This window comes from Camelus dromedarius, chromosome 6, assembly GCF_036321535.1.
Source record: "Camelus dromedarius isolate mCamDro1 chromosome 6, mCamDro1.pat, whole genome shotgun sequence".
NCBI lineage: Eukaryota > Metazoa > Chordata > Mammalia > Artiodactyla > Camelidae > Camelus > Camelus dromedarius.
Genome location: NC_087441.1, coordinates 66,457,752 through 66,601,700, shown reverse-complemented (window position 1 = coordinate 66,601,700; position 143,949 = coordinate 66,457,752). Strand labels below are relative to the sequence as shown.

General features: G+C 40.3%; 1 protein-coding gene across 1 annotated transcript; it reads left to right on the top strand.

Moving 5' to 3' along the window:
* Nucleotides 1-73,161: 73,161 nt before the first annotated feature.
* SH3BGRL2 (SH3 domain binding glutamate rich protein like 2) lies at nucleotides 73,162-132,811 on the top strand. Its single transcript, XM_031455966.2, has 4 exons — nucleotides 73,162-73,293; nucleotides 107,768-107,953; nucleotides 126,754-126,834; nucleotides 129,803-132,811. Exons 1-4 carry the CDS (start codon nucleotides 73,249-73,251, stop codon nucleotides 129,812-129,814), a joined length of 324 nt encoding a protein of 107 aa, XP_031311826.2. The 5' UTR covers nucleotides 73,162-73,248; the 3' UTR covers nucleotides 129,815-132,811.
* The last annotated feature ends 11,138 nt before the right edge of the window (nucleotides 132,812-143,949 follow it).

Below are 143,949 nucleotides of genomic sequence, written 5' to 3'. Positions count from 1 at the left end.
ACACCTACATATAATTATTCTTAGCTAAAGTTCAGTTGTCCATTTAATACCATTCTTAAACAAAAAACCAAAAAAACCCTGCCACAGTTTTATATATTTTACCTAGGTATGTGATAAGTAATACAAAATTCAAAAATTCTAAAATGTATATTGCTAGAAATTTTAAAATTTATTAATAAAGTCCAGGTAAGTAGTAGGTTGTTAGCAGATAAAATCAACTTTTAAATAATATCTAATACATCAGGTGTTTAAAGGAAATTGAATGGCTTAGGAAAACTTAAGTTGGGTGTGAAGAACAGCGGAATTGGAGACAAAGTGATCTGCTCTTATAAAAACAAATTTACTATAATTATTGTTGTTATTTGCCTTTGCAGTACAGAAAGCTGATATCCTTTGATTATTGCTTTTTTTTTAGTGAAAGGATAAATCTTTTTTGAACACTTGATGAAATTTACAATTATTTTGTTAGTGGAGAAAGAAAACTGTTGAGATGTTTACTACTATTTTTCTTTCATAATTGGTGAATAAATCATTGATAGTTTCTCATTTCCATGGAGTTTATTTGAATGGGGGAGAGGGGGCTTTTGCTTTTGTTTTGCGTAAAAAGAACAAAACCAAAAGTTAGTTTAAGCTAGTTTTTAATACATGTTTTCAGTATTTTGTTACTCCACAATGACATCTTTAAGTAAATTGACCCACAGATCAAATGCTGTCTCCAAAGCAACAGGACTAGCATCAAAAGAAGCTGTAATTCTATTTGTATTCATGTTGTTAGATTTGAAAGGGAGAGTGTTAATACAATTTTCCTAGTAGATAATTGCCTGTTCTCAACTGAGAATAATCCATAGGTGATTCTGTTAAAATCAGTGACTGTATTTTTAATTCACAATAAATATGCTAGGTAAGGAAAAAAAAGTGTTTTTACTACTTTGGAGTTCCAGTATAATAAAACAGCCACCTACTTCTCCAAATGAAAACAAAAAAATGGCATAGTAGAGTCGCCATGGAAAATGTCTACATTAGAAACCTTCATTCATTCATTAAATACATATTAAGTACCTGGAGAATTCAGAGATGAAAAATGAAGTCCTTGTCTTCCAGCTGCCTGCTATCTAATGAACAAGAAAGGTAAGTTTCTCTGATTACAGGTCCTGTGGAGTAAGGGCAGTTATAAAGGTATGCCTATGGTGCTAAGGGGACTTGGAGAAGTGACTCTTAACTCAGCCTGGTGGCCCAGATATGCTTCCCAGGGGAAATCACTCTTGAATTAAAGCTTACGTTACATAAGGCTAACCAGAAGTGGGAAGATATACAAAGTAGAAACGAATCAGTATATACCGAGGCATTAGAGAGGCAGGGCAAATTCTTTAGTAAACCATGACTGGGGAAAGGGGGAGCGTGCTCTGGAAGAGGGAGTGGTCCTCTGTCTCTCTCCAGCGTATGGCTGGAGAGGAAGCTAGATGTTCAAACACCTCTGTAGGCTTATATTTAATCCCAAAAGCCATAGGTAATGACTAATGAATTTTTGAACAGAGGACTGATACGATTTCATCTACACTTTAGAAAGATTATCCCACAGGGTTGCACCACGCAGGGTGAGACTATAAAAAGAAAGATTATCCCACAGGGTTGCACCACGCAGGGTGAGACTTTAAAACTTCAGAAAAGGGCTGATAACAAAGGCAAGAAATGAGGAAGGCCTGAATCAACTGACATCAATTGAGCATCTTCTATTCCTGGCCCTGAGCTTATAGTTTTACACATTCACTTTAACCCTTGCTACAAACCATTTTAATCCTTACTATGACTCTGATGTAGTATTATTTTTGCTATTTTCTTTGTTACAAGTGAAGTCTGGGACTAAAAGAGGCTAAGGACCTTGCCCAAGGTTAGAGTTAAGAAACAGAGTAGAGGTTTAAACCCTTGTCTCTCTGACTCCAGGACCTGGGTTTTCAACCATCTGTTTTTCAGACTGTGATTGTAACTCATTAATGAATCATCAAATCAATTTATGGTTTATAACCACATTTTTTAATGGATATAGAGAACAGAAACTAAGAAAATATATTGTGTACAGGAAGGATAAGTATCATTCTATAAAACTTGTTTCAGTTATTTTTATATACCTGTAATATTCATTACTATGGCTCAAAATAAAAAAAAATGAAAATGACTGTACTTTGTTATAATGCAGCTGTAGTGAGGAGAGAAAGAAAATGGATATGTACAACCTGTGTTACAAGTCTGGGTGACTGACTGTGGGAGGGTGACTGGGGAAGAAGAATCCTAGGTTGACCCCAAGTTCCTGGAAAAGACCCCTGGTACCCTTCACCAAAGACAGTGAGTACACAAGGGCAAGTGTGAGATAAAGGACAGTCATAAGTGGCTTGGAGACTATGAGATATCTGTGGGACATCCAGGTGAAAATGCAGATGGCATTTCTTATGAAATTAAACATACATTTCTAATATGACCTAGTAATGTCATTTCAAGGTATTTACACAGGAGTTACAAAAGCATGTATGCAAAAAATACTGAATAGTGTTTATAGCAGGCTTATTCATATCAGGCAAAACAAGAAACAACCCAAATATCCATCAACATGAGAGTAAAATTTTTAAATATAGTATATCCTTACAATGTAATGCTGGCCATCAATAGAATTAACTACTGATCAGCATGGATGAATTTCAGACATGATGTTGAGCAAAATAAATCATATAAAAGAATATATCATGTATATTTTCATTAAAAATCAGTGCAAAAACAGGTGAAGTTCTGGTGAAAATCAGAACAGTCGACCATGGGCGTAGGGATAGGAATGGACCAGAAAGGAATGAGAGAGAATTTTAGAGTGATGTGAATATACTATATTGTGACTGAGCAGTAGTTAAAAGTGTTTCCCTTATCAAAACTTGTCAAAATTTATACGTAAGATAGGTATTTTTCACTGTATGTGAACTTTATCTCAATTTAAAAAAATGGCTTAGTAAAAGACAAAGAGGAATAAATTGAGCTATATAATAGAAAAGTCTGGAAGTAGGCCTGGCTCCAAATATGGTTGGATACAAGTGCTCAATGTTATTAAAATTTGGTTTTCTCTTTATCTCTTGCACATAGTTTCCTATGTGTTGGTTTTATATCAGGCCGGCTTTCCCTGCCAGGTTTGACCACCAAAGCTCCACACTTACTTTCTATTCACGTAACAACCCCATGGGGAAAAGGCCACCTCTTTCCTGACTGGTCCAGCAGAAATCCTGGTATTAACTCTGCCCATACTTGACTATAAACTAATTACTGTAGCCAAGTGGTTCCCTGAGATGGGGGAGGTGGAAAGGGTATAATCACGTTATCTGAGTTTTCATGTTAACCTAGAGGAGCTGAGAGAGGTTCTCCTTTCCTCCAAAGGAAAACTGGAACGCTTTTACTAGAAGAAAGAATACCAGACAAAACCAATAGCTGTCCCCAAAAGTGATGATGATAATTTTATTCAAATAGGTTCATATGGTCTGGTGTTTTTTAAATTCTTTTAAGAAAAGCACATGTAATGGGGGAGGGTACAGCTCAAGAGTGCATGCTTAGTGTGCATGAGGTCCTGGGTTCAATACCCAGTACCTCCTCTAGGAGTAATAAATAAATAAACCTAATTACCTCCCCTCACCAAAAAAAAAAAAAAAAGAAAAAGAAAAAGAAAAAAAAAAGAAAAAAGAAAACAAAAGAAAAAGGAGAAGAAGAAGAAGAAGAAGAAAAGCATATGTAATTTTAAGTTCCCCAGTCTGTCGCTACAAATAAGAATCAATCAAATTTTGCTGTCTTTTGACCCCTTTTGATTTATGGTACTCCACTGTCAAAAGACTTCCCCACCAGTAATTTCTGGGACTTTCCAGAGAATGTCTCATACTTACAAACACATCTACCTTCACTGGTCATCCTTCTTAGGAAAGGCAACAGGGCCACATGCCCTATCCCATTTCTCTGCAGAACCCCCCAGTTTCCACTGGTGGCTGTCACTGATTCACTGAGTACCACCACTTATGTCAGTACCAAAGTTGAACTGGAATAGTGCCAATTAGATGCCTATTGTTTCTCAGTTCCTACGCTGCCTTTCTGTATTCTATTATGTGATGCTAGAGCCAGGACTCGGCAAACTACATTTCCCAGACTCCCTTGTAAGCTGGCTCATTGTCAGGTTCTGACAGCAGGAGGCATTAGGGAAAGGTTGGAAGGCGGGTGTTGAGGACAGGGAAGTTCCTTCTTCATGTCCCTGTTCCTATCAGTGTTACTCCAGAAGCAGCAGTTGGCTCTGGTATAACTTGTCTTTTGCTGCTCCTAGGACTAAGTACCTAGAGCTCTCTCCTAGGGGTGTAGATATCAGCCCTGTGGGGCCTTTTCTCTGAGTTCCTAGGTCCTGGGGACCCCACTTCTACTCTTTTGTTCCCTTAACCATACAGGTTAGTTGTTTTTTGCAGTTACAAATATCTGGGTTATCTCAGTGTTCCCATTGTGACCTTTCAGCCTTTCAACACCTATGTACCAATTCCCTGTATTAAATACCCTCCGTTTAAATCTAGTGCAGTTTCTGTTTTCCCAAGAGCATCCTGACTGATCTAGTGTTCTAGAGCCAAGTTTTGGAGGTGAAGGTGATATGCCCCCTTCCCTATGTGTTACTCTCTGTTAGATGCATCTCAGTGAAGTGTTACTTGCTGTTACAGACTGGAGGTTTGTGTCCCCCTCCAAACTGATGTTGAAATTTGATCCCCAATGTGATAGTATTAGGAATTGGGGCCTTTAGAAGGTAACTAGGTCATGAAGGTGGAGCCCTCACAGATGGGATTAGTGCCCTTATAAGAAGAAACTATAAAGCTAGCTCTCTGCCCTCTGCCATGTGAGAATTCAATGAGATAGCCATCTGCTAACCAGGAAGTGGGTTCTCACCAGACACCAGATCTACTGGCATCTGGATCTTGGACTTCTCAGCCTCCAGAACTGTAAGAAATAAATTCCTGTTTGTTTAAGCCACCCAGTCTATGGTCCAGTGTTTTTTGTTTTTTTTTTTATAGCAACCTGAACTAAAATACTTATTATGCCCAGATGTTTTATATAACTTAGTGAAACAGTGCTTTCATTTCTCTTGCCTTATGATGCAAACACAGTAGGAAGCTGGACTGGGAGGGATCAGAGTGCTAGAGTCAGAGGCTACCTTCTCAGACAGCTCCTGATCAAGGGAGCTGTACTTCTTCCCCTTGGAAAAGTTCTTTCCCAGCAGGATTCTGAGGTCCATGGCTCCAGCTGAGATCCTCACTGCATGCAAATAGCATCTACAATCTACATGGCTCAGTACTGAGGTTAGTGAGCTGATACTCAGCGCACACACAGAATATAAATGAGAAGACTGAATGGATGTGCTCATTATTATGTCTGTAGGCTACACTATTACTTCACCTCCCCCAGCCCCACCCTCCAAAAACATATAAATGATGACAAAGGAAACTCCACAAAACCCTTACCGAGGTCCAGGGAGCAACTAATACAATGGGTAATCCAACAAGGCATTTTAAAACACCCTGGAGTATGACCTTATATTGGGGTAGCATTTGGCATAGTACTTTCACAAAGACTACCTCATCTGATTTTAAAACAGCCCTGAGAAACAGACACAGCAGATATTTTCCACTTTCAATAGATAAGGAAACTGACCTTCAATAGATGGGGAAACTGACCTTGAGGTTAAATCAGATTTGTCTAACAGGCACATAATGTGAGCCACATGTTTAACCTTAAACTGTTGAGTAGTCACATTAAAGTAAGTTTTTCAAAGTGAAATTTTTATTTTTATTTAACATACTGTATCTAAAGTAGTATCATTTTCAACATGCAGTTGGTATTTTTAAATTATCAATGAGATAGTTCACATTTTTCTTCTACTAAGACTGTAACACTTAGTGTGTAGTTTACAGTTACAACGCATCTCCGTTCAGACCAGTCACAGTTCAGGCCCTCAGCAGTGGGTTGTGGCTACCCTGCTGGAGAGTACAGAGTTAGATTACTTACCCAGAGGCATTCAGTAAGGAGGTAGCCAGCTTCTGAAAAGGGAAATAGTGGTCTGAAAACCTAAAGACCTGAATTCTAGATATCACTAAGCCTCTTACTGGTTGTGGGATAGTGGACAAGGCATTTTTCTTCTTTACAGCTTGGTTCCTGGTTTATTAAACAAAGCAAATGGCATTAATTAGTTATCTTCCTTCCTGGCCCTCCCTCTTCCCACGTACACACAGGAGAATCCTTTCCTCAAGTGAAATCCTAAATGGAAGGCCAGTATTTAAAACGTAAGATTTGCTCCTCTGTTGAAGGAGGAATGGCAGTGAGGAGAGGAGGGTCACAAGTGGCCCACAACCTATTCAGCATTCACACGTGTTCGTGCACACACATGCGCGCATATGCATGCGCGCACACGCACACACACACACACACACACACACACACACACACACACACACACACACACACAGAGCATCTTCTGAGGGGACTTGGATGAATCCCTCCGGCGTATCTGTAAACTCTTGGAGGAAATCATCTCTAAGATCCTTTTCATTTTAAAGTCTAGGATTCTTGGATACAATTCCACTCAGGTGTAGCTGACCCTTTCAACCAGCGTTTAGTTTCAGATTCAACAAGAAAAGAAACTACTATTTTAAGTCCAGTACAATCCACAGACATCAGTATATTGGTGTTTGACTCACATTTTTAATTTCACGGAATCATCAATTTTTATAAATGGAAGTGGGGCTTTAAGATCAAGTATTCAAGCGGCTTTCTGAATTTTTTTTCTCTTAATAATAGAAGCTTCTCTTTAAACAGTAGTTTACCCAGAAATCTAAAATATACTCAGGTCAGCCCTGCAAAGGTGAAGTGCATGTGAGGATCTCCTAAACCCAGATCGCCCCCTCCCAGAAGCGGGCCCCCAAGAATTCTCTCTCAAGCTGTTAGGTAGTTAGATAAGTGGGGGCACCGGGCAGACAGGTGGAGGAGAGGGACCACGGTCCAGAAGGTGGCGTTATGCTCGCCTCCAGCATAAAGGGACTTTACTTCTTCTAAATGAGTGCCAGTAAGACACCAGTTAGAACCCAGCAACCACGACTGCACGGTAGCAGAAAGGATTTAACAAGACATGACCAAATGTTCATTGCATTATAATTAAAATTTCGGTTTAGGCCACCCCTCATGGGTTTTTCTGCGTACACCACGGGTAAGGACATGTGCAAAAGGGGCCAAACATGACTAAGCATTCCAGGGACAAAAGCTGTCAATCAATCAAAAGACCACTTCTAAGCGAGGGTTTAAAAGGAAGGACAAAGACTGCAGCTTTCCCTCCCTTGGACCAGCCCCGCCTCCCATTCTTGGAGGCATGCTTTTCCTTTTCTAGGTAAATCTGTTAAAATCTTCCACTACACAATGCACCATCTCCTGACTGTTAACTTATCTTTCAGGTATGACAAGGACTGGGGTCTTTACCTTTTGGGGTCCAGGGCAAACCAACACAATTTTAACAACCAGTGTCTCAGCCCAGCTCCAGCCCCTTCATCCTATCAGGAATCTGAGGCCTAGTGAGGTACCCAAAGTCCCACTGCAAGTTGGTGTCAGAGCTGCCACAGAAAACAATCCACTGGTACCAACTCCCAAGAGCCAACTGTTACCTCTTCAGAAAGTCAGCAAACCAGCTGACATCACACTGGTAGCTAGAGATCAGCCATGGTGAAAACATTTACACCACAGAAATCAGCAAATGCTACACATCAGGACCTTCCCCAGAGAGCCGGTTGTTGAACCTTGACCAGCACACCTCTGAACCCAGGGTTTCCAAGTCCAGGTCTTTATACGTTAGGCAGCAACCTGAGAATAAGATGCACGCACTGCCTCTTGACGGGAAATGAAATTTTAAGCAGATAAAAATACTTACACTGTAGTAAAAATTGTGTCTGCCCATGAAGAAGAACTTAATACCTAAAACAGCAATTTGTCTCAATATTTACCACTTTCTATTGTCCCGTGGGTACTGCTTACATCGAGTCTTTCAAGCTGTTATTCGGAGACTTCAGCAACTTTGGGGATTGCGTTTTAATGAGTGAGCCAGGCAGGTGAAAGCTTTAGAACATTAGTTACAATTAAAGCCTCAACATAAAATAAGGAGAACACAAAAGAAACGATCGAAACTGCCGATCGAGTTGCAAAGGATCTGATATACCTTCTCTCAGTCTCCCCGTGGTTCTATTTCTGGCTAAGAAGGTATTTAAAGGTCAGTGTAAGTTGGCCTCGTGCCTCCTCCTATTTAATCCTCCCAACTGAACGTCTGATTCATCATCTTAACAATGACCCTTTCCCTCTGCCTCTTCCTCCCCTCCCTTCGGGCTTTCCTCCCGTCGTCCTTTGTGGTTCTGCTGCAGCTCTCCTCCCTGGCCTGTTTGGACATGCTTGTGATGTCACATGCCTGCACTTGAGCTGTCCTTTTGTATCCATGGTGATGGATGAAAAATAAGCTGCTTTGCAGTGATTTGAACTTTAATCCATTCAAATGATGCATGCTCTATTACTCAGGTGATTTTTTTCCCCGCAAGAGTTTCAAATCACTGAAATCTTGAATTATTAAAGAAGAATGAACATGCTTTTTCTTTTCTTTCCTTTTTTTTTTTTACCTTTTATGCCTTGGTAAGTTCAAATCTCAGCACCTGAAATTTTTTTCTTGATAATTAAATCAATATGGGAATGATTTCAGAAGTCTGGTTCCCAAGGAAAAGAAATGATAAAAGATATTATTTAAAGTTCCTTCTCACTACAGGTATATAAGGAACTTATATTAGGCTAAGTAAAGTGTGGTGGACCCACATAACACAAGGGAAAACATGAGCTAAACAGTAAAATATTTACAAAGAAGTCCTGCCCAAAGTGTTGGCCTCTTAATACAAGTGGTACATGAAATCACTTCAGTGGCCTATAGATACAGTATTACATAGCTGGCTTTAAATCTTTTTAAATTCAGGAAAGAGAAAATTGCAGCCTGGTGGCAGTTTTTAGCACTTTGCAAATACCTACTAATCATTTCTTAAAAAAACAGTAAGGCTTTATGTGTGCAACCTTTGCAAGCAATAGTTTCTAGCTAAAATGTAATAACTGTTTCCATTCTATCAATTTTTATAGTTTTCTTCCATTTATAAATGTCACTGACTTTCCAGTGATATAAAGTTTCCTTATATTAAAAAATATATAATAAATACTTAGCAAAACTCATGAAGCTAGTAGACATGGGAAGCTCAGTTCTCTACATTTGTGCTTCAGTCAAAAACCGAGATCTTGCCTGGCTGGTGGGCAAGCGGATGAGGGGGTGACACATATTTGCACATTTTTCTTAAATTAACTATTACCTCTCTCATTTTCCTGCTTCAAAAGTCTGGGCAGTCTCTGAATTAGTGTTTTCGTTTTTTTTGGATATATACCCAGAAGTGGAACTGCTGGGTCAGTGCACCCAATGTTAACAGCAGCATTGTTTGCAACTGCCAAAATATGGAAGCAACCTAAATGTCCATCAACAGATGAATGGATAAAGAAGATGTGGTACATACACACACACACACATACATACACACAACAGACTCAGCCATAAAAAAGAATGAAATTTTGTCATTTGCAGCAACATGGATGGACTTGGACAGCATTATGCTAAGTGAAATAAGTCAGATAGAGAAAGACAAATACTGTATGATGTCACTTACATGTGGAATCTAAAAATTACAACCAACTAGTGAACATAACAAAAAGGAAATAGACTCACAGCTATAGAGAACAAACTAGTGGTGACCAGTGGGGAGAGGGAAGGGGAGAGGGGCAACATAGGAGTAGGGGATTACAAACTATTCTGTATAAAATAAGCTATGAGGATATATTGTACAATAATAACTATAAATGGAGTATAACCTTAAAAAATTGTGAATTACTATATTGTACACTTATAACATACAATATTGCACATCAACTATACTTCAATTAAAACAAAAGAAAAAAAAGATTAAAAAAACCCCAAAAATCTGGCACTCAATGATCAGTGTAACCAGAGGTGAGTAAGCCTTGGAGGAAAAAACAGTAATATCGTATGAAATATCTAGGGGGGAGGGTATAGCTCAAGTGTTAGAACACATGCTTAGCATGCTTGAGGTCCTAGGTTCAATCCCCAGTACCTCCTCTAAAAATAAATAAAATCTAATTACCTGCCCCCCCACCAAAATAAAATAAAATAATACAATAATAAATAAATAAATAAAATACAATAAAAAATATCTATATTAGGCAAGCTCACAGAGACAGAAAATAGAATAGAGGGAACGAGAAACAAAAGATGGGGAGGGGGTGGGAGGTACTGTCTAATGGATACAGAATTTTTGAGATGATGAAAACCTTCTGGAAATAGATAATGGTGGTGGTTATACAACATCTGCATTTACTTAATGCCACTGAATTGTTGGTTTAAAAGTGGTTAAAATGGTAAATTTTATATATATTTATGTGTATTTTACCACAATTAAAAAAAATATTGCAATTCATGGCTGCTCTTATCCTGGGTGGAAGACGTTTTAGTGAACTGATGCAGGCGGAAGCTAGAGTTCGGTCACGGTCTAGCACTAGAGTTCTGGGAAGGTGCCGTGCACAGGCTGCCCTTCCTGATAATTCAGAGGCAAAGCAGGAGCCAGGACCAGTCTGGCTGTGGCCGAGTATCAGTCACTACACAATTCACGGTGCTGGATGCTGAGACAAGCACAAGGGACCTCGCTGCGCAGGCTCAGGTAAGGAGTCCGACAGCCCGAAGCCAGATCCCACTTGTCCTGCCTGGCATCCCTGAACCCTGTTTCTTCTTTTCAAAGGCATAGAGGCCACCTGCCTGCTCCTACTGACAGGACAAGAGTGAGGTCGAGGTCCTGGTATCTGGACCAGGTAGCAGGTTAGGGAGAACAGGGTAGCCATTTCATATGCCTTGGCCCACCACTGACACCAACATTAGTAACTGGAAACAGAAGCCAGGTAGAGTCTGACACTATGGTATTATCCAAGATATTTAAGAAAATCATAATATAATTAAGATTTGCTAAGAGAGTGTATATTAAATATTCTCACCAAAAAAAAAAAATATATATATATATATATATAAATGTGTGAGGTGAAGGATGTGTTAATCAACTAGATGGGGGAATCTTTTTAAAATATGTATGTATATCAGGGGGAGGGTACAGCTCAGCGGTAAAGTACGTCCTCAGCATGCACGAAGTCCCGGGTTCAAGCCTCAGTACCTCCATCAAAATAAACAGACAAACAAACAAACCTAACTACCTCCCCCACAAATTTTTTTTAAAGTATATGGATATCAAACCATCACAATATGCATTTTAAATATCTTACTATATTGTATGTCCATTATAACTCAATAAAGCTGAAATCAAAATGATAATCATATGAAAAAAGAAAACTGTAATGGATGAATTGAGAAGACTTTTTTTCAGATAATACAAATTAATACAAACAGTGGGGTAAAAATGATTAAGCTTGAAAGTGTCTCTAGTCCTCCCCTGACCTACCTCCTGCTAAGTAAAATGTGACATTGGATTTTCCCTGTTGCCCCAGAATTGTGGCTGCTGCCCAAAGCTGAGATCGTTCTCTAAAGAGCTCAAAACCCATCCACTAGGGCTTATTAAAAAACATAGAACCGGGGGAGAGGGTGTAGCTCAGTGGTAGAGTGCATGCTTGGCATGTAAGAGGTCCTCAGTTCAATCCCCAGTACTTCCTCTGAAAATAAATAATAAACCTAATTACCTCCCCTCTCCCCTAAAACAAAAAATAAAACAAAAAAGTATAGAAGCAACCTTACTACAATCCACCACCACCCTAGGAAACTCCTTTCTTAGCTTCACCTCAGCAAAGGAAAAGCTTAGTCGGGGGGTGTGGATGAAGGGAAGAAAGCCAGGAGAATAATTCATAGAGATTCATGAAGTGTCTTGAAGAAAGGGAGACCGGCATCTCCCTCCCTGACTGGTGCCTGCTAAGTTGCAGCCCCTTTGCAACTTGGTGCTGCCACTGGAACAAAGCATTCCCAGTTCTTGAGAGTATTTTCCGTTGCTCATGGGGCATGCATAGAGACTAATGTCCCACTAGAAGTCTAGAAATTTCTGAAGGTGAGAGTAGAAAAGCCACTCCCAATAAGGCTTGAAGACACAGAATGCTTAGAAAGTGAGGACTTCTCTGCCTCCAGTCTCTTTGCCATGATTTTAAAGGACATGGCCAGGACATCAGGGGTCTCATGATTCCACGTGAAGGGGTGGGGAGTTCGAGGAGAAGCAAAAGGGCACAGGGATGCCTGGGAGGCTGACGGGTGGGATATGCACAACCCGGAGAAGCAGCGGAGACGCTGAACTGCTGGGAATCCTGAAGGAAGTCTAGTTTGCCCTTCTCTTCCTCCCAGCAACAGAGGGGACCCACGCTTCACCTGCTTGAAGACCATCTCATCCTCAGGGGCACTGGCATCAGATGAGAACATGCTGAACCAGCGTGAGACCAGTGATACCTTCCCACCTCTGGCCCGTGGGCCACTCACAGAAGAAGGAGGATACAGTCCCTCTCTCTCCTCCAGATCCTGCTGTACCGCCTCCCCTGCTTCTGCTGTGTTCAGAGTTCTTGCTTCTCCTGCGTGGGGGAAGGTAAAGAGATTCAATCAGAAGTGAAACTGAAGTTTTAAAATTGGACTGCACTTCAAAACCTGACAGTAACCACAATGTTATGGAATCTGTCCAAGATGTTAGTCTGGAATAGAGCACAGCTGAAAACAGTGACTACCAAAAAAAAAAAAAAAAAAAAAAAGGTACCATTATAGCTTTGAATATTGAGACAGCTTAATTAACTTACAGAATCAAACTATATACATGATTTTATATCATGATTTTTCACTTAATAATAACAATTTTCTCATCTTAAAAAATCTTCATAAATATTATTTATAGTAGTTTCATATTTCCATTTTAAAGGTATGTCACAACTTTTTAAATCATTATTCTATTGTAAGACATTGGTATTGTTTTCAAACATTAAGAATTGAATGATAATACTTATTTGTTCCTTTAAGTGTGATTATTATTATCATGATTAAATATCCACTGATTCAGGGGCAAAGAGATTCTGACTACCTAGTAATTCATAGACCCAGTTTGGGGTATTGATAAGCCAGCCAGGAGTTTGGACGACGTGCTTACTAAGCTGGCACCATTACACATTTTATCCTTCTGGTGTTTGCCAATTTGTGTGGAGCTGATGGCTGTTGTCCTACAGGATATAACATGTCCCTGCCTTGTAGAATACAAGCAACCACAAGGGTGGGACTTTGTCTGTGTTTCATTCTCTGCCGGATGCCTGGCACCTAGAACAGGGCCCAGCACAGGGTAGGCACTAAATAAATACTTAAAAAAAAATTAGTGTAGTTTTAAGTAGGAGTAAATTACTTCTCAATTTCCCTTTGGTTCTGGCAGAGTGCATTTATGGGAACCACGTAAGTAGGTGGTTAGGATAAGAATGGCTCTAACAGAAGAAAATGAGAGGAGGCAAGGCCAACAGCAGAAGACAGAGATGATGGGGAAGAGGGAGCTTCAGATCCTAGCATCTGAATAAATCCCGATGTGATTCTTTAGTTTTGTTTGTATTAAGATTTCTAAATAACCTAATTCAATTAGTAAGACATCAGGCTCATAATAATATGGTTGAAACCACGCAATGGCCATTTGGGGGGGAGTGATTCCTAGTGTTGCCTAGTGATCGACTGCCCACCCCACCCCCACCCCCCAGAGTCCCAGGGAAATAACAGAAGAGACACTATGTAAATTTTAAAAAATATTTTTAAAGATTAAAAACATAAAATCCTTCCATGGGCTGGGGAAAGGGCTGACCAAGTTTGCAGAAATCTTAGAAGATAGAAACTAATTAGGATCAGACTGAAAGAGCCAATAAAGGAGTGAAAAACTACAACCCAAAACTTCATAGGTAAGAGGAGGCCTCTGTAAAGGAGGCCCAGAGAAATTCCAAGTTCAGAGGCAACATTGGCAAAAGTCAGTTAGGGAAGGGGAAATGATCAGCCTAATTAATTAAAGAAGCACTGAGACAACTGGGCCCTCCCTGATCCTCTGTTCCTCTCTTCCTTCTCTTTCCCCTGGGTTTACATTTCCAAACTCAGTCTACAAACACAGCATAGAAGAGCTCCTCGAAGCCATGAGACAATATCAACTTGACACATGTCAACAATTTAAAAAATTTAACAAAACTCAGGAAGGACAAAGGTAGAGTATCTGTAAGTGTTCCAATTTCCTCATCTTTCAGAACAAGTCGATGAATGCTACCTAAAATTAATAAGAAAAATTAGAAGTGAAATGTATTATTTGAGATTAAAGAGTAACCATCGCAAACAAACAAAAATCCCTTACATTCAGTAGACTACTGAGGACAGTGATTACCCCTGAGAAGTGACACCTGGCATAGGAGGTGGGAGGAGGGGCAAGGAGGCTTAACAGAGAAATTTTTATAATGTCAAAGGTTTTCTAAGTTTTTATATTGCTTTAATAAAAACAAACTTTTAAATGCTTAGTAAGAGGAAAACAGAAAGAAATACACTAAAATATTAATAGTGGTTGTTTTGAATGATAAGAACTTGGACAATCTGGGGTTTTCTGTAAGTTTATATTTTCCAAGATTCCTATATCTATTACTTCCATTGTAGAAAAAAAATCGTTATTAAGGAAACATCACTGGAGAATCTAGAAGAAACAGACAAGTTTCTAGAAACATACAGTCCACTAAAATTGAATCAAGAAGAAATAGATAACTTGAATATAGACTGATTACCAGAAATGAAATAGAATTTGTAATTTAAAAAAACTCCCAGCAAACCAAAGTCCAGGACTGGATGGCTTCACTGGGGAATTCTACCAAACATACAAAGAACTTACAGCAATCCTTCTCAAATTCTTCCAAAAGATTAAAGAGGAGGAAACACTCCCAAACTCATTCTGTGAAGCCACCATCACCCTGATACCAAAACCAGACAGAGACCCTACCAAAAAAGAAAATCACAGGAAATATCTTTGATGAATATAGATGCAAAAATTCTCAACAAAATATAAGCAAACAGAATCCAACAACACATAAAAAAGAAACTGTCATGAGCATGGGTTTGCTACAAAGTATTATACATGCAGATAAAGAAATTTAAACAATATTTAGCTGAACAGAGGAGGCCAGAGGGAAGGCTGGATTTTGCAATTACTGGTAACAGGAAGAGGCAGAAATTGGATCTGAAGAGAGGACACTGGCTCTGGTTTCAGAAAAGAATAAATTCTGGCTGTCCACTGGAATGGAGAGGTTACCAGCCATGGGATTTAATGAGCCCCTCCTGGATCTTCCCCCACTGTGATCCTCTGCTTATCTAGACTCTTCTGTCTGATGAGTCACGCATATCCATTTTTCCTCCCTTATTGAATACAACCAAAATAAAAATCCGACCTCCACAGAGATCACAAATGAGGCCCTCCTTGTTAGGACACACTCTACCTGGAGCTGCTGCTTCCTAGTGTTGCTCTCGCTGGTCACATCTGGCACAAACCAGACATGCTCTTACAGAGTTAGCTCCATGATCATCTGATTGCTGTTCCTACTTGATCAGTCAGGGCTGTGGACAAAGAACGTTGTCGACCATATCAGTAAACAAAGGAAGTTGCAGCCATCAAGCCATCAGACACTGCAGCTGCCCCAACTGTGCACCCAGAGGGGATTCAGGATGGGAAAGAACAGGACACTGGCCCTAGATAGTTAAGGTGCACATCAAAGGAATGATTTCAGTGAGCCCAGACTCTTGCATCTTCCCATACATAGAAAAAGACTAAATTCCTTAACCTGAGATGTTAGGTTTTCTTTAATTAACAGTAATCTTTTGATGTTCAACTACCTAGTTTTTGTTGCAAAAACTCCTATATATCTGGGCTCCTCTCTTAACTCTTCAGAGCAGTCCTTCAGAGTGATCTGAGAGGCTGTCTCCAAGGCTTAAGTCCTCAGAAAGTCTGCCAAATAAAACATAATTCTCGAGGGAGGGGAAGGGTATAGCTCAGTGGTAGAATGTATGCCTAGCATGCACGAGGTCCTGGATTCAATCAATCCCTAGTACCTCCATTTAAAAAAAAAAAAAAAAAAAAAAAAAAGGAAACCTAATTACCTCCCTCCAGAAAGTAAATTTAGAACAAAACAAAACAACAACAACAACAAAATTCTCAACTTTCAGGTTGTGCATTTTTTTTTCAGTTGACAGGGCCACACAGGCTGCTAAGTTCTTCTACAGGATGGTCACCACATATGGTGTGCTTAGTGCAGAATATTATCAGAAAGTAACTGATTACCACAGAAGGTGCCTCTGCCTAGCGGGGGGGGGGGGGGGGGGGAAGGAGGCCCAAATACTAGTGCCTCCAGCAAACCTGTCTCACTTAATGTCATGACTATGGTTTCTGACTCTGTGCCTTTCTTTTAATACTTTTCCCGCCAATGTCACAGAAGAACATACTCATTCATGCAATATCCAGCAAAGATTTTCTACAAAAGTCAATAGTCAAGGATGCAGTGATAATTGAACATCAAAAGGGTAGCATGCCAACCTCCTAGAGAGAAAAAGCCCCTTTAGAAATACCCATTATTCCAAGGAACCCTGATGAAGGCCAATTGAGAACTGTGTGCAATGTTTCAAAATTTAAAAGACTGTTACTTCCCCCTCCCATTGCCAAGTCTTTATTTTTTTTAAATTTTTTAGATTGAGGTATAGTTGATGTACAATATTAAATAAGTTTCAGGTATACACAGTGATTCACAATTTTTAAAAGTTTTCTTCCATTGATAGTTTATAAAATATTGGGGACTGTTACTTTTTGAAGAGTGTTTTCTACTGATCCCCTGGTGGCCATTTTTCATTGCAGGCTCTAAAGACATTCTGAATGATGTAAAAGTTCTTCGGAGTTACAAAGACCCATCCCTCAAATTCTTTACTATAAATGGAGTAGCAGGTGCTATGGAAATATTAACGGAGCCATGGCTACTTTGGCAGTGGGCCATCTAAAAGTCAGCTGGGATTTTTTTTGGCCAAGGTCTTGCTTCTCAAAGTGGGATCTACGAACAAGCAACGTCAGCATCTCCACGCCATCACTCAGAATCTTAGGCCCCACTCCAGATGTACATTATAAAAACCTGCGTCCTCGTGATTTGTATGCACAGTAAAGTTTGAAAAGTACTGGTTTAGGAAAACCCAAGGCTGCTTGGGGAATGTTCTTAGCTGTCAAAATGGAGGCACTATAACTCTGAATTCCACAACTACCTTCTGGGCATACTATACTGACTATGTGATATTCAGGGTAGGTTAGATGCTTCTCATAACGATTGCAGTAGTTCAGAATGCAGTTACTCTAAACATGAGACGCTCACACCAAAAGATCTGGAGTCAACCCCTCAATGCCGTGGTAATTCTGACCCTTTCAGCTGTGACTGCAGTAGACCAGAGAGGATTCCATCTCCCAAAGAGTATTCAGTTTTGGTGTGGAAGTCACTTTACAGTCATTGCTGGAATTTTCCTTTGAGAAGCATTCATATAATCTACACAGCCAAATGAAGAAAGAAAAGACAGTTCATAGCTGACACAGGTCAAGGAACAAAGTTCTAGCTTTACCATCTAATCTGCCATGGCCTCTGAGTTTGTACCTGCCAGTCCCAATATTACGCTGATCAAAAGTACAGAATGTAGGGGGAGGGTATAGCTCAGTGGTAGACTGCATGCTTAGCATGCATGAGGTCCTGGGTTCAATCCCCAGTACCTCCACTTAAAAAAAAAAAAAAAAGTAAAAGTACAGAATGTTGAGGAAGATGGTGATTTCTTACACATGGAAGTACTTTGCAAGACTGAATTCCGATGTACCTCTTCAAAATCACAACAAAACCTCAGTTTTAGACAAGACACACACATGTTCAGAAGAACCAAGTGCACAAGAAAGAGTTTATCCTCTAAATGAAGATAACATGCTTGTGGCCCCAGTGAAAAGAAAGGACACAAAAATTTTGTGTGGGTTTTGGTTTTGTTTTGTTTCTTTGTTTTTTACCACTTGGACAAAATACAAACATGATATAGCAAAACAAGAAGGCTACAGTCCTGATGGACAGAAACCATCAGAATACCCAAGATCCTGGATGCCTTAATAAGACTGAGCCATTTTCCTTTCCTTCTTTCATTAAGTATCTTTGATAATGTACAGGTTTCTGAGACAGTTATACAGTCTGGTCCCATATTTAAAGGGCTCTTTTTCATTCTGAAGAAATGCTACAGTCATTGTTCGTAAGCTATTATTTGATACATCATCATCCATTTCTCAACGGTCACTTTTTAAATTGTGTGGTCAACTGAGCTGTGTTGAGCTCATGAGTACAATACTCAATGGCTTTTGGAGAGGCAAATGACCTGTCTTTCCCTCTTATTTTTCCTGTTGTGACCACAATAGGTATATTAATACTATGTCATTAGGATGGCTGTCTAATGTATAACAAAATACTAAGCAGGGATTTCTGGAAGTGTCTAGGAGCTTTTTTACATAAGAAATTCCAGGGGTGGGAAAGAGACATAATTTTTAAATCGCAAAGTTTGTGCTAAAGACATAATGTATGCAAAAATATTAATAGAGCCTTTCTAATCTTCTTTTGACAAGTTCTACTGACAGTCATTTGAGAGTTCTTGTTTCTGGCGTATTCTTTGAAATTCAATAGAGGATTTATTGAGGAGTCTGCAACAGGGAATAAAGAAGGCTGACTCGAAATTTGTAATTCAAATGTACTTTTCTCTAAATCCTAAAATGCAGTCCATCAGAATATAAGTCAAAAATATAACTGAACAGCTTTCAAAGTGTTGAGGGGTGTGGTTAACAGCACACACAGACTTTGAAGTCAGAGGTCAGAGATGTGGTTCTGTCACTCAGCAGTTGTAAACTGGGGCAAGTTACTCAAATTCTCTAAGTTTTAGTTTCCTCATTTGTAAAATGGAAACCAAAATGTCCACTTCCTCAGATTGTTCTGAAAATTAAGTAAGATAACTGCTTAATAAACCTTAAGACCAATGAATGTATTATTATATTATTATTATATACCTGACAATATCTAGCTAGACAATGAAAGATACATTTAGATATTATTATATAGATAAATATTGTTATTATGGATATTTTTATTACATATCTACCAATATCTGGCTAGATAATGTAAAAGATAAGATACTTTGTTCACAATAGTCACATTTCATGACCTACATAAAGAAAAAGCTAAAAATATACTATGTTCCCTGGAAAAGAAAACTGAATAATTTAAAGGTGTCAAATCATTCCAAATTGATTTATAAGTTCACTGACAGTCCAAAAACCATTTTTAAAAATTTTTTCAAAATGATCTTAAAATGTATTTAGATGAAGAAACACACAAAGTAAGTTTAAAAATGAAAAATAATAATTGTGAGGGGAGATGTAACATGTTCAAACATTAAAATATTATAGTGCTACCAAATTTTTTTAAATATATGATAAAGAAAACCTCCCAAATTAAAAAAAAAAAAAAGGATTATTCATTAAATGATTCTGGGGAAAGTCATGAGCTTAGAGGTTTTTTTATAACTCATACTATAAAATATATGATATAAACCATTTCATCAAATACATACCAAATAAATTTAAGAATTAAATGCAAATTTTAAAATATAAAAAGCAAGCATAAAATTAATTATGTATTAAATTTCTGCAAGGAAGAGCTTCCTATAATTAAAAATAGTAAAAGAAGTCTCCAGTAAACATTTTTACAAAAGATATGAACAGACAATTGCCCATAAGGAAATTAATATGTGTTAAAAATGTGGAAAAGTCTAACATCATTAGAAGCCTTTAAAAATTTTCAAAATGAAATGATTAGATCCAGGTAGATTCCATATTCATCTCTTCATTTATTTATTTCAAAAATAAAAATACTCAGTGCTGGTAAGGAGGTAATAAAACAATCACTCTCATATTCCCTGGGAGTATAAACTGGTTTAAACCTTTTTGTTACTATTAGATTAAAAGTCTTAAAATTACTGAATCCCTTAATCCACTTAGTTCCACTTTTAGAATTTTCTTCTTGAAGAAATTCCTATACAAAAATTGTAATATGCACACATACAATTATCACAAAAGTATTTATAAAACTTGAAGATACCATAAATAGTAATGTGAGTGAATATGATATAAGATAAATTTTGGAAAATATTAAAAATAAAAACATTTATAACGATGAGAGGAAATAATTTTTTAAAGAAACAAACTTCAATATAAAAGTATATAATAAACATGCAAAAATATTAACTCTTTGTCTTTGGATTATGAAACTACTGGAATTTTTTGTATTTTTGAAAAAACATATGTTCTGATTTGTCTAATATGAACATGTGTAACTTTTAGGATCAGAAAAAGATAATGTACTTTTGAAAACTCAGCAAGTAACATATTTGCTTTTATAACAATTCATGCTTTTCCACCTATGTCAGAAATATACAAAATAACAATTGTCAATTTATATTTCTTCCCTGACCATGTGCACAATTATAGATTCCCAGGTATCCAAGTTGAATGATATTACATACATTTCAACAAATTTTGATAAGAAAACATGAAACTTTTTTCAGTTTTAATCAGCTAATATAAAGAGTACCTGCAATTTACATTTTATAATATTTTAAAATATTTTATATTCTACACAGTAATTTCAAAACTGAATGATGATAAATAAAATGATTGGGAAAAGAAGAAGAAATACAGAATTATAACTGTGGGTCACATTTTAATTTTTATTACAATTGATACCTATCTAATTTTTTTTTCCTTTTTAATTCATAATAAGTTTTAGTGGTTCATGACAAGAAAAATTAAAATTTGTGACTATGGAGAAGATGCTGAATTATCCAAGGTATTATTAAAATATAAAAGTTTAGAATTCTTATTAAGCAACAAAATGCATCCAGCATAGGTTTTCAAAGAACATCTGTAATGAAAAAAAATTGTGGGGAACTATTAATAGAGAAATGAAAGAATTGGAGCTATTCCACTGGGAATATTCCCGGACTGTTAGCAACCATTACCATGTAAGAGCCTTGCAAGGGTAATTATGTTTGGAATATTTACATTTGGACTAAATGCACACTGGAGGAAAGTGCACTGTAATTAGTAGCAGATAAGCTTGCTAGGATAAAACCATGCTTCAGCCAGCAAACATTAGATATTTAGACAATGTCTTTTTTCTAAATTTCAATATTTCACAAGACAATTATTCATTTATGTGTCCCGTTTGGCATGCACAATTTTTTCCAGGGTACTTCCAGGAGAAAAGTTACCCTGGTTGCAGGGAGCTTGCAATCAATCAGGCTAGAATGGGCAGACTATCATGTATATTACAGTTTATTATTTTGAATTTCATTGATTTAAGATATTCATTCCAGTCTGACTGGGCTCTTGTTTTCTGTGGAATCAAGGGAGAAAATGTTTACAATGCAAAATAATATCATAAATGAGAACCCCCTAAGAGAGAAAACTAATGTAATTACGTCAGCACAGTGTTTCGCTATGAGAGTTAAGTGAGTTCCATGTGAATGAGCCTTACCTGCAAGGAAGGAGAGAGCACAGCCGTGAGGACCGAACAGCAGGTGAGATGTGCAGGGTCTGCTGCTGTAACTCCTGCAGACAGCTGAGCTCTGCAGATGAGCGGACTGTGGAATCAGCACAGTTTGAACAAAGATCATCGCACACAGAAGGGCCAACCATCATCAAATAGGCAATAGTTTAGGGTTGCATATGTAAGAATAGCACTCCATCCTGATGTCAAAACCAGCCTTCCATGGGTACATAAATATATAATATGAATGTGATTTTTAGAATCCTTCCTGAAAGGAGGAATCAGTTTATTTCAGAGTACGTAAACCACAGAATCCATTAACTAAATACAGTCATATGTTTATTTTTAAAAATGAAAATTCTACATAATTCTCTGTGAAATAAGAAACATCCCTAATTGACCTTCTGACCAGTGGTGAGACAGCTAGTGCCCAGCAAAATATTCTGATAACAAACTGAAGTCAATCTAAATGATGCATTTTGGCACTTTGGGTGTTTTTTAATTTAACTTTTTAGTATGAACATGTTCAAACATATGCAAAAATAGAGAGGCTAGTATAATGAGTCTCCACATATCTATCACCAAATGAAAATAATTATCAATATTTTGGTGGCCAAAAAAAAATTTGGTGGCATGAACTGTGATTAGAATCACTTCCGCAGGGTATGTCTGTCTCTTTCACCTCATTATCTGGAATTCCAAGCACAGTCATGATACCTTTATGAATGAACGACTTAATGAACAAGTTTCAAATTAAAAGAAAAGTAAAAGGATTTAGTTCAGAAAACTGTAGCAGGGAAAAAAGGCTAAGGCCACTGCTGGAAGAATACTGCACTCTAACTCGTAGACCAATTTGATAGAAGGACTTGTAAAATGAAAGTGTGATAACAGAATAAATCACAATCCAATCTCTCTCTCTCTCACACACACACACACACACACACACACACACACACACACACACACACACACACACAGACGGAGGTTTATCCACTTTTCAGGGCCCAGAATGAAGGAAGAAAAGTCAGTCAACATGTACCAACTTTCCAAAGACTAACAGAGAAGCTATTTTGGATCTATAAAAGAAGGGCCAATCAGGAATGAGGGTTGGGATTGGTACAAATAACAGTGTATTGCAGATGCAAAATGATGAAAGAATCAGAAGCAGGTAGGGATGACTGAAATAAATGGGAGAAGACAGGCACTTTTAAGGAAAAGAAACAGGAAGAGCTCTGTCCAGTGAAAGGGCCCTGGAACCCAAACAACAAGTGTACTTTGTGCCATGACCCTGGGTCTCTAACATCATCCCCTACAGAAAGGAACCAGGGCTTCTAAGAGGAATGGTTGATTCTGGGACTGGCATGTGGCTACGATATTGAATAAAGGTTTAGTCTATTCCCTGTTTTATAGACTAGTAAATGGGGATTTAGGGAAGTTTTGTAACTTTTTAAAAGTCATACAGTTCTTCAGAGGCAAAAATCAAAATTAAAATCCACATCTCCTGACTACTAGAAAGTTGCCTTTTCATTATGCCATATTATTTATACGTGTGAATGTTTATATTTATATAATGTTTCTTTTTAGTTAGTATTTTCTTTTCTTTTATATTTATGTATTTTATATTTACACACTATTACACTTACTTATAAAGAAAAATAAATGTATTTAAAAATGAATACTATACTAAAAGCTCCTTGAGAGCAGGGATTTTTTTTTTTTTTCTGATTCACTGAATTTTCCCAGGGCCTAGAAAAGTAATGACATATATTTAGTGCTTCTGAAATATTTCCTGAATGAATGAATATAGGAGCAAACAGTTATAAGATGTCAAAATCATTAGTGATGTGATATTGTAACTAAGCTGGTACTATATGGAGGCAAGTACTATATTTTGTTCACTGTCCTATCTTTAAGCACCTAGAACTTGGGCTGATATAAAATATTTAAATAACTTTCTGAAATAGCTATGAAATGGTGATTTATTTGTACCACAAACTTTGATGAGAGGCAGCATGATGTAGTAGAAAGAGCAGTAGCCCAGATGGGTGGCCTCAGTTAGGTCCTCAACTCTGTAATTAGCTGGCTTTGTAGCTTTGGCTAAGTTCCTTCAGCTCTCTGGGCAGTGCTAAAATGAAAAGTAGAACCGTATTTCCAATCTCCAATTCACCCCTAATACTCTAAGATTAATCTCTCCACACCTTTGCCAAAAAAACCCCAATATTAATAATCTTGTGAGACTCCAAATGTAACAGCTTGGTAACTCACTAATTTTTAAATGTATGACATTCTTCTTCTGAAAACTGTCATATCAGATAGGTCATGAGGGAGCCAAGACATAAAGTTTGGCTACAATCGCTCTGAGCAACAATGTTCATCTAGATCACAGAGGTAAAATGTTGAAAAACAGACATCTTGACAGTAGCATCAAATAGATCTAATGGCAAAATTTTCTAGCCCCTGCAGTTAAATGTGAAATGTATCTAAACATAGATGTTTCTAATGTTTCAATTTCAGACATCAGAATATAAAGAGCTGTAAAATGTCACTTAGGCATAGAGTAGGGTGCATAACGTAACAGGTCAACTGCTATCACTGGAGACACCATTTTCTGCATAAAACTGACCATCATCAATAAACTTGACTTAGTCATTGGTTCCTCTTCTACCTAGCTGTGTAAAATCCACCATAGTCAACAGAGTCTATTTTTTCAAGAAATTCTACTGGTGTGCTTATTGGTTTCATGTACTGCCTACCCTCACCACCACTCCCAATCAGAATTGTCTTGAATAGGAATAATATTAATAATTCATTTTATTATTTGTTATTGGTGAGTTAGCCCTTGAAATTTTATCATATTTAGAAAGTGATGACAATATGAAGTCTAAAAGGCAAGTTGTGTCAACTATAAGAATTGCACTTTTTTTTTTTTTACTTCTCTCATGATTTTTAAGGTGTCTTCTCTTAGGGTAAGCAAATGGATTGGAATTTAAATTTGACATTCAAAATCTAAGTTCTAATTCTGAAGCTTGATACATGCAAGTTTGAATGGCGGCAATATGCAAAAAGGCAAAATCACATGTTTTCAGAGGAGGTTATGATGTTTACTCCTCCATAGTTTTCAATATCATGTTCCCTCTTCTTACAATGAATTTTCTCTCCACTTGTCTATCTGTAAAATCCTATGTATCCAAAACCAAGCTCAGGCATCACCCTCTGTTCCAGATTGTTTTCAGAATTTCCCTCCTTACACCCAGGAGCTTGGGTATTCTGACTTTTGGCTTGGCCAAGGAGAATAACAAATGTGACACAAGTGACTTGAAAAGTGATTCTGCATTGAAACTTACTTTCTCTTGCTGTTTTAGGAACTCAGCAACCATGTAAAGAAGCCTTGCTTCCCCTGCTACAGGTTGGAGACGTGTAACACAATTGCCCCTGTTGCTCCCATCACCCACCACAGATGTGAGTGAAGCCATTCATAAACAACCAGATCCCAGTGATACCACCCGCCAAACGTAGCCACATGAGAGTCCAGGTGAGACCATCCAGATATGTCCCATCAAAATCGCTAATCTACCGATTAGTGAGCTCATAAATGATTATGCTTTTAAGACTATGCTTTGGAGTGGTTCGTTATAAGCAAGAATTAACTGATATAAAGACATGTTTCTCTAAGTAAGGTGTTGCTATAACAAATATCTAAAATGTGTGACAGTGGCTTTAGGACTAGCGGAAGCTGAGAAAGCTGTGGACCAAGGCTGTTAGCAAAGATCGGAACATTAGCAAGAAAACTGTAAGCAAAGGCTAGAAAGAATGTTGAGCAAACTATTAGTGAAAGCTGTAACAACAATAAGTAAACTGCTAGAGCAGGCTGACAGAATGGTGACCCACCAGGATAGCAATGTAACAACTCACAACCGCCACCTGGGCTACTTTGGAAGAAAGAAAATATACCTAATGGGGGGAGGGTACAGCTCAGTGGTGGAGCGCATATCTAACGTGCGCGTGAGGTCCTGGGTTCAATCCCCAGTACCTACATTAAATGAATAAATAAACCTAATTACCACTCCCACCTCTCCCCCCTCAAAAAAAAAAAAAAAGAAAGAAAATATATCTAATAAACTTGTGGAACTGACAATAGCAATTTCCAGGCAGTGCCAACTGGTTTCTGCTAGCTGTCTATTAGAAGTACTGTGAGAGAGAGTGAAGGAACTGGTTGATTTGTAAATAGAATTTAGAAGACAATGACCTTCAAGAAACTTTAAGAATATAAGACTGCATTATATTCATATTTCAATTTTGTATTGAATATTGATTTGTACTTTCCTTGAGTCTGCAGATTCTTTTACTAGACCACGATGTTTTATTAGAACATGCAAATCTCTGAGGTTATAGATGAAGTAATCAAAGCTAAGAAATTTACCCAATGACAGCACGTAGTTAAGCCAGGATTTGATCTTGAGCTATCTGGATTCAAAATTCGTACTCCTTCTATCTTCCCAGTTTCCCCAATTCTGTCAATAAGGAGAACCTTCTAATTTACAAGTTATTTCACTTAAAATGAAATGTAGACTATTTTTTCATTTGTAATGGTCCTCAAAAAACATACAAGATTTTCACAGAATGGAATCCTTTTAATATTCAAGATGGGTGATACATTATGTGCAAAGGGCTAGACTATGCCTTCCACTTTTGTAATTATAATGGAGAGGAAATTACAGTGTCCCAATAGTTTGTGCTGTTGAAGGTGGAATTCTCTTTGATATCTGACCCGTAATGCTCCCGTGGTGTATCTCCTGCTATTTCTGGCTTAGCATCTTCCTCTTTTTCTGGAGAAGCTTTTTCTCTATTTTCTATTTGGAAAATTCCCACTTAGATTAATGAAATGGAATTTTCCCTGGCAGGAGAACAAGGAAGAAATGGATTTTCAACAACAAGAGGATATATTAAACCTACTCAGGAAGGGAGGAATACATTCAGTTAAGATAATTGCTCCCTTTCTTTCTCCTCTACAAAGAAAAGAGAACTCTATTCTTGGAACAATTTATATGTTATTTTGCCTGGAATTAGAGAACATATAATACATTTCTTTAAGTCCTTTATTCTTTGAATTTTTGCATAATCTCCATTCTCTTGGGATTTGGAAAAGAGAAAATTCTCCATTTCTTTAAAACATGAATACAATAATAATAGTCTCCTACAGTGACCTTTACGTGTGCCAGAAGAAACTTTAATATAAAACAGTACTGTATTTTACTTAATTTTTAGATTTTTAAAATTCAACATTAGTTTGTACTTTCCTTGAGTTTGCAAATTATGTGTGTTACTGCTTCTGCCATGATATTTAATTTTAAAATGAATGCCCATCAAATGTGATTCTGTCATTTACCAAATATCTTAAATGTTGTAGAAGGAAGAGAATTAAAGCACAGCCTCATAGTTTATCATGAGTTAAATCATCATAATGCATGGTTTCTCAGTAGAGGCACTATTTAGTAGCATTTTGGGCAGACAGGTAATTCCCTGTGTGAGACTGTTCTGAGCACTGTATTAGCTTATAATGTCAGGTCCCACACACTAAATGGCTACAGGGCCCCAGAGTCACTGTGATGAGCAAAAATGCCCTCACACATTTACAATTATCCCTTGGGTGGTATAGTGCTGTCCCTAACTGAGAGAGATTCATTGATACGGTGAAAATTTGAGAGATCCCAGACTCTCTCCTTCTCCCCTCTACATCTCTCCCAGGGAACTATAGAAGTCTTTGGGGGACACCTCACTTGTGCTCATGAAACAGACCTCTCCTCTCCAGCATGGCAGCAGTTAATTTCCTTCTTCCCGCTTCAGCTTTCTGCAGTGATATCCATCTATCTCATCACTGCTGATGGTTTTTCTTGCTACAGCCCTTTCCAGATAGACACTTGCTTCTCAGAACCTGCATGTTTCCTCTGCATTCCCACAGTCAGTATTAAGTGAGATGAGTGGTACCCCATGGTTCGTTTGGGGGTGAGGAGGACAGAAGGTAGAGGAGCCATGGAGCTGAGAACTCCATCCTTTTATCCCAGAACCCGTTCTCAACACTCTCCTCCCTTCGAATGAGTGACTTCCCAAGAGCATCTCAGTGCCTACCCGATTCTGGACTCCATGAGAACAGGGATTTCTGAGGAACAGCACCTGGCTCATTGCCAGTGTCAAATATTTAGGGTTTGGATTTATGTTGAATTCAATGTATTCAACCTTTTGAATTAAGAAGCAGCCTCTGCTAGACCTCCAGATGTACTCAAAAGTGACCCATCCAACCACAGCCCTGTTTAAATTCTTAGGCTGAGAGATCCAATTTTAGCTTCTAAAACTTAGTTGAAATCTTAACTATGTGCTCATCTCATGCTTCCAATGGTTTATATTTTTCTATTGTCTCAAACTCATTATGTCTAGAACAAAAGTATTATCTTTCCTATCAAACCTGCTAGAAAGTCTTTCCAATTTCCTAATTTGTGGAGGAAGAGAGAAGAATCAGTAGTATAATCATAACATCATGGAAAAAGTTGAGATAATCTTTGACTTTTCCCTTTCTTATTTTTGTATTAGATACTAATTATTATATGTTTATAATTCCTTTTAGTGACCTATTATGTCACTAATTTCAATGATTCCTTTATAAATATTTTCTTAATTTTCCAACTATGTTGTTTTCACATTGCCATGACACTTTTTTCAGGCCTTTATTACCTTAAAACTAGATTAATCAGCTATCTTGTGATACAGTTTTTCCTTGAGTCATTCTGCCCTCTATCAAAACCATCAAATGAATTTTCCATCGGACCACCATATATACCTCTGCACCTATTTGGTCAAATATTCCTTGATGTCACTCATTTTACAAATACTTTTTGAATGTCTATTATGTACCAGACCTTGCTCTTCCTTTCTTTATTTAAAAAAAAATCCTACCCATTTAATGTGAAATTTATCCTGATTACTCAATCCACGCTGTTCTCTGCTTTCTCTGAATTCTTATTCACAATAACTCATAGTCAGAACTACAAAGTTTGGAATTTTATTGATAATCAATTGTTTTCACAATAAATTATAAATCCTTGGGAGACTGAAATTTTACTCCATTTACATATTTTTATATTATCTGGAACAGGGCTAGCTAGGTACATTATAATTGCTTATGAATAGATACTTGTTCCCTGACTTTATTGAAAGCTTAGATCCTCCCAAGATAGGCCTGATTCAAAAGTGAGCTAGATGGGATAGAACATATAAAATCTCTACTCATTGATCTTGGTTGGTTTCCTAGAGGCTGTGATGTTTCATGTTTTGTAAACAAAATAAAATCTGGCTAATTAAATTTATTAGGATTGATGATATTGAGTTAACTCATTCCTTAATCTCTCAGCACTCCTTTAAAATGATTTAACACTTATTTGTGCAGACTCGGTCTATGTTATAGAAAAAAAACTGTAATTAAAGAAAGTAAACCTGCAGAAAAAGTTGATTAAATTGCTTTTGTGGGATGTGATAAGCTAATTTAAAATTTATACAAAAGAGCAAAAGAATGAGAATAGCCAAGGAGAAAAAAGAACAGCCAATACACTAAGGAAGAAAAAAATGTGCATATGGGGATGAAGAGAATTTACCCACCAGATTTCGAGGATTATTTAAAGTTTCACTAGTATGTTACTGGCACAGAGATAGACAGAAAATATACCAATGCAACAAAAATAGGAACCTCAGAGACAGACCTTCACCTACGTATATGGAAGTCTGAGCTGCAATTTTAGAGTAGTGTGGAGGGGAGGTGTTAGAGCAGGCAGATAGCCAGATGTGAGCAGAGAAAGGGGAACACAGGCCAAATGCAGGAAACTCCAACAGGGGTCCCCAGTCAGAGAAAGAAAAGCAGGAACCTTTGGGCTGATAGGTGGTCACACATTTTGGGGTTACAAGCGGCCTGGAGACTGACAAAAAAGGTGGGAAAAGGCAGGAATCTCTAGTGTCTGAATGTAACCTTTTTGCTCATTATACCCTTATTTCAATAAAATTAGCCTTGTAGATTAGAAGTGCCATATCATGCCCTGATGCTAGGACACTTTCAATCCAGACTAAATAAGGACAAATATCCCTCCTTCCTTTGGGAAGGTGGAGTTCAGATGAAAATCAGGAAATATGACCCCAAACCCCTCCCTCCCCAGTGAATATTCCACCCATTCATTTTACACTCTATGTAACTAACTTGCCAAAGAAACTCAAGGCAGCTGCTCACCTGAGCTTGCCTGCTCTTCCCTTGAGACTGTACCATTCATCTCTTAATAAATCCCCACTTTACTTTCTTAACCTCCGTGTCCTGTCTCTGAATTCTTTCTGGGATGGGACAAGAACCTGGACATCAGTTACATCTACCAGTAACAGATGGACAACTTAACAACTAATGCCTGGACGGTTTGCTTTCCCTATGGGCCCACATCATAACCAAAAAATAAATTCCTGATGGATTAAATACATACACACTTCTAAACTTTCTGAAGAAAATATAGATTATCTTTGCAAACTTGTCACAAAAAGGATTTCTTAAGACAAAAAAGGGACAGAATCCAGAAAGTAAAAGAGACAAACACAAGTCTATCAAAATAAGAACTTCTGTTTATTGGAAGACACCATTTTCAAAATGTGAAAAGACAAGATATAAACCGAGGTAATAAATTCCAATACATACTAGTTAGAATAAAGTATTAGAATTATGTACATATATAAAAACAAACATGCCAACCACTAGAAAAACAGGCAAAAAGAATGGATACCCATTTCACAGAAGAGGAAAAGCCAATAATAAGAAAACATACAAAAAGATGTCCAACTTCACTTGTAATCAGGAAAAGGCTGAAATACCATTTTACACCCAAATTACTGGCCACAGTTTTAAAGCCTGACAGATCAATGTGCTTGTGAGAAAGAGGGGCAACAGGAATTCTTAAATACTGCTCATGAGAGAGTAAATGTGTCCAACCCCCTTGGAGAATAATTTGACCTTACTTAACTAAAGTTAAAGATGTACACACTTAATAGCCAGCAATTCCAACTCTAGATAAATACGCTACACTAGGGAAACTCTCCCACACATGCAACAGGACACAGGTACTAAAATATTCCTTGCAGCACTGGTTTTAACAGTAAAAAAACTGGAACCAAACCCAAAGGACCATTGACAAGAGACTGGCTAAATAAATTGTGGTAGATACAAAAACTGGAATATCCAATGTACAGCAGTGAAAACAAATGGACGAGAGTTTCATGCATCCACATAAATAAAGAAATGATAAGCTTTAATTCAAGATAATGTTTACCTAGGAATCAAGGAGTGGAGTATGTGGGGAGGGTGGTGATGCCAGGATCAAAAATACACTGTAGTTCATTCTTAAACTGAGTGGTGGGTACAGGCATGTTTATTTTATTTTTCTTATTTATACTGTACATACGTAGAGCAGATATTCTTTAAATATATGAAATAATTAAATGAATTTTTGTTACCATATGTACTAGGTGTTTAGCTAAATAACTCTGCTCCTGGTTTGTATCTTGATTCTAAAGTGGGTTTGTTTGCCTATTCCTGGATATGGAACTGAAGTGATCAATTTAAGCACAATTTCTGCTTTGTATGCATGGTTCCAATAACTGTAGGTAAAGAGAATTTGCTCTGTACAGTTCTGTCTTCCTTCATAGAGAATTTACACCCAAACTCTACAGAGTCAGACTTACAATGGGAACATGCAGAAAGTCGGGATAGGTGTGATGAAACTGGGGGCTGGGATTATTTATTTTCGCTCTGTATGTGAACAATTTGGGAGATTTCCACTTCGCTCCATGCTGAGTGGTAATGGTCTTCGTGTCTACAATTTTAAAATAACATTTTCAAAAAGAATCCCCTTTCCTCTTGTTTTTGTTTTTTGGTTTTTTTTTTTGGTTTTTTTGCAACTCTCCACTCACTCCATATCTTTAGGAACATATGGTGGTTCCCAGAAAAAGCCAAGTGAATATCTGAAATATTAATGTGCCGTGCTGCTATGATCACAAGAATAAAGAAAACTGGGAATCCAGCAATCTCCTAACACAACCAGTGCCGCCTGCTAGTTCTTATATCAAACAAAAATCATCACTTAGGGGAAGGATAGTGGCACGGTGACTAAGCAGGCAGATGGCAGGTGTGAGTCAAAACACTCTGGGGTGCTAGCACAGATCCTTCTGCATTACTCACTGCTAGAGAAAGAGGGAATCAAAAAACCAATTGCCCGGTGGACTAGGAGTAAAATGCTGAAAACCCAACCAATAGATAGAAATAAAAAAGGTAGAGGAGATGGCCAAGGCTTTAAGTGTGTTTTTTTTTAATTGAAGTAAAATGTTGTGTTAGTTTTTAATTTTTTTAATTGAAGTTCCAATGTTGTGTTAGTTTCAGGTGTACAGCCTAGTGACTCAGTTATACACATGTACATATACCTGTTTTTTTTCAGATTCTTTTCCACTGTAGGTTATTACAAGATACCGAGTCTAGCTCCCTGTGCTATACAAGTAGGTCTTTGTTGGTTTTAAGTGTTGTAACTTCTAATCAAATTCCTCAGGCCTGCCCTTTGATCTTTCTCTGCCTTCATCTGGCTTAAGCCTCTCCCGCCTTTCCTGGCTAGCACTCCCCGCGAGGCACAAGGAAGTTATTGTTTCTCTACTTTACCGCCCTGCCTGGGCTGGGACCACCTGTTACAAAGGTTAGCCGGCTGCATTCCTTGAGGGCACTGTCCCAAGGCCAGAGATGTTAACCACGTCCTTGGTTGGCCAGCAGCCCGTTAGTGCAGTTCTGTTTCGGGGGCAGGGGTGGGGGCGGTGAGGGGGAATCAAATCTAATTTGTCTGTACTAGATGTTCAGAACAAAACAATGACTCGACCGCTCTCACTAATTTGCATAATTGTTTTCCATATTGCCATCATAAAGGAGATCAGCTTTAATGAATATGAATGTAATTATAGAAAAGGGCCCTAGGTGGAGCCTCAGTACTGGTGGCCACAAATGCAAGAACAAATTGAAAATAAAATAAATCAAAGTCCTCTAAATATTCCATAAGGAACTACAGCATTTTATCCTAGAAACGGCTGTTGTGCTTCCAGCATTGAAAACAGATGAATAAAGAAACATATGTTTTGCTGAAGACTCTCAAAAGAGCGTGTTCTCTAATAAAGAAGGAAAGCACATTAACACGGCAACGGGTATTCTGTGTCTGAGAAGGTTTCTACCAGGCAGTGTTTGGATGGGAGGAAGTGTCCCAGCTGTTAGCACGTTCTTCTCAACATTATTTCTCCTTGCTCTTTAAAGGGACACCACCACTCACTCATTTAATGAATTAAACAAACAAACAAACAAAAAACAACTAACCTAACAAAACCAATCTCACATTAGAGAAATAATCAGAACTCTTTTTTAACAACTTGCCTTTATTAGATTACAAACAGAAACCGTAAGGTATCAAAATTACTTTTTTGTTTTTTTTTAAAAATCTTTGTCTCATTGCCAAAGAATTGAGACAGACATTTGATTCTGAAACCTTATTTTATCATAAGGAATTTATGTAGCACAGAGTTTAAAAAAAAAAACCTATTTTTTTTGTGGTCACATATAAAGATTATTAATGCAAAAATGAGATTTGGAAGATTTTGATGATTCTGCTCAGTGACAAGTAGGTGGTTGAAATTTTTTAAAAAGTGAGAACACCTGCTTATCGTGCAGGACTTCTTAACCTGGGGAGGGGCTCATGGGTAGAATCCTTCAGGTCTGCAGTTAGAATTCAGAACATTCACCCTGGTTCTCTCTTTATTTAAAAATCTGGATATTTTGCTCATCAGGATTCTTTTTGACTGAACTTTTATTTTTAAAGTACTTTTAAATATTTTAAAATTTATTAAATATCTTAAAATTTTAAAAATAGCTTGAAAACTGAGTTTTTTGGTGCTCCTTAAATGTTGTGACTGAGGCTAATGCTTCCCTCACCACCCCCTTGGTTCTGGCCCTGATATACAGACTGTTACTATTTTCACAAACTTCTAATTGAAACTTAGCATTAGAATCTTTAACTATAAACTCAGACAACACGCTATAATAGTATAAGCAATATCCGTGTCTGAAGGCCAGTAGAAATTACAGATGTTTTCATGTGACATTATGATTGTTGCAAATATTACTAAATATCATTTATGTTCATCATTACTTTCACATTATGTGTTATTCTATCTCCAGTTGAGACAGGAGGGAAGAGGGCAGGAGACAACCACTGAAGGAATGACAAAGCCTTTGAGGACAGGACAAACTGGTTAGAACCAAGACAGCAGAAGATCTGACTTCCAGGAGACCTTGAGCCTCATGGCACAATCACAGGCGCCATGACAATTCCTAGGCCGACCTTAAAATGTGAAAAAGTGGGCAGGGGACCAATTCCTGGAAATCTCTGCTCTTTCTGCAAAATAGTTGGAACAATCCTCCTACTCATTAGCATACGAAATTACTGAGCCCATAAAACCTAACTCCGCACTTCATGGTCGCTGTCTCTCTCGCCTTTTGAGACAGCCCGCACTGTTTATGGAGTGTGTATACTTTTACTTTAAACCGAACACCGCACACCTCTCAGTCTCTCTCCCTCTCACCCTTTAGAGATGGCCCACATTCTGCCGATGGAGTGTGTATCTCCTAAGCCATTTTCCCTTCCGAGTGAGATGGATGCCACTCTGTCTATGGAGTGTGTATCTTTCTAAATAAACTTGCTTTCACTTTACTGTGCCTCACTCTTGAATTCTACCCTGTCCAAGAACCTATCCAACATCACAGTCTATCTTATTATTCAATGCCTTAATACCGAAGCACACATTAATATACCACAAATTTATTTACTTTAATAATTTATAACTACATTTTAATATAATTGGTTTATTTTATAATTTTATGTAATTTATTTTATTCATTTATATGCACTGTTTTCAAAAGGGACCCACAACTTCACTAGCCTGTCAAAGGATCCAAAGTACAAAAAGGTTAAAAACCCCACATAAGTAGATAGCTACCAGGCTAGCTAATTATCTCTTGGTCAAGTTATCTCTGAGCTAGGACTACTCATTAACTCAGGCAACCTAGCACTCACATATACATACATTCATACTCACATAAAGTATATATATGTAGATGAATAAGAAGTTTTTTGAAATCAATTCATGGCTGAAGCAAACCAAATCAGCCTACCTATACAGACATAATCTGAACGACATAAGAACACTACGAGAGTTTTATAAAAGTTCAAGTTCCTGGGTCCTACTAGATGGGGTCTTGGGTCCAGAATCAAACTTTTATGTGAGCTTCCTCGAGATTCTGATTCAGATGCTGTTTGTCCTAAATGTGCATCAAGCTCCAGTCCTTAACGGTTACTACAAGAAGCTGTTAAAATCGTTCTCTGCGAGGCTTCCAAACCACTGAGAAAAAAGTATTTTTTTAAAGTTTTGTATTTAGTACTGCCTTTTGTCCTTCCCGCATCTCTCTCTCTCTCAAAAGAGAAACTGATTTTTTTTAAATGATCAAATATTTCAAATAATGTAAAGAGAGAATTTTATAACAAAATGTGTATGTGGATGCACCACACAGCTTAAGAAATTAAACATTGCAAACAAAGTTCAAATTCTATCATTAACCTTTCTGATCATATGCCATTCCCTCACAGTCAAGAAGTAACATTCAGAATTTGGTGTTTATCATTCATGTATATATGTTTAAAATTATACTACATATGCATGTATCATTAAATAAGACATGATATTATACTGAATGCTTTTACATTTGTATATTTGGTTACATATTATATGTGTCATCTTCAATTTACTATTTTCTCAGCATTGTTTGTGAGATTTATCCATAATGACACAAGTAGCTCTCATCATTCTTTTTTTTAAATTCACTTAAATTTTTTATTTTTAAAAATGTTGTCTTTACATAATTTTTAAAGATTACTTTCCATTTACAGTTTCTACAAAATACTGGCTCTATTCCCTGTGTTGTACAATACATCTTTGAGTCTATCTTACACTCAGTAGTTTGTGCCTCTCTCTCCCCCACCCCTATATAATAAACTTTTTATTTTGAAATAGTTTTAGACATACAGAAAAGTTAGAACAGAGAGCTCCCATCATCACTTCTCCAGCTTCCCCCAGTGTTAACATCCCACACAACAATGGTACTTTTGTTCAAACCAAGAAATTAACATTCATACATTACAAATAACTACACTACAGACTTAATTCAGACATCAGCAGTTTTTCCAGTAATATCCTTTTTCTGTTGCAGAATCTAATCTGGGATACCATATTGCATTTAAGATTCACTCTATTTTTTTCCTATCACATGATCAAATCAAAATTTATTTCTCCCTTCTTATATTTATAGATGACTAGGTTGTTTCCAGTTTCTCATTAATATACTTGATGACATCTTTGTGTACACATATGATCTCCTTGTGCACATACATGTAACATGTATTCTTCAGAGTAGTTATACCAGCATAAAGCTCACAAATAAGTGAAAGCTCCCACTGCTCTAAATTATTCCCAACTTTTGGTATCATCAGACTACATTTTGACCAATTTCATGAGTGTAAGATAGCATCCATTTTTATTAAAATTTATGTTTCCTTTACTACTAGTGAGACTGAGCATTTTTCCTGTGTTTCCTATTCTGTGAAGTGCTTGTTCATCTGCATTGCTATTTGATTTTTTTCTGTATTGATTTGTAGAGATGCAATATTCACACACGCATACTCTAAATCATGGTTGACAGTATGTATGGCAATTATCTTCTCTAGTTAGTGGCTTACCTTCTCTCACTTTTTCACACAGATGTTTTAAATGTTAATGTGGTCTAACTGAGTCACAGTCTCATCCTTGAAAGCACAAAAATATTCTTCTATATTTTATTCTAAAGGCTTGAAAGTCTTGACTGGTACATTTTGGTCTTCACTTGATACAAATGTTTGTGCATAGTGTGAGGTAGGAATCCAGCTTTATTTTCCCTCTCTCTCTCTCTCAATGTATATATCCATTATCCCTGCAGCATTTATCAACTGGCTAATCTTTCCCCACCACTCTGCAATGCCACTGATGTTAAATATCAATTTTCCAGATGGTCTTGGCTCCATTTTGTAGTTTTTCTTTAAGGGTGACTTGGTTATTCTTTGCCCTCTGCTCTGCCATTTCATTGAAAGGACCCTAATGAATCTTTCATTTTAGGATCAGCTTGTTAAGGTCCATAAACCAAAGCAAAACAACAACAAGAAACTTAGTGGATTTCAGAATTGTGTTAAAATTGAAGTAAAATTGCTATCTTTAAGTTCTGAGTCTTTGCATCCACATACATGATGTCAATGAAAAATTACTCAGTCAATCGAAGAAAGAAATAGAAAATTTCATTTTTTAAAATTTTATTTTTTTATTGAAGTGTAGTTGATTTACAATGGTGGTTCCAGGTGTACAGCAAAGCAACTCAGCCATACATACTAAAATTTTATTTGAGCCAAATTTGAGGATTATAACCCAGGAAGAGCATCTCAGAAAGCTCTGAGAACTATTCTACCCATTAGAAGTTCAGGTACAGCTATGAAAGTTTTTGAGAGAGAAGGCTGTACATTAAATGACTATGTTATCGCATTATTGACAGCTTACGTAATCCAGATCTAAGCATCATCACGGTCCCTTACAAGATTAAGAAGGAATGTTATCTTTAAGACGTTATCTCATTGATGCTGGGAGAATGCTGCTCTTCATGGTTGAGCAGGTATTTCTGCCGACGGGGGAGGTTTGCTTGATGCCTAATGCAGATACAGCACGCACAGTGTGGGGGAGAGGAGGAGGTCAAAGGACAGAGAAAAAATTTTATGTTAAAATTTTTCTTGTCTTGCCATAAAACATGAATTTTATTTCATAATAGAATATTAGCAGGTCTCTTTTAAAGTATCTCAATAAAGATTTATAATTTTATTTCTAGAGTGAGACTGAAATAAAGGCAGTCATAATCTGAAACAGTTAACAACAATCGTCCCTCACTGTAAGAAATTCTAAAGAACATACTCCAGACGGAAAGTGATCCTAACTGGGATGGGAAGACAGGCTCCAGATTTTTAATTAATATGCCTAAATATGAGGATATGGGCATTGACGGGCTGTTAATGTGAGAGTGGCTGGAAGTCAGATTTCCCTAAAGAAGGAGCAGAATCTGCTTCCAACAGTCCTTGAGGGCACACGTCTGCCTATTTGGACTTAGGTGATCTTGCCTGAACTCAAAGGTTAAGAAAAACGGTCTCATTTTGGTAACTTTTGGTTTTATACTTGCTTTCCCTCCCTTATCTCCTATTTAAGTAAAAGAGAGACAAGTGAGAAATGCAGTTGGATGATGGAAACATTATAATTCAGATTCATATTTAAGGTTGGAATAATTTAGAGGTTGAAAAACCAGGAGGGAGTTATATGAAATGTCTCTTCTTTTTCAGTCTGCTGAGGGTGTGGTTAGAGGGGAGAGTGCAGGGGAGAGGAGAAAGGGGCAGGACCTGGGGGAAAGAGAGAGTGAGGGTGAGACAGTGAGGGTGAGAGAGAGAGAAGGAGAGAGAGTGAAAAAGAGAGAGAGAGGAGAGAGCCTCTGCTTTAAAAGGAATGTGATGCTGAAAAAAGCTGACAGGCAGAAAACAAGCCAAAGCGGTGTTGCTATGGTTACTGTACTATCTGTGTTCTTGCCAAACCCACAGCAAAGGGTTACATAACCTTGTAGCTAGATAAATATGAAAATAGACCTGACAGTGAAACCTGTCATTTCTGTTATTTTTAAAAAGGGTGACTCAAAACCAAAATGAAACACTACACAACTGCTTTGAAGGTCTACCCCCAGGCGAAGCCCTCTAAGAGGCAGGCCCAGTTACCCTCCAGGGCATCAAGCAATCTCTGGAGTACTGCAGTGGCCCTGATTTTCAATCCTTGAGAAGCTATCATGCTTATTTAATTTACAATTAGGCGATGATGTCCCAGCAGTGGATACATTTATGTTTTCAATTGCAATTGATTTACAAATAAACCAAAGGTAAACTAAAGCACAAGAACTGTTCTCTACAAGGAAATGAGGCTCTCCATTGACCAAAAATCCAATTTTCTGCAAATGTGGGAGCGTGCAAAGAATATACACTCTCCCGGGCACAGAGAAGAGAACATTCTAAATTCATATTGAAACGGAGCAGGACCCTTTGGGGTCTTCCCTGGTACAAATCCTTTCCGTGTCCCTCGTTTCTTGTTTGTAGGAAGTAGGCTTCATTCAGTCTCCTTGACCTTCCCTGAGTTCCAAAGGACAGATTCAATCAGTTGCTAAACAGAAAGGGAGGAGATGCAGAAACCCCCGAGGAACAGCCAAGAAAAAAGAGTGCAGACTTTGGCCAGCGTCCTGGTTCCTCCTCAGGGAGTGCACAGAACAATATCCCTGAGTTCTTCTGCAGGAACCAAGGCCCTGCAGCCAGGTGGAGGCTGGCAACTTCAGGCCAAGCATAAGATTCCTGGACACCACCCTGTTACCTCACCACCAACCAATCAGAAGAAAGACACATACCCCACAGCCTTCACCCCAAATTTTGCCCACAAAAACTTTTCCTCAGAAACCATCAGAGAGTTCGGGTTTTTCAAGTTCGAGCCACCCATCCTCCTTGCTTAGCCCGGCAATTGGCCTTTGTCTGCTCCAAACTCTGACATTTCATATGAGTTGTTTGGCTTCACTGTGCGTTAAGCACACAATCTTTTGTTCAGTAACAATATCTCTCACTAGAAATAGAGCCTTCCCTGTGCAAACTTACAGGAACTGTGATCAGAACTGTCATATCACAACTGGCAGAAAACCCAGCCCTGACCATCCCACCCACCCATGACCCAAAAGACGATATATTAGAAACCGCCAGCCACCAATGAGCAACTTGAAACCGTGACAAGCTTGAATTGGGCAGCTGTTGGAATCTGCCAGGGTTCCATCCCCAAATGCTGCTCAACCTCTCTGGGAAAACTTGTGTTAGGATCTCATGAAAGCCAATCGTTCATAATTCTGTATTTCCAGCCTTCAGCTCTTCCCCATAGAAACCCTGCTGGGACTTTGAAAGAGCAGAGAACTAACAAGATGGCTACTGAGTTGTTCAGGTCTTGAAAGAAGGTCATGGACTTGGCTCTGCACCCACCAAGAAGCAAACCCAATTTTCAGATAACACTCCCTACAGGGTCCCAGTACATAATCATTAGCTTATTGCAGTTTTCCTGACCTTGTGTCATCATTGTGTTGGGTGTATAGGGAAGAGAAAACTTGCCTTTTTAGTTCACAAGTTTCTAGATGGAGAGAACCACATGGAGCAGCTGCAGACAGGGGCACAAGGAACTCACCCTTCCACGTTTGCACCAGATGGAGATGCCTAGATCCCAGACTTGGAGCAGACACCCTAATATGATGAGCTGCAGAGAAAGGTGGTGATCAGTGGACTTTGCATGTGGCTGGAGTGTGACTTGTTTTAGTTAAGAGGTGGAGTATGGTAGATGGTTTTCCAAAATGGCGGCATCCATCTCTCCCCTCCCATAAGCTTTTTGCAATGTGACTTTGCTACTTTCTTCTCAAGAGGTGATGTCTATTTTCTCTCTTCTTGAACTGGGGCTGGCTTCATGTCTTGCTTTGACCAATAAAATGTGACAGAAATGACATAGGTCTTGTAGCTTCATTTAAAAGGTTTTATAGCTGTTTTCACACCCTTGGAATCCTCCTTTTAAGAATGCTGCCTTGAGCCCACCACAGTGTTAGAAATGTGGAAAGGCTGCATGTGGTTAACATCAGTGTGCCTCGCTGACAGCCCAGCTGAGCCCAGCCGAGCCCAGCCTCCGGCCAACCTGCCACATGGGTGCAGCCAGGAAAGAATCACCCAGGCAATCCACAGGATCCTGAGAAAACCATGAGTTGTTGAACTATGAATCATGTGAATGAATACCTCCATAATCTTGTTTCAGTCTTCTTACAGTTTAATTTCCTACCCCCCACCCTGTATGTCACATGAGGAATTAATTTCCACAAATATTAAGATCATAATTTTCTTCACAGAGTATTATCCAAAACCACCTTGAATTTTCAATGTTGTCGTAAAGCTGTAATATTCATAGTACATTTTTAAATGTGGGGAACTGAGTCAATGAATACCTAGATTCAAATGTTAAGTGACATATATTCAGAGAAAACTCTTACTTGAAAAGATACTTGCACCACAATGTTCATAGCACTAACAATAGCCAAGACATGAAAGCAACCTAAATGTCCACTGGCAGAAGAACGGATAAAGAAGATGTGGTGTATATACATAATGGAACACTACTCAGCCATAAGAAAGAATGAAATGATGCCATTTACAGCAACATGAATGGATGTACCCAAAGATTATCATATTAAGTGAAGTAAGTCAAATGTCATATGATATCACTTACATGTGGAATCTTAAAAAAAAAAGACACGAACTTATTTACAAACCAGAAATAGACTCACAGACATAGGAAACAAACTTATGGTTACCAAAAGGGAAAGGGGTTGGGGGAGGGATAAATTAGGAGTTTGGGATTAACAGATGTACACTATTATATATAAAACAGATGAATAACAAGGACCTAGTGTATAGCACAGGGAACTATATTCAATATCTTGTAATAACCTACAATAGAAAAGAATCTGAAAAAGGTTTTGGTTTTTGGTTTTATATGAATATATATTTTATATTACATATTTTATTATATAATATATATTATATATTTTATATTCATATAAAACCAAAACCAAACAAACAAAACAACCCAAATGTTAAGTGCCCAGATGAAATCTTGGGAATTCAAGCAGCCGAATAAGCATTGTTATCATGAATTGACTGCTGGTGCACAGGAGAGTCAAAATGCAAGTCCTGTAAGGAAAACTTTGAACACGCGCGGTTGATTATAGACAGTCTGATTAAACACAGTCCAAAGAGAAATGATTCCCGCTGAGCAAATCAGGAAACAAAAACAAGTATCTGAAAGCATTATGGCAGAGTTGGTCACTAGGAAGCAAATTTCAACCTGAGATGAAACCTGGTGGAAAATTTTATTTTGATTACTTCTCCTGGGCATTTAAGATTGCTGACTTAATCATTTTCATCCCCAATAGAAAGAAATCAAGGGCTTCTAACTGAACATAGACAATAATGTGATGAAGTTTTCTAGTCCTATTGAATCGGTCGTCAAAACCCGACTCTGCATGTTGGGAAACTGATGCTGCAGGGCTTTTCCAGAGACGGGAGATGGCTCACAATCACCGGGCATCCTATTGATCCTCGGTGGGGGCTGCAAAGTGTCCTTTCAGCTGTAGGAGAGGACAAGTGTGCCCTGCTTAGATCTCTGGGTGTCCATCCTTGAAGCCTCAGGAAAATCCTAACACAATGTGTTTAGGTTTTAGTCGGGGAGGCACATATATTTTGTTTTCCTAACTCTCCTTAGCCACATACACACCTACAGCTGCCTTTTTTTTCCTATTCTCAGGTCGCTGAAGACTTATTTTCTTCATGCCGGGCATTAAATACCCTTGCTGGAAGAATTCAGACCTTTCTTCTGTCACAGTGATGCTTACACTGCATTTCCCTTGCCATGCTGAGCTGCTGACTGGTTCTACTGGGACTGACACTGGTGCATCACAGAAAAACAGTCTAACCGGTGGTGTCCAGCTGGCTGGCTGGCAGACCCTTTAGATGTCATTTGCTTTTTGGTTAAAATGTGATAACTGACTGTGTCAAGGAACTTTGATCTTTGGCTTTTTAGAAATCAGAAACCTGTATTCCCCTTTCTTTTTACTAAATACCTTTTTTTTTTTTTTTTGTCATTGAAGCTCAGGAAAAGTTCCTTTTTCAGATCAGTTTCTATAAATGAACAAATTTGGTCATTTACTTACACACTAAAATCTGGATGGAAAGTTCTGCTATTAGTACACGTTGAATAAGTAATGCTGTTAGCTACTACCACTTTTTTTTTTTTTGAGAAAACGATTTCAGTTTTGGATGTTCATTATTTTCAGAATTAAACTTTCGGCTCCAGTTTTGAGATGGACCTGAATATGTTTTTTCTATTTGTTTAAAAGGAAAACACACTGTTTCTCTGTGAGAATAGAGAGAGACAAGCACCCCTCTATAGGGCATTTTTAGAATTCTTCAGACCTTTAAAAGAGACTTTGCTGCTGACTTTACTACCAGAACCCCATCCATCTTTCCCTGCACTCGTTTTAAGAGAATGTAAATAACTTTGTTTTACAACATGCCCTTCTGCACAGAGGCCTGGGTTGCTCCCAGACTCACTGTGGTCTCCGCTGATGTAGTTTGGTGCAGCTGGTCTTAAGTTTTTCTGTAGTTCGGTGCTTCTTCCTCTTGGCTGATTCCCTGTAACTTCAAAACCACAGCAGTGGCCCTCTAGCCTTGCAATAGAGCATGGACAAACAAGAAAACCAGCAGTCTGCCGGACAGATTCAGGGCTGGAAAGCAGGTGGCGTGCTGGAATATCAGGTTCAGAAGGCACAGCTGGACAAACAGCACATGCTGGGCTCCCAGTGTACCTGGCAGAAGGCAGAATTCCTGGCCCTTTGGATTTCCTCTTCTCTTATCTTCAATAGCATCATCTTCCTCCCTTCTTTAAATGCACAGTCCAGTTGAGTACTTTCTCCACAGATCTCTGGCATAACTGCATATTCCAGCCTTTCTTCAGTTCTTCCATCAGAGGTGGGAGGTGCTTCCATGCTGCTCCATCCTAACCCTCTTGGGACAGCTGCACTCAGCACATAGGCACTGCCCTTGGGCACTTCATCAATTATGAGAAAGAAAAGAAGCATCCTTGGCCCCCTAGGAAGACAGTTACCAGCATCATGTGGGTCAAGGTGTTCCAGGATCATCTCTTCCGGACCTCTGGCTCCTTCAGTCTGTAGATTATCACCTGATTACTCATGCATGAGAGTCTAGATTTTTCAGTCTAGATTCAGTGTCAGTTTCCTCTAAACAGAAAACATGCTTAACCTACTGAGTTGCCCAAAGGGCTTGGCACATGGTAACTGTTCAAGAGGTTCTGACTTAATAGGATCCAAAGCCTCCTTCAGAAAGATTACAGTTCCAAACGAGAGCAGGACCAGAGTGACGTGGGGCATCCTGACATTGGTTTTTACCAAGATTCCTAGACTGTCTCAGCAGTTGTTATTCAGGGGGGAAATTCTCTTATGACCTACAAAATCTCTCTACTTTTTCCCCCCAGAATTCAACCTAGGAATCCAGCTTCCCATTCTGACTGTAGATCAGAACCACCTGGAGTGCTTGCTAGAAAGACGGCTGTCCTGCCACCACCCCCACGCTCCTCACCACTAATTTTGATTCATCAGATATGTGATTCAGTTGGAAAATATGCATTTATTTTAAGTTCCCTGGGTAATTGTCTCACGCCTGGCAAGGTTTGGGTGCGCCGCCTGCAGAGAATGCTGAAATGCGAGTTGTTTGCTAAGAGAATAGTGAGACTGACCTTTCACACCCTGCAAAGTTGTGGGGGAGGCTGAGGGTGTAGCACTCCACAGCCGTAACAATCGGTTTCCTATCAAGGCTGCCACAGGGAGGGGTGGAGAGTCTAGTTGATCATTTACACAAAACATACATTTTCACTTTTGGTGCTAGAGGTGCCTCCTCATTGGTAAGCAACAGACTTTTCCCTCGTGTGATAAGCACCTTTCCAATTCATGACACTGGACATTAAGATATGTATTTGAAGCTGTTGTGCTGGGCATCAAAGTAGTGAGATAGCACTGGCTGCAAAATGAAAGTTTAATGAAGAGAAAAATGTATATAAAGGGCAGGAAGCATGTACTGCTTGAGAAGTCTCTGTCTGATGGGGGGGGATGGCATAGCTTAGCACTGAAGTGTGTGCTTAGTATGCACGAGGTCCTGGGTTCAATCCCCAGTACCTCCATTAAAAAGAAATAAATTTGGGAGTTTGAGATTTGCAAATGTTAACCACTATATATGAAAATAGATAAAAAAAAAACAGATTTAAAATAGCACAGGGAACTATATTCAATATCTTATAATAAACTTTAATGAAAAAGAATATGAAAACGAATATATGTATGTATATGCATGACTGGGACATTATGCTGTATGCCAGAAACTGACACACCGTGATTGACTACACTTCAATAAGTAAATACATAAATAAACCTAATTATCTATCTCCCCAAAGAAAATAAAAATAATAAATTAATAATTTTTTTAAAAAGAAAAGTCTTTGCCTACCATGGGGGCTGTTGTTTAGATACATCCTTGTTGACTAGAAGGAACAGGGCCCCAACAGCACCAACCCTGCCCTCTCCCTGCTGACAGATGGGTCTCCCAGTTAGAGGAGTCTCCTTTCATCCCTCATGCTTCTGTCCAGGCTCACCCATCCCCAGCCCCACAGCACGGTTAAGTCAACAGAGTTGGGACAATGCTTTTTCTACGGTGATTATTAATGAGTCATTCATACACCATTTACCCAATAGCCATGTTGATCCAAGCAGTCACACAGCTGTATTTCCATTAGCCATCAGGGTTCCCCAACATAGAATCAGTCAAGTCTCAGCCTGGCAGCCTTTATGATAAAGATGGTCTTCTTTTCCACTATTGCAGCAAGTGTGCTTGTGGACACAGAGTTAGAGGACACTGGCTAGAATCTTATCATCCACTTATCTGAACAAAAAAGGCAGGCCATTCAAGTCTCATTTCTCATGTAGCCCAGCAAACAGAATGATGATTGCATTTCTGCACATGGAGGAGGGCACATTTCCAATGTCAAATTAGAGAATTTTAGAAATGTTATTACCCCACCTGTTAGAGCTTTAGTGGTATGCTGCTTGACATAACGCCTGCCTTTCCATACACTGACTTACATTTGCTTCTTCAAAGATTTCAAGACATTCTGCTGACATTCTTATTCTGAAACAAAGGAGGGCACAATATTACTGCCCCTTTTTATAATGCTGAAAGAGTCCAAAGAAGCTAACTGGAAGAATGAAATAGAAATTGGATGGAGGCTTCAAGACCAAGATTACTGCTAACTGGTTAAGTAACTTTGGATGTTACTTGACTCACTAAGCTTACTTTTCTCAGTCATGCATTTTTTCATTCAATATACATTTCTTAAATTATTTGCAAATATTTAGAGCCACAAGAGTCTCAAAAACAAAGTGGTTCAGGAGTTCATGTTTTTGGCTCAGAAAGACAGAGGATCTCATAGGCTTGAGGCCAATGGGGAAGCTGTATCCTGGGCTTGCATTGTGCCCGGCGGGGCCACTTTTATCTTCAGAAATGCCCCGGGCAGTTCACAAGTTGTGACGTTAATGAACATGGCCTTTTGGTATAGAAACAGATGCTTTTTCTTATTCTTAGTAACTGCATTACAATAAGTCATCCAGTAAGGTTCTAGTCAACACTCATGGACTTCATTTTGTGTGGGACATAAAACCATTTTGATTTGACTCTGACTGAAGCTTGGATGTTTTGGCAACAAACTTCCTCTTGAATTAAGTTCTGCCTGGGATAAAAATCAATGGCCATTTCCTGAGTTCACAGCCAACTGAAAGCAGGAACAGGCAGCTCAGAAACCTACTTGGTTTCAGAAAAGCTCACCTTGCTCAAGGTTAACTGTTTGCTACAGAAATCCTCCAGCAATCCATAAAATGCACTGAATCAAAAACTGTCTACTCATCAAGTGGGAAACGTGTGGAGAACGGACTGAATTAGCAAGCGCCAGCCAGTCCCACTCAGGTGCCTGTGTTCTTCCTGGCCATCTAGGGGCCTGGGGGCAGCCCTCAGGGACATCTGACTGCAGCCCCTGCTGTCCTTGGCTTTGCTCAGGGGACCCAGGGCTCCCTGCTGAGGAAGACCCGATTTACTGGGACTTTTTTTTACCCAAGAGGCCCACATGGGGACACCTCTGCAGGGCTGTGAACCCCAAGCCAAGCAGCACATTGTTGAGCCCACAGCTATTAATAAAAGATCATCCAGGCTGTCCTTTTTGGAATCAGAAATGAAAAGAATCAAGGATATCTCTCTTCATTCTTATTACAGCATCAAAACCTAGCTTTCAAGTGCCTTAAGAAGGCTTTTTTCCCCTAAAGTGCCTGAAATAGGTAAGCAAGGGCCTAGAGAAGGAAAGAGTCACATTCACTTAAGTGAGTGAAATTGACCCTTTTAAAAATGCTATGTTAGTTTATAGTAAACTATCCATAATTTCTGGGAATATTTTGGGGAAATAATGTAGAGAAGGAGTTATATTCTTTTTTGTCACATGAAAGTATTTGAACTCTAGAGATAATGCTTTTTTTTAGTGGTGGGGTTGGGGGGATTGGTTTATTTATTTATTTATTTTAATGGAGGTACTGGGGATTGAACCCAGGACCTCGTGCATGCTAAGCACACACTCTACCCCTGAGCTATACCCTTCCCCCTAAGAGAATGCTTTTGTGTAAACTTTAGAAACAGTGTTTTAATGAACTTTGGAACGCCCACCTGTCAGATCATTGTCCTTCAGTTACTCCTGAAAAGCAAATTATTTTGACTGGATTCTTTCGTGATGTTATTGTGCTTCCTCTTTGGAAGAGGGGTTTGGAGCATCAGGTGATGTGAGACAGGGCAGCTGGCACCCGGGCATCTGGCCCCAGCCCCAAGCCTGGCCAGGGGGCAGCGAGAGGGGAGAAGCCACATCTACCGTCCTCCGTGTCCAGAAGACACCCCACCCATGATACTGTGGCTGGGGGACAGTCTGAGCTGTTCAGTTACACTTTTGCTCCATAAACACCCTCCGTTCTCTCCCCCTGCCCATTTCTCTCCTTCCTCGACTCACTGCCTCAGAGGAGACACAGGGTGAGACAGGAAACAGAGGGGTCTGTAGATCCTTTGGGATGTTGTTTTCCAAAAGCCAAACCCATGGAAGAGGACAGAGTTTGAAGGAGAGGCAGACCCCTGGAGGACGTCGGAGGGAGGTAACTGGGCTTACTTGAGGTCGTGAGAGTGGGACCCTCATGATGGGGTTAATGCCCTTTTAGGAAGAAGAAGAGACACCACTGTGATCTCTCTTTCCAGCACACGCAGGGAGAAAAGGCCATGTGAGCACAGGGCTAGAAGGTCACTGTCTGTGACCAAGGAAGTGAGCCCTCACCAAGAATAGAATCTGCCAGCACTTTGAGTCTTGGACTTCCCAGGCTGCAGAACTTTGAGGAATAAATATCTGTGGTTTAACCCACCCAGTCTGTGATGTTTCATTATAGTAGCCCAATCAAAGACCACATTTGTAGAACGTTTCATCATTTTTAGCGCTCTGTGGGCCTCCCTCCCAGATTCTGATGCAACCCTGGGAGGGAGAGGAAGAGCCCCAATACTGACTAAATGAAGCCCACGTCTACTCAGGTAGAGGCCTGAAGTATCAAGATTAAGTTGATGAACAGATTATAGGAAAAAAAAACAGTATTTCTTGAATAAATGCATGCATGGACAGAATCATTTCAGCAGATATAGACAGTGCAGTGATCTGACTGTTTCCCCCTGCCCCAAATCCATATGTTGAAACCCTAATCCTGCTCATGAGGTTATTAGGAGGTGAGCCCTTTGGGAGGTAATTAGGTCATGAGGATCAATCGCTCATAGACAGGATTAGCGCTCCTATAAGGGACCCCACAGAGCTCCCTCACCCCGCCCACCACATGAGGACACAGTAAGAAGTCTGTGACCAGAAGAGGGCCCTCGCCCCACCTTGGGGCACCCGGACCTCACACTCCCAGCCTCCAGCAATGGGAGAAGTAAATTTCTGTTGTTATAAGCCACTCAGTCTGTGACATTTTATTATAGGAGCCTGAATGCACTAAGACAGGTGGCTTTCTGTTTTCAAACCATCCTGTATTTGAATTTTGAGAGTCCCACGATTTCCACTAATCAGAAGTAATAACAATAAATGGGATTCTACTTTGTCTATCTATTGTATTTTACCAAAAAAAAAAAAAAAAGTCACATTCACCTGGAGCCAGTGCTCTTGGCACCAAAAGAAGCGCTTTTTTACTTTTATCCTGACTTTCAAAGGAAATTCAAGGTCAGGCTATGTCTTTAACCTCCGGAACCCTATAGTTTTTCATCCGCAATACTGAGAAGGCACTTACGGAACGGACAAGAAACAGGCACAAAATGAGGTATTGATATTCAGTCCCTGGCTGTTCCACTCTTGGTCTCCAAGGCTGTGACACCAGGAATTCATTTCTGTCCCCAAGTTTAGTCAATGCTGAGCGAACAGCGGGTACTTGGCAGACAAATGATGATGAAGAAACTTCATATTGACAGCAACGCCCTTGAATATCTGTCAATTTTGTTATGGTCCACAAGGCAGGTCCAAATATTTAATGTGGTTTGACACTTGCAGCAACACTGTATGCCCCTCTTGCAGGTAAAGAAGCACAGAGAGCTTAAGTGAGAGGTTGTGGTTAAGGTGTCCTGTCACACGGTAGAAGCTCCATAAAAGTCTGAATTGTTCCCACAGTGATGCAGAGCTGGTTTTAGCCCCCGTCTTCACACTCTGAGTCCTGGCTTCTTCCTTGACGACAAAGCCACCTCTACTTTTTTGTCTTTTTTTCTTTTTAACTGAAGTAGAGTCAGTTACAATATGGCGATTTCTGGTATATAGCATACTGCTTCAGTCATATATATGTAAATTTGTTTTCATATTCTTTTTCATTATAGGTGACTACAAGATATTGAGTATAGATAGCTCCCTGTGCTATACAGAAGAAACATGTTGTTTATCTATTTTATATATAGTAGTTAGTACCTGCAAACTTTGAACTCCCAATTTAAAAGCCACCTCTTTTAACCAGAACTTGGAAATGCAGATGTTTGTTTTCCTCATTTTGCTTCATAATAAACGTCACATAATGTGCCTGGTTTTTCTGGCTATCTCACTAAGGCTCTTGATAGAAAACACTGAAATAAAGAAGATTTGGGGTCAGTAGCCTCACACTTTCTTCTCAGTCTCATTTCTTGCTCTCTGTCCAGTCTTCCTACTTCCTTGTTCTTTTCTGCTATCTGGTTTCTTTTCCTGCCTGAGGAGCGAGTTGTGGCTGTTGGGGACAGTGGAGCCACATGGCCTGGTTCATGGCTCTGCCCCTCACCCTCAGCAGCACCTCCTGAGCCTCAGGCTTCTCGCCTGTAAAACGTGGAGAGCACTCACTTCACATGGCACTGCCATGAACTGGGCTCACATAAAGAAGCCAGCAGAGTCCTGGCCGTTAGAAAGTACATTGTAAGTGTTAGGTGCTGTGGTCTCTTAGGAAAGCCACATCATCAACTCATCTAGACTAAAGTGTGTCCGACTTTTTTTTTTTTTGGTTATGACTTTTTTTACATTTTAATTTACATTTACAGTCCTCAAACTTTGAGACTAACCAGAATTGCATGGGAAGCAGTCCCCCTGGCTGGGTTCTGAGACAGTAGGCCCGGGCCAGGGCTGCTGCCCTCCAAGCAAGCCTGAGGGGATCAGTGTTCAAAAACCACAAGGAGTGGGGAGGGTATAGCTCAGTGGTAGAGTGCATGCTTAGCATGCATGAGGTCCTGGGTTTAATCCCCAGTACTTACATTAAAAAATACATTTAAAAACCTAATTACTGCACCCCCCCTCCCGCCCAAAAAAGAGAAAGTCAACAAGTTGGAATTAATAAAATTAAAAAACAAAATAAAACAACAACAACAAAACAAGTATAATAGAAAGAGCCAAGGCTTTGGAGGCAGAGACCAGAGTTGGTTTCAGTCATGGGATCTGTCACTTAACTCTCCACACCATGTCCAAAAATTAGGAGCTGAAATATCTCTGTCATGCGGTTATCGTAAGAAAAAAAGCAGAAAATGTATAGAGGTCCTGTGTATAGAGCACAGTGGGATCTCAGTGCATGGGGGTAGTTATATACAAAAGGAAACTCAGAGGAGTTCTAACTAATCCTCCTTGTTTTAGAGAAGGAAAAGCAGACTTCTGCAGTTAAACAAATAGGTGCTCAAAAGACACTCACTGAAAAGTAACCAGACCTCGAACGTCAGAGCCGGACTTGAGTCTGTCCTTCCTGTGTTATTAGTGCGTAACACCCTCAGGATCTTGAGAAGGGGTCGTGCTGACCACACTGCGCTAGATTGGGGTTTTATGCATCAAGGAAGGAAGCACCACATAATTACAGTATGATTTGGGAGAAGGAAGGATTAACTTCTTTCTTTTTTTTTTTTTTTTTGAGTCTTTTCATTCTGATTACCTTTATTTTATTTTTTCTTTTATTTTACTATTTTTTTTTTTAAATACAGGTACTGGGGATTGAACTCAGGACCTCATGCATCCTAAGCATGTGTTCTACTACTGAGCTATCCCCCTCCCCCCCAGAAATATGAACTTCTCCTCCTCCTCTTCCTCCTCTTCATCTTCCTCCTCCTCCTGCCCTTTGCCCTCTCATCTTTTGGCAGATGCTCTGTGTTCAATATGGAACTGCCACCAAAGGGGAGCCAGAGGGCTTCCTCTTGACCCCTCAACGTGAACTTCTGAGCTACACAAAGTATGTTACTCTAGATCTGGTACCTGCCATTGCACTGTCATGAACAATTTCTTGATTGAAGATAGTATAACTGACTTGTCAGCACAACCTGAAGTTGCTGGTTGTTGTCATGAGTAAATCTTCCTTAAAAATGAAATTTTTTCTGCTCCTTTCCATCCTCAAACTTGCAAAAAAAAAGTTGGAAATAATATTTTACACATCTGGAATTTTAAAGCTGAAAGGGGTCTAAAGAAATGTGCTTTCAATTTTTTTTTTGATCATGATGAACAGTAAGCAACACACTTATGTACAACCCAGGAGACACACACACACACACACATACATTAACATATAGTCTATTTCACATTATTGTTTGTTATTTATTCTGTCTTCTATTTTGATGTTCGCCTGACCCATTAAATTGGTTTCTTGACCCATTAATGGGTCATGACTTGAAGGTTCAAAAATACTGCTATAGAGATCACAATTCAACTTCCCCATGTTACATGGAGAAAAAAAAAATCAAAGCCCAGAAAAATGAAGTGACTGCTCCAAGGTCGCACAGCAGATAGATATATAGGACAGCAAATTCCAAGGCAAGGAGGACTGAAATAGGATGTAGTGGAGGTCGAGGGAGATGAGGAATTCGGGGGCAGTGAGGTCAGTAAGCCAGTGAGCCAAAACAGGAAGCTCTGCGTGTGCTAACACACACATGTGTTCACACATATAAATGCCACAGCTATGGGAGACAAGGAAGGATTCCCAACAACCAGCTAACCAACGAAGTCCATATTTTCAGCTGTTGGTGGCCAGGGCACTGAGGATGTAGTGGGGCTGGAGAGCAGGGAGAGGCAATCTCCTTCTCTTAATGCCATACCTTCTCTCGTCCTTTGTAAGAGCATCTTCCAGCTCTTGCCCACATTCCCAGCTGATGCAAGGATCTCATCCCTGGGCTTCCTGCCTTCCCAGCACATCCCTGTACCTCCTGGTCCCAGTCCTGGTGACTAAAATACCCATTTGGATGATCTCTCGAACACCAGGATTCATAGTTCTCTGCTCCCTTGACACTGATGACCCCCCCCCCCCATTCTACCTGCATCACCTGAAGCAAGGCCATGCCTTAGACCAGTACTGGACACTGTTCTCAGGTTTTATCCTATGGAATTGCCCACATTCACCTCATTTTTCCACCCACCCACCTCCAATTCCAGTAAGCATTCATTAAACGCTTCTATGTGCAAGGGCGCGCACGAGGAATGGAAGATACCAAGGTGTATAGTATATAATTCTGTGCTCGAGAAGACCCCAATCATGGGATAGACAGACAAATAAAGAATTACAACCCAGAGTGATATAACCAGGCTGCCAGTGGTACGAGCAGTAGGAGTTAACAGCAGTAATAATTAACATCTGTTTGTTGCTTCCAATGACCAGGCGCTATTCTAAGTGCCATGTGGGTATGAACTCAGTCCTCTTAAACAAGTCAAGGTAATTTAGCTGGTAGGTGTCAGAGCCGGTATTCACAGCGAGATAGTCTGGCTCCAGAAGCCATGCTAATAACCATGGATGTTAGAGACACATGATGCTGTGGGAGTCTGTCGGGAGGCACCTCATAGAGACTATCCTGGGGAAGGTGACCCCTGACCTAAGTCTTGAAAGGTGATTAGATTTAGCCAGTTGGAGATTGTGGATTGGATGGAGGTGATCCAGGTAGAAAGAGCAAAAAGTTTAAAAAAAAAGAGCAAAGAGTTGGAGGTGAAAAATGATGGACAACATTATGGGTAAGGCACATGGCCACAGGAGAGAGAAAGGGCAGTTTTAGGAAGGGCTGGGACTGTAACTTAGGACAGAGAGCAGGCAGGTCCCTGGAGAAGGAGGGCTACAGCCTTTTTCTGATTTGGTGGGACTCTGGGAGCAGAAACAGAAAGAGCCATTTAAGTGACCCAAGGTGGCTTGGCAATTTGTTCCCCAGGAAGAGGGCTCAAAGGCCAGGTAAGCCACTCCTGGTCCCCTGTCAGGGCTCAGCCCAGAGACTCCTCGTACAGGGACCCACATGGGTGTGGGTAGAGGTGGCCCGGAGGACTCACTGTTAACGTCCACAGGGGACAGTGGCCTCGGCACCAGCACTCAAGAGACACTCTTGGGTTGGTTGGGCATCACCCCACCGCTCTGGATGCCATGAGGCCCCACAGATGCTTTAATTTTGGGGTCCCCACTGCGGGGATCACTTGCTCCTGGACTAAGAGCAAAGGGCTCAAGTGGAGCTTGGGTGTCAGACAGTTAGCAAGAAGGGCTGCACTGACTAGGCCATGAGCTTACACCTGGCCTGTACTCCCTGGCTGACGTGGTTGGAAAAAACAGCAGTTCGGGTTCAGCCGAATGGATCTTATCACCATGGTGACCTCCATGAGGCCATTTCTGGGCAGGATAACTCCGCAGCTGATGTACCTTATTGGTTAATTAAAGTGCAGGCTTTGAAGTGGAGCCCAGATGCAAATATGACTCTGCAGCAGCTAACTGGAAAAATCACTCCATCTCTCTGAGCCTCCAAAGCCTCATCTGAAAAAGGGGAATAATATCTCTCTTAAAGAACTGCCATAGTTGGGGGTGTGGTTATAGCTCAATGGTAGAGTGTGTGCTTAGCATGCACGAGGTCCTGGGTTCAATTCCCAGCATCTCCATCAAAAAAAATATAGTAATAAATAAATAAATAGACCCAATTACCTCCCCTACAAAAAAAAAAAACTTTAAAAATGTTTTAAAATAAATATGCTGATTCATTTAAAAAAGAGTTGCTATGAAGATCAAGTGTGATCACACCTGCAAAGCGCCCACTGCAGTAACTGATATGGATTAAACACTCCCCGAGCTGTGGTTATTTATTTTCACTTCAAGAGCCATTGTCTCCTCCTGTCTGTGAGCTGCAGCACACAGTAAATTGCACCTGTCTACTGTCAAGTGATTTCCGGGATTTATACTTTTCTTCCTATTTTCTATTTCTTGTTATAAAATCTGTTCTGAGCCACCCCGATTTCTTCCACGTTTTCTCTGGTAAGAATGGGGGCTGAAGCCACCGTCTTTGATCGCGTTGGAGAGCAGGAGGCCCTGAACAGCTGTTAGTGACGCTTCCTCAGCACAAGGGCACGTCAGCATGGTAGCGGAGTGCAGGAGCCCGTCTGCACTGTGGTCCTGCACCTGGCCTTTCTCACGGAAGCCCAAGTGAGATGGATGCTGAAAGCGGCAACTGCAGGACAGGTCAGAGGAGGGAGAAACTAGAGGATGGCGAGCAGTTGGAGGCAGAAGTAATAAGAACCAGCATGTACTGGGACTGTCAGCTTTGTGGCGGTTTGCCCCAAGTTCTTTATGCACGTTGTTCTCACTTCATCCTCATAATGACTGTGTGAGACCATATTATTACCCCTTTAGGAGGATATGGGAGGGAGATACACCTCAGAGATGTTAAGTGACTTGTCTAAGATCACACAGGGGCTTTGCATCCACATCTTCCTGATTCCAGAGCTCATTCTTTCACTGGGGAGAGCAGCCAAGCCTCAAAGAACCACTGTGTTCAGGGACCAGACCTCATCTTCCTGACGGTCACATTAAGGGGCTGGACAGATGATCTCCTTGGTGCCTTCCACCTCTCACATGCTGCCCTTGTTACTGTGGGAAACTCTGCTCAGTGACCCAGGCAAGCAAAAAAAATGCATGGAACATGAACTTACTAAGTGCCAGACACTGTCTCCTACTCTATTTAACTCACATGTGGATTTCCACCCAACTTTTGATTATGACAAATATCAAAACCTTGACTCAGCAAGTATTAAAATTTTGCCATATTTGGTTCTTCCATACCTACCTACCTACCTACACAACTATTTATCTATCATCTATATGAATGTTTGAAATGAAGTAATGGACATCTTGAGATTTATTTCATCCTGCATCTCCTTAAGACTAAGGTTATTTTCTTAGACAAGCACAAACCATTATCACACATAAGAAAATTAACAGTAGCTCCCTATTTATATCCAAATTTAATAGACAGTCCAGCTTAAAATGTCCTTGTCTCCAATGGCTTTTATAGCTATTGCTTTGGTTTTTGAACTAAGAACCAATCAAGTTTCACTCACTGTATTTGGTTTAGCAAGTTAAACAAGAACAGCCCCTCAAACTTTGGTATGTTTGTTTGGTTTTAGAACACTGACTTTCAGGAGAGTCCAGGCCAAAGTTTGGTAGAATAACTCATATTCTGGACTTCTCTGATTGTTTTCTTGTCATATCATTTAACTCCCTCCCTGCCCCTGATTTTTCCTGTAAACTGGAAGTTGGGTTGAAAGGCTGGATTGGAATTATGTTAAAAGACTTTTAGCAGGGATAATTCACAGGTGATCTGTACCTCATATCACTTCAATCAGGAGACAGAATGCCAGGCTGTCCAACAACAGTGACCCTAAATATGATCATTTGGCTAACATGACAACCCACAGGTCTTTCCATGGTAAAGGTGGGATTCCCTTGAAAATCTGGTTGGCAGGGTGTGTGGATCACCTGTTCTGTACTTAATGGAATACACATCCATTGACACTATTTATTTGCAAAATGGTGATTTTCTAAATTTTCATTTCTTCTTCATTTATTTGCAGGCATGCCTCTGTAAACGAGAGCTTTTCCCTTACCTATTGGGGATGAATTTTAAAAAGGCCGGGTAAGTGCCTCTTTTTCTTTGGTTGCTAACTTTCAGAATGAAGAGTTGCTACAGTCACTTTCAATGGTGGCAAATCAGTTGTTTTCTGTCTCTCTCTCTTTGAACAGTGTTATGATGTGTGGCTTTTTATTTTTTAAATTTTTTAAAATTTGCATTCTTTTTTATTGAAGTATAGTCAGTTTACAATGTTGTGTCAGTTTCTGGTGGACAGCATAATGTTTCAGTCATCCATATACATACAGATATTCCTTTTCATATTCTTATTCAATTTTTATAACCAACTGCAGTCACTTTTGGTGCTCAAACTGTACCAAACCTGGCCAGAGGAAGCTCCTTCAAGCTGGCTGGCTCCCGTGTCCTTTGAGATGTCCCCACCAGCTTAAGCACTTCCCTGCTTCTTGATGCAAAAAATGTCCTGGGCTCACCTTGTTCTTTCCACGCCCCAGATCCAGAATCAGCCATTTCTTCAAGGAGCCCTGGGACCTTTCACTGGAGAACAGTATTTAAAATCCAATATCTCTGTATTTGGTGAGCTCATGACCATTGGAGTGTCACTGCCTGTAAGTTCTTTCAGTGGCTTAAGCTAAGAAAAACATTTAAATCATGAGTTCTTACTGATGGTTTGATTTCAAAATGGGTTTGCTTTTATTTTCTTCATAAGTAAATTTTATTTTTGAATAGGTAAAACATGTTTGAGCATTTATACAGCTCACATTCAAAATTATATAAAAACACAGTTAAGGAAGTTGACTATATTCATCCACATCTCCATCTGCTGCCCTCCCTCCCCATCTATAGGTAACCAATTGTTTTATTTCTGTTGGTTTGCTACTTTCTATCTGTATGTATATCTTGCTCTCCCTTCTCACATAAAAGAAAGTGGTGATTGCTCCCTAACAATACTAACAATATTCCTGCGAATCCACATACATTTGTACGTATCTTCCTTTTTCGCTCCTGCATACTTTACCCTGCAGTCCTGCACTTCTGTTGCTATTTAATCTCAAAACAAGTACTGCTGCTTGTATTATCTTACTGGTGGCCCCTTTGGCCTTTGCTCGTTCCCTTTGGGTCCTCACCGGCATCTGAGGTTTTGACCTCTGCCAAGGCTTTCCAGCTGGCTGGAGGCAGAGAACCCAGGTACAGTCAATTCCTGGAAGATTCATCCCAACCACGCACTTGCTTTTGGTGGAGATGAGGGTAACTAGGAACGAAACTCTGCTGTTTTCCCTCAGATCCTGCCCCAGGCACCCTGGACATTTTCCTGTTTAGATGGACAGCTGGGGAGTAATGAACAAGGGAAGGGTGAGGCTTTGACACCGCTTGGTCTAACTTCCGGTTTCCTCCCTTCCTCTTCTCTAGTAGGTACAAATGGGAATCTTTTCCATCTCGTGCTAACTTAAAGGCAATTTTTTAAAAAAAGAAAGAAAAAGGAACACAGGATTTTGCTAACATCCAAGACATACCCTTTGGGTGAAGAAAGATTATACTGCACACTGAGCCTGGAGCTTCTAAATTCAAAAATTAATATTTCAGATTTCTCAGAATAGCTTTAAATATATAGTATGTGATTTTTTTAAGCATTTTTTTCTTTTTTTTTAATTTTTAATTTTAACTTTTTGTGACAGGGAGGCAATTAGGTTTATTTGTATTTAATAGTGCTGGGGATCAAACCCAGGACCTCATACACACTAAGCACACCCTCTACCACTGAGTTATACTCTCCCCTCATATGTGAATTCTCTTGATGCTAACTTCTTTCCATGCTTGTCTCCAAAGCTCATAACACATGCATTCTCTTGTTTTCTTTTTCTGTTGTGTTCCATTCATCAGTCTCCCAGGAGCCAGGTTCTACCTTTTTTTTTTTTTTTTTTTTGAGATTAACAAATGTTCTTTCTTGCTGGGTAATTCTTTGGCAAATAGAGTCTTTCAAAGTTCATTTCTTAAGTCATTTGTCCTATTTCTGCCCTACTTATTATTTTTTAAAAGGTGGATAAACCGTTTTGATTAAATGGGAAGGGTTTTGCCTTTCCCTATGATTTTCTTCTGATCTTTGAGAGTGATATGGCAAAAGGAAACTAATGCAATGAAATCTGTTTATCATCTAATCCTGGCACACTAGGTGCATGACTCTCCTGGCTTGTGAATTACTTATGCTTTAGCACACACAGGATAAATTAACCGAGCTCTGAACAGATCACCTGTTAGTCCTCGGAGGATAACTGTCTCCTAGCGATCTGGAGCCCTGTGTGAGGGTCAGCATCCTTTTTTTAGCCTTTGGAGTCAGGAACAGGGCAAAGCTGTGATAATTTCCTGGCCAGAAAGGAAGCGAAAGGGGTCAGGAGCAAGGAAAAGGAGCAGGTATGGGAAAAGAAGATAGAAGAGTAGATGTGAGAGCAAGTGGGGAAGAGGGAGAGAAGAGAATGGGAGAAAGGGAGAAGAATAGGAGATAACACAGGGAAAAAGCAGAAAGGGTCGACATTACGTAACAGACATGTTTGGTAGAAAGAACTCTCCTCTGCGGGTTGGAAATCATGTTTTCCAGTTCTGTATCTTCTGCACAGGGTCCAGTTCCAAAACTCTGTGGAATTGGGTTATAAATCTAGCACTTTGGGAAATATAGTGCCTCTTTTTAATACTTATGAGAGCTTACCATGTGCCAGGCATTTATTCAAGCCCTTAGAGTGGTTTATGCCATTTAATAATTCCCCCAAGTCTAGGAATCAGGTTTTATAATTCTCTTACTTATACTGATGTTGAAACTGAGGCAGGGACGCTAAATGACTTACCCAAGGTCCCACTGAGCAAATGACCGTAGCAGTCACTGATTGCTGCTGTAGGAGGGAAGAAAAAATCTGACACCATATCAGAGCTGTTTCTTTGGCTTAGGCAGAAATCCTTGCTCTGACAAGGACCCTACTACTCACTGAAAGCATACGAGCAAATCCATACACAGACTGTCGTAACACATTCTTCGTGGTGCATGCTCGCGGAGCAATCTGGAAAGAAAGGGGGCTCCTCACTTCAAACAATAAAGACAAAACATGCTTCTGAGATCCTGTCACTGTGAGAAGCAGTCCATAAGCCCTCACAAGTGGCCATAATGTGCTGCCCAGGCCACCAAAAAAGGCGAAACTCATGTAATAACGAGCAACTGGTTAGCTGACCAAGCTGCAAAGAGAACAGCAAAGGAAGGCAATTATCACGCCTTGATAGGGTCACTCCTACCGTAGATGGACTTGTCAAAATACCAGCTGGTGTATTCAGAAATGGGCAAGCAGAGGGCCAAAGACTGGGGTTTCACTCCTGATCACAGCTCACCTGGCTGGAGATACAGTGCATGAGAAATTGTCTTGACCCCTGAGACACTGGACACTGTGCTGCAGCACATACATAACAGCACCCATTATGGGAGAGATGCCACCTTACAGTGGATTCAAAAGTATACAACGGGGCCCAACCTACAAAAGACCATTCAGCGAGTAGCTCAGAATTGAATGATTTGTGCTAAAAAAAGACCCAGACTACCATCGGACCTCTCCAGACGGGGACCAAACACAGAGGAAACTGCCCTAAGGAGGACTGGCAAATAGACTTTACTCAAATGCCTCGAGCCGCGGGAAATTTCAGGTACCTGCCAGTGTTTGTGGACACTTTTTCAGGATGGGCGGAAGCATATCACCCCGGACAGAAAAAGCCTCTGAAGTGGTTAAAGCCCTCGCCTCCTTAAGGAAACGATCCTCTGATTTGGACTGTCCAGGACCTTTCAAAGTGACAACAGGTCTGCTTTCGTCTCTAGCATAACCCAGCAAGTGTCTAAAATAGTGCAAATTAATTGGAAACTACATTCATCCATAATTGACAGGAAAAACCGAGAAAATGAATCATACATTAAAAAGGAACATTGCCAAAATATGTCAAGAGACTAATTTAACTTGGGACAGGGCCTTGCCAGTTGCCCTGCTACGGATCAGAGTGGCTCCCAGAAGCAGAAGTAAATTAAGTCCCTTTGAAATACCGTACGGTAGGCTATTCCAGGTGTCTCCACGGGCAGGAGAATCTATAAATGCTCTAAAAGGCCTAGAAGTTGCCAATTATATTACAACTTTGAGCGCTATACTAACCTCTCTTCATGAGTTTGCCTCTAAGAGGTCTGCCTATCCAACCAAAGTAGCCTTACATCCTTTCCAACCTGGAGACTGAGTCCTGCGTAAAACCTGGAGGGAACAATGGCCTGAGCATCAGCTGACTGCAAGGTGGACAGGACCACACGTGGTATTACTCATCACACACTCGTCTGTCAGGTTAGCTGGGGTAAAGCGATGGATTCATCACACTCAGATTAAAGCAGCACCACCATCAACAGAATCAAAAAATGACCCAACTCCTGACAGGCCTGGAGAGCGATGGGTTTGTGAACCCTTGGAAGACTTAGGTTGCTCTTTAAAAAAAGATAAGTATTGAGATGATAATTTCAGCGTAGCTGGAAAAATGCCAACCTATTTGTTTACTCTTGTCCAAATAAAGAGCACAGGAATCTAGTATGATACAGTAAGAAAGTTAACATTAATAGATATGTATTGGGAACTGGAACCCAAAACCCCGAATTCAGTGAAGTCCTACGGGGTTTCATCAGGTTCAAACAGTTGTGGATAAAGAAGGAAAGAGGACTGTATCACTGACTAAAGATTCTAAGGAATGTTCCCCGTACAAGGCTGATCAATTCCATTCCATGATCACCCCCTCATCACCTCTGTTCAGCAGGAAGTAGCCAGAATGGTTGTCCCCCCCTTTCCCACAAGACTGTGAAATGGACATTGACAGTGGGGAATTGTAATAGGGAAGAACAAACCTGACTCCATATTAGGTCTGTTCCTTTGGTTCTAACCCTCTGCTCTGTTTCCTGTGCTCAGTCGTGCTGGTTCTGCACCTTTTGTAAAAAAAAAAATGTTGTCTATAGCCTGAAATATACAGGACAACCTATTCTCAAGGCTCTGACCTTGAAGGGTGTAACACTTATCCATTCATATAAAGATAAAATGCAGAATAGAAAATAACATTTGCCTTACTGGAGATTTACAGGAACATCGTGACCTGACCTACGTGGATGGCTGCAAGAACAAAGGATTCCAACACCAAGGAGTTTGCAACAATCAGCCACATCCTGTCCCTCTTTTTTAGTTAAAAAGGAGCCTGAACTCTGACTTGGGTAAGATGGTTCTTTAGGACATTAATTAGTCTCCCATCTTCTCGGTCTGTTGGCTTCCTGAATAAGTTGTTAGTCGAAGACCCAACAACCTTGCTGGCAGAACCCTGGTAGTTGGGTTGGCTGTATGCCCACCCTCCACCCCAGTCCTCGGGGATTTAGACCTAAACCTGTCTTGCCTCTGGCATTCTCCTTCGTGTTATACACTCTCCCAGCTTCCCTTGTAGTTGGCCATATGACCCAGTTCTGATCAAAGACGTTTAGGGAGAAGTCCACTGAGGGCTTCTGAGAAAGCCTTTTCTCTGTGATAAGAGTAAAGCATCTGCTTGCCTTTTCCTTTCTTCTTGCTTGGGATGATAGTATGACAATGCCATACTTGTGGCTGAGGCAGCTATCTTGTAACCAAGAGTCAACTAGCCCAAGGAAGGACATCAGTATGCTGAGGATGGAGACTGGAAAGGGGAAAGGGTCCTGGGCTTTGAGGACATTGCTGGATTGCTTCCATAAACCTGGGTTCACCTCCTGTACTCTTCCTGTTATGTGAAATAATCAAACGCCACCACTGCTGCTAGAAGTCTGTCAGATTTAGCCAAACTTGACACTGCACGTATATGAACTGTTATGGGAACAGAAGTGGATTTTGGACACAGGAAGCCTGTCCCTGTTTCAGGCTGATAAGTTGCTATTCAGTATTGCAGAATTCTGTCTGCTTCTGCAGCTTTGACCCTCAACCCTGACTCCACATACACAGTTGTTACCCTTAACTGAGGAGCAAAGGGAAACTAGCAAATTGTAGGAAAATAGACACTGATGAGATTTTTAACTACTGAAAATATAACTTATTCTACTTTATCACCTAAAACCAGAACAGTAATGATACATATTGCAAGTAAACTTTGGATCATACTACAAAGATTCCTCTCCAAGGACCCATATTCCACATTCCCCGGCACAGTTCTCACACACTCACTCACTCACTGGCCTTTGTGCTTCTACTCAAGGAGTTAGTTTGTGCTAAAACTGTTCACTCCACCTCCAACACACACACTCTGTCTTACAAATCTTGATAGTCCCAGCACCTAGAAGAGTGCCCAGTGCCTAGTAGGAACTCGATAAATGCTGTGGTATGGATTTTAAATTGCAGAATACCCCCTCTGTTGAAAAGCTGTCAAAGTCACATGCATCTCAGGAATTACAAAAACATATTAATATTTTCCTGGTCCTGAGAGATGAGGTCTTAATAATTATTAAAAAGTTAAAAAAATGCAAATTGCCGAGAAGAGATTCGTTAAGTTGCTAATAGGGAGCAGGTGTTTAACAATTAAAGTGAACAGGTTGGCTTTTTAAAAGCTCCACATTCTGGGAAATGTAAATCGCAGTTAAAGTAAAATAAGGCATTTCCATTACATTGTTCTTGGGGTAAGAAGAATTTAATGAATGTTTCAAATATGTTTGGTTTACAACCAGAGAGCAATGAGCACTGGAAGAACTAGAACTCCTTTGTTAAATGCTTCATTTCTGCCATAAACTTAGTGATACCTGGGCCAGATCATGGCTTCCAAATACAATGAGTTACATTCACAGGGAAGTCTTGCTCCTTGACTTCAGTGTTAAATGGAATTCCACTTAATGCAGAAATGCTTCCCCTCTCAAAGATGCTACTGAAACACAACGGCTCTCACCACAGTGGAGACCAACGTAGGGCGATACCTGCAATTTAAGTTGCTTCTGAATGAACTGTCTCGAGATGGATGCAAAGAACTCAGGAAAAGAAGTGGTAACCTAGTTATTGAAGTGCTTGTGTATTTTTTGCCACCCTTTGATTTTACTTGTAGGAAAGAGTTGAGGAATTTAAAGGCAAAGACTTCAATGTCCTTTTCAAAATCATTATGGCTCAGGTATTTAAAAGTACTAAAAGCAAATAATGTTCATAATTTCCACTCAATAGGCTCTTCAAAATCATAGGAAAACCCTAAAAGAAAGTAATAATTGCAAAAACAAGACTTTGTGTTTGTTTAACCTGACTCTTCCATTTTCTCTAATTGTAGCTACAGATAAACATTTTCATATACTTCCTCAGTTGCAATTATTTTAAATGGCCTTTATACCTAGCATAATGAGAAATTATAATGAACTGAAAGCTCATTAGTAATGTATTCACGAGGAATCAAAATAGTCTCAGAATTCAACAACAACCTAAATGTAAATTTTTGTTTATTATAATATGATACTCATTTATAAAGTAGTGAACTAATAACCAAAATATTGTAGAGTATTGGGAGTTCCTCTAATTTGTGTTGTCTAGATATTTAAGCAATATCAACTCTTAACCTTTATTTTGTTATTGTGATATCATCTCCCAACCTGGCATACAATTTGGGAGGGGGGGTGCCTAGGGAGATACATATATATATGCACAATGAAAATCATCAATAAACAATCTGTAATAGAAATAGAAAAGAGCTTTATTTGAGCCAGACAAAGAACTATAGCCCAGAAGCCATCTTCCCAGATTATTCTGTGAAACTGCTCTGGAGAAGCAGGGTTTTCAGCACAGTTTTCTATTTTGTCAGAAAAAAGAACATTGAACAAGTCAGGAATACACTTCTTCAAGGTTTCAAAAAATAAACAGACCGGCACATACACATTGAGTCAGTACGGACTTGACACCTGGGAAGGGGGTCTTATCATTGAGGAAGAATCAGCGCTGACTTCCCGGGAGCAGGGGCATTTAATCTTTCTTTTTAACATGGACATTTGTCACTTCTGGTCAATGTTCCCTTTTCTTTAATAATTAAAGCAGACGTACCATGTAGTTTGATAGGCCACAAACAGGCTGTTTCAGTTAGCAAAAAATTCAGGTTAACTTACGTATAAGCCAGAATGACTTCCCCCTACCTCAATATGTGAACATTTCTTCTTTCTATCTATCTTTCTCTCTCTCTCTCTGTCTATCCATCCATCTATTCCTTAAAAAACTAAAAACAAACATGCCATATGGTCCAGCAATTCCACTCTTGGGCGTTTATCCAGAGAAAACTCCAATCTGAAAAAAATACATGCACCTCAGTGTTCACAGCAGCACTATTTATAATAGCCAAGACACAGAAACAACCTAAATGTCCATCAACAGATGACTGGATAAAGAAGTTGTGGTATATTTATACAATGGAATACTACTCAGTGATAAAAAATAGAATAAAATAATGCCATTTGAGGCAACATGGATGGACCTAGAAGTTGTTACACTAAGTAAAGTAAGCCAGAAAATAAAGACAAATACCGTATGTGGAATCTTAAAAAAAAAGTCATAAGTGAACTTCTTTACAAAACAAAAACAGACTCACAGACATAGAAAACAAACTTAAGGGTATCGTGGGGAAAATGAGGGTGTGGAGGGATAAATTGGGAGTTCAGGATCTGCAGATACTAACTACCATATATAAAATAGATAAACAACAAGTTTTTACTGTATAGCACAGGGAACACTTGTAGTAACCTATAATGAAAAAGAATATGAAAAGGAATATATATACATATAAATGAACCACTATCTTGTACACAAGAAATTAACACAACACTGTAAACTGACTATACTTCAATTAAAAAAGGTAACCAAAAAAAATACATACATACATATATATACACACACACCAAAAATAGTCGATTAGGAGAATCCTACAAGATTAAAAACAACAACAAACAATAAAAATAGTTTTTCCTTCAAGCACCTAGCATACACTTGTTCAGTTTTCACCTTCCTGATTAGCTATAATCTCCATGAGGGTCAGGACTGTGATTTACTGCTGAGTCCCCAGCACGCAGCCCAGCATCTGACACATCCTGAATGACTACAGCTGTGAGATGTTAACTGTACAGAGGTTTCCTGTCCTTCCTGTGGTTCCCAGCAGAGCTCAGACCTTCCTTGTGACAGTTCTAATACAGCTCCAGGATGGTGGCTCCCGCTCTTCAGCTCTCTTCTCCTAACTTTTTTCATATTCGAGTGGGAACAAGGTGAGACAGGAGGAGAGGGGGCAGGGCACAACCACTGAAAGAGTGACACAGAGACTAGCACCAAGATGGCGGAAGATTCAACTCCCAGTAGACCTTGAGCTTCATTATACGCTCATTGTAATACAATAGCATGCTAAATGGTACTCTCACAGGTGCCATGAAGGTTCCAAGGCTGACCATCAAAGGTCAGAAAGTGGGCAGTGGCCCAGTTCTTGGGAATTCCAGCCCCTTCCCCAAAGTAGCTGGAATAATCCTCCCACTAGTTAGCATACGTAGTTACCGAGCCCATAAAACTAGCAACCCCATATCTCAGACTTTCTCTTGCCTTCTGAGATGGCCCATACTCTGTCTATGGAGTGTGCATCTCTCTGAATAAATCCACCCTTACTCAACTATGGCTCACTCTTGAATTCTTTCCTGCACGAACCCAAAGACCCTTACTTGGTGGGGCGCATCCCAGGGACTTGCCCAAGACCTGGCACATGGCTATCCTCTTGTGCCCCATTTTTCCTGGATCAAAAGCATCAGGGAAATGAAAGTGTTTTCTCCTGTGAGAAAGGAGAGGGCACTCTGTTGGTTGGGTTGAATGTGAACTGATTCAAGGATATGTCCTGAATGTTGGTTTCAAGCCTAATTCCTTGCTCTATGACTTGCCTCTAGTGCTTAAACAGGAGTGCTGACAGTTCCATCCAATTCTGGGATTGCTTAGTATGGTTCTGTTAATTAGGATTTTATTTTATTAAGAATAGACAGGACAGGCCCCGGGAAGCCACATAAAAGCAGTGGATGGATTCTCTATGCAATTCTAGCTGCATTATTTGACTTCATTGCTGCTTTGTTTCACTAATATTCCTTTTATCTTAAGTACGGCTTCTAAATTTCATTAACATCAAAAAGATTTTGTTAAGTATTTGAACTGAACATGGCACTGTACAAAGAGTCTTAGACGAACCAGATCCTTGTTATTTAGAAAGTTCCAATCACAGACATGAAACAGAAATATTTATAGGATTCATATGCTTTATGCAAATGAAGGCCATTCTCTGATTTACTCTGCATGATTCATAATAGGTAATACTTTCTGAGTCCAAACTATGTCCCAGGCACTGAGTGAAAAGCACTTAACTCACATCTTCTCCATTAAGTCCTCCCTACCCCCTGTACTTGGAGGTATTGGCAAGTTACATAAACCACCTAAGAAAGGTCATACAGCTGTGACATTAATCCAGGTCTGACTCAGAGGCCTGGTTCTTAATCACTCTGACCTACCCCTGCCCTTTGGCTTATAACCTCTCTCCCACAAATCTGTGGCTCACTGACAGCCAAATGTGCTAACTCAGCTTTCAGAGGGGCAGCTGCCTGGAGCAGAACAGGGACTGTGACAGGCATGGCGTAGTTATTGACCTTCCTTACAAAGTTAAACTCTTGGACATTTCTCCAAAGATGATATCCAGATGGCCAACAGGCACGTGAAAAGATTCTCAATATGGCTGATTACTAGAGAAATGTAGATCAAAACTACAATGAGGTATTACCTCACACCAGTCAGAATGGCTATCATTAAAAAGTCTACAAATAATAAACGCTGGAGAGGCTGTGGAGAAAAGGCAACCCTCCTACACTGCTGGTGGGAATGTAACCAGTGCAGCCACTATAGAGGACAGTATGGAGATTTCTTACAAAACTAAAAATAGACTTACCATATGATCCAGCAATCCCACTCCTGGGCATATATCTAGAGAAAACTCCAATTCAAAAAGATACATGCACCCCAATGTTCATAGCAGCACTATTTACAATAGCCAAGACATGGAAACACCTTAAATGTCCATAGACAGATTACTGGATAAAGATGTGGTATATTACAATGGAATACTACTCAGCTGTAAAAATAAAGAATGAAATAATGCCATTTGCAGCAACATGGATGGACCTAGAGATTTTCATATTAAGTGAAGTAAATCAGACAGAGAAAGACAAATATCGTATGATATCTCTTATATGTGGAATCTAAAGAAACCACAAATAGACTCATGGACACAGAAACAAACTATGGTTACTAAAGGGTAAATGGTGAAGGAAGGAGAAATTAGGAATTTGTGATTAACAGATACACATTACTATATATAAAATAGATAAACAATAAGAACCTACTGTATAGCACAGGGAACTATCTTCAATTTCTTGTAATAACATGTAATGGAAAAGAATCTAAATATATATATATAACTGAATTGCTTTGCTGTACACCTGAAATTAACTTTGTAAATCAATTACACTTCAATTAAAAAAAATTTAAATTCTTGGGAAGCTATGTAGTACTGGATTAAGCGATGTTAAGAACAGGGCAGCCCTGAGAAAACAGAATTAACAATCGAATTCAATTCCATCCCCAAATAAAATCTGGACAGCTGTGACTCCAGACTGTTTAAAAGAGCTCTTCATTTAATGGGGAGATAAACCTGAATGAAGAATGTTGCGGTTCCCTAATTCCCCTGCAAGCTTCTGTCTGCATTCCTCCCCTCTTATCACTCCTCAACGGCCAGTCAGAAAGCCTAGATCATTGCCTCTGCTGCCTCGTTAGCCATCCATCCTCAAGCAGCTGCAATCTGGCTTCTGCCTCCACCCTCCTGCTCTCGCAAAGGTCAGTGATGATAACAAACCATTATTATAATAGTGCCTAGTGCTTCTTGTGGATTTGCTGGGCGCCAAACACTGGGCTCAGGGCTCTAGTTACAGGGGAGGGAGAAACCTGGAGAACTGCAGAGCTGTACACGGCTTGCGGATGGTTTTGGCTTAGTTGGCTCAGTTTTTAAACATCAAGTCCACATTGAAAAATCAGAATATTTTAGACAAAAATCTGAATGTTTGAGTCGTGCTGTCCAGTTTACTACACCCCTCCTAGGGAAAACTTGTGCTCTGGGACCTACCTCCCCTCCCTCATTTATGTCGCTTCCTAACCCGTATAGGGACATGATTTATTATCTGCACTTTACGTGGGTATTCTGGTCTAGATGGTGTAGCTACCAGGAAAAGAGACCCTTTAAACTAGCAGAAGATACAAGACAGCAACCCAAGGGCAGGAACTTTGGCAGCTGTGGGTTCACAGGCACTGAGACTGGATGGAAGATGGCCACCAGCCACCTTGTTAGGGTTTCCACTTCTCCTTCCATAGCAGCTCCTCTCCTCCTGTCACAGACCGACTGCATCTTCTTATTCTTCAACCAGTTCCCTCATTGCCTCTACATGCTCAGAGCTTTGCATCCCCACCAACCCAACTCGCAGCGTGCTCCTTTACACTCCTACTGCTAATCGCCTGAGTCTTTCCATTTTCCAACTGCAAATTCCTGAAAGAGGGCCAACATGTATTTTTTTTTTTAAGAAATGGATTTTTTTTCCTTTTTTAAATTATCTTGTGGGGGATAATTAGGTTTATTTATTTATTTTAATGGATTGAACCCAGGACCTCGTGCATGCTAAGCACTCACTCTGCCACTGAGCTATACCCTCCCCCTCCAACATGTATTTTTTTAAGCCTGGTCATACTGTCATAAATTACTTTCAGGCTGTAATAAGTCACACTGTGGGGAGTACACAGATGTGGTCCAAACAGCTGTAACCAGGTGGACTGGGAGTATCCTGCAGCAGGGCTGTGGGCTGACAGATACCATAAGGCATAACTTAAGAGAAAATCCTAAGCAAAATTAATCTTCATAGCAATCTGAAGTGACAGCCATTATTTATACTCATTATATAGGCATGAAAACCAAAGCTTAGGGAGGTGACAAAATTTGCCCAAGATGTTAGGTGGCAAAGCGGGAATATGAACTCAGGCTGCCTACCTAACAAATTCAAAGCCTCCATCTTTATTATCGCCTTCCTTGACTTCCAGTGGTGTTCTTGCTATTCCATTCCCTACTTCTTGAAATTTAAAACCCTTCTCTTGGGTTCTGTGATGCTGTATTCTTTTGGTTTTGTACTTCTCCGATTGTTCCTCCACTTCTTTTTTTTTTTTTTTTTTTTTTTTAAATGGCAGTACTGGGGATTGAAGCCAGGACCTCGTGCATGTTAAGCACGCATGCTACCACTGAGCTATACCCACTCCCCCTGCTCCTCCACTCCTTAATTCCTGTTCTCCTTCCAAGTTTTAAATGGAGGAATTCTCCAAGGAACTCTTCATGGCTCCTCTTCTTAGGCAAATTCACAGGCTTTTACAGATTTGGATACAGTCAGACACCAAGATTTCTTAACTTGGGATTCTTGACACTCACACACACACACACCCCCACACATACACCCACACGTACCCATTCCACTAGGGACTTATGGAAAGAATTTAGGGAATTCATGAACTTGAATGAGAGGAAAAACAATCTTTTTATTTTCACTAAACTGTAACTGAAATTTACCTATGTCTTCAATTAGGAATGTAGGCAACACACCATTGTAATAGCAGCAAACATTTGTGACTTTGTTTAATATTTTGATAATTGTTTTGCAATATAAGTAGTTTCCTTTGTAATCCTATCTCTCATTTTCTGTACTTAGAAAGTTTTTTTTGAGAAAGAATCTGTAGACTTCATACTACTAAAAGTTAAAAACCCCTGCTTTAAAACACGCTAGTCTGTTAACTAACCTTAATATATGTATGTTAAATCATCACTGTTGTATACCTTATATTTACACAGTGTTATACATCAACTATGTGTCAATAAAGCTAAGGGAAAAAAACCTACTCTCACCAGATGGTCTATGATGACTCATAAAAGGGATTACTTCTCAGGCAATGCAGGAGCAACTTCCCTAATGCCTAATGACCTACTCCATTTTCTGAGTACTGTCTTTAAGTTTCAGCCACCTGCTTTATCTGCAGACTTTACTTGTGAGATCGGCATCAGATCCTCTTCGTGCTATGATACCCTGATGCTGATCTTGGACTCTTAGCTGATATCCCAGATTGCCTTCTACTTTCTGTCACTCTCTGGGTCTCAACCCCAGACAGGCTATTGCGGGTTCCTGGACTGCTAACATTTTGTCCTGCACATGAGCACTGGAGATAAACCTCTTCACCCAGGGTGGAGAGCACAGAGCTAACTATTAGCAGAGTAATCATCTCAAACCATAGCTCAGACCGTATCCTTCTCTTCCTCAGAATGCTTACAAACTAAGTACAAACTTCTTGGGGCATTTTTAGTTGCACAAAACAGAAACCTATATGGGGTGACTTAGGTAAGATGAGGACTTTAAGATATGGACACAGGAATATGACACAGGCCTCAAGGGATATAGGAGTTGAACCATAAACATGGAAACTAGCCAACTTTTTCTGTATGAGGCTCTGCAGGCCATATTGGTGTCTGTCACTCTGCCATAGACAACATGAAAAGTAACGTGTTCCAATAAACCTTTATTTACAAAATAGACAACCAACTGGATTTGACACACAGGCCAGTTTTAGGGCTCCTGGGTTAAAGCGTTAACAGGACTCCCAGAAGTGCATCTCTGTTCCCCTCCACACATCTGCTGTGTTGTTCTCTTCCTGCTGACTACCTGCCTCGGCCTCTCCGGTTCTCATGTTGGAACATGGCTTCTAAAAGCTCTGAGCTCCCATGTCACAAGTTAAAGTTCAAGCTCTCTCTCTCTTAGTCCTAATTCCAAATCCTTAGGGCAGAGATGTTGCCTGGCCTTGCCAAGGTCAGGTGCTCAGCCCTAGAGCAATCAGCTGTGTCCAGGGGTTTGGGTCTTGCTGTGTGAACAGAAAGGGCGTTGGGACACCACCCCTACGATCCCTCGGATCAAAGTGGAGGAACAGATTACAGAAAAGAGCGAGGAGCTGGACAGATAACCCGGTGAGAACCCCTTGCTGCATTGATCCAAAGCTGTATTTTCAGCACCGTCCCCTACCCGCGTAGCCCTTCCTGAAGCCAAACCCACTCCATGCTGTTCTCACAGACTCTGCATAGTCCATCCTGCACTCCCTCTGTCTGCCAGCAGAAATCCTACTCATCTTCAAAGTCTCTTCTACAAGGCCACCCTTTCCCTCTCTTTCCTTTATATCACACAACACTCCATTGGTACAGTGTGTCTTGTTCTGGCACTATTTCTGTGCCTGCCTTTCTTTTGCGCACAGTAGGTGCTCTGCTGACTCAGGAAATGACTTATTCAGCTTCTCATACACTCTGGTACCTTTCAGAGCATAGGCTCTGGGTTCCCATTTGCTGAGTTTAACCATATCATTCAAGCTGAACCACTCCAAAGGGAAGAAAATTTAGACTTTTATGAAGTTTCATTTATACAGGAAATACAGCATTTGACTTTAAGAAAATTATTTTAAAATTTATAAACATTCATTTCTGCATTTGTGGTAGCCAAATTAAAGCACATTTCCAGAGAGACAGTATTTCCAGCAAAATTTATAGGTAAAATTGTTCAACAGTAAGAAGAAATGAAGTCCCATTAGGATTGTACCTTCTGTTATTGTACTAAATAAAAAATACACTACTACAGAAATGACTTAAGATAAATAATAAGAAAGGTTATACACCTGAAATATTCGAAATCGCTCTAAAAAACAAATTCTTCAAAACGATTAGCATTCTTGCAAGAAACTCACCAAAGAGCCAGAGACCTCATCATCTAATTTCTTTCTTTCTAGAACTATTAATTAACATTGTTCCCAGAACTCTGCTAAAACTCCCCTGCCGAAAGGAAGAAAGTAAATACAGTACTGCCGGGAAAACACGTTCATTTTCACAAAATAGGCTTGCGCTTTTGTGAAACAGAAACCACTTGCTAAAGAAGTATTCCTAAACTATTAGCAACTACATAAAAGCTTTTATTTAACAGCACCCTCCTGGGAGACTGCGCTGGAATATGCAGCAGGTCTAAAAAAAGGTACAGGTTTGGCTCAACTGTAAATATTAGGTGCAGTGAGGCGAAGCCATTGTGCAGGGAAGGGAGTGGGGCGGGTGGGGTCCTGATTCCCGATGTTGATAGTAGGATTCTAATTTTCCTAGTATTTATTTTCTTTTCTACTACAATTACAGTTTTGCTAGAAAAATAAAATACCGGTTGTGCTCTCACCTGGGCTTCTAATTTTCAGCGTCTACACAGAAAGAAACCCTCTCATTTACCCCAGAGAATCACCTTTCTGTAATCTCCAGAGCCACTGGGAAAACAGAGGAGCGCCCAGCCCCACCGCCCCCATCGTCCCCAAGGTCCCCACTGCCCCCACTGCCGCCACCGCCGCCACCTTCCAAGCGCCCGGCCCGCCCCACCCCGCCAGCCGCGGGGTCACAGGCGGCCCGGAGACGATTGATCTCCGCAGCACCACAGTGTTTGTTGATTTTTCTGGGTGGGGATGCTCCAAACCAGTAAACCACAACACAGAACCCAAGCTTGGACTCTGAGCCAAGCCCCTTTGCCTAGCTTTCTATTCCCCTCCTCGTCTGGCCAGGATCCTCGCCACCCCCGTCACAGCTGCTTTCCAGCCTCGGGTTGCCCTCCAGGCACCTGCGCGCGTCCGGGATGGACGCGTAGGAAGGAGGCGGCTAGAAGGAGCTCGGTTCACCCGCCACTCCAGGGAGGGACAGAGACTACAACTCCCATCACGCCCCGAGGCCGGCTCCCTGCCCTCGCCCTCCCCCTCCCCACTCCCCCTTACCTCGGCCGGCGGCCGGGAGGCGCTGAGCTTTTATCTGCCGACCCGGCGGAAGGGATCCGGATCCCCGCGATCTTCCCAGACGCGAGTGCTGTGCCCCGCGGTGGCGGCGCCGGCGGCGGCGGCTCTCAGCCGAGTTCTGCCTCCGTGTCCGCGCCAGCCCCGAGCCCGCGGGAGCACACGGTCCGTCCCGGAGCGGCGAGACGATGGTCATCCGCGTGTTCATCGCCTCCTCCTCGGGCTTCGTGGCGGTGAGCACCGAGGGGACCGGCCGCGGGCCGGGGTCGGGTCTGCGCGGGTCGGGTCTGCAAGGGTCGGGGGCGCCGGGCGCGGGTCCTGAGGGAGGCGCGCGACGCTCGCCCCTGTGCGTCTCGGCGCGCTGCGCGTCCGGCCGCGGGAGCCCGCGCCGGCAGGTGATCCATCGCACTTGGACAACAATGAATAGGGCGGGGAGCAGCGGTGGGTGCGGGACCCCGGACTCACCCACATGCCCACTCTGCACCGCCTGAGGGGGAGACAGCTCGGCAGGAAAATGGAGTCGGCGGGAAGCCCCCAGCGCCAGTTCCGTGGCTTGGGAATTTGAGGAGGGGTGGTCCGAGAGCTTCATGAGGGGGGTCCCCGGGGGGGGTCCCCACTTCCCTTGGTGTCAGTTCTTGCCGATTTGGGACTTTCAGCACAGTTAGGTTTTGTACGGGCGCTTGTTAGGCTGCTTGGTGTGCTCCCCTAGCTTCTGAATGGAACAAGTTTAAGTGGGAATTGCTCTCCACCCACCTTGCCCCGCCGCCAAGTGCATTTCTTCAGTTTTGTACCTGAGCAAAGAGAACGTAAACCAGGTTTGTCCAGTAGTGCCAGGGTTTTTTGTTTTGTCCTTTTTTTTTTTTTTTTGCCTAGGGTGCTATAAATATTTTTACATCTATATGTAAATGTGATGTGTTTGTTTTTTTCCCCCTGTAATGGAATAATGTGCTCAGTTTCACCTTAGGGATATATAAATTGTGGCCATTTTAATTATTTTAAGCTGTTTTGTTTGGTCGATATCCTTGAATTTTTTTTTTAAGAAGCAGTTACATAGCTAGATGTCAGACTTTAAGGAAAATTCAGTAATATACTTGATAGCCCACTGAATAAGACGTGTAGCAATATTTTACGTGATTAAGATTTGGTTACCTTAGCTAAGAGTTAAACTATAGATTTAAGAAGCTCTTTGGTGAGATATATACAAATATAACAAAAAAGTGCAATATTGATGGCTTAAAATTTGGTCTGGCCAGTTACCTGCTCAGCAACTCAACCAGATTTTTCCCAAATTTCTTTCTGAAACAGGTGAGATGGAGGATGAAATAAAATGTTGCTTGCAATACAACACTGAGGTTTGTTTGTTTGTTTGTTTAAAGGAATTAACTTCTAATAGGAAAAAAGGCCCTCTTTTGCATTAGAAAAAGTAGATGGGAAACTACAATTTATCTTTCTCTGCAGGCTTGCCCTGGTCTGCAGAGTCCTGATAGTTCTGGTGTTTCTTGTTATTTGTGGCTGCTTAGTCATACCTGCCTTTTATAGATTTCTCCACCGAAGCAATATTTCATGTGTGCGGAAACCCATGCTGTTTTGTGGATAGATTTTTTTCAAATTTCGGTAATTGTTACCATAGCCTTTTATTGATTGCAGAAGGGATGTTTTATAGTATTAAGAAGCCCACACTATGTACATTGGACAAGTCAAAGTCAAACTTGAGGTAATTGGCCTATCCTGTCAGTAGGTAGTTTATCAGGAGAGTTTTGGAACCCCGCATCTCTGTTTTCTCAGTTCTATTAACAAATATTTATTGTCTGCCTGCTATGTGCCTTTTTAATTTTTAAATTTAATGTTAGGTGTTTTGCACATGAAGCTAGACTTAAGATACCCAAGTTTTGAGATAGGCTCTGACGAGTGATGTGAGCTTGGTTGAGGTACCTCATCTCTGCCTGAGTTTCTTGTCCAGAGAATGAAGGATTGAGATAAATAACTCAGAATTGCACTCTAGCTTCAAAATGGTTGGACTTCATTCGTTGGGTAAATGTATATAAATCCTCATAACAGCTTCCTTCACTTTAACAATATACATATTAGTATCAAGGTGAATTTATTCTTATCCTGTGGTGAGAGGTCTCTGGTGAGGTCTCAGGTCCCCTCACTGCCCCGCCCAATGGTATGTCTTCTGACATGAATCGATCTGAGCTGGAAGACACTCTGGTTATCACAGACATGCAGTTGGTAAACACTAGTTATCTAGTTTAACGTACTTGATCTTTTCAGGTCTCAAGCAATCCTTAGTCATTGAGTCTCACCCGTTGTAATATCTCCTATGTTCTTCTGCAATTATATCATATAGATACTTTTGATAATGATAAGATTATGCTCATATGCAAGAATTAATGACTCCTAAGGTGGAATGGGATCATTTAGGTCAACTGTTGAGCAGAAGAGGCTCACTGGGGCTGACAGCATGATGCCGAGTTCCGCTGTCATGACGGTGTGGCAATGTTTCCCCTCCAGCAATGTTGTGTTGTCCATTGGCTCTGTTCTATTCGATGACCAACCGTCACCAGCAAGTACATGGAGGAACAAAGAATTTGATTCCCGAGTCAGTTTGGTTTTAGCTGAAGTTTATTAAACTGCAAGGAAAGAATGTGACTAGAATTAGACTAAGCAGCTAAGTCAGTCCCAGGAATTTTCCAAAAAGATGCTCTGCCTGAATCAACAAAAGATTTAAACAAACCACCTGTTTAGGGAAAATCCTCACATCTTGTTCTAATTTCCCTGAACTCTCCTGCTTCAACACTTAAAAGTGGTATTGGAATAATTAACACTAAGGGATAATTGTCCTTTTCTCTTCCCCAGCTCCAGGTACAACCTGCTGTCACTAGGAAATAAAAGTAATGCCCCATTATTATGCTATGGATTCCTAAAAATCAGATTTCTTATGCAGCCCATCATCTTGCTGTCATTCATGTCGTACTCAAGGACATTTTATTTCAGTCTAAAGAAAATAGCGAAGTCAGAGAAGCACCATTTTAAATTTAACTTATTCTGGTTCTATACCCAAAAGGGGCGGTCTTGGTAATTTTACCCAGGAAATATGTTAATATGACTTCCTAATTGAAAAACATTAGAATCAGTGATTTCACTCATTCATTATTTTATTCTTTCAACAAGCGTTTTCGAAGGGTCTGCTCTTTGCCCAGTTCTGTCTTGGTCTTCTGGGAATTGGAGGATAGCAGAGGGTGTGGTTTCCATCCTCGAGGAATTCAGGTGGGGAGCAGGCAGGGAGATAAGACAGGAAAGGTGAAACCACCGGTAATAAAGTACAGCCCAAGGACACATGCCTCTTTCGGGAACATTCTTACCAGAGATAGAAATAATATAGGCAGCAGAGGGAGGCATTGCAGGATGTCAGATAAGGAGGAAATGTGCCAGAAATCATAAAATATTCATGTGGGAGCCTCAGGCAGATGGCAGGGAGAGGGACTGAATTGGATTTGGAGCTGGGGAGAGAGTGCCTGAGCCCACCTTGTTCAGGCTGGAAAGGAAGGGACCTTAGGTGGGAGGGGCAGGTGGCAGAAGTCCCTGTGGACCTCTTTTGAGGACAGGTAGTCCTTGAAAGCAACCCATAATAACAAACTCCAGGGTGCTCAGCATCTTGAGAGATGTCTTCAGGACCTGTGGCTGGCATGCTGTCTGGAGTCTTCTGTCCGCAGGGAACAGGGTGCTGCCTGGCAGGGAGGGACCCCTGGTATGTGATTTCAAAAAACCTTTACCCTCCTGCTTGTCCTGCCTGAAATTTCTCAAAAAGGAAATAAAGTTTTCCACTCTTTGTTCAAGTTCTTGGGCTCTGTTGTTAGAGCTGGACGAACCCCGAAAGAGATTTGCTAGTGAGTCCAACCACCTCATTTCACAGAGAAGAAGATTTGAGCATAAAGGTTAAGTGGCTTCCCTGAGGTCATTTATGTCAGTCGGTGCAGAGCTGAGGCTTAAATGGAAGCCAGATCTCCTGACTCCTGAATGTATTTGTTCGTGCGTCCACTCATACATTGATTGACACACACTCATCAAACAATCATTGAAAACCTGTTAAGTACCAGGCTCTCTGTTGGGTGCTAGGTGTGTATGATGCTCAGGAGAACAGACACAGACTCTGCCTTCATGGTACAAATCAGTGCTGACTCTCCATCTCCCAAAGACGTGGGATGCAAGCCATTTCTTCAGGGAGAATGAAGGACTGATTGGGGGATGTTTCCCTGGGACGAGGTGAAATGAGCTAGACTATAGCTGTACATCCCTGGATGTTGGAGGGGGCCGTCCCTGGGAGGGAAAGCTACAAAGAAATTGGAAGCAGAGATGGAAAACATGGACCTTTGCCCACGACTGCAACTGTGTTTTCAAGTAGGGGTAGGGGTGGAGGGGAACAGATAGAAACTATGCTCAGACTCCTCTCGCTCTTTGCAGCTGTAGAAAGGCATACCCATGGTTGGCTTTGCATGACTTAGAACTATTTTAAACATGCAGTGATCAGTTCCATCTCCACAGGATGTTTTGTGAAGCTTCACTTGTGTACAGGAGCTTCTAAAAGGAGTTCTGAGGCAGTTAAAGTCAGGATGTGACCAGGTAGGTGTGAGCCTTAATTCATAAGTGATTCTAACGCCAGAAGGAGCTAGTGAGGGTAAGCCTGGGCTTGCCAGGATCTTTAACTCATTGAATCCTCAGAGTCAAGCATGGCAAGGTTTATTCCCATTCTATAGAGGGAGAGGCTGAAGTTGACTGACCTGAATGCGTTCATACGCGGTAGACAGTGGGACCCCCAGTTGAAGTCTGGCAGACAGGTGGCTTCAAGGCTCCTGGAGCAGAATTTCTCCACTGTGGGCACTGTCACGCCCTTAGGGGAATGAGAGTATCAGGGATGCTTGATGTACTAGACAGTCCCCCATAAGAGCTGCCCTGTGAAAAATGCCAGTGGTACCCCTAACAAGGAACAGCACTGCAGGGCGTTGGAATGGGAGGGCGTGGAGGGCATTTAGGGAAGTGGTGGGGAGTGTATAAGGAATAATCAGGAGAAGCAGGAATAAGTTGGGGCCCCGAGGACAAAGTTGTAAGGGAACTTCAGGCAGAGAAGTCTTGTGTATTGGTTTTCTAGGACTGCCGTTAGCAAAGTATCAAAATTGTGGGGCTTAAAGAATAGAAATCTGTCTGACAGTTCTGGAAGCTAAAAGTCAAGGTTGGGGTGTTGACTCAGTGGCTTCCTTTTGAGGGCTGTGAGGGAAGCTCTGTTCCATGCCTCTCTCCTAACTTCTGATGCTTTGCTGTTAATCTCTGGCCCTCCTCAGCACGTAGGTGGAGGGCCGTGATGTGTCTTCGTGTCCACATGGCATTCCCCTGTGTGTATGTCTGTCTCTGTGTCCATATTTCCCCCTTTTGTAAGGACATAGTTGAGATAAACTTGAGCCTACCCTAATGACTTCTTCATCTTAACTCGATCATCTGCAAAGATCCTATTTTCAAAATAAGTCAGAAGTCATAGTCATAGGTACTGGGGGTTAGGACTTAAGCATCTTTTGCAGGGACATAATTACACCCGTAACAGCATGCAAGATGAGAGTTGAAATAGAAAGACTGATTGATGGCATTCCCCCTCTTTCATTAGAAAGACTGTGGGCAAATTTCCTGAATCTTAAAATCAGCAGCTGGATGTGGAATTATATGGAATATAGTCAATATATAGTAAGGTCCATTGCTAGAAAGGGAGACTGATTTATCAATATCTCAAGTGAAGACACCTGACTACAGTTTTTCTTCTTCATTTTAATGTTTCCCAAATTTGATATTTTTTCCATTCTATGATATTTGAAACTTGTAAATAGTAAATATAATCAAGGGCATGGACTCCTTTACGAAATTAGGGACTTAAAAAAAATCTGTTTGCATTAGGACACTTTAAATAAATATTGCATTCTATTTGAGGAAACTAAATTTTGACAACTATTTATAAAAGTATGAGGTGGTTTCCACATTGCAGGAATGTAAGACTAATTGAGTCTTTTTTCTGTGTTTTCCAATTTTTTGATCAAAAACAGAAAACAGTGATTGCGGAAAAACCCCAACAGTTCTGCAGGAAGCAATGTGAGATCCTAACTCTAAAGAATATTTCTTCAAATTTTTTTCATGTTTAGTTTATAAAAAGTTCTGAAGTGAATTGCGTTTTTTTTTTCAGTAAAGTTAGAAATGCGTGACAGAATAGAAAAAGTCTAGATTCTTAATAAATGTTTCACTTCTAATGTAAAAATTAGCATGACTTCCTGATCTTTATATATGAAAGTTTAAAACACTATTTTAATGCAGATTTGAAAAAATAGGATCAAGAAATAATTCATTCAGCTGCTAAATGTTAATTTTTTCAAAATTTACCCTCCAAACTGTAAACTCAGGAGACCCTTTCAGGTTTCATCAATCTTTCAGTAGGAACTGTTTTAATGGGTGTTATTTTAGCCACAGTTAGCTAGAAACCTAAGTTCTGATATAAATCATATTCCTGTGTTCATTATTTTTCTGTGATTAATTTTGTATTATTCTGTTTGTCCATTTTGTGAAAAGGGATCTTAGCTTTTCCAATTAGAAACCTAGTGAAAATTTTATTTTTTTTCTGGAATGGCAAATGCTTATTAGCATGTGAGGAAGATTTTCCACTTCTGATTATGTCCATTTGTCTTTTGGGGTCCTCTCTCTAGTTGGAGCTGAACAACATGTCATTGAACCCTTCTGTTTGGTGCTTTTAGACCGACAGTGATGAGTACTTGCCACTGCCAAGTTTTTGATTGGTGGTTCGGGGGGCTGGGAGAGGAGGGGCAGGAGGGGTTGGAGAGTTGGAGGTTGGAAACCAACAGCATCTGCAACTGAGCAATCTAGTTTAAGGCAGTGGTTTCCCTTTAGTCCTTTTAATGGATTTTTCTGAGTTTATCTGCCAGCATGGGCTAGTCACTCAGGAACTGACCTGTGGTCATTTAAAGGTAATGTTGTTATAACTTGTGTGTTGGTTTTTTTCCAAACTCCAACAAAGAAATCAACCTAGGAAAAGTTCTTAATTGAATGTTTCCCTTATGGACTCATGACAGCTTTGCTGTAGGACTGAAAGCTGAACCAGATTCCAGCAGAGGTGGGGAGACCCCGCCCCCTTACCTATAATCCCAGGTACTTTGAGGCTCTACGGCCCCTGGGAGACTGGAAGAGTTCGGTTGGTCTCCTAGATCTGATACCTTTTGTTACCATTGACAGCTTATTTATTCCTGAGGGGACGTGGTTCTTTGGGGCTGGCAAAACCGCCGAGGGGGTTTCCTGACACTGACCCCTGAAAGTGGAAGAGTGGGGCGCGGTGTCCATCAGGGCGTGTCCGCCTTGTTGTGGGACCTTTGTGGGCTCTCTGCCAAATTATCTCGGAGTTCTCAAAGCCGGAAATGGGACGTTGGCTGTGACTGCGGGCCGAGTGCTCTGCCACTCCAGGATGCATTTTTCCATTTCCAACCAGTGATAGAGAACTCAGATTTGGAAGTAGCTTTTTGTCACCTTGGTTTTAGTGGCTTTGGGTGTGGAAGGGCTCAGAGTAAGAGAGACCCAGTTAGGTGACTTGCTTGAGAAGTCAGCTCAGTGGTATTTGGTAAATGCAAATACGTATAGTTAAAGGCAGCAGCCACTGCTCTGTACCCATCCAATATTCAAAACAAAACAAAAAACCCAAAGCAACACGGCCAGCATAGCTTTTGAGTTAGTTTTCCACCTGTGGGTTGCACAGGAAGTTGGGAGTATGGTCTTCATTCACGACATTCCCATGTAGATTAAAGCTTCCAGGTTCTCTGTTTTAGTAATTACATTCATTAGAGACAGTTCCTTTGAATGGGAATTAGCCATTTCCCAAAGCCTGGATCCCCAGTTGACAGGAGGTTTGAGTTGCTTTATCCTTTTATGATAAAGTACATACTAGTCAAAGTTGGTCTTTGGGTTGAGTATCTGCTGATTTTTTAATTCTAGAATCAGTTTATATTCAACCCAAACAGCTACTTCTGCCTCATCTATGGGTTTTCTGTCATCAGATGGAAAGAGCACAGTGTAGCCCATTGACTGCCCTGGTGCAGCCTCATGGTTAAAGGAGGCTTGGTCCAAATCCTTGTCTGCCATTGGTGAAGGATATGGCTTTAGGCAAGTAGCCTCAGCCTCTTCATTTGTAAGAGTGGGACAGGACTGGTACCTTCTGTGTAAGATCGCTGTGAGCATTGAAGGAATGAAGTCTTCCACATAAGATATTTAGTGGAGTACCAGGTTCACAGGAAGTACTCAGTGCGTGTTAGTTAGTATTTCTATTATATCATCATTAGCAGCAGCAGTAGTAGTAATAGCAGTAATAAAAACATGAAAAATTATAACCCTGGATCGTGCAAGTTCATTAATCAAAATATTACGTACAGTACATAATACTTACTAAACCAAGAGTGCATGCTGTTATTTTTGGAGAGTTTTTAGTAAATTTAAGTACAGAGTTTTCAACTGAAACTTGAATTAATAAGAACATTCCAATTTGAGGTTGTTCCCGCCAAACAAACCACTTAATTAGAGTTCTTCTGTAATTTTTGAACACATTATATAACACAGCATGTTGTGCACAAGTCACAAAACCGTATTTATTCACTGCCTACAAAGTGCTTACTACAGTGCAAGTGGGCACTGCTCTTTGCTCTACATAGTACATGGTTTTAGAGTCCCGGTCTGATTTAAGGCTTCCTAAACTTGGCAAGTAGATTTCATCCCAAATGGCAGCTCTGTCTGATGGATGATGGCTGCCTGGAGAGCTGGGAGAGGAGTTTGGGAGCCTGTTCTGGGATCAGCTGGAAAATACACAGTGTGATTGATTGTTGATGTCTACCCTGTCTCCAGAAGAGGGAGGACCAGGGCTTATCCACATGTTTGCCAGCCCTGTCTTAGGCTCTGAGTAGTTGAACTCTGTCTTTCAAATTTGTGTAACTGAATATAGAATATTTTCAGTCTGTGAGTAAGAGGGAAGAGAAATATGAGACAATGGATTGAATTGATGGATAATATCCTCTGCAAACATCTCACCTCAAATATTGGGGTGGGAGGTGGCAGTGGAGAAAGGTCACGATTTCTATGTTTAATGAAGATGAGTGGTACTTCCCGGAAAAGACAGTGATTATCCTGACTGTGAAACTGATCATTGAATCTTGATGCTTGTCGATATATGTAGGGTGCTTTCAAATCTGGCAGATGGACAGTGGATGGTGGTAACAGAGATAAGGGGGCTTTGTGGAAAAAGGTGGTGGACACAGGAGAGGGAGAAAAATACCACGATAGGTGGATTCTAGGTTAAGCCTGCCTACCGCACTGAGCCTAGGAGCGCTGAAACGGCAGGTGAACAATGAGTGTTTACCTGTGCCCAGCAATGTGGGAGGATTTTTTTCTGCATGTTGTTTAATCCTTGCAGACGGCAGTTTATTATATCCATTTTACAGATGAAAATATTGAGGCACAGAGTGATGAAGTAACATGCCTAGGATCATTCAGCTTGATGCAACCGGATTCAAACCCTTGTCTTCTGATTTTTGCGTCTGGTTCTTTTTTCATTACCCAATGTTGCCCACCAGAATGAGCCCCTGAGTGGAGACCAGTGAGAACCTGGTGTGCCGACCCAGAAAGCTGGCTAGGATAACAGTGTGTGAGCTCAAGCTAAAGAAAGCGGAAAGGGTCTGGACCCCTAGAGCAGTTCCAGGGGTCCTTACTCAGCTGTTGAGCAGATCATTTTAGGTGCAGTGTCCTCAGGTCCTGTGAAAATGATGGCTTTGCTTCTGTAGAGACTGATAAAAGCTGTAAGGAGTATGTGTTGAAATGCAGGCTAATATTTCATAATAATAACTACCATTCACGGGGCTTTGCATTTGTAATTTGTATTCTTAAAGTAACTTGGCATGGTACCCCTGGAAGTGGAGGGAATGTAGATTTTAGGAGTAGGAAGACCTGGGTTCGAATTATGGCTCTGGGACCCTAACTGGCAGGGTAGCTTAGCAAGTCTTTTTACTCCTCCGGATCTCAGTATCCCCATTTGTAGAGTTGTTGGAGCTTAATGAGATGGCAGCCATCAATAATATTATGAGTTTCATTTAAATTAAGTCAGCAATAATCCTCCAGTCTTTTGTGAATTTTCACCTTTAAATAAATGAACTATTAAATTTTTTTAATTTTTATTGACGCATAGTCAGTTTACAATGTTGTGTTAGTTTCTGGCGTACAGCATAGTGATTCAGTTAAACATTTATATATATTCTTTTTCATATTCTTTTTCATTACAGGTTATTACAAGATATTGAATATCATTTCCTGTGCTGTATAATAGGACCACCTTGTTGTTTATCTATTTTATATATAGTAGTTTTTATCTGCAGATCCCAAACTCCTAATTTATCCCTCCACCCACTGCTCCTTTGGTAACCATAAATTTGCTTTCTATGTGAATCTGTTCTGTTTCATAAGTAATTTCTTGTCTTTTTTTTTTAGATTCCACATATGAATGTCATTTTCTTAGATACCATATATAAGTGATATCGTATGATATTTGTCTTTCTCTTTCTGATTTCCTTCACTTAGTATGATCATCACTAGGTCCGTCCATGTTGCTGCAAATGGCAGTATTTTATTCTTTTTTATGGCTGAGTAATATTCCACATCTTTCTTATCCAGTCATCTGTCGGTAGGCATTTAGGTTGTTTCCATGTCTTGGCAATTGTATATAGTGCTGCTATGAACATTGGGTTGCATGTATCTTTTCAAATTAGAGTTTTCTCTGATATATGCCCAGGAGTGGGATTGCTAGATCATATGGTAAGTTTATTTTTAGTTTTTTAAGGAACTTCCATATTGTCTTCTATAGTGGCTGCACCAATTTACATTCCCACCAACAATGTAGGAGGGTTCTTTTTTTTCCACACCCTCTCCAGCGCTTACCATTTGTAGACTTTTTTAATGATGGCCATTCTGACCAATGTGAGGTGGTACCTCATTGTAGTTTTGATTTGCATTTCTCTAATAATTAGCAATATTGAACAGCTTTTCATGTGAGCAAAGATTTTAAATCCTGGGAGATGTCTTTCTCACCCACACACAGAATCTGGATTTCCCTCTCTTCTTGAGACATCTGAAGATCTCTTGACCCCAGTGCCTCACTCCATTATGGTGAGGATCCACTGAAGCTGACGAGTAGTGGCCCCTTCATTGGGTCATGTACCCCTGGGGTAGCCACAGCCCCCCACCACTCCCACGTCTTCCCAACTCTGAACCATTTGTCCCTGAGCTCATGCTCTTCTTCTTCTTATAATAGAAAGTCTTTCTCTGCAGCTATGTCTATCAAAAGGGGGTCATATTGAGACCATACCAAGAGGGTTATATATGTTTCATGAGGAGTAGGAGCCAGAGAAATTTTTTTTTGTGGGAAGAAGGAAGTAATAGCCCTAAGTGGTCATTACGTGTTTGTTGGCTTCATCTCTTTGTGTTAACTGCCAGACTTCTATGGGTATTTGAATATTTGGCTCCTTGTGGAAGCTAATTATTATGGGAGGTAAAAAGTGTCTATTTCCCATCTTTGCTGTGCCAGCCTCCCAGTCACTCTGTAATCTCAGAACTGCTGCTTGAGGTCATCATACTCTAGGACAGAACTTCTTTGTAAAGGTTAAAAATGAAGTTGATCATACCCTCAGCCAGGGCGTATCAGCAGCACTGCTATTGGCATCTTGGGCTGAGTAGTTCTTTGTCGTGGGGCTTGTCCTATGCATGGCAGACATAGAGCAGCATGCCTGCTCTCTACCTCCCAGTTGTGACAACCAAAAATATCCCTAGACGTTCTCAAATGTCCCCTAGAGGGACCCCCCCCCCCCACTGCCCGACTGAGAACCCTTGCTCTCATCTATAGTAGCAGAGAGGAAATGCTCACAGTGTAAGACTTGGAATGTGGTAAAACTGGAAGGAACTGAAGAGATCATATAGTTCATCCTTCTCTTCTGCTGAGGTGTGAGCTGTTAAATGACTAGTTCCCGTCTACACTGCTTGTCCTGATCCTTCTGGAGCAGTGTGTTGGGAATCGGGAGACTTGGAGTCTGGTTCTGGTAATGCCGTTTAATCAACTTTGTGTCTTTGGACAGGAAACTTGGCTTCTTGGGGCTTCAGGCTTCTCAGTATGTTATTGTTGTTTTGTAGCTCAGATAATTCACATACTGTGATTTTCCCCCGTTAAAAGTTCATTTCAGTGGTTTTTTAGTATATTCATTGTGTTGCACAACCGTCACCACTAATTCCTTTCATCATCCTCCCAAAAGAAACCTCGTGTCCATTAGCAGTTACTCTCCATTCCCTTCTCCCCCAGCCACTGGCAACCACGGGTCTACTTTCTGTCTCCGTGGATTTGCCAATTCTGGACATTTCATATAAATGGACTTGTACAGGATGTGACCTTCTGTATCTGGCTTCTTTCACTTAGCACATGTTCTCAAAGTCCAGTAGACTGTATCAGCACTTTGTTTCTTTCTGTGGCTGAATAATATTCCATTAGATGAATATACCACAATTTGTTTATTTATTCATCAGCTAATGGATATTTGGATTGCTCCCATTTTTTGGCTATTATGAACAATGCTGCTGTGAATGGTTGTGTTGGAGTCTTTGCATAAATGTGTTTTTAGTTTTCTTGGCTATATTCCTAGGAGAGGAATTCATGGTTCATACAGCAATAGCTTGTGAGGAACTGCCAGACTGTTTTCCAGAGCAGTTTTCTATTTTTCATTCCCATCAGCAATGTACGAGGTTTCCAATTTCTCCACATCCTCACCAACACTTGTTAATGTCTGTGGTTCTGATTCTAGCCATTTCAATGGGTGTGTAGTGGTGTCTCAGTATGGTTTTGGTTTGTACTTCCCTAATGACTGATAATTGCTGTTGCCTCTTGAGAACTGGTTTAGATCTTTTTTTCTTTTAGAGATCTAGCTCTCAATTTTTAATGTTTTCTTTTATTCCGCACATAAGCCAGTATGACAGAATTGAGTCTTGAGGGGATATATTTTGAAAATTAATTGAGTTAATCGATTCCCATTTATATGAGTACCTTCTATCGCTCAGTGTTTAGCCACATTCAAGACGTGGCATGATTATCTGGCATGATCCTTTTCCCTCAAATAGCTAAGAATCTGATTGAGGAGAAAAGATGAGCACAGAAAACAGAGCCATAGGGAATATTATGCTAGAATGATCTGTCCCTTAGGTAAGTCTCCAGGGCAGGTGTATTTATTTGGATGAAGGCAAAGAAAGTCATATTCAGAGCTAGACAGAATGATAGCATCTCTTGAATTGGGAGGGTGGCTGTTTTTAAGATTCTAGAAAATGCTGCTTAAATAAAAGCCTCCCATGGAAAATTGACTTTTTTTTCCCCAAAATATATTGTATGGGCTTGTGAACTGGAACAGAAGTTACCTTTCCTGTTCTTTTTTTCTTTTTTTTTTTGGTCAAAGAAATGAATTTGATTTGCCCGTGCGGGCTGCCCTTTGTTCTAGACTAGCTGGCGCTTTTCCATTGGTGGGCACTTCCTGTGGCGTGAGGGAGTGTGACACGTGGGTGCCCTGTGGTTAGCTCCACAGGGATATTTTAATAGCTAGCTTGGTTCTAAGAGATAATGAGCGGAGATGAGATGATTAATAATTCACCTTTTTGAATTCCCTTTCCATTAAAGGAGGGGGGAAAAGCATCAGCCTTTCAACAAGAGTAAGTCTGTGTTAGGTTCAGAATGCAGAGAAAAACCTCATTGGTCTCTGAGAGCTTCTGTCTTTGGGGCCTAACTTTTTTGGCCTGGCATCTTGGGTAAGTCCTCTGGGATCCGATTCTGACCTACCTTTGCAGCATCTTCTCTCACTGTCCTTTGGACTTCTGTGTAAATACACCAGGTTTTTGTTTTTTTTTTTAAACCCCTGCCTTCCATGCCTTTTCTTTTCTTCTTTCTCTTTTTTCTTTTTTTGTCTTGTTTGGGGGGGCGGGCAATTAGGTTTTTATTTATTTTTATTTAAAAATTTACTTTTTTTTATTGAAGTATAGTCAGTTTACATTGTTGTGTCAATTTCTAGTTATTTATTTACTTTTTATGGAGGGACTGGGGATTGACCCCAGGACCTCATGCACGCTAAGCACGTGTTCTACCACTGAGCTATACCCTCCACCACTCCCATGCCTTTTCTCCTGCTGTTTTCTTTGCCTTGACTTTGCTCACTTTGCACTGGGACTAGTCAGAGTCCCCGCCTTCCTTTGAAGCCCATGCCAGTAACATTTCCCAGTGAAGCCGTCCCCAGGCCCCTTTCTCCCTCCCTCCTTTGCCCTCCAGCCCATGGAACTGCTCTCCTGGGGCCTCAACACATTACAGCCTTGGTTACAATTATTTTGTACCCAAGTGCTTTGAACTACAAGTTCTAAGTTTGTTGAGGTCAAGGACGGGTCTGTTCATCTTTTTATTCCCCCTGAGTTTCCTATTTGAGAACTTGGCATGTTGTATTTATTGAACACATGAAAAAGAAATACTGTTTTGGTAGCTTCCACAGCAAAAATAAAAGCTAATCCAGAGTGGGTGACCATGCCAGGGCACGACTAGAGTGGATTATGCAGATGAAAGTCTGAATGCACAACCTCAAGCCCTCGAGGGACATGATTTATTTCACTGCTTTTTAAATAAGTGGCATGAAGAATCTACCTTATTAGAGATAATTTTATTATAGTATTACTTCTCTTAGCCAGATAGCAGAATTCTAGAACCTTCATTTGGAAGGCAGCAGAGAAACCTCTGAGAGGCAATTGGCTGTTCTGCATTCTGCGGGGCAGGAGGCTGTCCTGTGAATGATGCAGGAGTCTTTGCTAGGACAGAGGGAGTGAGGGGAAAGGGGGCGTCCAGAGCAAGGAGGCGGGTCACCACGGGAAGCCCTGAGAGGGGACAGCTGCCTTTGGAAGGCAGAAATGGAGAATTCCAGAAGCACAGCTTTGGGCTCTGTTTGGCATAAAGTAACCCAGCAGGCTGTGACACCTAAGTGGACCCTGAGAATGTCAGCACACTACATCAAAGGACCTTAAAATGGGTCATCGTCGTGATTCTTGGTCCAGAACAGCTTCAATCAGGTTTGCATATCTTGGTTTGAGGTACTCCACTAACAATGCAGGAACACATGTGGTGCCTTCTAGAAAGATTTCTAAACTAAAAGGAGCTTGAAATAAGATAACAATAAATTTGTGCTTAAAGGGTTGGGTTTCACTTATACGGAAAACCTCATTCTCCAATCCCAGGAGAAAGTAACTTCCTGGCTCTTGAGTCTGTTCCCCAGTTGCAGTCTTCTTTCGCCGTCCATCTGCCTTCCTCTCTAGCTTCTGATTTAATAGCTGTAGACTCTTGTTCCTCATCATCTTAGCAGCTGTTTATGTTCCTTCTCTTTACATATCTGATGCCGTGCTTCTGTCCGTTGCTTACACATCACTAGCATGATAGCCCTTCCCGTGTTTCTTCCCTACAAAGCACCTGCCTTTTTCCTTCCCTGACAGACCCTGCAGGCACTTCTGTGTCACTGCCAGTTTCATACAGAAGTTACCTGGTGACAAGCCCAATTTCCCACCCCCTTCCCCCAGTGACTATACACTGCATCAAATGAGAGGCTTTGTTTGGTCACCTGTGTTCCCCTGGTTCCTCGGGCAGTGTCTGTAACATCTCAAGGTCTCCATGAGGTCTTGTAAAACCTGTTGAGTGACCCATGGCTCCTTGACCTTTGAGAGACTCTGCGTTTTCGTTGTGCTGCCTCTCTGTGCTCTGTCCCTAATTCTCATTTGTTACTTTCTCCACTTACTGTTTTGAGTCAAGACAGAATGCAGAATTTACATGGCTGAAGATAGACAGGAGTTTGAGGTGGAGACACTTGAATTTGTAGGCACTCTTCAAGACAGACTTTATCTTGCCTGGGTTGCAGGACTGAGGGTCACGTGGGAAGGGTGAGATGTCTGCGGAGATTCCAGCAAGCTTTGAAAGCTCCTCCTGGCAGTTGTGTAGGACTGAAACAGAACGTCCAGCCTGGCTCAGTAGCCCACAGAGGGAGGAGAAAATTGATGGGGCGGGTCCATAAGATTCAGGTGGGAAGGTCCAGACTTTCTCTGAGGCATCAGTGTGCGCCCACTGTGGAAACAGGAACTCATTATATGATCCCCCATAAAATGTAATTGTGAAAATGATCACTGTCCCCATATTTTTTGTCAAATGTAAATAGACGTAGTTTGGAGATCATCTCTCGGGATCTCTGTGGATGGACTGATGGAGACATGGGAGGAACATACTCCAAACACCCTGCTGCAGGGCAGCACCTCCGGCCCCTGATAGAGGCATGGCTTTGGGCTGCAGCCCTGTCATTCTTGCCTGTGCAAAGTGCCATCCTCAGCAGGATTTCCTCCTCACTGCAGCAGATTTTGACTATCATAGCAAGTTTTGCTAGAGCAGCTTTTTCTGCAAAGTATCCTCTAATTAGCAGGAAGCGTGTGTAAGAACAGTTGTATGTAATTTTCATCGATAGTCTGGCAAAATAGTGGCATTCTAGGTTCATATTTTATACTTGGCTGACTTTTTCCTTGAAGGAAGTAAACATGTAATCTTGACGGGGAATGTAAAAACAATAACATCAAACCACTCACATCTTTCATTTCAGGCTTTTGCTCATTTTTTTTTTTATGGCTTCCTGTCACTAAGTAATACAAGTTTGGTTTTTTTTTTTTTCAAAATGCAGAGTAAAAGTAGTTTAATGCATGAGTTGATGGAGAAATTAGTTAGAGCCATTTATATTGCGTCAAGCAGGTGGGAAAAGAGACAGATCAGCTAACAGGTACGTGGCGAGCAGCTCCCCAGAGCTACCCTACTGAGTCCTGGGGGAGGTGCAGATGTGAGATGCACATGATCTTCATCCTCCAGAGGAATTTATAGTTAAGTTGGGAAAAGAGGTACAGACACACATTTTGTTATAAACAGTGCGGGCTCTGTGTCATTAAATGCTAGATTGCTGATGACCGTGGGGCATAACAGGGGTTCGTAAGGAGACCATTAGGGAGGGTGGTGGTTGGTGTAAGGGCTTCTCAGCGTCAGCATTATTGACATTTTGGGGGGCTGTCCTGTCCGTCATAGGATGTTTAGCAGCATCCCTGGCTCACTAGATACTAGGTGTAACCCCCAACTGTGACCACCAAAAATGTCTGCAGACATTGACAGATGTTTTGCGGGGGGGCAAAATTGCCCCACCTGAGAAACACTGCGTAGGCAGAGCTGAGTGCAGTGTGGGTTTGCAGCTGAGCCTTGAAGAATAAACAGAACTTGGATAGGAAGTGCGGACAACACGGAAACGATTTAGTTGAGAGGAGCCATTATGTAAAGACCCAGTCAATTTCTTTATCAGTCCATCCTGGAGCAGGGCTCCTCAAAGTAAGATCTATGGACCCACCCTTGTTACTGATAGAAGTACTGAGATTGAGGGTAAACATTTAGAAACTTCTCTAGCAAGTTTACAGAATAACTTTATGGTTTTTTGACTACAATCATGAAAACTTTAAGCGTCTACTTTGTAGGTCTTTGTGATTTCCTTTGTCTAGAAGTTCATTTTTTGAAAGTATCAGAATACTAAAACATTGGCACTTGGAAGTATGGCAACGTGCAGACTGCAATAACAAGAGCAAAGTGGTCCTCGACCCCTGCTGCTTTGAGGAGCACTGAGGCTGTGAGCAGACTTGAGGGGCACAGTGGGGGATAAGATAAGTTAGGTATGACCCACGTGAACCACGAAGTTAGACTGATTTCTGCGATCGCACAGTGAACCTGACGCATCTTAGGCCTGGTGCTCAGTAACTGTTTTCAGGACAAAATGACTGAATGCCCGCAAAGCCTCCTCGTGGAGCAGAATGGACCTTGGAGTAGGGAGTGGATATTTCTGAGATGAGAGTGACCTTTAGGAGGGTGTGTTTGTCATTTGGCCTGTTCTCTGGATTTAATCTTCAGTCGTCTGATTATTCCCATTTAGAAACCCTTTCTAGTGGCTTGCCCTTGGACTGAGATTTTGAATGGATAATTGCCCATTTGAAACTTTAATTTGTACATTTGAGCCCTTGTGCTCCAATGGTGGGTGTCCTCCCCTCTTGGGATTTGTAAACACTTTAATGTCTTTGGCACAAAGTAACTTTTGTGATTATTTGGCAGTGCTTAAAGCTGTCCCTTAAAGAAATAAAGGAGAGTGCTTTTGGTTCATTTGCATTTGCTGTGAGTGGAAACAGGTCTGTGCCCTTGGCACTGTTTTTATAGGGGCGTGGTGGGTCTGTGCCTCTCTGTTTGTAATTTGGATTCCTATTTGGACTCCTGGATGGCACTGGTGTGGGGCGTGGAGGCTGATTGGTTAGCTTGTGGCCATGGTCCTTTGCTCATGTCTTCTAGAAGCTTTGAAGAACTTTAGTTTGCTCAAAGTCCACCTACCACTTATTTTTTAATTACCTTTCTTTTCTTTCTTTGAACATCCTGAACATACTTATTTTATATTCCATATCTGACCATTTCAATATCTGAAATGTTTGTGGGATTTTTTCCTCCCTTCTGTTTTTGCATCTCTGACTCTTGATGCATTGTGTGTTTCCTGGAATGCTTAATTTTTAAATATTAACTGCTGCCTTGCTAATATCCTTAATCTAATCGCTGGGCATAATGTATGGAGCTTAGCTTTGAATTTTCATTTGGGGGTGATATTCTGGGACAAGGATTCTTGGTTTCCCAACTCCTAAACATAAATCATTTGGCAGAAGAGGGAAGCAGACGTTGGGCTTCTTGTTAGGAGATCTGGATTCCAGTCCCAACTACAGGGTAAATTACCTAACTAACCTCTCTGTGTCTCTGTTCTATCATTTTGTCAAAAGTGTCGGTTGCCAGGTCATTGAATAGTTGTAGGGCAGATGACTCATTTCCAGATCGTTGACATGGGTGTCGGCAATTTCACGTCCATTGTTTCCGTGCCCATGTCATCATTTGCTGAGGCCGTGTACAAGATACTTGAAATTCAGAGAAGAATAGCATATGTTCCCAGCCCTGCAGAACTGAAAATTACTTGACTTGACAAGACTCAGTGGCTCTTAGACACGAGAGGGATATGGGTAGAAGTTCAGAGGACGTAAGTGGAGAAGATTCTGGACTAGGGTGGTACTGGGTGAGAGGTGGGCCCTAAGTTGAGCTTTGTAGAAGGAGTGGGACTTAAATGTTAAGAAGTCAAGAGGGCATTTCAAGGCAAGGGAAGCAAGAGTTCGTCACTGTGGTGAGGACATAAGTGTAGGGAAAGGAGAGGTGTGAGATTACATGAATTTGGGACCTCAGGTGCCAATCCCACTTCCCTTAGCCATACTCCAGTGCCCCCATCTTCCTCACCCCAGCCCTCGAAAACCACTAATCTATTTTCTATAGATGGGCCTTGTCTCTGGACATTTTACATAAATGGAATTATACAACACATGATCCTTTAAGACTAGCTTCTTTCACTCTGGCATAATGTTTTCAAGGTTCCTGCATATTGTGGCCTGTATCAGTACCTCATTCATTGAGATGGCCATGTAACATTCCATTGTATGGATATGAAATGCAAATTCTTGAGCACCACTCAAGTCTTACCAAAGCCGAAACTTTGGAGTCTACCTCCTTCCCACAATTTGTGTTTTAGACAAGTCCTCCAGGGGACCCAGGTGCACTGATGGGGAGAGAACCACTGCTACAGGGTGGGTGGAAGAGGGGTGCGGGGTGCAGAGGTGGGTCTTGTGGGCCTGGGCATGGATTTCTACCTTCATCTCAAGGACAATGGGAAATTACTGGAAGGTTTTTAAACAGAGATGTGAATCCATTAGGTTTATGCTTCTTTAACAAATTCCGAAAAACAAAACAAAACAAAAATTCATTTTAGCTTCTTTGTGAAAAGTGGGTTTTGGGGAAATCTGGCTAGAAGAAGAAAGATGCAGAAGGAAAAAGGCAGGGCAGAGATGGTGGCGTGGCGTGGGCTACTGGGAGTGAAAATGGAGAAGCGTGGATGGGTTCAGGAAAAAATTTGAAAGCCGAAGCTTGATGATTACTGACTTGATGATTAATGGTATCATCAGGGAGGGTCAAGGATGAAATCCAGGTTTCTGGGTTGGGCAGGTGAGTGGGTGGTGGTACTAGACTCTAGAGCTTCTGAATTTTCTGGTTTTCTAATATATGATCACATGGGATTCAACATTTAAGTGTAGTTTTGGAAAATAAAGTTAGTAAATTTGAGGTGGCCTGTTTTAGGACTCGTTTCTTTTAAATTTGAATTCAGTTCTCACATTGTCTTACGTGGATGTCTTTCAAAATTATACCCAGAATCAGAAGCCAATATTGTTTCAGTACCCTGTGATCGGGCACGTGAGGGAGTTGCCTAAGCTACTCTGAAGTACTGGTTCCCAGTCAGGAAATACGACAGGTAGTGTTGTCCTTAGTTGTGGGTTAGATTTAAGTTCACGGGAAGAATCATTCTCCGGTGGCGGGGCCACGAGAACCTCTCTTTGAGCAGTTCTGAAATATTTCTTTAAACTCAACATCTGTAGACCATAAACTCTGATACCCGCCTTAGTTTCAGTTAGGAAGGTAAATGAAATGATATGATTTAATTACATATTAACTTCCTTTAAAAAAGTGTTTTTAATTGAAGTATAGCTAATTTACAATGCTGTGTTAGTTTCAGGTGTACAGCAAAGTGATTAGGTTATACATATATATGTATATGTATTCTTTTTCAGATTCTTTTCCATTATAGGTTATTACAAGTTATTGAAGAGAGTTCCCTGTGTATACAGTAGGTCATTGTTTATCTATTTTGTATATGTAGTGTGTATATGTTAATCCCAAACTCCTAATTTATCCCTCCTCCCCTTCCCCCTTTGGTAACCATAGTTTGTTTTCTATGTCTGTGAGTCTCTTTCTGTTTTGTAAATAAGTTCATTTGTATCATTTTTTTTAGATTCCACATATAACTGATATCATATATTTGTCTATCTCTAACTTCAGTTAATATGATAATGTCTAGTTCTATCCTACATATTAACTTCTTGATCTTAAACCTGTAATTCCAAAAGAGACAACCGAGTGTGACTCCAAATAACCAGGTGTTTAAACTGATGTTGGTTATCAGCTTTAAAAAAAATTGATGTTGGTTATGAATTTATAATATAAATACACCAGGGTGGACTTTGAGTCCTTGAGGACGGCCATAGGGACGTCTGTTGATTCCTGTTTCCTTGGATGACATTTGTGGTTCTTTCTGTTTCGCTTCCTAGTTTTAACTCTAGAATTCCTCCTCTCAGTCCCCATGTGCAGTGGGGATGGGAAAGTCAGAAACACAACACAGGGAATAGCACCTGTCTACTCCTGGGTTTGGCGAGTCTAGACGCCGCACTGAGCCGCATTCTGCTATGACAAGCCTCTGTGCAGGGGTGCACCCGAAGAGACCCCTTCCTGCCCTCATCACCTGCGGGCAGCGTTAGCCTGCTTCCCGGCCGGGATGGGAGTGCAGCCGGGCTAGTGTGAGAACTCAGCCTGCCAGAACATGTACGCCTGTGATAGCATCATGCTCGGATCTAAAGGGGAAACCTGTTCTCACCAAAGGGTGTGTTTCCAGAGAGTGGATCCTCTCCGTGTTTAGATCAAGATTTATGGTTCAGGCACTATCAGTGCTTTGACCATGCACTCCCTGTAGGTCCCAGCTTTTTGTCGGGGACGAGCTGAAAGAAGGCAGAGGCATGTGTGTACCCCTGCCCCATGCCTAGCACAGTGCCTGGCACCTGCCCAACCCCCAGAATGTCCTTCTGGAATGAACGAATGAGTGACTCACTGAATGAGTGGAGAGAGAGGAGCTAAATGACCATGGACTTGTAGTGGCCCAGGCATCCCCAGTGACTGGTGGGAGAAAAAGCTTTCCAGAGAACAGAGTAGCTGATGAGGTTTGTGGCCTTAGAAATAAAATTGTGACACTAATAGTAATCACCATGTGTTGTGTTGAGCTCTTTCGGAGTGTGCCGTGCACTAAGAACCCTGTGAGCATTACATCATTTAGTTTTCATCGCCACTGTCTGTGCCAAATTCTGATCTGCATGTCACCGATGAGGAATCTGAGGCTTTGATAGAAGGACCTTGTCCAGGCGACACAGATCCATCCCCTTTCCGGTTTGTCCAGAACTGGAACATAAATCGAAGCTAAGTGGCGCAAATGAGGATCAGGCCACTGCCTTTGACACCTTCATCAGATGTTCCGACTGTCCTGGAAAAAGTCTCAGATGAACCAGGGCCCCTCGCAGCCCTGTACTTTCTCTGCACCATCCCTGTTTTAATGCTACCAGACTGAGCTGGGAGAGGCTGTCTTCATCAAGTTAAACAGTGCGTGCGTGCGTGTGTGTGTGTGTGTGTGTGTGTGTGTGTGAAGGCATTAATTTAGTCAGGTTATTTTTGTTTTTTGGGGGGGAAGGGTAATTTGATTGATTGATCGATTGATTGATTTAATGGAGGTACTGGGGATTGAACTCAGGACCTTGTGCATGCATGCTAAGCTTGCACTCGACCACTGAGCTATACCCTCCCCCTAGATGGGTTATTTTTTAACAATAAATGTCAGACTTACAGGCAGTTCTGTGCTCATGCTGAGTCATCCACACAGTGAGGTATTGTTAACAGAAACAGGGAAGTTAGGAAAGGAGGTGGATAGGTAGGTTTGCCTTGTAACAACAAGGTTTTGTTGTCATTTTTGTTTTGTTTAAGCAGTCAAGTTTGAGGTGACAGTGGGACATTTAAGCATATATTTCCAGAAAGTCTTTGGAACTGTGGATTGGCCCTTGTGAAAGAGGGCAGTTTTGAAATGCACATTTTAGCTATAACTCCGTACAGGAGATGGTTGAAGTTGCGGAAGTATGTGCTGTCTTCCAAGTATTGGTATGAAGAGAAGGCTGATGATGCAGGCTTTTGTAAGGTGTTATGATGATTCAAGTACATTAGCATGTGCTTATATTCCTGTCTTTCCTGCCTCTAAATTTATTACCGTGTCTCATTTATGTTAACTCTCAGAAACTATATTAGCATTATAGTGTATTTATATATTTACGTGAAATTCTAGTTTGTTTTTTAGGATTTATCAGTCGGGTAATTTTCCCGGTTACAGGTATGTGAGGATGCTTCTTGGCAAAGATTACCAAGGTGTAAGCCATACTTTCAGGAAATATGGTGGCATTCTTTTCTCCCTCCATTTTTGCAAGATAGGAATTTATGAATTGACCTTCAAAACCTAGTTTAAGAAATAAGGCACTGAAAAATTAGAATGATAGCATTTAGTACTTCTCACATGTTTAGAAAAGAGATTTGCCTTCTGGCTTGAAAGTTATTTAGACATTATTTTATATCATCAAAGAAAATAATATAGAATCTTGTGTGTTTGCAGACTCACAGTTTTCTGGTGCAATGGTCTGCAGAGTGTTTTGATCACATGTCCCAATAATAAAAAAAAAGTCTTGAGCGTATTTCCTCTCTATACATACTTTAAATAAATTCTCTATATATGTAACTATTCTAATAAAATATGTGCATTATAAAATGTCAACAAAAGCAATTATAAAGTAATGGGAGACAGTTGAAACAGTATTGTTTTGTTTTTTAATGATAAGAAATTTCTCTTTCATCAAAAACATCTTTTTCTAAATGAGGACAGTGAGAGCTAAAGATCAGTAATACAGTTTGAAGGTCTGCTTTTAACAGTTGTCACTGTCAAAAAGGTAACTCCTAAAAAGATGGAGATGCAGATGGAGGAGATCGTCATTAGAATTAAAGGACAGTGATCATTTTTCTGATCCCATTCATCAGTAATGCAATTTTGTATCACACTGTCTTCCCTGATGTCAGTTGTTTCCGAAAACCGAAAGAAAAATGTTAGATTTTTACATTAAAAAAACTCACTGGAATTTTTCATTTGAAAGACTTTTAGTAGATTAGAAAATTGCTTCTATGTTTTCACAGTGACAATTTTTGTAGACAATAAGCATTGTTTTCAGTAACAAAATAATGGTATCAAACATTTCCTAAAATCCATTTTATAAATTAGTTCCTTGATAACATATCATCTTTACCCTGAAGGGACAAAGCAAGAAAGAAGAGAGTCTGTGTCTGTGTGTCTCTATGTGCTTTTTTTCCCCCTGATATTCCATTTTTACCATTTTTTAAAATTGAAGGATGGTTGATGTAATATCTGTTAGGTAACTTACTATTGGTATTAGTTGTCTTTATGAAAAATGTCAGCCCATTCGGAACAGTTTTCTTAGAAAAGAAAAATTTCCCTAGAACACACTTAAATTTCCCATGGTAGGCTAATGTTCTAAACATTAGAGTAAGTACTTAATAGAATTAATGCGTGCAATAAAATAACTACAAAGATTATAAAAAACAAAATATTTGTAGTACAACCAAAACATCCTACCCCAAATCTGTATGCTATTACGACAGCTTTATAAAGTCTATTACTAAATGTTGAATCCTTGGAAGGTAATATAAAAAATAATTATTTCAGGATGATATTATGTTTTTTTTTTAATTGACAAGATGACTTAACATTATAATCATGGAAAAAAGAAGCTAGTGCAGGCTGGTTAAGAAAACAGGACCCCAAAATATTTCATGGTTAAAAAAAAATGTGTTAAACGTATTTATTCAAGCTCAATAATGTTTATTTGTTTAATACTAATATGTTGAATACCTAGTAAGTGCCAGGACTGTACTAATGACACAATCACAATCTTTTCAATCATTAAAATTGTATTGCTTTGATTTATAACATATAATAATGTTTTTTTTTCAAAAATTGCCCTGTATTTCATAATTCACCTTTCTGACACTCTGATTCCCTAAAACTCAAGTTTCAGTCTCTTGCAAGACAGCCTCTCATTGTTATCTTTGGCTTGGTAACCTGCTATTTGCTTTCTAGTAAGATAGACTGAAATAGACACCAGAGACACAATAGTTTGTGTGTAATCTCACGTTTAGTTAAACAGCCTTTGAATGCTGACTGTGAGCAGAGGGCTTGTGGGGGTTTATTCTGCACCCTCCATCCTGCTCCCCAGCAAGGAAACATATTGATGGGTGTTTTAGGGAGGAATGTGCCCATCTCCAGGTAGGAGAGAACCTGACTGACGTGAGCTGAAACCAATACAGGTATTTTGGCTTTTCCTGGTAAGTCTGGAGACTCATTCTTCAGGGCCTGTGTTTTTGGGGATTCTTTTGGCCTTTTCCTGATGCTGTTGCCTCACGGTGGACAGGCTGCTCCTGCACCTCCAGCCCTCGCACTGGGGTTCCAAGCAAGAAGAAGGAGGAAGGGCAGGGACCAAGGGCATCCTGACCCATCCTTGTCAGCAGATGAGCCAGCCCTTGTGCAGAAGCTCTCCCCACTGACTTCAGTCCACAGCTCACCGCAGATCTGGGTCACGTGGCTGCCCAGCTGCAAGGGTGGCTGAAAATACCACTTAAGAGAATTAACGCGTGCAATAAGATAACTGCAGAGGCTTTAGTTTTCCAGCCTTCACCGGAGAGGTAGCAAAGAGCTCTGGGGTAACTAGCCTAGCATCTGCCACCACACCTCCTGCTGTCTGCATCCTCTTTATGACAATATGATGCCTAGTGAGTCCAACGGGGTGGCATTAGTTAAAGAATTTGCCATGAAATAATGTATCTTTTTCTTTACTATTTATTTATTGCTTGTATTTTGGGAGGAGATAATTAGGTTGGTTTATTTGTTTATTTATTTTAATGGAGGTACTGGGGAATTGAACCTAGTACGTCGTGCATGCTAAACACGCGCTCTGCCACTGAGCTATACCCTCCACCTCGGAAATGATGTATCTTTGAGGTATCCTACTCCATCGCTGGAAATTTCCTGGGGTCTTTGACCAGGGAAAGATCATCAGTCCTTTCTTCCCTTTTTAGTTGGAAGGAGGAGTTGTCTTCGGGGCCCTCCACCCGTCCTAGTCTCGCCGAGCCCCTCCTCTGTAAGTCTTACCAAGTTACAAGAAAATCCATCCTTCCTGTTCTCTTTCCTCGGCCTGTCTTTGACTTTTTTCATGTGAGATACATAAAAGGCCCTGATCAGCCTTACATCTGCCTCAAGTCAGAAGAAAGAAAACTGTATTTGAAGTGTGAAAGTAGGTGAAATAAAGAACTATTGCATCAAATACTTGAAGCTTTTGAAAGTTCTCAGAAAGTTACTTTATGTTTTTTGCAAAAGGCCACATCTAGGGCAAAGGAAGAAAAGTTAATACGCCTGATTGAGTGAAACAATTGGGCAATGCCCATTTGTGTTTAGCTCTCTTCTTATTTTAATCCTCTCAATAAACCTATGAAAATAGATACTGGGTCCATTTCACAGATCTAGAAACTAAGGCCAGAAGAGAAGCTTCATAATTTCTCCAAGACTCCTCAGCTGACAGGGCTAGGATTAAAACCAGGACAGTCCAACTCTAAAATACATTTTCCCTCCAGTTTTCCTTGTTGTCTTCCATCTATGTTTTATTTGCCTTTAAACTTGCTTTCCCACAATTGCTCACATTAAATCTCAGTTTAAAAAAACCAAGTGCTTTATTTTTCAAATTGATCATGTCTCCGTATTTACTAGTGACTCCCAAGGTCCCAGGGTGCAGCCTCAGCTGTGTACACCCCGGAATTCAAATATGACTAGACACGTCTGAAAGCGTGTGGAAGGAATCTGGCAGGGGCTTCTTAATTACATAAGTTAATTGGCAGCCGCCTGGGAAAGAACTAATCCTATAAGAAGAGAGGGTATTGGAGTGCAAGTTTACTTATAAGTCAGTGCCTCAGAACAGGGGGGTAAGTCTAAGTCAAGTGCAATGTAATTTATTTTGCCTGTCCTCAGATCCCATCCCTAGGGATTCCTGGAGTCAGGAGGTTGCCAGTGAAAGCTACCCCTGTCTTCACTGAGATTTCCGTGGGTCATCGAGTTCTCATGCCACGTCAGCAGAATCAGCGGCACCAGCCCAGACAGCTTACCACCCAGGCGCCGGTTGGGGTGGGTTGCCCAGGATTGGGGTCCTCAGCAGATCTGGGTCCTGAGTTGAAAGGGTAGAGGTGTACAGCCTTAGTCTGCTCGGGCTGCTGTAAGAATACGGCAGACTGGGTGGCTTTTATTTTTTTTAATTTTTATTTTGTAGGGAGGGGGACTAGGTTTATTTATTTATTTATTTTTGATGGAGGTACTGGGGATTGAACTCAGTGCATGCTAAACACACACTTTACCACTGAGCTATACCCTCCCCCGGCTGGGTGGCTTTTAGACAATGGAAATTTCTCACAGCTCTGGAGGCTGGAAACTAAGATCCAGGAGGCAGCATGATCAGCTTCTGGTGAAACCCTAATTTCAAGTTGCAGACTGCAGTCTTTTCACATTGTAGGCGGGGGCACGAGAGCTCCTGGGCCTCTTTTATAAGAGCACTCCACCCTCATAACTTAATTACCTCCCATCAACCTCACCTTCTAACGCCATCACCTGGGAGCAGGGTAGGTTTCAACATAGGAGTTTTGGGGCGATGCATTCAGTGCTGTAGCACGAATCAGTGCAGTGGCCAGGAGGGCTGCTTTGAAGCACAAGTGAGGAGCTTGTTTCAGAGCTCTGGGAGATATTTGGGGGAAGGGGTTGAGGGCAATAGAATTCTGGGGTCGCAGAGTCAGAGAAATACCAACATATTTGCTTAATTTTCAGTTGCCATCAATTTGCAAATATATCAGCGATCTTTTAAAAACATTTGGGCAAAACAAAGTACTACGTTACTCACTTGCAGTTTTTAAAATTAACTGACAATCACATTTCTTGAAACATGCGATCGCATACGACTTTCTTCAATATCAGTGTCAACGTTAGAAGCGAGGCCTTTTTCACATTCAGGGTTTAGAGAGTCTTCTGAATTATTTAGGCTCTCTTACAGTTCCATGTAGCTTCCTAGACATGCTACTTTTTAAATTCATGCAGTTTTAGCATTAACTGAGAAATATTGGTGTTTGATCTACGTTCCTGTTTGGCTAAACTTCAGTTCCATTTGTTCCTAAATTAAATTATCAACTCATTTTGATCGCTGGCATATCACCTGGAAATCTTTGATGTTCAGCACTGGAGTGATAATTCTTTAATCATCCACTCAGTTAATATTTACTGAGGGCTTCCTGTGCGCCAGTCCCTATGCTTACAGAACTGATCCTGTGGAGAGAGAGATGAGCATGAAAACAAGTAAACAGATAAATAAATAAAATTGTAATGCATTTAATGAAAACTTCAGCTGAGGTGGTTAGAGAGGGCTCGCTTGGGAGGTGGTATGTGAGGTATCTCATCCTCCTTGATGAGAGAATCAGCTCTGCTGTTACACCAGTCCTTCCCCTTGTGAAAATCCTGTCTGTTCATTAACAACTGTCTATTGAGCGTCTGGTATGTTCCAGAGACCATTCCAGACCCTGGGGCTGCAGCAGCGAACAAAACAGCAGACAGAATCCCCTGCCCTTGTGGAATTTGTATTATCCTAAGAGGAGGTGGACAAACAAATGTGTAAAATGATCAGTATGTCAGTCGCTACGGTCAGATGCGATGGTGAAAAAAAAAAAGAATTGAAGGGGGAATAGGCAGTTCTGGGAAGGGCTGGTAAAAATGTAAAATCATGTGGTTTCGGGAAGGCCTCACTGAGAGAGTGAGCTTTGAGCCGGAAATGAAGATCCATGATCTAGGGCAGAGTTTGGCAAACGTTTTTCTGAAAAGAGCAAGTGATAAGTAGTTTAGGCTTTGGGAACCAGACAGCCTCTGTTACAACTGCTCAACTGTGCTTTTGTGGGGCAGGAGCAGCCGGAGAGAGTGTGTAAATGAATGGAGGTGATTGTCTTCCAATATCACTTCATTTATGGACGCTGAATTTTGACGTGTCATGAAATACTATTATTCTTTTGATTCCCCTCCCCTCAACCATTTAAAAAGATAAGACTGTTATGGGCTGTGGGCCATACAAAAACAGCAAGCGAGCTAGGATTGGCCTGTAGGCCTACCTGCGATCTAGCCCAAGAGATTTAACAGCGTCTGTCCCCTTTAATCGCTTCGGATGCTGTGTAATGGGGTATGTTTGAATGATAAGGTGAAATGCAACTTTCATGCCTTTGTAGCTATCTTCCTGTTTCAGGTCCAACAACTTTGTGGTTGCTTTACAAAGAAAAAAATGAAAACTCATCTATTTATCCAGTGACAAATACTCATTTCACTTATGTGAAATTGATGTCTTACAGCTTTTATTTTCTGGGCTCTGCTGTGCAATAATACCTTTTATTTTCAATCCATCATACTACAGTATTGCTGAAGACATTTTATGTAGCAGTTAAGAGTTTTCCCAAGTAGCGCTGCATTTGGACGCATGCTATAGAAAATTTGATAAGGAGTGGCTTAATGAATTAGGGGTTTATTTGTCTAACCGAGAATGGTTTCGAGGAGGCTGCACAGGACTATTGTGGCAGCTGTAAAATTTCATCAAGTACCCAGGCTCCTGTCCTTCTGCTTGGCAATCCTTAGTGTTGGTTACCACATCTGCCGAAGGGTTTCTGCACCTCCAGTCACCACGTGTGCATTTCTGCAAGGGAAAGGAGGAGGACCAAGTGCAGAATGGGCTTTGTCTGTTCATTCATTAAGTGGCGCTTCCCTTACATCTCACTGGCCAGCACTGTGTCATGGGATCACCCCTAGTTGCAGAGGAGTTCTGGTCCACAAGTTTTTGTAGCTGAGCACGTTGCTTTCTTAAACAAAACCAGGCTTCTGTAATTAAGAAAAGGAGATTGGCTACTGGGTAAGTAACTAGCATCGTCTGCCATGGCTTCTAAGTGTGTTTGAAGGAAAAAAAAGACAGCTACACGAGTCATAGGAACCATGATCCTGTGTCCAAATCGACTTCAGTGAAGGCAGCCACTATTGCCCCACAAATTACTTCTTCTCTTCCTCCCCTGCTCCCCACAATTTTTTATTTGAATGTCTTTTTTTTTAATTTAATTATTTTGGTGGGGGTGGGGGAGGTAATTAGGTTTAATGTATTTTCAGAGGAGGTACTGGGGGTTGAACCCAGGACCTCCTGCATGCTAAGCATGCGCTCTACCACATGAGCTATACCCTCCCCCCTTTCTTTTTTTTGTTGGTAAATGCTTGTGTAAACTTTGCTTCGTGACTTCTCAAGCCCTTTAACAAGTACCGCACATACCACGTGGTTCACAAATACCTGTATACAGTGATGCACAGATGAAACTCACAAAGTAAATTTATCTGTAGATATTTATCTATCCCTGAAACAAAAGGGAAAAAAATAATTTTAACAACTTTCTAATTCATAGGCCTTTTCGATCACGAGAGACTTAACTTCTACTTCCTAGCACCACCCTGATTGTCTGGTTATCAACGTTTAGAGATTTTCTCTCTGAGAAAGTCCTATGTCCCCACATTTCTTTTGATGTTGACTGTAAGATGCATTTTGTTTCAGGACGGTTGAAATGTGAGGAGAATAAAGCTCTTTTGTCAGGGAAGTGATGGTTTGTGCTATTATTATTCAAACTTTGGGTTTAGGCCAGCATGGGAAGTGACCTTGATGGCTTCCTCTTGCCACGTGGGAAGCCTTTCCATGACCCCGAGCCCCAGCTTCTCCCCAGTCCTGCCTCCTGAGCTGGCCTGCCCCTGCCACTCATGCCTGGGCTCCCACAGTTCCAGCCACGCTCACCTGGGAGATCTCAGAAGCAGCCCTGGTGGCTGACTCATCTTCCTTCCTGAGGCTAATGACACAAACATCCCCTCGAAACTTGCTTCTCTGGGTTAAATGCCTCTGCTTGTTTATTTGGGTGATTCACCATGGTATTAGTTAATTTTCTGTGGCCTTAGCTTTTCCCTCTCTCTTTTCTTTGTAATCTTCTGGCCTTTCTTCTAAGTGTAAGGAGCCATGGAGGCCAGCGAGTCACCAAATGCTCTAAGTCCAGCTTCCTGCCCTGCTGGGAAACTTGCTTTCTATGAAACGCCCCGTGCCTCTACGGCCGGGCACTGCTGCTCCCCTCCGAGTTGTTTTCTAGGGAATCTTTCCTTCTCTATCAAAATCAATTTCTTCTATTTAATCTTTTGAATATTGACACATTTACACTTTCCAAAAAAGTTTAATGTTTGCACACATGGAGAGGGAAAACTCTTGCTCTGACTTTGCCCCCGTCATCCAGTTCCCATGCCCTGCCTCCTGGGCAACCACTTTTGTTAGTTTCTCATATCATCTTCAAGTGTTTCTCTAAAAAATGAAAAAATGCAAGTAAATACAAAAGTGTTCCTATTTCTGTTTCTCTTCTTCTTCTTCTTCTTTTTGGTTTGTTTTATTTTTTTAAAAAGTGTCTAGTCTACACACAGTTGTTGGTTTTTTTTGCTTTTTTTTTTTTCGCTTACTCATACATCTTGGAGACCTTTTCATAACAGTGTTAACAGTACATACAGAATTTCTCCTTTTTTCTTTTTAAGGTACATAGTGCTAAAGCGATCTCTTTGAAACACAAATCTGGTCATGCCTCTCCTGCTCTCCTCTTAAAATGCAGATATGATTACAGACATTTCACTTCTGACACTACCGCCAACCGTCACCAGGGTTGGTGAGGAACTATCCTTTGCTTCCTGAGCATTGATAGTGTATAATGATGCATTTGAATGTTTTCTTAGGACAGCAACCATTTCGCCCCCCCCAATTATATTACTGAGATATAATTTGATATATAACACTGTGTAAGTTTAAGCTGTGCAGCATAATGATTGGATGTCTGTATCTACTGTGAAATGATCACCACGATAAGTTTAGTCATTGCCCATCACCCCACATCATTTGATTTTTAATATTCCACAATGCAACTTTCAAATATTGGCATTCAGGACAGAGGACTGTTGGGACATGGACACTTATAGTCATTGCAAACGGGAGCATAAATTGATATGACCTTGTTGAAAGGCAGTTTGGCCTGAGTCCATTAGGACTCCGAAAAATGTCTCCGCCCTTTGACCTGGGCTTCGTTCACAGGGCTTGGTCCTAAAGGAGTATTGAGAGATACAGTCAAAGATTTATTAATAACGATATTCACTGCATGCTGTTATTCCTAGTGGTGGAACTTATAAGCATGCCAGCTTCCCAACAATGTATTAATAGTTAACTGTACAGCTACATGATGGAATTGCCAGGAAGATATTAAAATTAATGCTTTTGAAAAATTTTTCATGACAGGGGCCAGTGCTCATGATATTTCGGTGAGTGGAAAAGACAAGGTGCAGCTGTTTTTACTGAATATAATCCTGTGGAAGGAAAGACCAGTTGAGCTGTAGATAATTATAGTCCAGCAATAAATGTTGTGTGTATGTGTGTGTGTGTGTGTCTATGTGTTTAGGGCCAGGAGGTGGGGGAGTAAAAAAGCTGTATATATGTATTGACTTACGCTTGTATTGAGAATGTGTGAGTTTTTAATTACCTGCATTTAAGGGTAATAGTGAATGTCATATGTCTATACATTAAATATGGAAAACCAGGGTTTGACTGTGGATAAGTTTCATTTTTGATCACTCTCATGAACAATTGAAATGAGCTGGGTATGCAGAGCTCCCAATATGGACATTAAATCCAGACCCCTTCCTCTGTTCAAATTTTGGCAGTTATCTGGGTAGTACAGCCATAGGTACCTTTTGTTGTTTGGTTTACGAAGGGCAGTGGGGACCCACTAAGGAAGGATTTTAGGGCAATGACATGATTGTCTTGACTAGAACACACACTAGGACTTGATCAAAATAGGTGAACACTTTTAACCTCTGGGACAATAAAAACGACCTGGTAAGGCTATAAGGGGAAATTAAGTAGGATGAATGATATTTTTTTGCACACTGAAGTTATGAAATAATATAACTATATTCTGAAATTGTATGAGTGAGGCAGGAAAGTTAACTTTTTCAGACATGAGAAGTGGCTTAATTAAAGTTGAGGTGTCATTTTTCGACTCGGATTTATAACTGTACACAAGGAATTCTCTTATAACATCATTGAGCTTAAAGATGTCCTATTTTGCCAGCTTTTTATTTCTGTCCCTACTAACTATGCCATCTTGTTAAGTCATTCATGGACTTGAATCCAGGGAGCAGAACCTTTTTGCTCATGGTATGTAACAGATTTCTACCTCAGAGACACATGTCACTGAAACTTTTGTGGGGGAATTGGATGGGGAAAATCAGTATGTGAAAGTTCGTTCTTTTTTTCTTTATTTTTTAAAATTGAAGTACAGTCAGTTACGATGTGTCAGTTTCTAGTGTACAGCACAATGTCCCAGTCATGCATGTACATACATATATTCGTTTTCATATTCGTTTTCATTAAAGGTTATTACAAGATATTGAATATAGTTCCCCATGCTATACAGAAGAAACTTTTTTAAAATCTATTTTTATATAATTTATCCCTTCCCACCCCCTTTCCCTGGTAACCATAAGATTGTTTACTGTGTCTGCAAGTCAGTTTCTGTTTTGTAGATGAGTTCATAGTGTACTTTTTTCTTTTGTTTTTCTTTTTAGTTTCCACATATGAGTGATAACATATGGTTTTTTTCTGAAAGTTTGTTCTTTAGCATTTTGTTCTCTGTGATGAGCGGTCTTTCCAGCTGCTTGACCTCTCGACGTGATTCTTTTCTTTGGCCATTATAAAATTTACTTTACTGCCTAAGTTTGTTCTTTATGCAGATTTCCCAGAATCATTTAGAAAAAGCATGCTTGTCTTCTCATGTTTCACATGTTGCGCTTAAGATACTGAATATTGTCACCCCATCTCAATTAATCAGTACGAACCTGGGTAACGTTTCGAAAACCTCCAGATGTGTTTGCAGGTCTTCAAGAGCACACCTGACCCCTAGTGACGGGAGAAGGAAACGTGAAAGATCAGAGGAACCATAAGGGTTAAGAAATAAGAGTTCAAAGTAGGATGGTGCTTGCTGTTTACTCTCACCTTAGACATGGAGAACATTTTTCTCATGTGAATTGATGAAAGGATGCTTTCATGACAGTGGCTGCAGCTGTGGAATATCTGAAAGAGGCTGCTGAAGGGAATAAAAATTGCCGCTCCCAGGAATCAATGAAGTGTCAACACCTCAGATGGGCTATCCCTGGTTTTCAAATGGTTTTGGGCAGAGGGGGCTTTCATGACTGTACATGTCAGCTTCCGGGGGTGGGAGTGGGGAGTGGTTATGGCCCCCTGAGAACTAAGTGAATCTCCCACCTGCTGCCTAGTCTGTTCCTTCAGACAATCTGAGTTGTGCGCCAGGATTCTGGGGAGTCTAAGTGGAGAAACCACTGTGACAGGACTTGGCTTAGGCCTCTCCTGGATAACCAGGGACTGGACAGTGTGTGGCATCTGCGAAAATGCCTTTGTTTTTGTATCAGTGACCTCTGACAAAGAGAAATCAAATCTAGTTCAATTTGGAAATATTCACACATTGTTTCAGATGAACATTTCTCCTTGTCTGTCTTCTCTTTTCAGATAAAGAAGAAGCAGCAGGATGTAGTGAGATTTCTGGAAGCCAACAAGATAGAGTTTGAGGAGGTGGACATCACAATGTCAGAAGAACAGAGGCAGTGGATGTACAAAAACATCCCCCCGGAGAAGAAGCCTGCTCAGGGCAACCCTCTGCCACCTCAGATATTCAATGACGACCGATACTGTGGAGTAAGTAGCTAGATGGTTATCACGTTATTTCTTTGCCTGCCTCAAAACACAGAGTCACCCGGAGTGCAGTTGTTTTTTTTTTCAGTGAAGACTGTGACCTTCTCACCTAGTAGCAATTCAGGTCCACAAGTCTAACAGAGCGTGCAGTTGGGAGGGTGTATGAGTTCAGGGTCCCAGACCGTGTGAACGTGAGAGCGTGCGTGTGTGTGTCTTCTTGCCTCAGTGTTTGTTGTGGGAAAGGAGGTGGGAAGGGCACCTGTGTATGTGCGTGTTTACTGTGTTCTATTTTTTTGATTAATACAATTTGGGAGGCAGAGTGGAAGGAGTAAATATTCTTGAATCTTCCTCTTTAGTATAAAAAACTGCTAATTTTTTTCTGATTATAAACCAGAGTTTCCCTTTTTTATATGATCATGAGCCAGATGGGTCATTATGACATCTAAAATATGATGGGGGGGACAGTATAGCTCAGTGGTAGAGTGCATGCCTAGCATGCACAAGATCCTGGGTTCAATTCCCTAGTCCCTTCACTAACTAACTAAATGAAACTAATTACTTCCTCCCCCCCCAATTTTTAAAAAAATTTTTTTAAAAAAGGTTAAAAAAATAAAATACATTAGGGGCCTCCCTGCTATATGTAGCAATGAGAAGCTGAAGGCACTTTTGTCTATTATGTTTTCCTTCTGACTTTATAGGTTAAGAAAAAAAATCAAGAAATGTCTTCCTAATGAGTAGTTAGGATTTGCTCTTTGCCATAGCTCTAAGTAAATGAGTCAGTGTTTATTCTGAGACGTGCACAACAGTTCTTCAAGGATGGCCTGGAGAAGGGGGTGGGACTACAGGGCAGAGGTGTTTGAGGTGAAATAAATAACTGTTGTTGTCAGGGTGAGCAAAAGGATAGCAGTGCTTTTGGTGGCTAGAAAGGAAACAGTTCTCCGTGAACATAAGGGAGAATGAGATGTTGAGACATAAAGCCATGAAGACTGTGCACAGCATTCTTACGTGTCATGAGGAGAAGCCTGAACCTGGCCCTAGACACAGATTTGAGTTCCAGTATTACTTCATGTTGGCTTGACACCTTTGGAAAGTCACTTATCCCTTTACGCCTCAATTTTCTCATCTTTAAGCAAGGGATGATAATATCTATCTTACTTCCCAGGTATTTGTGACTCTTTCTAAAGTACTTCTTAATTACATTATTATGTAAGAATAAGGGTTATGTAAGAATAATGGTCGTTACTTTTGTGGAGTTTTTTAATGTCATGGTCTCATATTTTATTAGGGGATGTATATGCCAACCAGGGGTAGATCCTATTCATGATTACAGAGTCTAGAAAATGTACTCTGTGCCCACAGACCAAAATGAGATAATAGTTGAAAATGTATGTGAACTGTACAGTTCAAAATAAAGTAAAGCTACTAGTCAAATAGTGCTAGAAAGCATAAAACAAAAATCCAGTGGTTTTTGGTCACTCAGCCATTGCAGCTATGAAAATGCCTTTATTCTGGTTTTGTAGTTGTATAGTAGTTTGGCTGGGTATAGAATTCGAGGTTGAGAAGAATTATCATCTGGTTTCTAGTGCTGTAATTGAGATATCCAATGCCATTTTCCTCAAGTTGTGTGTTTTTATTCAATTTCTTGTATGCAAGTTTTTACAATCTCTTACTCATGTGTAATCTAAAATTTTTTGTAAATTACCTGTTTTTCCTTCACTGTGCTGAGTGCTCAGTAGGTCCTTATAGTCTAAGAATTATATGATTGAGTTTTATTAAATATATTCTTCTATTATTTTCTTTGAAAATTTTCTCCCTGCTTTTCTCTCTGTTCTCTTTCTCTGAAGTGCCTATTAAGTTCGACATTGGACCTTTTTTTTTTTTGTATTGCCCATTTCCCTAACTTTTTGTCCTGTTTTCTAGGAGATTCTCTAAATTACCTGTGAATTCTTTTGTTGGATTTTTAAAAAAAAATTTTATATTGAAGTATAGTTGGTTTACAATGTTGTGTTAGTTTCTGGTGTACAATATAGTAATTCAGTAATTCACACACACACATGCACACACATACTCTTTTTCAGATTCTTTTCCGCTGTAGGTTATTACAAGATACTGAATATAGTTCTCAGTGCTATACAGTAGGACCTTGTTGTTTATCTATTTTATATGTATCACTGAATTTTTTAATGCCATCTTTTTTTCCCTCTTTTTTACTTTCTTAACGTTGTGCTTTTATGAGATGAATGCGAGATCTTAGCTCAGTGGAGACACTAAATATGATTTGTTTGACATTTTCTTCTCTTTTCTAGTATTGTCCATGTTTCCACTAATTTCCTTTTTTTCACTTTGTTTATCATGGTCCTTTCTATGGGTGTGGTGAGCCTTCCTCAGATGTCTGATGATCCTCGTCTTTTGTTTATTTAAGTGATGAGGCACTAGAAGGCTGATTAGAAGCTGTGTGTGCCTGTATACGCCTGTAGGCTTGTTTCTCACTGGACCTCGCTATATGATGACTGGGTAGCCTGTTAGCATTCTCACTGCAGATACTGATAGTATTGTCTGTGGCCTTTTCTCTGATGATGGTTTAATATTCCCAGAGAATGGCCCTTCAGTTTCTTGCTTCAGGAATATCTATCAGCCTGGCTTCTGGAGTTCTGGACCTGTAGGGGGAGAGAACTGGAGGGTCGCATTCTGTCATGCACATAACTCATTTCATATCCCCATTTTCATCCCCCACTCCCTTCAGCGCTGCTGTTTATAAGTTTGTTGCTTCCGAGATGCCACGTCTACTAACAGTGTAGCTCCTCTGGGGAGAGTGAGGCACCTGGCAGTGTATCTGCTGCTTCTACAGACTTTCAAACAGTCTCCCTGTCTCCTGCCGTTGGCCACTCACCCCATCTTCACAAGAGCTGACACTTCCAATTCCTGATGCTTCCCGTGGGTCCTGCAGCTTGTTTCTTGGTGATGCTGTTCTGCAGACACTGAGGTTTGACCGCCCTCTGCTCTTGAACATCCCTCACCATTTTTCTACCCAATTCCTGCTTATGTTATGGTTCAGGACCATCGACGTCTCCCAGTCTTATTTAAAAAATAGAGTGTTTTTTTTTAACCCTTGTTGTTTCATTGACCTCTCAAGAGAAAGGAAGTAGAGACATCTTTGCTCCATCACCATAAAAGCAGAAGTCTTCAGAGTCCTTTGAGTAGAGGAATGTATTTAATGAATAAAAGGATGTGATGTGAAATAAAGTTAATTCCTTCCCCTTATTTTCACCCCTTTATGACTTTCTAAATCTCTGTGTATCTTTGCCGTACGGAGTCTATGGACATTTTTGTCTAGCAGCTGGCCAGCAGCTTCCATACTGATTAAACTGTGCCCGATAAATGGCATCTTCTCTGCTTGAGCAGCATTAGTCCCGTGGTGATGGTGACAGCAGAGCTGGTGTGTGCATTCTGTCTTTATAGTCTGTTCCAGCAGGAGTTTTGAAGACAGTGTCTGTTCTTATCAAGGTCGGATAAATTCAACTCTGACAAAAGGAAAAGCACTAGAGGGCAACTAACAACGGCTGCATTCACCCCACCTGCTCCTGTGCACCGTGCTTTACCAGGGATGGCTTATGAGGGATCTTGTCTGGTCGGATGACCTATGGAAACACGCCATATTGCAAGTGACAGGATCTAGTAAATATGAAGCTTCTCCCGTTTCCTGGAATTGGCTGGAAACTTATTACTTTATGTTAAACTGGATGCGCTAGGCATGTGAGATATAAACAGCCGCTGAGCTACTTGCTAGCCAGTGTGGCCAGTTGCCTTTTCCCTCCCCTTTAGCTTTTGAATATCTTGCCCATTGGGAGGAATTCCTCACCGAAATGGAAACTCCCTGGCAGATGCAATCAGTTCTTCCCAGCTCAGATTTGCACATCAAGGGAACGATGCAGAAACACAGGATGAGTAGGAGGTGGCTCAGTGAGTGTCCGGGGGGTAATGGGGCGAGGCATAGCCCATGGCTGGTGTCCTAAGGTGGCTGATCCTGGGATGTGGTCTGGGTGTGTTCTTGGCTTCCCAGGCACAGAAATTCCTCCTGTTTTCTAAACTGGTCCTCTAGCCTTAATTTGGATTCTATGAGCTCCCCGACTATACCTCCATACATTTTTTTTCCCTTTTAAGTTGCCAGCATCCATTTCAGTTACTTGTAGTCAGGAATGCTCATTGACACAGACTGGTTGTTCTCGCCGGTTCCCTGGTGTGTCCTACCATGAGCAAGATTCTTCTCTGGAAATGGGATCCAAAGGTAAACATCCCAGCGCCTAGGCTTCTCTCATGGGTTTTAGTGCCTGATTTGGAGTTTAGAAAGCTCAGATCCTCATGTTGAAGGTTTAAACTCTCTTCTCTCTGTGTGCAAGTGGCAGATATGGAACACCCCAGAAATGAAAAGGGACACATTTACAAAAAAGGAAAACAGTTACTCCCATTTCTTTTCTCCCTCCCCATTCAGGAGGGGGAAAAAATTTGGATTTCTTTATATTTTTTCTTAAAAAAATTTATTGTCGAAAAAACATACAAAATTTACTGTCTTAAGCACTTTTAAGTGGACAGCTGAGTAATGTTAAGTATATTCACATTGCTGTAAAACAGGTCCCCACAACTTGATCAGCTTGCAGAACTGAAACTCGATACCCATTCAGTAACCTCCCTTTGTTCCCTCTCTCTGGCCCCCTGATAACCATCATTCTCCTTTCTGTATCTATGAATTTGACTACTTTAGATACACCATAGAAGAGAAATCATACAGTATTTGTCCTTTTGTGACTGGCTTACTTCACTTAGCATAATGGCCTCAAGGTTCATCCATGTTGCACGTCCATTAAGGCTGCTGTAACCAAACCAGAGACTGGGTAGCTTATGAACAACAGAAGTTTATTTCTCACGGTCCTGGAGGCTGGAAGTTCAAGATCAGGGTTACATTATGGTTGGCTTCTGGTAAAGTCTCCCTTCTGAGTTGCATTTGCCAACTCACTATAGTATCCGTACTTGGGGCAAGGGACAAGGGAGCTCTCTCAGCTCTCCTTTATAAGAGGCATTAGTCTCATCGATGAGGGCTCCACTGTCATGACCTAATCACCCTCCAAAGGCCTTTGGACATCAGTATTTCAGCGTATGAATTTTGGGGGGATACAGACATTCAGCCTTTAGGGTTGAAGCACGTGACAAGATTCCTTCCTTTTTAAGGCTTCTGTTAGATGTATGTATCACATTTTGTGTTTCCACTCATCCATTGATGGACACTGGGTTGCTTCTACCTCTTGGCTATTGTAAATAGTGCTGCTTTGAACATGGGTTTGCGAAAATCTCTTCAGGATCCTTTTGAATTCTTTGGGATGTATACATAAAAGTGGGGTTGCTGCATCGTATGGTAGTTCTATTCTCAATTTTTTGAGGAACCACCATATTGTGTTCCGTGGTGGTTGCACCATTTGGAGTCCCACCAAAGGTGCACAGAAGTTCTAACTTCCCTACATCCCCACCAACACTTGTTTTCTTGGTTTTTTGTTTGTTTGTTTGTTTTGTTTTGAGAGTAGCCATCCTCATGGGTGTGAGGTGATATCTTATTATGGGGGGGGTTTCCACTTTTTTTTTATTGCAGTATAGTCAGTTTACAGTGTTACATTGTGGTTTTGATTTGCATTTCTTTGATAGTTAGTGATGTTGAGCATCTCCTATGCACATTGTCCTTTTGTGTATTGTCTTTGGAGAAATGTCTATTTAAGTCATTTTCCTTGTTTTTAATTGGGTTTTTTTACTTTTTTGTTGTTGAGTTGTAAGAGTTCTTTGTACATGTTAACCCCTTATCAGATATCTAATTTGCAAGTATTTTCTCCCATTCTTAGTTTGCCTCTCAATCTATTGATTGTATCCTTTGGTGAACAAAAGTTTTTAAGTTTGATGTAGTCCCATTTGTCTGTTTTTGCTTTTGTTGCCTATGCTTTTGGAGTCATATCCAGGAAATCTTTACTCATCAAATATAGCTTTTCCCATATGTTTTCTTTTAGGAATTTTATAGTTTTAGGTCTTATGTTTAATTCATTTTTAGTTAATTTTTGTATATGGTGTAAGATAAGGATCCAACTTCATTCTTTTGCATGTGGATATCTAGTTTTTCCCACACTGTTTGTTTATGAGACTGCTTTCCCCATCAAGTGGTCTTGTCACCTTTGTTCAAGGTCACTCAACCATATATACATGAGGGTTTATTTTAGGGGGCTGTCTATTCTATTATATTGGTCTATATGTCTGTCTTCATGCCAGGACCACACTGTTTTGATTACTGTAACTTTGTATGTTTTGAAATTAGAAGTATGATTTCTTTAACTTTGTTCCTTTTCAAACTTTTTTGGCGTATTTGGGATTCCTTGAGATTCTGTTTGAATTTTAGGATTTTTTTTTTCTATTTCTGCAAAAAACACCATTAGGATTTTGATAGGGATTATGTTGGGTCTTTAGATTGCTCTGGGCAGCACTGACATCTTAACAGTATTAAGTCTTCCAGTCTATGAACATAGGATGTCTTTTCATTTTTTTGTGTATCTGTTCATTTCTTTCAGCAATGTTTTATAGTTTTTAGTGTACAAGTCCTTTTACCTCCTTAGTTAGGTTTATTTCTAAGTTCAGTTTTTTTTGTTTTTGTTTTTTTGATGCTACTGTAAATAGAATTATTTTCCTGATTTTCTTTTCTACTTGTTCATTATTAGTGTGTAGAGATACAAGTGATTTTTATATGTTGGTTTTTTGCCCCATAACTTTGCTGAATTGATTTATTAATTCTTTCATTTTATTTAAAAAAAAAAAAACCTGGAAGTTAGAAATGGGAATGCAGCCAAGTTTTATTTGACTGGTGTCATATTAACCAGTCTGTGGATTCACCATCAAGGGGGAAAAACACAGTGACTGTTCAGATAATCAAGACAAGCAGGTGCATGCATGGCTGAGGATGCCAGTACTCAGAATGGGCTTTGGGTGAAGGTGGGGAGAGAGATGAAGTGAGGTGGAGTGTGTGGCTGGAGGTACTCATGTGAAGTCCTCTCTCATAAGGAGGAGAGGACAGCTCAGCTGAGAGACAGATGGCAGACTATTTTTATAGAAAAATACCCTTTTGATCAGTTTCCATGCAGCAACTTATAAGATGATTTATGTTTTAAAACTATTGAGTTACTTTTTTTGTACTTTTAGATGATGCTTATAGAATGTTAGATTTGTACCTACCCAAGCATGTGGTATTGCTGACCAAATAAAGGTACATTAAAGCTATAGACTAGTTTTAAGTCATGATTTGGGGGCCAGCTACGACTGCCTTTCTCTGTACTACCTTGGTTAATTAGAGCCTTGAAGTGGACCAGAAATAGGTTAGACTGACCTTCAGGAGGCTCAGAAAGGCTGCGTGACCAGCAGTGGTCCTTGGCAGAGTCTCCTCTCCTTTTCTTCCTTAAATATGAAAGGAAACAAGGAGATGTGTTAGCATTTTCTAGCCATTGGTGGAGATTCAGAAGCACACCACAAGAGCACCTAAATGTATGTTCCCAAGTGCAGTGTTTATGTAAGACTTTTGAGAAGACAGCCTTGCGATAATATATTTTAGTGTGTTTGCGGATGTTTTGATGCTGAAGAACCAACTCCCTTAATTATCAGTGTTACAAATCCCTGCTTCATACGTATGATTTTATTTTTAAAAAGATTCTATACACACGGAGACACCACCCCCAACACACACACTCGTATATATACACACACATATATACAGTTGTCCCTCAGTATCTTAGTTCCAGGACTCTCCATGGTTACCAAAATCCTCAAAAGACCGTCCTATATGCCACTTTGTACCCTGCTCTGTTCTCTAACAAAAGTAGCTTCCATGTCATTGTAAACTAATTTTTTAGAGTTTGCATATTGTTCCCCTGGATGGATTATTATAATTAACTTAATCATCCCCTGCACTGTGGGCTACTTGGTTTGTTTCTAGCCACGTGAAACAATAGTTTGTAACTGGCAAGCTGTTCTGAAAAGTGCATGAAATTGAATTTTATTATAGAAAATGTGTTCTCATTTTAGGCTATTCCACTCTTCTTGCTTTTGTGAGAATCCTCTGTCAAACAACAAAAATTTGGGGGGATATTTTGTCATCGAGATATGAAGGGTTATTGTCAGGGGCCTCAGAATCTGGGTTCAGAATCGAGAAAAAGCCACTTAGTGAAACCTAGTAAGAGTTAAAATGAAATAATTACTGTACATGTTGCTGGTAAAACCAGAATTGGTTTCTCAGGGCCTGGAGGTGCCCAAAGTCATATGAGTAGAGAGTGCCCATCTACCCAGAGCAGCCGTTTGACTGGAAGATTTTCCAAAACACAATATTTTTTTTAACAGCAAAACAAACATTGATGTATTATGGGGCAGGACATCTGATTTCCATGAATTTTTGAGATTAAACAAGGCTCCAAAGACATTTCACATCTCCAGGGGCTGCCTCAAAATATATCTTCTAATTCTTTAGATCAGGGGTTGTGCCACCTGGTTAATACTTCAGGCTTTGGGTCACATAGTTCTCTGCTGCATATTCTTTTTTGTTCAATTTTTGTTTGGTTTTGTTTGTTTTGTTTTCCTACCCTTTAAAAATGTCATGCTTGGCTTGCAGGCTTCTCCACGGTCCATTTGCATTTCCCTCTGCTTCCTGGGGTTCTGTAGTGGTCTCATTGGAGAAACATAGGATTAGCTTTTCCCCAAGTCTCCTTCATGAAAATCTGGCAGAATGGAGTGGAACATTGTGATGGACAGAAATTTGACCTATATCAAAGTCCAAATGGTCCAAATGTCTGTAGTAATTATATATTATAGTTAAAGTCTAAGATTTTCATCATCCACTGGAGATGTGGTCTATCTCTAAAGTATGGATGTTATTTATGTAAGTTCATGGCTGCATCATTTATGTGAGACTTAAGGCAAAGCCCTGAAAATCACCCCACACTCATTTTCCTCACCTCACCCTCTTGGTTACCAAATATTGTGGTTTTTACCTCCTACATAATTCTGTCCTGTTTCTCTCAAAACTCAGTTCAAACAGGCCTTGTTATTGACTCTCTCTAATTAACTAGGACTCTGATTATTTCTCCCCTTCCTCCTCGCCCAGCAGACCTGTGTGTCATCACCCCTGTTATGACTTTCAGCTTGTAGAAATTTTTTTCCATGTCTTTGCCTTCAGGCAGTCTCTGAGTTCCTTGTGCTCACCCTCCGCAGACTCTGTGGCTTATTTATCTTAGTACCTGGTACCTATCAAAATACTAGAAACTTAGGACATACTTAACAAAAATTGGTTGTCAGAATGAATGAATAGCTGCATGGATGTTTTCAGCCGAGCAGGTAGCTAACCCAGTCTGTTGGGTCTTACCTTGTCAAGGTTCTGAGCATTCACATTCCTGTTGATTTTTTTTTTACATTTTTTGTATTGAGTTTATAGTCATTTTACAATGTTGTGTCCACGCATTCCTGTTGATTAATAAAACTCGAAGCCAGATATCGCAAAAGCAAGCTTATTGAATCTTTTTTCTGATTACAATGAAATCTATTTGGGAAATCACCTCTATTAGAAGCTTACCCACCCCACAGGTAGAATTTTCTTAGGAAACTTTTGATCTGCATTTGAAAATCTGTATTCCCAGGCTTTCTGTCTTAAAGATCAGTTATCTAGTCAAGGAGAATCTTCTTCAGATGTTTTACTGTAAATGATCTCATGTGGCATCCTTTCAGATACCAGGAAAGGGAGATGGGAAAGGGTGGTATCAGTTCCTCTTTATTGCTGATTGCTGGATGCCCAGAAGCATAGCAATTTAATTAGATATTCTTGTGGTTTTCTCTTCTGTGTAATCCTAGTTTTTATTCTTCTGTTTATAAATGTTTAATCTTCCCTTTTCACCTTACTGAGATGTTTGCCTCAATACTCTACAGTGATGAATCCCTGGGACATGTCTTCCTTAAAAACAATGCCTTGTGCTTTGAATATGGAAAACCTTCATCTGGACAGTTTCAGGGGACCCCAATTGCATGTTTTGTGGTATATCTGAACTAATATCCAAACTGGCAGTTTTCCTTTTGTTAAAATTTTCCTCTTTACTGAGCCTTATGCCGCTAAAGTTAATGAAAAGAAAACAAAACTCTTAGAACACTAAGGCCATGTTAATGTCAGCGTTAAGACAATAAAGCCTGTTGACAGGAGGGTCCAAAGTGAAATGTTAGTTTTCCTCTGCCCTTCTTGGTAAGTGACCTCCCCCAGATTCCCAAGAGCTAGCCTCTTTTTTGAGGTACTGGTTTGTGGTTTTCTTAAGTTATTGCCACTCTGTGTTTCAGATACTATCTGTATTACTTGATTTTAAAATTTAGATGGTATTTACCTTTTTTCTTTGGAAGATGAGAAATTTGCATTCTCAGAGTTTCTGTCATTTCTCCCCCATTTTGATTTACACACACACACACACACACACACACACACGGCATTGCAAATGTTTGTTACAGTCACATTCTTTTCTGTAAATATAATAACTATTATAGTATGTAATATGTAAATATAGTACATTTATATTGTTATAAACATAAACACTATTTTCTTTTTTGTATATATGTATATTTTTATTGAAGTATAGCAGTTTACAATGTTGTGTCAATTTCTGGTGTACAGCACAGTGCTTCAGTCATACATGAAAATACGTATATTCGTTTTCATATTCTTTTTCACCATAAGTTACTACAAGGTATTGAATATATGTGCTGTACAGTATGAACTTGTTGTTTATCTATTTTACATATATTAGTATCTGCAAATCTTAAACTCCCAATTTATCCCTTCCCCACCTAGTAACCATAAGTTTGTTTTCTATGTCTGTGAGTCTGTTTCTGTTTTGTAAATAAGTTGGTTCGTGGTTTTTTTTTTAGATTCCACACATAGTGATATTATATGGTATTTTTCTTTCTCTTTCTGGCTTACTTCACTTAGAATGACAATCTCCGGTCCATCCATGTTGCTGCAAATGGCATTGTTTTATAATTTTTTAATGGCTGAGTGGTATATAAACCCTACTGTCTATAGAACTCTTTAGTTTTATAAGCAGTCATGGAAGAGTTATATAATTTTATTTTTCTAAACTCCTGTGGCTTAAAGAAGAATGACACAAATATGATTATTTAAGAGATTCTCTTAATTAATTTTAGCCTTTTCACTTAATCCTCTGGGTATTTCTTAAAATTGTTATTGCTGGTTGCTTTTCCTATGTTTAGCAAAAAAATTTTTTCCCATCCAGTTTCAGTGGGTGCTTGAGTAGATGTAATTTACTTCCTCTGCCATCTTATACTAGTCATGGTCAGAAATGTTCAACACGAGTGAGGAATTTTAAATCTTCAGCTCTGGGCTTATTCATATTTTTGGTATTTGGCCTCAAAATTGCTGAATGAAGCTGTTTTAGACAACTCCATCTTACATATCCTCCAAGGATTGGAGCTGTCAACCATTTTTTCCTTCTATATCTGGATTTCACAAAATAGAATATAGCGTTAACGACCCTTAACCACTGAATCTAGAAATTCCGCTCAGAAGCAACCCTCAGGCTTAAAAGAAATCTCAGGAAGGCGTCTCTGCCTGTTTGCAGCAGCAGCAGTAAATCTTTTAGTCTTACCAAGGTGTTTGTTTTTTTTAAAGAATTTCTTCTTTGGGGTAAACCAAATTTGCTGTGGCTCATTTAGAAGCAGTTGCTGCCACCATTTCCTTGGGGGCCACGTGCTGTTTTTGTTCCCCGCAGCCTTCTGCTTGGAGAGGCCCGTGGCACGGAGAAAGAATGTGGGTCCGTCACTTAACTGTTGACTTAGCGTGGGAAGGATACAGCTTTCCAGAGTGGCTGCTGTGGGTTTTCTTTGCCATTCTCTTAGGGAACGCTAAAAGGGCAGAGAACTTTCAGGGCTTTGTCTCCAGTGCTCGTCTGGTCCAGAATAGTCTAATGGCAGCGGTCGGGTGATGTCCTTAAGTAAGCTCCCTGGAAGAATGGGCCTATTGTGGGCTCTACCTGTTGTAGATTTTATCATGAACTTATAAATGCTTCTAACGTTGGTTTTCACTTAAAAGCAAACAGAAGTATAGGTAATGGAAGCTTTACTTTTTTTTTTTCCCCTTTTCTTTTAAATAGCTGCTTAGCTGTTTTTTTTTTTTTTAAGCTTGCTTATTCTTAAAATAGCAGCATTTAGATAAATACTCCATTAGTAACAGTGCTCAGTTACTGACATACATATCCCGATATCAACATAGTCCAGAATTTTTTTCTTTTCATAAGCAGTCATCACTGGAAACAATGTGAATTTTCTCCGCCTTTGTTTTAAATGTAATAAAGACCTACCAGCTTCTGAAACTGAATGATTTTTTCTTGGATGTGCTTTATGTGTTTGTATTCTTCTCCAAAGGTGATGTTAACAGATCTTAGATTCTTTAGTTACAGGAAGTCTTACAATGTGCAATTTGCAGACATGTATTTACAGACATTTGAAAAAGAGTGTCTTTGACTATAAGGAATTCAGCAAGCCTATTTAGAAACTTCATAGTGAATTTTTAAAATGCACTGCTTTTTACATTTGCAGTATGAGCCTTAGTATGTTTTTTTTTTAAATAAGCCTGATAAGTGAAGTGAACTTGATAAGAAAGCAGATTTTTCTCTTTTATTGGGGAATGCCTAAGGCCATAGTGTAAGAACTTATATCTTAATAGGAGGTGATTTTTGAATTTCTAACACTTCTGGGAAAAAAGTGAATGAAGGGCCGCAAATTGCAAAATATCCTTCTTTCTTATGGGTGAGTTGTAGTCCATTACTTATATATGCTGCATCTTCATTATCTATTCATCTATTGATGTGCACTTAGGATGCTTCCATATCTTGGCAATTATAAATAATGTTGCTGTTAACAGCGGGTGTATGTATCTTTTTGAATTAATTCTTATTTTGTGGTTGGCTTTATTCCTTTGATAACTATGTAAGTTTAAAAAACTAAAGTTCTAAAACTTCTTAGAAACAATGAATAGTACATATGTGTGAATTTAAAAATATGTGTAGTATGTTGTGTGTATGTATTTACATGCAATATGTTGTATATATATGCAGTCAAACTAATGATTCTACCTAATAAAACTGAAAAATGAAAAAAATTTCTAACACTTCCTACACTTAAATTATTTTATATCATACCGTTTAATTTATGATTTAATATAATCGATTAACCCTCTAAAAGAAGGGATTAACTGTTAAGAAATCCTAGATCTTAAATGATAAATCACCTACTCCTTGTCTAAACATGACAAAGAAAATAATTTAACCTCTTACACTTTGAGATTCATTAGGCCATTCAAAACTTTGTTATGTCAGAAAGTATAACTTTTATATCATGCTTTAAAATCTGTAAATATTAGAGCAGAAATGGAATTTACTCAAATTACGTTACTAGCATAAGATGACCTACAAACGTAGCAGGTCCGTCATTAATTCGCAAACACTGCTCATCCCTCCACGTTGCCTGGTGTGTGTCAGGTCCTGTTCTAACACTGACTCTTAAAAATGATTTCCTTTCAATTATTCTGCTTTTAAAGTTAATTACCAAGTTTTGTATTTGTCACTTTGGAAGGAGTTAATTACCTTAAGTGACAATTGCTTAACTGTTGGGAGGATCCAATTTAATATTCAGGTTGGAAGTCTTCTGCCTGTAGTGATGTGGCACTGAGTTAAAGGTTCATAAAATAAAAATAATGGGTATAATTTTTATGACAGAAATACAGCTCAAGAGAGTTTTTTTATATAAATAAGAAATGTTGCCATTCTGAGATTTCTAAATATCTGACGTTTCTCAATACCTTTGTGGGTGACTAACATTGATGAGAACAGTTTTGGGTCAATGTTAGTTAAATGGGTTTTAATTTTCTAATGTTTTAAGTTTTTAATGTTACATATCTTCTCTACATGTATATATTTTACATCTTGTTTTGTATATATGAAACTTGCTTGTGAGAGTTGACCTTATTTCTAGTTTTGTGATTTGGAGAATTGTAATCATTTTGAGATTAAAGTTTTTAATATAAACACTGAAATCTGAATTATACATGTTAAGTCTCATTGTAACTTGCCTTTTGATCTTTTGCAAGCACTGTATTTTCATGTTCACACTTCAGTCTTTAAAATTCACGCCGCAGTGATTGAGTCAGACATGCTTTCTTTTTTTAATGTCTTACATTATTCTATTTTTTCATTCCTGCATTTCACACTGACATCAGAGATTATTAATCAAGTAGAAACAGGTAAAGACCTTTCAGAATTCAAGAACAGGGACAGCATTTTGATGACCAAGTCACTAGTCCTCAATTTTTTTCTCTCACTATTGTCCCTTCCCTTTCTTGTTCAGTTAAACATGCTTCCTATTCCGAGAGGGGTAAACTCCTCAAAGAGGTGTCTAGCAACAGGAGTGCATAGGCTGGACTTTACATCTGGACACAGCTAACAACCCAGTTAAGAGCCACTCCACTGCGTGTTCCATCATTTTATAGAATTCTGGAGCTTCAAGGGACTTTGGTGGTATCTGATACAGAAAAGAAGAAACAGTCTGAGGAGGTGAAATGAGTTGGTCAGGGTCATAACTTGGATAGTAGGTCGTCGGACATCACATCTCCAGTTGTCTGAGCATGTAGGCCACTGGGTTTCCCAGAAATGAATCTGTGAACCAGATGTAGATGTTGGTGTAGGTGGAAGGACAAGACCTCTCTTCTCCCCTACCTTGTCTAAGTCAGACCTTACAGCACCTCTTATGTCGTAATAAGAATTTTAATTTGCATTGTACGAGCAATGAGAAGTCTTGAAAGAAAGGATTTGAGCTGAGGGTGATATGATCAAAATGGCAATTATAAAAGATCAGTCTGTCTTTGCTTGAGAATTATTGGAGGGAAACAGGTTAGACTGAGAAGGGTTGATGAATTGAGGTGCTACTGCAGAAGTCTAGCTTGAATTAAGGTGATGAGACCAATGTAGAAAAATAGAGAGTTTAAAGGGATGTGTAAGATAGTTATTGGTTGAGGGAAGGAGGAGTCCTGTGATGCCTTGATTTCTGACTGGTCGAGCCCATGAGATGGTGGTGCCATTTTTCTGAGACATCCAGCTTGCGGGGTGGAAGGAAGATCATGAACTGTGATTTAGACCCATTATGTTTGAGTCTATGAACAGTTAGTTGCTTATGGAACCAGAACTGAGAAGAAAAGTCAGAGTTAGAGATATAAGTTAATTAGGGCCATGGCTGTGAATGGCATTCCCTAGGGAAAGAATGTACACTGAGTAGTGGCAGAATATGTACAAAGAGAAACAAACAAGTACACCGATTTTTATATGGTGGGTATCTACAAGGGTGAGACCACCTGGCTACAGTTTAGCCCTTTTCCTCCTGTGACCAAGTAGAACATAAGCTACATATGATCAGGTAGAGAAAGTATTTGTCCAACAGGATTATTTCTTGAACCCAGATGAGTGAATTGCTACTCAACTATTTGGAACTATCTTTGTTACGAAGATTATTAGTAACAACATTCTCAGTTCTTGGGATTTTGCCTAAATTGTCCATCAAATTGAGACCTGTATTATTTGTGACATAGTTTTCCTTATAAAAAATTGCCAACTTTTCCATAAAATTCTATGAAATCTGTAATACCCTAGAGTCACTTGGAACCTCCAACTGCCCAGGTGGTATCTTCTTCACATCTCATACAATTTCTCAAACTTAATGTTTTGAAACTCAACTCCATCCTTACCCTCAAACCTGCTTTTTCTCTGGTCTTTTCCATCAAGTCACAAAGTTCAGAAAGCTACTTTAATTCTTTTTAATTTTTTTTACCCAAAATGCTTTTTTAAATTGAGGTATAATTGATTTATAATATTATATAAGTTTCAGGTGTACAACATAGTGATTCATAATTTTTAAAGGTTATACTCTATTTACAGTTATTATAAAATATTGGCTATATTCCTGTGCTGTACAATATATCCTATAAAAATTATTTATTTTATAAATAGTAGTTTGTACCTCTTAGTCCCCCACCCCTCTCATCTTTCCTCTCTCTAATGGCAACCACTAGTTTGTTCTCTATATTTATGAGTCTGTTTCTTTTTTGTTATATTAATTAGTTTGTTGTATTCTTAGATTATACTCTTAAGTGATATCATACAGTATTTGTTTTTTTGAGTCTGATTTATTTCACTAAGCATAATACCCTCCCAGTCCATCTGTGTTGTTGCAAATGGCAAAATTTCATTCTTTCTTTATGGCTGAGTAGTGTTCCATTTATATATATACACCACATCTTCTTTATCCATTCATCTGTTGATGGACACTTGGGTTGCTTCCATCTTTTGGCTATTATTAAATAATGCTATGAACATTGGGGTACATGTATCTTTTTGAACTAACATTTTTGTTTTCTTCAGACATACACCCAGGGGTGGAATTGCTGGATCATGTGGTAGCTCCGTTTTTTGTTTTTTGCAGAACCACCTTACTATTTTCCACAGTGGTAGCACCAATTTACATTTCCACCAACAGTGTACAAGAGGTCCCTTTTCTCCACATCCTCGCCAGCATTTGTTGTTTGTGGTCTTCTTGATGATAGCCATTCTGACAGGTGTGGATTATCTCATTGTGGTTTTGATTTGCATTTCGCTGGTGATTTGCAATGTTCAGCATCTTTTCATTTGCCTGTTGGCCATCTGCATGTCTCCTTTGGAAAAAATGTCTATTCAGGTCTTCTGCCCTTTTTTTAAATTGGGTTGTTTGTTCTTTTGTTGTTGAGTTGTATGAGAGCTGCTTTAATTCTTAATTCTCCCCAGCCCTCTGCACCAGTTCCACAATTGAGTGTGATCAATTCTTCCTCCAAACTCTCTCTCCAGTCCATTCCTCTCCACGTTTATTACCATCGCTCTGGCTTTGGCTGCCACCATCTCCTACCTGAATGACCACAGAAGAGGGTACTCCTTCTAATCTTTCTCCCCACTTCCCTTCTTGCTGCCCTCTCTCTGAGCCATTCTCTACACAGTTGACATTGGTATTTTCTTAAAGGAAATAGATCATTCTGCTCCCTTGCTCAGAACCCAGACACAATTCCCTTTTGTACTTAAGATAAAATTCAAAATCTTTTTCTTGGTTTACAAAGTCTGGCATATGCTGATCCCTTTCAAACCTGGCCCCACTTCACTGATGCTGTTCCCTGTCCCACACGCTCCTTTCCCAACACTTAACTTGGCCAACTCTTTTGATTCTTCAGATTTCAGCTTGAAACTCCACTTTCCAAGGAGGTCTTCCCTGAGCCTCCCTCTTCAGATGTGTCACCCCTTCTTGGCAGGGTCAGGGAAGTCTTCTCTCTGGGGGTGACTGCCTGACAGCTGATCTGAATGACAGCAGGAGGGACCCCTTGAAGCTCTGCAGAAGGAACAGCTATGTGAGGCCTGAGGCTGAGATGACCGGGAACCAAAACCAAGCTGCCCTCAAACCACATGAGACTCTTGCACTCTGACGAGAGAGTCTGCACAAAATCCAATAATTCAAAAATTTTTCATCAGCAGAGGCAATGCTTTGCAAGAAGCAGATGTCCACTCTACGTCATCAGCTCTTATTTAGATTCCTAGACAGGTTTCAAAAGTACTTGTAATGCCATTGACTCAGCTCAGCAGTAGGTTCATTAGGGCTCGGTGACTCCAGTATACGGGGTGCCCTGTACCTGGTTTCCTCTTGGGCAAGAGGCATCATAGAATCCAAAAAGTGTTGATTTCAATACCAGTGATGCTTCAGCCCAAATCTCAGCTCTCTCACATATTGGCTGGCAGACTTGGGCAACATTTCTTGCTCTGAGCCAATCTCTAATCTGGTGGGCTGTCATGGGCATTAAATGACATGCTGATTGTAAGGCACCCAACACAGGGCGGATGCCTAAAAATGATTCTGACCATTGTCTGCCTACAATATTCAGGCTCTGCATAAAGTTATTACAGGGACTTCTATCAAATTTTAAAACTGCTTTATATCATCTTAGAAACTATGTAGTATTATACATGTAAACTTTTGAGAAGAAAACAGCTAATGAACATATTGACCAGAATTTCTCAATGGGTTCTCTCATGACAGCAGAAAAAGAAGAGTGATTCTGTGTCAGAGGCAAAGATAAATGTTATAGAGAATATAGTTTCCTCTAGTTTTTATTTGATCTTTTTATTCTGTCTGAAGACACACTCTCAAAGAATGTGGAAAACTTCAAAAGCAGAATCGAAGCACATGTATTGACACACGGAGACCTTTACGGCTTTTCTGTTTAATCTGTGATTTTTTTTTTTTTCCAAAGCTCTAGATAACAAAATATCAAGAGTGGAATTGGGAGGCAGCCTTCCATATTGAAGTGCTTGAGTGAAATCTTAGGTCAGGGTGATTCCACACAAATGAGTGTTAGTTTGACACATGGAGGAGGGTGCGTGTTCTGATTTCATTTCTGTCGTCAAGGTTTTACGTTTTAATCTGTCACAGGTTTAGGATTAAAAATTTGTTACTTTCATCATCAGGCCGGAATGTTTAGGCTCAAGCAGAGCAAATCCAGTAGATTCTTGTAGTTTTCCCCTGGCCTGGAAGGAGCAGTGGTACATTTTTTATTTACAGAAAGAATTTATCAAAAGCACCAAAGACAAAGGTGATTGTTTGCTTTTTGTTTCTTTTCTCCTCTTTTCTAGGACTATGACAGTTTTTTTGAATCAAAGGAAAGCAACACTGTCTTTTCATTCTTAGGCCTAAAATCACAGTTGGCATCAAAGGTAGGTAAATCTTTTCTTGTTTTAAAATTTCTCTTTCTTGAATTGTTCTTAGGAATTGAGGTTGAAGGAATGCATACATAGTCTCCTAACTGTTTAGCTTTTGCTTTCTCAAATGCACAACTGGGACTGTCCAGGGTAAAAACACACAAAGCAGCCAGGTTTTTTCCCGTCCTATTTTTAATTCTTGCTGTATATTAAAGTTTGTTTTTATTTATTGATAATTTGGTTTACTTAAAATTTATACCCCCTTCTTCCAAGAAAAATTTAAGGTGCAAAAAAGTAATAGGTGCTTTTTATTTTAAAGTGCAAGTTCATGTTACTTTTTCTGAACTAGCCGAACTAAAGCCAAATTTTTAAGGTCTTTTGCACGTTTTAAGTCACTTACATTGGAAAGGAGATGGTTTGCAAGAACCAATGGTCAACCTTGAAAAAAATGCCTGAGTTCCTAAACTAACCAAAATGTTCTTGAAGCCACTTTATTGTCATACGTCTTTTAGGGAACGTAAAAGCCACAAGCTTTTCTAATATTTAGACCGATAAATGATATGTACTATTGCAACTTTGTAAAGCAGGTGGATTCACTTTCAAAATAAACTTTAGCATTTCTTTATTAAATAAGGTAATATTTTGAGTCTTACTTCCCCTTTAAAAATATTATTTTTTTTCTGATTATGAAAGTAGCCTAGAAAAAAAAAGTACAAAGTAGAAAAAATTTTAAATCACCTATTATTCTACTACCCAGAGAAAACCACATAAACATTTTTGCTGTATTTCCTTGAAATCTTTATATCCATAGCAGTTGAGGTTTTGACTGTACTTCAGATTAAGACTGAATTCTAAAGCGTCTATTTTTAACACTAATATGAAATGAAAGTACATTACTGGGAACTTTGATGTCTGTAAGTAATAGGTCTTTTGAGGCTACCCGGGATTTGTACCATTTCTGGAACACCTGTGGGAGGAAGGCAGTGACGATCAATGATATAAATTATACCCTGGCACCTGTAGTTCCTCGCCGATGTGAAATCTTGCTTTGTTTTACATCAGTAAGTCCACAGATGGCCGTGGGTGGTTTCTGTGCACATGTTTTAAACAGAGGCAAAGCCCACACAGAAAATATTTTAAAGGCTCTTAAAACTATTTTTATAAAGATGGAACATTGGAATACTTGTTAGGAAAATGATAGTATTTTTATAACATGTTTATCATATGCAAAGATATTAAACAATCCAGATTTATCTTCAAAGAACTGGGGAAGAAACTGGAGTAGAAGTAGTCTGGTGGATGCTAAAATCCAGCAGACATCAGTGTCTACAGAAAACCCTTTGAAAAATACTGCGTGTTTACCATCTCTGCTCTCATTTTCCCTGAAGATGTAGATCCCTTAGAGACTCTGCGGGCTGACTTTTTTTCTCTTTGAAAATATTTATTCTGTCAGAACTTTCTCAGGAAACCCACTATCTGCAAAATCTTCATTCTCGCACAACTCGTGATCCTGGGATGAAAGTTGGTCTTGATGCCATTGAGGTTTCATGATTTCAGGGGACCATTCCAAAGGCAGGGAGGGCTCTGGGCACCCCGACCCATTCAGCTCACCATTTTCAGGCTCCTGAGTCAGTCACACCTGAGGAGGAACCCCGGGGCCCAGAGTGGAAGGCCACGGTGCCGTGTTCATGCCACACCCCCCACCCCAAACTGCTCAGGGGCTCCAGGGTTAATTGCCGCTCATATTTCGTTATCATAGGAGAGAAGTGAAAATATCTGGAAGAGCAATGCACATGTCCCCCCTTTCTTGTTGCTTATTTTGTACCTCGGCAGTCATTCATTACCGTGTCTACACTCTGGGGATGGATCGCGCCCGGGGGTAAAGTACGAAAGGATGAAGCCCCCCACCCTTACTCATCTCCTTTCCTGTTTTCCTGTTCTCTCTGCAATTCACACACACACACACACACACACACACACACACACACACACACACGGCTCAAAAGCCTCCTGGGGACGTATAAAAACACCATTAGCATCTGCAGTTGCTCTTATACAGTGAGGAGAGAGAAGAAACTCCGCAGGGAAAGAACGTTCACGGGCCCAACCAGCATGGGTGCCGTATTGACCCTGGGCAGTTGGATGGGTAGGGGAGGCAGGAGGTCACAGGACAGTGGGCTGCCGGCCACGCTGGCTCTGGCTGTGTTTGTCCTGCACAGACTCTTTTAAAGAATTCAAGTGGGTTGCTGATATTTAAAATATAGATTTCCCACTTTCCTCCAAAAGTTGAAGGTGATGAAACCCTGGGGGTGGGGTGGGGCGGGGGACACAGTAACCTAAAACTGGCCCACTGTGGTACCTCCCTAAGAGGAAAGAAGACCTTTTCAGCAATAATTTCCAGGTAGAAAATCATGCAGTTTGTTATTTTAATGGACTCAAAGCAGAGCTGAAGAGGAGGTTTCTGTTTTTGGACCCCTGCCATTCAGGGGTGATATTAAAAATATGTAGCAACCAGTAAACCCTGGGCACTGACCACCCCAGGCTGGAGCACGTCTAGGAGGCCCCCACCCCACCCCCATGCCGGGGCTCAGCCTTCAGTGGTTGAACCATGGTGGCACCCGGGGGACCTGGGTATCAGCTGTTTACCAAAGGTATGGCCATACAGGTGCTGTTGCCCATGAGTGAGGTAACCCTGCCCACCCACTCACCCAGGTGTGTGTCGATCAAGCCTTCTGAGAGGAGTTTCAGCAACTGTTGAAAACACATGGCTTTCTTTCCACGTTTATATTTGGCAGATTGGGTGGGTGTGATTTAAATCTGGGCTCTGATCCTGAAACCCAGGATTTGCTCTTATCAATCACATGGGAGTGATGTATTGTGATTTCCAGCATCTCCGTTCCTGACATTCAGAATATCACTGCCGGGGTGAATTTTCTTGTCAACACAATGCAATAACTGGCTTTTTTTTTTTTTTAATAACTAGGCAGAACCTTAGTGAAGACACGTAGAAGATGACAGAGATGCATTTCGGAGCACCCCCTGGTACTCAGCATACACCTGCTTACCTAATGCATCACTGTGACAAAAGCCACATGCATTACCAGTAACTTTGCTTGCCATGGAAAAGGTGTTTGGGGAAGACATGGGTATAACGGGATTGCATGATTGCTTTAAACCAAATCAGGACTGTGGTGGGTTTTTTCTTGTTTTCCGAATTGCCTGCAGTTGCCTCACTCCCCCAGAGGTCCTGTAGCCTGTTACTGGTTTGCTTCCTGAAGGGCTGAGAGATGAGGGGGCGGCACCATCAGAGAGAAAATGTTGGCTCTGCCCTGGGTTGTAGTTGACACCAGTATTGCCCAGACCTGCTTCTCTTTAAGCTGCCTGGATGGTGTCCTTGAAATTAGTCTTCGGGCTCTTAGAATATTTTGATCAGAAAGAAAAAAAGAGCAGCGTTGGTTGACAAAGGGCAGAAGATTTTTGCTGCAGAATCACAAGCATCACTTTCCAGTGCTTTGTAGTAACTGTAGAAAGAATTAGATGTCCTAGCCTCCTTTTGATAATGGAAATTCTCAACCCCATAAATCCCCTCAGCTCCTATAGATGTTCCCAGAAATCGTTGCAACAATGTGTGATTAGAACCAAGTTACAAGGATGAAAATGATTGCTATTTTGAAAAAGATATGCTTCTTTATCTCTTGCAAGGGGAAAGTTTCACCTAAGGCATTAAGATTGCTTAAAAGATATATTTAAAGAGGTGCACTCATTAGATAGTAAATTTATAAGGAAATTATCTGACTCATATCTGAAGGCATTTCAGCTCTAGCAACTGATTTATGCAAAAGTGCACATATATTTTTAAATGTAGCTCCCCTGACTAACAGCTGCTTATTCTATTTTGTGAAAGGATTATATTTTTTGAGAAAGGGAGATCTCGGTTAGATGTATTTTGTGAACACTTGATGAGGCATATTAAAAGATATGAATATGGCTGTACACGTTAATTTTTTTCCTCGATTCTTCATTGGTTCTCTAAATTTACCAGCTTATATTTCTGGCCAGTGCACAGTCCCAGATTTTCAGAGTAACGTGTTCTCATTCCGCATTTGAACGCTAGTGATTTTTCAGAGCAGAACATACAAGAAAGGGGCTATCAGAGAGTAACTCTGAATTGTACTTGGCACATGAAATTTCTCCTCTCTTTGGAGTGGGTGCTGATAAACACTGAATGTGTCTACTTCATCAGGGCAGAGACTACTTCTGTGCATCCTTGTCCCTGCTTATGCATTTTTTTAGAGTTTCTAGTTGCCAAACCTGGGAATAGTCTTGACTAGGATAAATTCAGAGGGCTGCCTAAGGTCTGCTGTTCTCCGCGTCCTGATGCTGAACTTTGCCGTTTAGATTCTGAGCAGGAAATTTGTAAGAAATTTAAAGAACAGAAGACTTAAGTCACTGTCACCCGTGTTCTGTCTCCTTCCAACTTGCTGAGTGTGGACTAAAGAACTTACTGATTGCTAATGCCAAAATCTGCAGCCCAGGACTACAACTGGAAGAAAAGCCTGCCACCGACTCCTGATTGACTGGATACAGATACAGGATCCACAATTTTCCCTCCAAGGAAAACTGCTGTGAAATTATGACTATTACTGCTTAGCTGGCATTAAATAAGATCCAGGTTGAATTCTATTGGATCAATCCCAGGGACTATCCAGGATTTTTTTTTTTTTTTTGAACTGGATATCATGGTAAAGTCTGATAAGACTGAGAATTTCTTTTTAAGATACAGCAATTTAAAAAAAAATTAATATTATGATGCTCTAACTTAACATTAGTCTACTCTTGGTGGTGAGCACCAAGAACCAATTTGGGAAGGCTGAATCTTTGTGAGTTCAGTTCTAGGGGTGAGGGGTCAGGCAATACCAAACTTGCTAGACAAAGCTACTCAGACCGGCCTCAGAACTTTTGAAATGCTCTGGTTAGAGTAGGCCTAGTATGATTCCCCTAAAGAGACTAGAGGAATACAGTGCTAAATTACTACCACAGGTATACACCATCCACCCCACCACCCCAAATTTTTTTTTTTTTTTTTTAGTTTTGCTTCAGCAAAGAAATAGGAGAGACCAGCCTCACCTGGTACCACGCTTGTTATAAGTGAGCTCGAAGCACATTGTAGGGTATTTCCTACAGGACCCAGGCTCTGCAGAGTCCTGAGGTATGGCCCTCTGGGACCACACTGTGTTCAGAGAATATTATGTCCTTGTTCTGTTTTACCAGCTGAATTCCAGACGTGTAATGATTTTCTTCCTCCCTCCTTTAACTAGCTGCCTTCAGGTTTGAATCATCACAGTCTTAAAAACCTCGGGAAGAAGTGGGTGGGAATGGCAGACATACATGTAATACTAAGAGCATTTCAATACAGAGTTTTTATTTCCTGGAGTACGCTTATTGGGGCAAAGAAAATGTGCTGCTCAAAATCAAATTATGCCATTTTAAACTCAGATAAAACCGAGTGCCATCCTGCTAAGGTGTATGCAGACTGGAAGAAAATTTAGTTGGGGAAGTACTTGTTTTTCCAAATTCTGGTATTCTGTTAAAATCAGAGGTGAAAAGGAAGATTTTTTTTTCTCTCAGGCTCTAATACATTTTAGATTTGTTTCTGTTTTATAGATTTATGCAACACTCCCACATAGATGTTTTTATATTACATGAATTTAATAATGCACTAAATTTATTTTTGTCTTCTGTTGTTGAAAGGTACCAAAGCCTCTTTCTGTTTTGTTTTGTTTTGTCTTTTATTTGATTTTGCTATCTAGGGTTTTGCTTTTTCTAGAAATGCTTTTCATTTAACATCTTTTCTAAAGTGTCAGGGCCCACTTTGATCTGCATAATTATTGTTTCCAGATTTCAATTTGTGTGCATTTGTCTCTCAAGGCATTGGTGAAATCTCAGATTTTATATTAAGCATTAAAGAGGAATAAATTCCAGAAAACACCTATTCTGAAAATGGAATGTTTGTTCCCTTCCATTTCTTACACCTTTTCTAATTTTAGTTCTGTGTTTGGTTGAAACCTTCCTGTTCGGTTGGGATACTGTGTTCCTGCTCCCATCATGAACCTCGTACCTGAAAGCTGCAAATTAGTTGTAAAATGCAGACAGATCATTTGACCGTTGGAGGAGACACACATGTGGTTGTGTGTGTGTGTGTGTGTGTGTGTGTGTGTATGTGTGTGTGTGTGTGTGTGTTGGAAGGGGACTGCAGAATCATCTCAGGCAGTGACTAGGACCTAGGATGGCATTAAATCAGTCACTCCTCCCTTGACTGGTTCAAAAGATGACTGGTTTTGTGAGTACCCTGAAGCCACGGGCTGTGAATCTGGTCCCCTAATTCAGTGCAGAAGAAAGTGCAGTGTGGCCACAACTCTTAATAGCAGGGCCCCCTTTGATGCAGCCACCTCTGAAGGCAGGACACATTTCTGGAAGGCAGTGTCTGAGGTTGATCTCATCACTGAACTATTTCCAACCTTCAGCACCAAGCTTAGGGAGGGTGAAGGAGGCGGTAAGAGAGAATAGGCTGGTAACCACTGATTTTTTTACTATCGCCATAATTTTGTCTTTTCCAAAATGTCATATAGTTGGAATCATTCAGTATGTAGCCATTTCAGATTGATTTCTTTTATTTAGGGCAGGTGGAGCACAGATTTTAAGGCAGAATACCATAACAATGAGTGCATGTCATTATATGTTTGTCCAAACTAATAGAATGTACCATACCAAGAGTGAACCCTAACGTAAACTGTGGACTTGAGGTGATTATGATGTGTCCATGAAGGTTCATCAGTTGTAACAAGTGTAGCACTCAGAGGAGGGATGTTGATAATGGAGAAAGCTATCCACCTATGGGGATAGGGAATATATGAGAAAGCTCTGTATTTTCCCGTGTAATTTTGCTGCGAATCTAAAACTACTCTAAAAAAATAAAGTCTTAATTTAAAAAAAAAAGAGAGAGAATAGGCTGTAAGTTTCCAGAAATGCACTACATCATGAAAGCAAGTGAGCCAAATCATCCTTACCCACTGGTAACTCAGATTTTCAAAGTTTCCCTGGTTTTCTAGAAATGCAGGTCAAGTCAGGTCAGTTTGGTCATCCCTTTAATCAGCATGGTGCAGCACTGGTGGTATAGTGGTGAGCATAGCTGCCTTCCTTTAATCTGCATGTGTTGAGCCCCTGGAATGTGATGGGTACCGTCTGAGCAGGACAGTGGTCTCTGCCGTCAAGAAGGAGAGAACCAGAGAAGCAGAAGCAGCAATTACAGCCGGCGGTGAATGAGAGAAAGAGGTAAGTTCACAGCACTCTGGGTGGTGCTTTGTCATCTGAAACATGTTGGATAATCTTTTCGTTTGTTTGTTACAACCATCCCAATTTTTAAAATTATTTCTCACAAGCAATGGAATAAACATGCACACACACACTATATGTAAGAGACACACTGACAGAATGAGTAACAAACCCTCACGTGTCTCCCACCAGCTTCTTGTCTTACCTTTGAGGCACCGTGTGCTCTTCCCTGACCGTATTCCCACCCCTGTTTGCTACCGGGAGCCCCTCTCCTGAGCGCTGTGTTGACTGTAGCCTTTATTTATTATTTTGCTTCTATGTACGTGTCCTCAAAAACAAATTTTATTGGTTTTTATATGAAATTAAACTGTATTCTTCTGTTACTTTTTATGTTTATTACATTTTGGCATAATCATTTTGAAACAGGTACCCTAGTTTATTTTCACTGCTAAGTGTTATTTCACTGGATGAATATGTCATAAAATTACCCTTCTCCTGTTGCTAGATATTGAGGGACATCTTGCTTTGAAATAGAAAAAGGAAATGTTGCTATGAACATTGTTTTATGTGATCTCTGGTGCACATACACGAGAGTAGATGTAAACCTCGAAGAGATTTGCTGTTTCATACAATAAAGTGTGTCATCAACCTGGTTAGATTAGGATGGTTTTTTCCCCCCAAAGTAATTGTACCAACTGAACTCCCACCGGTGCACTGGGATTTGTGGTACTCTAGATACTCACCGATGTTTGGGATCATCGGACTGAAAATTTTGCCAAGCTGGGGAGTGTAAAATAGTATCTCATTGTGGTTTCATTTTGTGTATATTTGGTTACTACTAAGATGACCGTGTTTTATTATGGGAATTCCTATTTCTTCCTGGAAATCCTTCTTCATGTCTTTTACCATGTTTTCTACTGTGTTGTGTTTTTTAATTATTAACTTTTAAAAGTTCTTTATCCTTACCTTTTATTGGTTAATGCTTAACTAGTAGAGAGAAACCACATTTGGAGTAGAAAAATCTTCTGAGGCTCTTTCCAGAAGTATGAAGGCATGTGGAACATTATCCCATTCGGAAAAAAAATGAAGTTAAATGTGTGTATTGTATGTTCTTATTGTGTGTTTATTTTCACCTTGTCAGCATATCAGCCAAGTGAAGATGTACTTTGGAAACTTCTCTATGATCTAGAAAGGCTTCTTCTTTGAAGTAGTTTTAAGACTCCTCAATTCCAGTTATTTGGTAGGAATACCAAAGATAGACTTTACATAGATTCTGTGTTCATATATGCACATTTCCTTAGTATGTCAAGATACAGACTTACAGCAATGAACCAAAATGATGTTATTCTTAAAAGAACATTTTTAAAATGTTTTATTTGAGGCATAGGAGATTGCAGTGAACCCAAACTCATAATTAAATAATCCTTAAGCAAATGAAATATCAACCTCATGTGAATATAACCCAATACGTTGTGATAGTAGCATGTTTTCATGTATGTCAACTGGTTGGCAGGGGTAAGAACAAGAAACTACAATGCAGTCTTCTCTTCTGAGGCCCCTACTAAGTAGGGGAAGCATTTTTAATACACCAAGGACCCTAGCATCTGAAAGCATATTAGCTGAAAACTTGGTACTGCTTATAATGAATGGCACAAAGATTTAGACCTTTTTATTAAAACAGCAGTCCACACTCTTACCATATACATCCCCTTTGGTTCTATAGTAATAAAATTCACCATAACCAAACTTTCCACTGCAGAAGCTGCAGTGCAAACATCTATCCTCATTAAGTAATGGAAATGAAAGTTCTCAGTACCGAGCAGTGCTGCCCAGTGTGGTACCAACAAGCTGCAAAGAACTATTGGGCACTTGAAATGTATGTCACTGAATCTGTGATGTGCTGTGGTGTAAAATATATTCCAGATTTTGAAGACTTAATATGAAAAAGATATAGAAGATCTCTTTAGTATTTATATCGATTACGTTTAAAACGGTACTATTTCAGATATATTGGTTGAAGGGCTCTGCTGAAGTGGTCCACGTCTGTGAACTGAGTCATGGTGGCATTTTAAATGTTAAAAATGAATTCATCTTTTTTAAATGTGGCCACTAGAAAATTTTAAATTATGTATGTGGCTTACGTTTTCATTCTGTTGGACGGTACTGTTCTGACCCAGCCTATTTACCTGAATTTACCATAGAGAAAGAAAAGGCTTTTTGAGTTTTGGCAAAATATTTCCTTCCTTTATTTGTAATAGGAAAGGAAATGTGAACATTTTCTGGAATATAATTTTCTAATACTGCTGCCAAGATAAATGCTTTTCTCATTTTGCTCTTTTGTCCTTCTAGCTTTGAAGCATTTTTATCGTGAAGGGGGAGGTTCTTTTTTTCCTGGTATAAAAGAGTAATGTGTGTGTGTTGTAATATGGGACCTCTCTCCGTGTCCAGCCTCTCGGTCCTTTATTGTCGGATAAAGTCGATGTCCCCTGTTGAAGTGGTCCTCATCTGTGAGCTAAGTCCTGGTGGCATTTTTCTGGGGTTTTTTTTCTTTTCTTTTTTTAAAGAGGGAATTTAATGAATCACACTGATACCATGTATAATCTGCAGAACAGTGATGAATATTAATAGAATTTTGTCCTAGATTTCCTAAAATGTTACATTCTCTGTATCTGTAAAACTCACTTGAGCTCATAAGAATATACGGATAATCTGCTTTTTCAACGTTTCTTTCTGGTCTCATTGCCAAAGATTAAAGCAGAATGTGAGTATAAGGGAAAATTCCTTTTCCTGCACAGAGCTTTTAACCATTTTCTTTTTGCTACTCTCCTGGCAAAATAGTTTTTTGGGGAAAACCAGTATTATTTCTGTCATTAATTGATGGTAACAGTACTCGTGAAATGGAAGAATGTTTCTTTGGATTATTTTATTTGGAATCCTTCCCTGAAATAAGAACATGATTATAGTATAGCCCTTGCCAGCCAAGAGATGCCCACCATCTGTGTCTCCTACGTGCAGCTTCAGGGCTCTGTATTTGTCTTTCTAATGAGCCACCACACCTAGGCTGGATTTAGCCTTGGTGGAGGGGTGGAGCAACCTGTCCCAGATAAATGATAGACACATTTTTCATGCTAATTTGACTTAGCTCATTGATATTATTACCCCATCTGTTCGGCTGGGATAATATTTTTTCTCTTAATTTTCTCCCTGTCAATCCATTTCATGCCAAGTGCTAATAACATCACTAGGTTTTAATACAGATTCTAGGCTCTGATGACAGCCCACAGCTAGGCTCAAAGATGACGCCAAGATCCATAGCTGGGGCAAAAAGACCAGCCATTTGGCACATTGACTCCATCACCCTAGACCAGACTTGTCCTTTCCTCTCTCCCGTCCTGCCTTTCGTGGTAAACTGCTCTTAAACCATCTGTTCCTAATCACATCCTAACCAACAGGACGGGTAGCACAAGTGAAGAGAACAGCAATAATTCTACTCCCCAGACTGGCAACCAGAAGGAATGACTCCAGCTGCAGCGTCCTTTACTGGCCTGTTTTACATATTCGTTCTCCGGATCCCCGTCATAAATGGGGAACCAAATCCTAACAGGTTTTCCATCCTTGTCATAAGGTGACTGGGCAAACAATTTAGTGGTGACATATTTAACAGGTAAAATGCTTACAGCATTCAGACTTGTGGGCAGTTTCTAGGACGACAGCAAGAAACCCTTTCCTTATCATTGACTCATTTAGGGACCAGGGTGCCACTTACTGAGACCATTCCAGAGTGACCCAGTTCTCTAGGGACAGCTTTACCTGTACCCGCAGGTGTATCTGCAGTGAGGATGGACAGGAGCACCACTGGAATCACACAGTGCAGCAAAATGACAAGTTGAGGGGCGGGGAATTTGGGTGGGAAGTGGTATCTAATCAAGGAGACAGCTGTCTTCCTAAACATGGGTCATGTTAACAGAATGGATTTTATTTTTTCAGAGGATGGATTTTAAACGTTGGTGAAGATCTGTTTTCTCCACCGTTACCGAAAACTGTTTCTTAGTCATTCTCATTGCAAAAGGCCCTTTGCTGGGTAATAGTCTCAATATGCTGATGTTATAATTTATATTTTAATTTTTTTGCTGGTTGAAACAGCATCCTTTGCATGACTTGTGGTAGACATGTCACCAAATCAGGTATCTAGCCAAAGTCAAAGATACCCGCTAATGTCATGTTTATTTCCTTTGTACCTTGGTTTGTATCTTTTACCTGGCAAACATCTGATAAAGGAGAAAATAAACCCTTTCCTGTTTGAGAAAGGGCATAATCACCAACCCCCAGCTAAGCCCATATATGATGTTATAAAAACCAGATCCGTGTGTCTTGGACTGAGACCACCGTGGGAAGTGTGTTGATACTACATTGGTACCCGTGTTTATGCTGACGTTTGTATGATGTAATCATCTTTGCCCTTTACGCGGGAGCATGAATGTGTACTGCTTAGTATCTCAGAAGCTGCTTTTTTGGATGTTTTTTATTTTATACTATTTGGTCTGGGTCAGCTTTTCATTAAGAGAGGAATGACTTTTATGTTCTCTTTTTACTTGTATATAATACGTTTGTTATATAAAAGCTGATGCTACAATCAAATGGAATACATGCTTTATTAGTATGTGTTCGATAGTCTATTTGATCATTAAGTATATGACCATGTACTGAAAAGTCTGGTTTTTTTTTTCTAGACTTTGATTCCTTCTGTCTTTTCTACTGGCAATTTCTGGTTGCTAAGCGGGAAATGTGTTGTATCTCAGTCCGTGACCAGTCAAGAAATACACACCACCTGATGATTTACACAGGGGAAGTTAAATACAAAGAACGGTTAAACTCTAGTAAAAGAGAGATATCAGGTCTAAGAAAGCTATGTATTCCCCTGGGGCTGAGGGAGCCTACCCGAGGGAGGACAAACGTGGAAGGAAGGGAGGCAGGGCCGGGGGAGCCCTGGCCAGTGTGTGCGGGCAGAGGGAGTCGAGATACCAGTGCAGGCGGGAGACCTGGAGCACGTGTGTCTGTGTTCAGGGGGCTTGAGAGGAGGTTGGTTATCACCAGGCCAAGCCAGAACTCCGAGGTCCCTGAAGCACCGTGTGTTCTGGGCCCCCCATGTTGAAGCAGCACCGTCAGACTGACCCACTGTGCAGCCCCACAGGAGAGGCCCTTCTTCCTTCAGTGTCCCTCCCACACCTTCTACTGAGAAAGTGACCCATTGTGCTCACTGTGAAGGAAAGATGCTTAAAGGAGTTCTGTCCATTGTTACAGAGCACATGTTGGAGGGTGAATTTGCTCAGACACCGTAAATTGATAGCTGGCACATAACGTAACAGGATTCTCTTAGTGACTTCTCATTTGAAATTAGCCATGTTCATGGGGAACAATAGGATGGTCAGTGCTTTGTGAAGTATGGGTAATTGAAATGAAATTTTGCATTACAAGCAGTACTGATGCCTCGCTGTCGAGTATCCAGAACTTCATTGTGGGAAGCTAGCAGTTGTTAACTAAGCTGGTGAGTGTCTTGTCACAAATATAAATGTTACGGGAAGGTGCAAAACTCGGGATGTGACCTGACTTCCAGTTGTCCTTACTTTGCAGTTCTCAGTCTTAAAAAGCTGTCGAATTTTAATGTAAAGGAAAAAGCATGGTGCTGAGGAATTTAAAGCTTCTAGAAATGACTCTTCATGTAACCAGTTACTCAGAGGATATGCAGCCACCTATTTTTAGAGCACTGGTCTCAGCCTCACATTGGAATTTCTGTTTAATTCCAAAACAATAACTACCAAGAACCCAATACTTCCATAAAAGACATAGCCATCGGCTCTTTCTCTTTTTGTTTTTAATTTATTCCTGTGGCAAACAGAAAACTGAAAAACTTCTCTGTAAAGTCTGACCTATTTACTCACCCTAAAAGATCTACCTCTAATGGAAGACGAGGCAGAAAATGTTATTAGGAAATGTAGGTGCCAGATCTAATTAAATCCAACGATTATGTGCATTCGTAGACTCTCTGTCCTTGGTGGCTAGTGATTAAGCAGATGGGTAAATGGAGAGATGGATGATCCTGCCAGATAGCCTTCCTTTATTAACTTTCAAGTGAGCCTGAAGTGAAAGAAAAATTAATTTTCCTGAGAAAGTAATTGGCTTCACAAGATGACTAGTCCAGGATACTCCATTCCTCCCCAGCGCCTTTCTCGGCTTGCTGCTTGAATGCTAGGTTTGCCCCTGTTTTCTGTTTTGATATCTGAACAGTAGTTGAGGGTTTTGTGTGCCTTCAAGTCATGTTTCCTAAATCGAGAGTAACAGATAACTACTCAGAGTACCAGCACCATTCTGGACGTTGTTGGGAACAGACAAGTAACTTCCAGTGTGGCCCCGTCATTTTGGGAGTTTACTGTGTGGATGTCATCGTGGTGCCACCAAGCCCACCTGTAGAAAATGTTCTGTGGTGGTGAGCTGCACTGGACAGATCCTCCATCCTTTTCATTCTTAGGTTCTATGGTGTGTGTTGTGGGGTTCAGTGGGCCTGTGTGCGGGCAGTAAAAGACTTTACTAAGGACAAAGGATGAAAATAGAAAGGAGTTTATTAGGTACACTGCCATAGACAACAGCAGTGCCTGTGTGAGCCCTGAGGGTTGGTTGCTGAGGTCTTTTATTAAGGAGGGTTACGTCCCATCGCAAGGGGACACAAGGTATGTGATCGGCTTGTGCCCAAGTCTCTGACTGGCTGATGTTGAGGTAACAGGGAAGGGAGGGAGTCGTGAAAGGGCAGGGCTGTCAGACTCTGGTAGGGGGCTGTGACTGGTTCTGGAGGTCAGGCTTCCAGGCTTTGTACAGATGATCATTATCTCAGCTAAGGCAGGTATGTATTGGGAAAGGAATGTTCTTTGTTATCTTTAAAGGGCAGCAGCTGGGTGCCTGAGGGGCCTTGGAGCAGTAGGGCCTTGGAACAGGAGTCTGCCAGATGTCTGTGGACCCCACAGTGTGGATTTCACAGGTGTCTATAAATCAGTAGTAACATTGATGTTAGTTCCGGGAATTAATTACCCGTACCCGACAAGCCCAGACTTGTCAACTGTAATACGTATGCTAGGGAGGTTTGGGACTTTAATATTTTACAAAAATATCAGTTAACTAAACATCCTAACTTCCCCAGTAGCCGAATGGAAGGGCCTCTGCTGGCTTACGATGAAAGCAGACCAAAATCTGATACTCATTTTTACTGTGTAACTACCTGCTTTTTCAATTTGATTGACATACTTTAAAAAGAAAGAAAGAAAAAGAAACTAGCACAGCCAGTTCATTCACTAACATAGCCTTTGGGTTGTTTCTCTGTTAAGGAAAAACCTGTCCTTCCTGGGCTTCTTACTAATTTTAACTCTGAAGTCAGAAATTGATGCGAATTGCGTTTAGAAGCCTGACCGAAGTTTGCCAGTTTAGCAGTAACTAGACACAGCCCTTAGTATGAGCTAATTGCTGTTGGGTATTTTCCTTGGGTATAGCGAGTGGGTGGACGGTAAAAACAGCATGTTCTCTTGTCTTACAATAACCTTGATTACAGTCAAAGTTCTTTGTCTAACAATAGCTTTGACTATATTCAAAGCTGTCAGAAAATGACCATATAAATTTGAAATGTAAGATTTGGAAAGCTCCCATTTACTTACTCTGTGTGCAGGCACGCCTATACAGACATACATATATCTCTTAGAGGAGATTTGTTGTAGGTTTTTTTTCTACCAAATCTTAGTTTAAAAAAAAAAAAGAGGTAAGGAGTATCTTTAAACAGAATGTTCTTACCAGTTTTTCAATTTCAGCCTTGGCTAGCCCATGAAATGTGACCTACGGCAGACATCAGAAGTAAGATGCACTACTGACAAAGTCAGGAACAAGAAGACTCTAGGGAGTGACAAGAAAAATTATGGAAGTGGTATCAATGCCCCGGCATAAATGAGGACACGTGAATGAAGGAGGCAATTCTAGCATAAAGTGAAAAACTAGAACAACTAAACTGATGGTGTTTGGAAAAGTTTTGTTGTATGTTTTGAAACCAAGACAGACGAATCTTCTAAAGTGGTAACTTAGGGAAAAACTTCATTTCACAAAGGAGCAGGACTGGAGGGCAAGGTTTCACTACTTTTGAACCCTTCTAAATTCTCCCACCTAGCAGTCTTATTTCGGATTCAAAATATTGTATACTTACATTCACATGCTGTCAAATTTCAGAATGGGTGGGGGAAGAACGTAATGTAAGTGACTAACCTGTATACTTTCAGAGCATTTCCAGAGCTCTATAAAAGCATCCATTCTTCCATGTTTGTGGCTTTCCACTTGCTTTAAAAACCAAATCATCTCACAGTGGTCTCCAAAAATGGATGCAAATCCAGAGGAAGGGAAAACACTGACACCTTGTTGTACAAGAAAAATGGGTGGCGGAGGTGAGGTGTGTCTTTAATGAATATGCTGATAGTCAAACAAAATCCTGGATGTTCCAGTGTTGATGTGAAAGACAGAACAAAAGAATAAAATTTAAAAGTTGCCAGGTACATCATTTACTCTCTTAGTTTGAATTTTGCACAGAAAACTAGAGGTGGAATGGAACAGAGGAAAATAACAATGTTCTTCATATAGATATAAATAGATATTTATATATAAAATCTAGGCCCTTAAATATATATTATACGTATTACATAGGCAAAAATATATACATTGTATATATTATATAATATGCTTTTTTTTTTTTTTTGCTGGATGATCTTGAAAAAATACTGAACGTTTAGCACGTATGAGCAAGGCCAGCTCCCTTTGATAACAGGATTTGAGTGGTAGTGACACCTAGAGGCCTGGCAGCTAAGTACAAGTTGCAGAATGGACTTTGTGTTGCATTTTAACCGTCACCATAGTAATGCAAAGACCTGTGAAGATAACTGAGAAAAGGAAATCTACCTTTCAACAAAAGTCCTTTCCAGTGTATGTTCACATACGTTAAACTGGAAATGAAGGCCTGGGGAAAGGGAAGTTTTGCTGTATTTCAGAAAGTTACCTAAGAGGGTCGGGAAACCTGGGTTCTCCAAGGAGGTAGGCAGTTCTGTCTTCCTGGGGGAGAAGCGGAGCGTGGAAAGAGCCCGTGGCGGTGGCGGGCAGAGTTGATCGCCAGAGGTGTTTGGCTTGAATTTACCTTGTTGCAGTAGTGGTTCTTAAGGAGTTCTAGAGAATCTTACAGTATGGTACAGACCAAATAAGGTGGCCTACAGCACCAGCCACAGGGGCTTGCACCAGTGGGCGATAGAAGATATTTAATGAAGCCGCACTTTGCGTTTTGGTGGAGTGATAGATATTTCTCTCCCAGCCCTGACCCAGCCGGGCCAGCAGAAGGCGGAGCGGCGGCGGTGCTCAAGGCTGTGGGTGTGAAGGGAAGGTCAGGTCTTGGGCCATCGTCTGCAGCTTCCCTTGAAGCATGGGGAGAAGGAGGAGCTAGAAAGAGCACAAGGACAGGAACATGAGCCCAGAGGCATTTTTCTAGGCATGCATTGTGTAAAGGAGCATTCTTTGAGCACTGTGTTAGTTTCCTATGGCTGCTGTAACAAATTCCACAAACGAAGTGGCTTAAAACGGCACAAATATATCTTAGAGTTCAGGAGGTCAGAAGTCCAACATGGGTCTCACAGGCTAAAATCAAGATGTTGACAGGATGCGTTCCTTTCCGCTGGCTCTGAAGGGAAATCTATTTCCTTGCTTCTTTTTCAGCTTCCAGAGGCCTGAGCTCCA

What these genes read in the sequence shown, in the direction of transcription:
- SH3BGRL2 (XM_031455966.2), top strand. Translation starts at nt 73,249, where the DNA reads ATGGTCATCCGCGTGTTCATCGCCTCCTCCTCGGGCTTCGTGGCG. An exon ending in CCTCCTCGGGCTTCGTGGCG is followed by an intron (nt 73,294 to 107,767) that starts GTGAGCACCGAG and finishes TTCTCTTTTCAG; the next exon opens with ATAAAGAAGAAGCAGCAGGA. An exon ending in ATGACGACCGATACTGTGGA is followed by an intron (nt 107,954 to 126,753) that starts GTAAGTAGCTAG and finishes CCTCTTTTCTAG; the next exon opens with GACTATGACAGTTTTTTTGA.